The 136,834-nt window shown below is 36.2% G+C and overlaps 13 protein-coding genes across 22 annotated transcripts in view; 5 read left to right on the top strand and 8 right to left on the bottom strand.

Annotated features, from left to right (window-relative positions):
• The first annotated feature begins 24,418 nt into the window (after positions 1-24,418).
• htra4 (HtrA serine peptidase 4) lies at positions 24,419-34,923 on the top strand. Its single transcript, XM_026211767.1, has 9 exons — positions 24,419-25,044; positions 28,846-28,945; positions 29,728-29,932; positions 31,902-32,096; positions 32,187-32,219; positions 32,769-32,883; positions 32,967-33,024; positions 33,122-33,217; positions 34,004-34,923. Exons 1-9 carry the CDS (start codon positions 24,636-24,638, stop codon positions 34,167-34,169), a joined length of 1,377 nt encoding a protein of 458 aa, XP_026067552.1. The 5' UTR covers positions 24,419-24,635; the 3' UTR covers positions 34,170-34,923.
• Positions 34,924-35,340: 417 nt separating this feature from the next.
• Positions 35,341-37,674, bottom strand: tm2d2 (TM2 domain containing 2). The gene is made up of 4 exons (XM_026211769.1): positions 37,172-37,674; positions 36,969-37,056; positions 36,755-36,870; positions 35,341-35,761 (listed from the first exon to the last, which is right to left on the bottom strand). The coding sequence occupies exons 1-4, from the start codon at positions 37,441-37,443 to the stop codon at positions 35,548-35,550; spliced, it is 690 nt and encodes a 229-aa protein (XP_026067554.1). The 5' UTR covers positions 37,444-37,674; the 3' UTR covers positions 35,341-35,547.
• Positions 37,675-38,536: 862 nt separating this feature from the next.
• Positions 38,537-42,498, bottom strand: tbx3b (T-box transcription factor 3b). Its single transcript, XM_026211766.1, has 7 exons — positions 41,741-42,498; positions 41,299-41,566; positions 40,848-40,994; positions 40,653-40,729; positions 40,026-40,159; positions 39,290-39,807; positions 38,537-39,054 (listed from the first exon to the last, which is right to left on the bottom strand). The coding sequence occupies exons 1-7, from the start codon at positions 42,034-42,036 to the stop codon at positions 38,740-38,742; spliced, it is 1,755 nt and encodes a 584-aa protein (XP_026067551.1). The 5' UTR covers positions 42,037-42,498; the 3' UTR covers positions 38,537-38,739.
• A 10,382-nt stretch (positions 42,499-52,880) lies between these two features.
• On the top strand, positions 52,881-57,258 carry lman2lb (lectin, mannose-binding 2-like b). Its single transcript, XM_026211763.1, has 8 exons — positions 52,881-53,112; positions 53,710-53,828; positions 53,969-54,086; positions 54,279-54,361; positions 54,537-54,698; positions 54,894-55,008; positions 55,683-55,802; positions 55,910-57,258. The coding sequence occupies exons 1-8, from the start codon at positions 52,908-52,910 to the stop codon at positions 56,050-56,052; spliced, it is 1,065 nt and encodes a 354-aa protein (XP_026067548.1). The 5' UTR covers positions 52,881-52,907; the 3' UTR covers positions 56,053-57,258.
• Positions 57,259-61,257: 3,999 nt separating this feature from the next.
• LOC113049423 (leukocyte surface antigen CD53) lies at positions 61,258-65,529 on the top strand. 2 transcript variants are annotated; one of them, XM_026211764.1, is made up of 8 exons: positions 61,258-61,443; positions 62,861-62,930; positions 63,045-63,233; positions 63,511-63,585; positions 63,662-63,766; positions 63,970-64,065; positions 64,194-64,277; positions 64,782-65,529. In XM_026211764.1, the coding sequence occupies exons 2-8, from the start codon at positions 62,874-62,876 to the stop codon at positions 64,848-64,850; spliced, it is 675 nt and encodes a 224-aa protein (XP_026067549.1). In that variant the 5' UTR covers positions 61,258-61,443; positions 62,861-62,873; the 3' UTR covers positions 64,851-65,529. The 2 variants fall into 2 exon arrangements, with proteins under 2 accessions (XP_026067549.1, XP_026067550.1); XM_026211765.1 differs by having other exon boundaries at positions 61,288-61,443; positions 62,841-62,930.
• Positions 65,530-65,750: 221 nt separating this feature from the next.
• Positions 65,751-76,499, bottom strand: araf (A-Raf proto-oncogene, serine/threonine kinase). The gene is made up of 16 exons (XM_026211762.1): positions 76,420-76,499; positions 74,878-75,076; positions 74,617-74,720; positions 74,419-74,521; positions 73,391-73,545; positions 73,214-73,312; positions 72,984-73,125; positions 72,519-72,543; positions 72,149-72,276; positions 71,854-72,056; positions 71,521-71,697; positions 70,982-71,028; positions 70,542-70,660; positions 70,271-70,402; positions 69,977-70,111; positions 65,751-68,933 (listed from the first exon to the last, which is right to left on the bottom strand). Exons 2-16 carry the CDS (start codon positions 74,983-74,985, stop codon positions 68,793-68,795), a joined length of 1,818 nt encoding a protein of 605 aa, XP_026067547.1. The 5' UTR covers positions 74,986-75,076; positions 76,420-76,499; the 3' UTR covers positions 65,751-68,792.
• A 316-nt stretch (positions 76,500-76,815) lies between these two features.
• On the bottom strand, positions 76,816-81,804 carry imp4 (IMP U3 small nucleolar ribonucleoprotein 4). Its single transcript, XM_026211761.1, has 9 exons — positions 81,713-81,804; positions 80,666-80,774; positions 80,479-80,562; positions 80,287-80,396; positions 79,970-80,102; positions 79,621-79,775; positions 78,884-78,978; positions 77,232-77,305; positions 76,816-77,121 (listed from the first exon to the last, which is right to left on the bottom strand). The coding sequence occupies exons 1-9, from the start codon at positions 81,713-81,715 to the stop codon at positions 77,009-77,011; spliced, it is 876 nt and encodes a 291-aa protein (XP_026067546.1). The 5' UTR covers positions 81,716-81,804; the 3' UTR covers positions 76,816-77,008.
• Positions 81,805-84,991: 3,187 nt separating this feature from the next.
• rabl6b (RAB, member RAS oncogene family-like 6b) lies at positions 84,992-96,278 on the bottom strand. Of its 5 annotated transcripts, none has more exons than XM_026211748.1 (17): positions 96,027-96,278; positions 94,682-95,102; positions 94,281-94,415; positions 93,530-93,577; positions 93,097-93,126; positions 92,720-92,772; positions 92,494-92,588; positions 92,243-92,383; positions 90,691-90,796; positions 90,341-90,444; positions 89,361-89,746; positions 88,554-88,719; positions 88,059-88,247; positions 87,564-87,897; positions 87,278-87,461; positions 86,535-86,590; positions 84,992-86,455 (listed from the first exon to the last, which is right to left on the bottom strand). In XM_026211748.1, the coding sequence occupies exons 2-17, from the start codon at positions 94,812-94,814 to the stop codon at positions 86,264-86,266; spliced, it is 2,352 nt and encodes a 783-aa protein (XP_026067533.1). In that variant the 5' UTR covers positions 94,815-95,102; positions 96,027-96,278; the 3' UTR covers positions 84,992-86,263. The 5 variants fall into 5 exon arrangements, with proteins under 5 accessions (XP_026067533.1, XP_026067534.1, XP_026067531.1 ...); XM_026211749.1 differs by lacking the exon at positions 96,027-96,278 and adding an exon at positions 95,603-95,880 and having other exon boundaries at positions 92,494-92,585; XM_026211746.1 differs by lacking the exon at positions 96,027-96,278 and adding an exon at positions 95,603-95,878.
• Positions 96,279-96,607: 329 nt separating this feature from the next.
• LOC113049414 (transcobalamin-2-like) lies at positions 96,608-100,628 on the bottom strand. The gene is made up of 10 exons (XM_026211752.1): positions 100,486-100,628; positions 100,246-100,303; positions 99,185-99,368; positions 98,823-98,992; positions 98,335-98,487; positions 97,834-98,006; positions 97,584-97,758; positions 97,208-97,388; positions 96,927-97,045; positions 96,608-96,796 (listed from the first exon to the last, which is right to left on the bottom strand). The coding sequence occupies exons 1-10, from the start codon at positions 100,486-100,488 to the stop codon at positions 96,735-96,737; spliced, it is 1,278 nt and encodes a 425-aa protein (XP_026067537.1). The 5' UTR covers positions 100,489-100,628; the 3' UTR covers positions 96,608-96,734.
• A 175-nt stretch (positions 100,629-100,803) lies between these two features.
• On the top strand, positions 100,804-103,425 carry LOC113049416 (coiled-coil domain-containing protein 117-like). The gene is made up of 6 exons (XM_026211754.1): positions 100,804-100,950; positions 101,430-101,642; positions 101,740-101,787; positions 101,862-102,128; positions 102,262-102,408; positions 102,705-103,425. The coding sequence occupies exons 2-6, from the start codon at positions 101,509-101,511 to the stop codon at positions 102,952-102,954; spliced, it is 846 nt and encodes a 281-aa protein (XP_026067539.1). The 5' UTR covers positions 100,804-100,950; positions 101,430-101,508; the 3' UTR covers positions 102,955-103,425.
• Positions 103,426-107,442: 4,017 nt separating this feature from the next.
• Positions 107,443-110,151, top strand: rnf181 (ring finger protein 181). 4 transcript variants are annotated; one of them, XM_026211757.1, is made up of 6 exons: positions 107,443-107,529; positions 108,097-108,194; positions 108,410-108,543; positions 108,708-108,823; positions 109,303-109,377; positions 109,471-110,151. In XM_026211757.1, the coding sequence occupies exons 2-6, from the start codon at positions 108,109-108,111 to the stop codon at positions 109,528-109,530; spliced, it is 471 nt and encodes a 156-aa protein (XP_026067542.1). In that variant the 5' UTR covers positions 107,443-107,529; positions 108,097-108,108; the 3' UTR covers positions 109,531-110,151. The 4 variants fall into 4 exon arrangements, with proteins under 4 accessions (XP_026067542.1, XP_026067543.1, XP_026067544.1 ...); XM_026211758.1 differs by having other exon boundaries at positions 107,453-107,514; positions 109,471-109,605; XM_026211759.1 differs by having other exon boundaries at positions 107,477-107,529; positions 108,077-108,194; positions 109,471-109,605.
• A 58-nt stretch (positions 110,152-110,209) lies between these two features.
• On the bottom strand, positions 110,210-120,741 carry LOC113049415 (transmembrane protein 150A-like). Its single transcript, XM_026211753.1, has 8 exons — positions 120,344-120,741; positions 118,658-118,902; positions 118,428-118,475; positions 117,902-117,988; positions 117,734-117,801; positions 116,580-116,707; positions 115,888-116,065; positions 110,210-112,817 (listed from the first exon to the last, which is right to left on the bottom strand). Exons 2-8 carry the CDS (start codon positions 118,720-118,722, stop codon positions 112,513-112,515), a joined length of 879 nt encoding a protein of 292 aa, XP_026067538.1. The 5' UTR covers positions 118,723-118,902; positions 120,344-120,741; the 3' UTR covers positions 110,210-112,512.
• A 207-nt stretch (positions 120,742-120,948) lies between these two features.
• The window catches only part of tango2 (transport and golgi organization 2 homolog (Drosophila)), an 18,945-nt gene continuing 3,059 nt past the window's right edge, over positions 120,949-136,834 (bottom strand). The window contains exons 3-9 of one of the 2 annotated variants that reach the window (XM_026211755.1): positions 132,037-132,125; positions 130,849-130,968; positions 127,817-127,931; positions 123,273-123,340; positions 122,941-123,091; positions 121,930-122,034; positions 120,949-121,817 (exon numbers count right to left, since the gene is read on the bottom strand). In XM_026211755.1, the coding sequence (XP_026067540.1) occupies positions 121,697-121,817; positions 121,930-122,034; positions 122,941-123,091; positions 123,273-123,340; positions 127,817-127,931; positions 130,849-130,968; positions 132,037-132,125 (769 nt within the window). In that variant the 3' untranslated portion in view covers positions 120,949-121,696. The remainder of the gene's footprint in view (positions 121,818-121,929; positions 122,035-122,940; positions 123,092-123,272; positions 123,341-127,816; positions 127,932-130,848; positions 130,969-132,036; positions 132,126-136,834) is intronic. The other variant, XM_026211756.1, reaches the window with a different exon arrangement.

The raw sequence follows: 136,834 nt of genomic DNA, 5'->3' as shown, positions 1-136,834 counted from the left end.
AAAACATATCAAATACCATGTCAGTTATCCTTTATTCTACTCTTATCTTGGACTGTATTATGGAATTTATTTACTTTTATAATCTTTTTTTTTTTTTTTACTTAAATCCTTATACATTTTGACATATGCATATTGTGCCATAATTGTATTGTAAATTTTGCCTGATTTTTATTTTTATTTTGCTGTGTTTTTTTTTTTATTTTATTTTATTTTAACTGTGACATACTCCAGATTTCCATTGGAATCTAGTTCACCTAGATATGTTAATTCTGTCATCATTTTGCTCACCCTCATGTCAGTTAGTCTTTAAAACACAAATCAAGTCATTTTTAATGAAATCTGAGATGTTTCTGTCCCTCTTTTAAAAGTCCAGCTAACCAAACCTTAAAAGATCCTAAGACTAATCTTGGGGGTTTGGAATGGCATGAGGGAAAGTAAATGTTAACAGAAATTTCAGTTTTGGGAGAATGCTCCCTTTAATCTTGTAGTTGCACAAACATTTGTAAAAAAAAATTGTGTTTCAAAAATTTTACAACATTTCAGTTGTTACTTTATGCTTTTAAAGTAGTTCAGCTTACTTGATCATTTTAAGGCAACCAGTTTCCTGATATTTTCCTAGTAATGGCAAACTATTGAAAAGTTAACACAACTAATTATTTTGAGTCAACAGGGCATAAGTATACTTTATTAACATGTTTTCTGTACAAACTGTTTATGCCAGCTTAAAATTATTTAACAGGATGTTCATGCAGTTTTTAAAGCATTTAGATTTAAAGCAAACAGTGAGCAAGGGCAGTCATACTTCAGAAAAAAAAAAAAACCTTTAACCTCCCAATAAAAATGATGACAGAATTTTCATTTTGGGTGAATTATCCCTGAATGTATTTCTGCTCTGTTTGCTTTGGTTGCTTTATAATAATTAAAACAGTTCTAGTGCCCTGAACTGCAATCTGTTTGTTAAATTGACCACACCACTATGATCAAAAAGCATCAGAGTCATGGGGATCAGTTGTTAGTCAGTCTGAAACACAAATAATTACCACAGCACCCCAGCGGTGACACCGATAAAGCAAATCACTGGGGCTTGATCCTCCCTCTATCTTATCTTCTCTGGCAGTTCAATCTTGGAATTCTGTTTGAAGTGCATTGTGCAGCACTAATGTCAGAGTAATTTCAGTTCCCTAAAGCCAAGAGTTGCCTTGAAAGTGTGGCTTCATATTCTCTGTATCGTTTCATTGTGGATGCAGGGGAGGCGTTCAGTAGGAGAGCGCTGGAGGAGCCAGCCCTGATCTCTGGGCTGCAAACTACACAGATAGGCATCAAACATTTAATCACTGGGGTCTCATTTGGGGATGTGTGAAAAAAATGTATTGGAGATAAGAAGTGCATGTACTGACAGTGAGGAAGATTGAGTGCATGCGAGAAAGATATAAAAAATTGAATGCCATGCAGACATGCATTTAATCATAAAGGTAAAACATGAATTCAGCATCATTCATAGAGGTTTTAGGTTATGATATGATCTAACCATTTATCCATCCATCTACACAAATTTATTTGTCCATCTATCCATCCATCCATCCATCCAACCAATAACCATCTGGCCTATACAGTTTCAAATTTCAATGCGTTTAAATTTTAATTGACAAACTCACTTTTTTGTAATAATTGAAAAAAACAACAACTGTATTTTGCCTTGTTTTTAAATCTACTATGAAATTCATTTCAGCACGCTGCCTCAAATATGCCTTTTTTATGGTAAAAAAAAAAAAAAGTGACGGAACAAGTCCAGACTTGTGATTTGCTCTGAAAAACACCCCCAGATGACATCTAACAGCAAGTTGTGGTCAGTGGGCCTTTGGACTTCTGGATTTAATCTGCACCCATATGATCAATCTCCTTGTCCGATACCCTACCACTGTGCCAAGCATGTCTTCACAAGCCTCCCAGCACTTCTCCAGACACACAAAGCACAGAAAACGCAACCCCACTGTCCCCTGAACTCGTTCTTGGTTTCAGTGTTTAATGAGCTCACATAGTCTTAATGTATCTTACACAGCTTCGTTCCCCACTAGAGATGACTGACCTTGTTTACTAGCCTGTTCTGACATTTAAATAAATTACTGTAGCAAGTTTCCTGCATGCATTCAGCTGGACCCAATAATGACTGGCTTGTGCCATCCCAGAATAGTCCATAATGTTTAACTGATCATTTCCAAGATTCTGTGGCCTGACAGTAAAATGAAATGAAAACACAATAAACTTTAGAGAGCAAAGATGTAAAGGAGCTACAACTGGGAAGGGAAATATCTGTGAACTTTGCACTACAGAAGCCCTAACTTTAGCCTACAAAGATTAAAATTGCAAAGCAGCCCAGCAGTCAACCATACAGAAGAGATAAAAGTTAAGTCAAATGCTGGGGGAGATCGATTCTTACTTTTATGATGAGTTATATTCAGAAATTACTTTTAGCTTCTAAGCATTCCAGAAAGTGCGCATTTTATATCAAATTACTGTTAGGATGTACTGTACACAAAGTAATTTTCCCCAACTCTAAGCACACATCTCTCTTTGGAGCACCAAATAAAATAACATGGTTTAACAAACCTCACTCTTTGCACATCGTTACCAACTACCATTACTTTGTGCTTCCAAATTAATCTATCTTTTTGAATTGGAAAGGTTTTTCAATTTTGGGCCACATTTTGGATATACACTGACATATTTGCTTTAATTAAAAGTTGTTTTATGGTGACTGTAGTTGTGCAAATTCACGGATAAGAGTATTTGAATTCAAATATTGAATATTTATTGTAGAGTAAATGTAACTAAAGAAACATGAATAATTAACATGCTTTTGCTCCTGTCCCACTGATGATAAAATATTTACAGTGCAAAAAATATATAATAATGCTATCATTTTCAATTAGAGGTACAAGCTATACTATAATTTATTCTGGAAAAATTAATTTTCTCATCTACCAATGGAAGGATCAGAGACTTCGCTTTTAATACAATTTCAGTTTCCACTAAATGGATTATAAATGTGAGCACAGAAACACTTCAATGATTCTTTAAAATGTACTGTAATGGGAGACTGAACAGTTTCTTTCTAGTCAATCTTACTAAATTCTAATGAAACTACTTACCCCTTTAAACCCAGCGACAGAAAGAAGTTTGCTTTTACTGGAGAGTAAAACTCATTTATTATCTCAAAATCTTCAAAAATGGCTTCTGATTAGTAACAATTAACTAATTATTAACAGCTACTCTGGCAAATATTAACAGACAATGAATGCTATAACATATTCAAGTTTCTACTACATAAGAAAAAATGAAATACTAGAAAAAAATTGCATGGGAAGCTCAAGAAAGTCTTTTTGACAAGGTTTGGCACCAAGACCTCTCCAGCAGTCACCTGGAATTTAATCAAGATTAGTAGAGACAAAGCCTGGCATTTCAAAAAGCACCACGTTCAGCAAGCAAATCACACAATGAGAAAGATTATCTAGGTCTCATTCATCATATAAGGCAATGGCCAAAACTCCTTGGACATTTGCTCCTTTTGCAGTTAGCCTGAATTAGGAAGATGCCTGCAACTTTAGTACAGATGAAAATAGAGAAATGAAGTACACTCCAAGTCTTTGACTACAATATCTGCTTTGCTAGAATATTTGGTAACACTTTATTTCATTCAGTTTGTTTATTTTTTGCGCTTTTGGAAATCATTCCAAACACTATCATTGCAATTTCTTTCCTGTATATCGCTCGCCATGCTTATTCTGAAGTCTCACGAGATTTTGCTAGATTTCCTGTGTTCACAGTCTCTGGTTGAAAATCTGTTCTTGTGTGGTGTGCTGTCTTTGTCACATCATGGCACACCACACACTATAGGAGCAAAACGGTTAAATCTAGGATTTTTTTATCCTCATGTTTGTGGTCCATCACATTTTGTAAATCTTATAAGATCTAAAAAATCTTTTGGTGTGTACCCAACATAAGACACATTATGTGAATGCTTGGCTAAAGATATATGTCTTTAATCTAAAGTTAATCAGAGAAAGTGTGTCTGAACCACGAATATCATCAGGAAGGCTATTCCAGAATTTGGGAGACATTTGAAAAAGCTCTACATCCGTTAGTGGACTTTGCTATTCTAGGAACTGTCCAGAGTTCTGCCGCCTTAGGGATTTAATTGAAATGATTCCCTGTTTAAATAGACAAAGTGATAGAAATGGGAAATGGTAGGATCTAAACCATCTTAAAGCCTGCCCTTGAATACCTGTATAGTTTTGTAACCGATCTATAAGTATAATATCATGATCTGTAATGTCGAATGCAGTACTAAAGTCAAGTAAAACTAGCAATGAGATGCAACCTTTGTCTGACGCAAGAAGCAAGTCATTTGTAATTTTAACAAGTGCAGTTTATGTACTATGAAGGGGCTATAACCCAACTGAAGTCCTTTTAATTTTTTATGTATTCAATGTATTCAAGCAGGCTAGCACCCAATGCTGAGATCGACATCTGGTCATGGGGAGGTCCACTGGTACGCTCATTTGAGAAGGCCCAGCGCATTCTGTGGTTTGCTCCTAGAGGTGCTGGAGGAGTGATGGTCACCAGAGGGTTGGTTCTCTGCGGGGGTTTGCCACCACTGTAACCCTCAAAACACCCGCGCTACAGCTGGAAGTGGTTTTCATCTATCGACCACCAGAACAAGCCCCAGACTGCAGCAATTGGACTCCTAAAGGTAGCATGGCCTGGTTCGCAGCTCAGAGATGGTCATCATCCCCCACCTGAAGTGCGCAACCCGTACCCTGACCCCAACCCTGATGCGCGTACCACCAACACCAAAAGCTCCCAAGAGCTCACTGAATTCATAGCTCACTGAAGACACTTGGCTGGAGCAGAGCGATGTTGTCACTCAGCTCCAAAACAAAAAGCTGGTATGCATTGCACCTGCTGCCATATTATATTCACGCTGTGATCACCGGCAGCTGGATGCAATAATTGCATGCCGATGTGCATTGGCTTGTTTAGTTTACACTCGAAGTAGACTGGTCTATCGAAGTGATATCCCAATTCGATGGTCGCCGATGTGATATATATGTATAAACTCATATATTCTTTTGTTTGTTTTATTTGTTTTTGAAGCACTGCCACAGGATTGCACTGGTTTGCGCATGAGTTAGTTCCTGTAATCTGGCTCTTCTTGGCGATTTTATTTCCCTCCTCTTTGCTGTGTTTGTTTGTTCTTTGTTGTTTTGTTTGTAACTGTAATTGAATTGACTTTTGATTTGTATGTTTTTTTTTGTTTTTTTTTTGTGGACTTAAGTCTTTAAAGTGGGAGGGGCTGGCCATGGTACCCTGTACTGTGTGTCCACATGGAGTGCTGTGTTCAACATTTTTTGATTTTTCACAAGAGTGTGCGTGTCATGGGTATTGAATGAGGGGTAGAAATTTAGGTGCTTAGGGCTCTTATGTCTCGGTGTATTCTGGGTAGCATAGTCGACTTTAGGATTTCTCCTTCAACTGGTCATTTTTAAACCCCTGGTCACTCTTGCCACATTAAGAACTACATCGTAACACTGTAACAGTTTCCAATGATTAAGAAATATTTTTGTTTGCTTGGGTGGTAGGCCTATAATATCAATAGGGAATGGGGGCCCAAAATATTACTTTGCCTATGAGGTAAATCCGGCCCTGCTTAAATTTGTAAAGCACTGCAGTTTTTCTTTGGGTGCAATGAATGAAGCTGAATTACAAGATGCTCTCGATTCTACATTTGTTATAGTATTTCTGATGCCATCTATTCTATCACTGAAGAAATTCATAAAATCATCACTGCTAAACTGTGAGGGAATATTTAGTTTGGTTGGAGTCTGATTATTTGTCAATCTAGCCACTATGCTAAATAAAAACTTTGGATTGTTTTGGTTATTTTCTTTGATTCTGGGGATATGCTCAGCCCTACTTACTGCTTTTCCATGCAATTAAAAAAATTCCAAGTTAGTTTTTCTCCACTTACATTCAGGATTATGAGCTTCTTTCTTGAGAGAATAGAAGAGAAGAGAACAGCTTCTAATGTATTAGAGAAGACCGGGCCCATATTGTTAGTCATTTAATCTAGTTCATGTGTATTTATGGGTACAGAGAGCGACTGAGATAAATCAGGCAGGTTGTTTGTGAATCTATCTTTGGTGTTTGAAAATAGTTCTACCCGGATGATAATGCGGAGCCATATAGTTAATATCAATAATAGGAAGCATGCATGACACAGGGTAGTGGTCAGTAACATCATCCTTTTGAGGTACTCTATCTATATCATGAAGATCAATTCCATGCGATATAATTGAATCTAGTGTATGATTATAATGACGAGTGGGTCTGGTTATGTTTTGCTTGACTCCAAAAGAGTTCATTAATTATTTAAACTCAAGTCCTAATGCATCATTTAAATTATCAAAATAAATGTTAAAGTCTCCGACGATTAGTGCTTTATCAACATTAACCAATATGTCTGAGAGGATATCTGCAAATTCTTTTAGGAAATCTTTAAACGGCCCAGGCAGTCTATACACAGTAGCCATAGCAAGAGATTTCTTTTGCATATCTAACAGTGTAAAAATAAGTAGAAGTATTTTGAATGAGTTACATTGAGAATACAACTATATATTGTTGTAACACTGCCGCCATGACCAGTCTGACAGGGTTCAAGCTTATAACAGTATTTAATTTGTTAATCTGTTAATGTTATATACAGTTAAAAATACAGTTTTTTAAGTAACTTTGAAAGAAGCCAACATTGTCCTTCAGTGGCATCATTGCAAAAAATTCCCCAAAATTCCCTTTTGGAATGTTAGTTGTTAAAAGATTAATACATACTGTTGAGGTACTACTGTTCATCGTCAGATTGTGTTCAGTAATGCAGTCGGTTAATATTAAAAATTCATCACTATTGTAAAGCATTGCCATATTTTTAGAACAACATAAAAGAGCAATACAAAAAGCTGCACCAGATGTAGCTTCTCACAGGTCATTAAGAGCACATGTTCACAATGAGGTGTCACAAAGATTACTGTAATGAGACTAATTAAAGTATAGAATGAGGCAGACAGAAAGTGCACAATGCCCTCATAAATAAAGCAATACACAAGAAACCAACAGCAGCAAAACATGACAAAAAAAAAAAGATGTGCCGAAGGTGAAACTTACTAACTTACAAAATTACGATCATTAAAATTATAAATGTTATTATGGTACAGTGGATAAGATACGGTGGTATGACTTTACTATTTAGTATTAAAAAAATAGATTTTGATTGAGAAAAAAAGGTTAAATAAATCTTGGTTTTGAAAAAGAAATCCATTAGCATTCCCTCATGCAGGGTGTGACTTTCAAACAAGGCAAGCCTCAGTGGAAAGGTAAATGACAGTGGGGTGTTTGTGGCAATGCTGAGACATTGAGCGCTTAACAGCCTCTTTTACCTATAGTGTTCTCTTAACATATGGCACAGCAGGAGAAAAATAGACGTGTTTAGAATATGACAGGTAACATCAATCAGGTAGAAGCCCGTAAGGCAGCACACATTGGGGGAACAGGCGACTCCACACCGGGAAAGTTCCACCTCTCTGCCCTGTCAAAGCATTTTGTGTGAATACTGACAGGCTGCAAGTCAAATAGCAGCTAAACTGAGGTGCACAATCACTGCGTGCTATCTTTCCTAAGACAACATTTCATGCTGTTCAGGCTTAGGAATAAATACTATATTAACTTTTATAGCTCACCGAAGTAAATCCATCTTATTCTGGTTATATTTTTGCAGCCCAGATTTGTTAGAACCACTATAATGAACAAAATAATAAAGCTTTAGAAGACCAGAAATTTAATTGGACTGGAATAAAATCCAGTAATTGTAGGAAAACTTCCAGTATCTTTATTCCGCACAGCCTGACAGCAGCAGTCTGGCTTTGCAACTGCACTTACAAGAGGCTGAGATACAGCGTAGGATTAAAGCCTTATACTGTAGACACAGTCAGTAAGTCCCAGGGACCAGCTGTTTGAAGCCCCCTGCTACACATGTTCTAAAGCTCTCACTATGTTCCTGGAGGGCCAATCACCATGTGACAAGAAAGTCAACACACAGCGCTGCTCCGCGGGGAGGACCGTCACTTACTGTCAGAAACGGTACCGCTAAGCTCAGTTCACAGGCGTAAATGAGTAATTGCACCGGAATGCCCGACATTTAAAAAGCACTTCATTCAGCTCTCAGTGCATGTATTTCCCACATAATATGAGATAATGTGAGAGTATTATTTTATGTCTGCAACCTATATCCTTAACCAGCGAAATGCATCCTTTCCTAACCTATATAAAAATAATGTGGTGCTTTGGACATAATCAATAAATGTCAAGGAGAGAACAATATACAGTGATATTTATTGCAGTATTATCTATTTTAACTTTTTAACATTTAAAACTACACAATTTAACATTAATCAATAAATTACTATCAATTAACAATATCACTTATAAATCAAGCACACTTGATTGCATTTAAAGGGATAGGTCACCCAAAAATGAAAATTCTGTCATAATTTTGTTTCAAACCATATTATTTACTTTCTTTGTGGTAATCAAATAGCTTTGGTGCCCATTGACTTCCATTTAATAAAAAAATCTTAGAATATCTCCATTTATTTAAAACAGAAGAAAGTCAGTCATACAGGTTTGACTGACATATGGTTAAATTATGACAGACCTTTCAATTTAAGGCATTAATACATTTGTAAAGCGATCTCTATCTGGCTATTTACACAGCATTGTAATTGATCCATGTTTATTTAACAACAAGAACAAAACAATGAACATCCACTTATTTTGTAGTCGTTGTTGGGTTACTTTTTCATTGTCGCTGACATTTCACAAGCTACCTCGAACAAACTCCCAGGATCAGTCGTCACACATTGGCCTTTCTAGTACAGATTAGGTGACAATTAGCTGAAAATGTCACCTTGTCTTCTTGTGTTACCTTGGTGCATTTATCTTAAGATGTTCCACGAATGGCTTAGTTTCAGTGGATTCCCCGTGTCTGTATCAATGCATGCTCACCTTCAGTCTAATCCATAAAGCCAGTCATATATGAAAGAGAGGTTGCTATGAGACCAGGTTGAAAAGAGATCACTGATATGGCAGATCACTTACAACTATGAAATCCATGTTCTCTCAGATTTGAATTATTTCCTGCCATTATCTTTACAAAGGACTGGGAGTAATATCAATGGTTAACTAATAAAAGCATTATTATACATGACAACATATCTTTCAAAAAATATAATAAAATTTTGCAATGTGGCAATAAACAAATGAATAAAAATATAATCAATGTGTAATAAATCTTAAATTAATGCATCAATGCCATACAAAAAATAAATGTATTATTTATTAAAAAATTTATTTATTTATTTATATTTAATAACATGGTACATCTTCAGCAGACGTACATAAAAATAATAAAAGTGTTTGAGTTAAACTTTTTGATTCCAAGAGACAAGGACCCATAACAACAACTAGCAGATATCATATCTGGCAGTCTTGCCACATCATTTTCAGTTCACAGGAAGATATCTTCAGTCTTCAACAAATCAACCCTGACACATACTGTGCTACAAAACCCGACAGAGCCATATGGGAAATCATTTGTAGCCACAAGGGTAGCCCATACAGAAGAAAAGGGTTTGTGCCTTAACCTGAATTGGCTCTTGCATCCTTGTTTGCCTTTAGTTTTATGTATCTACAGGGATACATGAAAGAAGTCCCTGCGTACCCAATTTTACACGGTAGAATTCTAAAAACATTTGTATATCACTAAAAAACAATAGAATAGAATGCGTGTAGAAAGGATGAAAAACAGAGACATGAAACAACAACCTTCACAGTCGACCCATGAATTTGAATACCCACGACTCTCAATCCAGAAGGTAAAATTGTAACAAAAACAATTCCGCAGCAAAGGTGGAATATGTAATGGCAACAGGAGTCCTCTGTTTTCCCAAATGGACAAAAGTGATGTGCGAGTAAAAACTGCATTGCATTTCCATACCATTTAGACAACGTCTCCCTGCTCCCACAATGACCTTCAAGCATTTACTGAATCCAATGGTGGGGCGGAGTAATGTATTCTCATATTTTCCCGCTCTTGTGGTGAGGGTGAACACACATCACATATGAGTGGCTGTCTGGCAAAAACACATGCATCCATAACTCTGCTCTTTTGTCAAATGTTTTTTTTTTTTTTTTTTTTTTTGCAATGCAGCAACTGCTTTACCCTGTTTGCTTTACAGATTAGATGGGCAAACAGCACTGCTTTATGACAGAGAGTCTGTACGCAGGTACTGAGTGAGGAGAAGTGAAGGACTCTCCATCACACACCCGCCCGAAGGCCTTTGGAGTCTCAACGCTGAAACCAGCTGGTTTAAATGGAAATACAAGGACGACCATGTGCTACATGTAAATGCGTAATTCCCATCAGCATACATAGTCTCTACTCAGCGTGATTGCACAAAATCCCCATGCATCCTTTATGACTAATTGGTTATTTTTCACACAAATTAAACGAGCCGAGTTTGTGTGGTACTGTGACCCCATCCACCTTTCCTCGGAATATGGGTAAAAGCATTTTGAGGAAATGCAGAAGAGTGTTCCCGTGAGACAGATTATGGAGCGTTGTCTTCCTCCCCCTCACTACATGTCATGATTTCCATGATTTTTTTTAGAGAGGTTGCATAAGGAATAACTCCGTGAAAGCACCTCGTCTGCTTATTTATAGTGTTGTTGATAAATTTCATTAGCATCTCTGTTTTAAACTACATTACTAAATATAATAAACTAATTTGCATTGAACGTCTCTGAAAGTTTCCTAATTGTGCTATCACCTTCAATACAATTACTGGCAGATATTTAAGAATGAGTGGCAACAGATTTGTGACAGATTCTATGAATGATGCTCAAAAGGGTTTGATTAATAGTAAAAATTGTATTCTAAGTGCACCAGTGATCTGCCGACTGATACTGATTCAGCCGTCATTTACAATTCACATCATTTTTAATTCATAGCTCCGCACTTTCTCCATCTGATCCCCAAAGGCTTTGAAAAAGCAGTTCTGCTGATGTCTTCATGTAAATTTACATAGTCTACAGTCACTTGTTATTTATTATATTGGATGGAAAAATTCATGAAACAAAGTGTTTTCAAAAACTTATTTACAAGAACAAAGATTTTCAGTGTTGATTAGAATCATGAAATAATTCAAAAAAAGGGGGAAAAATCTTTAATATCAAAATCAGTAAACACTTCATTTTATCTAAATTTTCCATACCACCTCCCTACAGCCCTTTTGAAATTCACTTGTTTTTGTTTTGTTTTGTGTAATATTTTAACATTTTACTTATAGTGATCAGTTTTGATGTACTGTTATTACCCTGGGGGGGGGAGCAAGCAGTCAGATTTCATACTACAAAATAGCAAACATGCTAGATGTCTTCAGGAAAGATGATCAATGAGGGGTCATTATGCATACATGACACACACTTTCAGACCCTGTGGAGTGTCTTGTTAACACTGTGGGAGGATTTGTCCAGACAGCATTAATATTGATCAAAAAAATCACTTTGCAGCATTTTTCTTCATTCTCCAGCTATCATTTTCACAGCTGCGCATCTGCCATATGAAAACCCGAACAAACCTGACCAGGAAAACACTGTGGAACGAAAGTGACAAAGTGATGTTTAGCAGAGTAAAATTCCCTTGCCTCTATTCGGTTTTTCATTTCCAAAAGCATCTGTTAGGCTGCAACAAACAAGGGAAGATAAATTGTTCATCAACAGCTTTTGTGGGAAAGATCTGCAGATTTCTTTCCTTTTACAGCAATTTACCTGAGTTCAGACAAGCTTACATCAGACAGAGGTTTTATTTCTTCAGTCATGAAAGGAGGAAAGAAAAACAAGTGCGAGTCACTTCCTGAATTAAGATGACCAACAAATTAGATTCAGTTGCAGCTCATCTGAATGCCACAGTCTTTGTAGGCCAACTGTCCCTTAAAGAGTCATTGGCTGTAATCAGTCTAAAAGACCCAGTTAAATATTCTTGGGAAATGGGTCACCTGACAACCTGCAACATGGAGACATTCAATCACATTTCTGCTGGTGTCTCCATGTCTGCAATTAGTCATTATCAACCTTAAAATAACCCCAGTGTAAAAGATATAAAGTTAAAGAGATAAACAGTCCTCAAAGTCTTAGTATATAACATGTAACAGGCCCCCTAAAGTGTGCGGTGTGTTTGGTGGGGGGAGGAGGTAATTAAAAACGAATGTTTCTGAATCTCCAACAGCATGGTATTTTTTTCAGATCAGCGAGAGGACAGGTGTTGAAGGACCCCACAGAACCTGCTGGGGCAAAACTCATTAACCCTGCATAGTTCTCCCCATGCTGCCAGATTACCAGTGGTTTTCTCGCCAACAACAGTCCTTTATTCCTTCTCTGTGTTATTTCATCTATGGTTTCATCATGCGACACTAAAGACTGGAGTAACTGCTGTTGAAAATTCAGCTTTCACATCACAGGAATAGATTAAATAAATAAAAAAAACATTACAATAGAAAACATGAAATAGTGATAATATTTTACAATGTTGCTTTTTATTGTTCTTTTGATCAAATAAATTTAGCCTTGGTGAGAATAAGAGACTTCTTTCAAAACATTTTTAAAAAATGCTTTAATCAAATGCTTTAGCAAAACTCACTTTTTCTATTGAAACTTGAAGTCCTTCTTATTAATAAACATGTCTTTCAGGTCTTTATGGAATGGCCTTATTTTGTGGGGAATGAAATATCTCAACAGAAATTGATGTAGCCTGATGAAGCTAAGTGTCCTCGCAGTGTAATTTGCTAAATATATCCCAGTCTCCTCCGCACTGCTTATTTTGTTGTCTTTTTCCACTTCCATATAGCTCCAATGATGACAGAGAGTTGCAGGATGACTGCTGTGAATTTAAGGATAAAGATGTACCAAGCTGTTTTCCAATCTACCCAAGGGGAGCATAACAACCGATATGCTGCATATTTCAGAGTTCAGTTTCCTGTGGTTAGGCAATCAATACACCGACAAACAACTGGCGAATGCAGAGGTGAGTACAACATTCAAATCCGGAGAGATAGAGATGAATTCTTTGTGTTGAATATGCTGACCCTAGTGTTTATTGCCTCTACAGAGGGCAGAGAGTTCACAGCCAAAAACAACAGCATGTGTAAAGTCCTGCTGCAGGAAATATGATCACAGTTCAACAGCGAGTAGATGTACATATGGGTTACAAGCCATGTGTCTTGGGCTGCACCATCTGTTCACAAAAATGACAAGTCTACCTCCTCTTTTATAGCAGTTCTCACTCACACATCTGTCTGAGTGTATAACGTCAGTGAACGGGTTAGAAGCATCTAAAAGAAGCTCTGTTATGTGACACCAAAATTAACTAAGAAACAAAAGCTTGCTAAATGATGCAGCACAAAAAGATTTGAAAAATGACTAAAGAAACCGGATATGTGTGTGCATGCGTGTGTGTGTGTGTGTGTGTGTGTGTGTAAATATATACATATTTAAACTGAGAAAATACACTAAAAACAAGACATGTGTGATCATGGTAAAATCATCATAGGAATAAAGGGAAAAGGCTGAATGAAGGCATTTGTGATGTGACAATGTGACAAAGACTACACTCATGAAAATTTGCTCACTGTGATAATTCTAGGCAATCTTCCAATCATCTTAGCTATTTAATATTCATAAGCCAAACATGCACATTGACTTGCAATGCAATATTATGCCAGATATGCAGATATTTTTACATTAGCTTTCATTTATAATAAATACTTAATCTGGAAATTGAGTCTGTAAAACACATTTGAAATGTAACATTAATAAATGCTGCATTTTCAGTCTGTAAAGAACTCAAGTCTTCAGTGTCACATGATTTTTCAGAAATCATTCTAATTTACTGATTTGGTGCTCAAATAAAGCATTTTCATGTTTTTCATATTCATTTTTTTGTAGAAACCGTGATACTTTTCTTTTAAGGATTATTTGGTGATTTGAATAAGAGCAGCATTGATTTGATATATAAATACAACACTATAAATGTCTTTATAACAGTTTAAACCAATTTAATGCTTCTTTGCTGAAAAAGTAGTCATTTCTTTCCATTCTAAAATTAAATGCAACCTTTTTTACATAAATGTAAATAAGTACTGTGGGGTGTAAAAATGCAACCACCATAGAAGTGTGTTTTTGATACAAGAACAGAGGTAGGATACATATTTTAATATCAGCCAAATGCGATAAAAGTGGAGGGAGCTACAGCCTGGCCAACTAAAAACAGACAGGGTAACTTCAGAATAAAATAAAAGACGCAAGACAAAATCAACGACACACTTTACACTGAGTACATGACATGAAATCAATTTGGTGCAAACATGGAGTCGGGAGTATTAGCTCCCAGCCAAGTTTCTGCAGAGTAAATCAGAGTTCAATATCACTATTCCCTATAGTTCATAGCAGCAAGAATTCATTCACTGTAGCTTGTGTGCTTGCATAGCCCATAATGACTAAAGGAAGGCAAATCCATACCTATACCTTTCGGTCTTATACTACAGTATGTGCTTTGAATAATTAACATTTATGAGAACATGAGAGTATACAAGGTTACATATAGGAAACACTACCAAGTATATTTTGTACATTTCTACAGTGCCAACATTTGTAAAACTTGTATTTCTGTTTTTATAGCTGCCATTTATGCTGATCAAGATTTGATTACTTGAAAGCCTTGCTCATAATACTGCTATAACTAAGACATCGAATAAACCACACTTTCATGGCAATTTAAATTGTCAGACCGGTGTCATCTGAATAAGTGCCAAGGATCTGAAAACGTCAGTTAGACTCACTCTTTTCAAAAACTAACCTTGATCATCATAAGCCTTTCGAAATGCTTTTGGAATCGGGAATATGTTTTGTGTTCCAGGGCCAAACATGAGTAGTTTTCTCTGAATCTACATATTGATTTATTTTAGTGGAGAGTGGGTTAATTAAATGTGAATCGTAAGCCTGAAACAAAATATTGAGCATGCTGGATGGAGGAGAGGAATCTGTCCTTTAGATGTTAAAACAGCAATCAATAAAGCTTAACCTGGGAATATCCGTCAACACACTGCAAACGAATAGTATTGAGGAAGATCTGGAGCAGGATTAAGTAGCTGGCTTCAGACACCGCAGCTCAATCGGAGGCACTCCTGAGCATTTGGAATGAGGTGTGTGTATCGTCTAAACAAATCAGATTCCCAATCAGGTGAACCAACAGAACATTTAAACAAAACAGTAACAGAAGTAGTACAAAGTACATTTCACTCAGATGAAATGCATTCTAGGAAACCTAAAGAAGTTTTAGTCACCAAAATAATAGTGTTGGCAGATAAAATGTGCTTCTAATTCTAAATCTACAGAGTAAGATGAGGCTAATTAAAGCAAAGCAGAGAAATGAGACGCATTACGAAGGTCACATAAAAATGGAGACATGGATTTTTAAGGTTTCCCTGGAAACTAACCAAAAAGGTACATAATACATGTTTTTTTCAAATGCAAATACAGCAAAGAGCTCAATTAAAAATTGCTTATAACAGAGTATGTCCCTGGAAGTCATTCAATTATGTTTATGTGTAATGACAAAAGCAATACTGACACTTTTTGCTTTCATACAGCATTTATCATCCATGTAGGGCATTCTGGGGGAAAACAACTCTTAACTGTAAACTTGTGCGCAGTTGCATTACGGAAATTAACAAACTGAACATTGAGCTATATAGTGGCCTCCTGTGGATAAAGTCAGCAGTCGAGGCGCTGAAAAACTACCATGTGACGTCATTTGCTAAATGTGGCACATCAACTGGTCGAGATGGTGCCTGTAGTCACCCGAGGCTATATATATGTCAAGACAAAACGGCACAATTCTGGCAGCTGGATTTAGTGATGGATTTCTGTCTCCAAAAGGTACAAGATCCTATAAGTCTTCCTCATTAGTTGCGGACAGTCTTATCACTGTGGCGAGAAATATATTCAGTGTGATTCACCTGTGAAGCACATTCTATTGATCCTCATGCAGGTCTGATTTGTGCCTGATATAATTTTCTGCATCGAGAGTCTGTGAGGCAACTTAGGCGTGGCCAGACTACATTAAAGCAGGAACATTTTGATTACGAAATAATAAACCTTTGAGACGGACGAAATTACATTGTGATGGAAAGCATGGTACCTTTAGTTCCAGGGAATTCAATGGTGCACAGTTTTTTAGGCAAACATGGTATTTATTATGTTCAAACAAACCCAGCTCCCTGGGCAGCTGTTGAATATTAAAAGACAGAAAGGTGAAGCTGTGCTGGTTGATCAAGAAAGAAGACATGTCGAGTTGCTTTAAGAAAAACAAAAAGTTAAATATTGGTAAATTACGCTCCTCCCGTGGTGTAAGTTTGATACTGGATGGAAAAGGATCGTGTAAAACAGTGTGTGAATGTTTTCCACAGCAGAATAAAATGTAACGAAAGAAGGAAAACATAAAGACACAACGAAATGGTGTAAATGGATGCACATAGATGTTCACACAAATTAAATCTATTGTTATTATTGGTATTATTATTTGATAAAGAAATTATTTAACAGTGTTGTCACAAAGCATTTCATCTTAATGTAAAAGTAACAATATATTGTACAGGTGCATAATGTCCATTGAACATGATGCTAAAAGTGCATACTGTACATATAACGTAAGTCTTCTCTCGGTCACCTTTACAGAACTATTGAACATAAGGCCTTTATTACTACCACATGCTGTTAAATTCTTCCTCAAGTGCAGTGAGTGGAGAAGAGCAGTAGAATTGAAGGTCAAGGGTAAATGTGGCAGGGTCCTTTAAGTGCCCAGCTGTCTTTCAATGTTCCATTGATTGAGTTCAGTGGGGGTATTCTCAGAAACAGCTGGACTTAAATAAAAGAACAGTAAGGATGGCAGTACTAAAGCCATCAAATGTTGGACAAAATTGTTATAGTTTTTTGTTTTTGTTTTTTTAACAGACAGGGATATGAGTTATGCTTAATGGGTATATGTTAAAGAAACTCAGTGCACTGCAACTCCCAAAAAGTGAATTTGATTCACATAAGTAATCATAATTGTATAAGTTTTACACTGTTATGTTAATATCAAAGTGATCATCCTTGGAAATGCAAAACAGGTGTGACATTAGGATACCCACAAGCTTGATAAAATCTGATATTTTCTCGAAATTTCTCTTTCTGTTATTTCACAAGAAAAGCAAAGAAAGCAATTACCTGTAAAAAAAAATAAGTATACCATCAATTTGGTGAAAATAGCATCTTGAAGGCATTGCTTATAATTGTCAATCAGTCTCCTTAAATGAATTGTAAGACATTTCTGTCCACTCTTATTCACAGAACTGCAGTACATGTGTGAATTTTGAACGTTTGTTTGCCTGTACAGCAAGCATCCCTTACAGCAATTTAGTGTCTTCTGTTATTCTTGTTGCAAGGTCCACATGGGATTCAACTTTCTGTTTTTTTTTTAAGACAGCTTTAACGCTCTTGAGCAATGTGGAATTTCTAATTGACTATATTATGAAAGTTACAAAGGGGGAGGGGGAGGAGGGGGGTGGGGGTTGGCTAAATATGATGCCACTGTGACCATTAGTATTAGCTTTGTCTCATCCATCCTGAACATCGCTGACAACAGCAACTTCTTTGAGCACATCCAAGAACAACTTTTCCAACAGCATCTCAACATCATACATTTTGTTAGAAGCTTCAAAAGATGACTTAGAACACACACACAAATGTAAATCCATCTGATTTATACAACTCATATAAAAATAAAATATTTTACATTCTTTTCTGTTCTTTCCTTTACTGTTTTTCTCTCTTTTATATCAGTAATATCAGAAAATAAGATATTCAGCACATCAGAGGTGAATATGCACAAAAGGGCAAAACATGGAGCTAGTTTAAATGCCTTTTGAAATCCATGTGGACTAAAATTCTAAATGTTCAAAGCAAAACCACAGTCAGAAGAATTTCTCTTCATGTTTTATTCCATTCATCTATGGCATACCAGAGAGCGAGATCTTACTTTGGACATTTGCACCTTTCACTTCATGAAATATTAAAGCCTAAACACACCAGACAATAACTAGTATTCTGTGCACTGTCTTTTTCACAGAGCAACATCATAGACACGTCTCACAGAAAACCAAACACACTATATCACACGACAGAGTCACTAAAGCCATTTACATCCAAGTAATGTCTTCATCACAGCTGAATAAAAAATTTGATCAATATGCAATAACAATTAAAAGAGACCATAACACAATTAGCTCTTACAAATGCCTCTTACTAATTAAATCAAATGCAACAGTAAAGACATTTATAATATTACAAAATATATATATTTTTAATAAATGCTGTTACTTTGAACTTTCTATTCATCAAAGAATCCTGAAAAAAATGAGTATGGTTTCTACAAAAGCCTTAAGCAGCACAACTGTTGAATATGAATAATAACAAAACATGTTTCTTGAGAACCAAATCAGCATGTTAGGAAACGATTTTTGAAGGATCATGCTGCACTGAAAATGCTGGAAATTCAGCTTTGCCATTACAGGAATAAATTATACTTTAAATACATAGTACAATACAAAAAATATATATATATATATATATTTACAAGTCCAATATTTCATAATATTACAGTTATTAACTATATTTGATTGCATGCAACCTTGGTCAATGTAACAAAAACCAAAAATCTTCCAAGCCCCAAACTTTTGAATGGTAGTGTATTAAAACAGTTTATGATTATTTCACTCATTGATCATATCTTAATAATTCATATTTTATGATGCAATTTCATAGATTGAAAGTCTGGATCTAAAATCTGTTCATTTTAATCAACCCCTGGGACATAAAAGTGCCAAAAGTTAAAGAAACAGCCATCAATAAGAATCCACATTCTGCCTATAAAAATCTGCAATTCCTTGCCTGGATGGTCCAATTCTGCAGACCCACGCTTTGATTGAATGCCATAAGCACTTTCAGAAAGAAAAAAAAAACCAAGTATACCAAGGCACAGAAAACAGACATATGATGACTGTAAGATGGCTGCATTAAACTATCAGAGTCACAGTGCCAAACCGAACACATTTTTGCTTATCAGTCTAATTAACCTATCCTGAGTGAGCCACCAACTCCAAATCACTTCCCATCTGTCAATGCTATGAATGTGTCATCTTTGTTCCCCCACCTCTGTTTCCACTGACATGCCAGCAATCAGTCTGATTCATGAATGTGTGCAAGTGTCTGTCGCCGCTCGCATATTAGCACAGCAGTGTTGAAACCAAATATAATCCCTGCGAGTCTGCACATCCATTAGCATGATACACTTCCTGTTCTATTGTTGTCTTTTTTCATCACTCCAAAGAAGGTGAACCACAAAGTACTTTGTAATGTCAGAATTATGAATGTGTTGGAAGCTGTTTCTAAGGGCAAAGATATTTGTCAGTGAAAATAGTCTGTACGAGAACAAAGTGAACAAAAAGAGAGTCACTCTCTTGGCACACTATAGCCGAGGATTTGTTTTCAATGAGGGCAGGGTGGGCATTTCTTTATCTAACAGGAGCCAGAGCCCAGCTGTCCACACATACCTGTCATGCCGGCCAATTGCACATGCTTGAACACACAAACACTGCTATGAGAACAGCATTGGGGTAATATTGTACCTTATTTTATTCTTGTTATTATTCAATTTAAATCATCTTAGAAATTATCATCATTAATAATATTAATTATCATTATTATTTAATTTTTAATTATTTATTCGTATTATTAAGATTACACTGCAGCAATTATTCATTTAAAGAACCTGTAGTGCAATGGAACACTGTTAAAAAAGGTGAAAAAGTTTCCAAATGTGTTTTGTGTTTGTTTTTTGATTGTTTTTTACAGTGATGCCATAGAAGAACCGTTTTTGGTTACTCAGAGAATCTATCAGTCAACAGTTCCTAAAAGTAAAAATGTTTCTTATTGTGGAGAATAGAAAAGGGGAAAAAAATAACCTTTTGTGGAAGAGAAAGGCTCTATGGATTTTGGATCTTGGAACCATGCGAATTACAAAAAAAAAAAAATATATATATATATATATATATATATATATATATATATATATATATATATATATATATATATATATATATGTGTGTGTGTGTGTGGTGTGTGTGTGTGTGTGTGTGTGTGTGTGTGTGTGTGTGTGTGTGTGTGTGTGTGTGTGTGCGTGTATATGTATATATGTATATATATGTATGTGTGTGTATATATATATATATTATGACTTAATTGACAAAATTACAGACTAAGCATGACCAATCTTCAAATTCTAAACACATTCGCCAGATCCTGTCTGAAGGTTGGGATCTGAAAAACCCTTTATTTATTTAATTTATTTAAGGGTCGGACTGAAAAACAAAAGCAGAGTGTGACAACAGATGTATATCTTTCAAATCCATCACACACAGGGACATACGCTGGCAAATCATGAAAAAGCAACATTCTGTCATGCCAGATTTGTGTTCCCCTTGCAGATGGTTTGATGTTACAACTTGTACCTTAGTTTTTTAGTCCTGCTTACATCTATATTCATCATGTACACAATGAAAGCCAAAGCAATTAGACAGAGCTGCACTTCCTTAAAGATTTCAAAAATAATAATATTGCATACTCAAGAGTTTTAATTAATCTTCTTAAAGGTAAATGCCATTCTTCATTTCAAGGGTGCTACATAATAATTGGTTAAATCACAGAGGAAGGCACTACTAGGGATTCAGACTGATGTTTCTTCACAAAGACTGGCCTTTGTGGCTAATTCTCAGGATCCATTGATATTGCACAGGGAAAGTGGGACACCTGTGTCCTTTCAACAGCATTTCAAGTGTTATCAAGTAACTTCAGTTTAAGACCAGAGTTGCTAGGAAAAAGATGATTCAATTAAATTCTGACAACCAAACAATCAATAAAATCTAATACTGGCATGATCTCTCCAAAGTCCTATGAATGGAAACATCTGTATCCACTTCAAAACATGTTATTTCATCCGATCCCCCAATTTCTAAACTTTTCCAAGACAGAATCTGGGAGGTGCCTCTCTGGGATTATCAAAATGCATGACATATAGATTGAATCAGCACTGTTAGTAAAGTACATGAATGCTTGTTTCTCATTATGTCTCTCTTGACAGCTAATGCAAAGTGCACAAAAGTGTTCTCCTTGTTTCCCACTGAACTCTACAGTGGCCTAATGTCATCTCTATAACCTTCTCTCCTACAATTTCATATAACAAGCATCATGTGGATACCTTAGGGAACCAGTACAGCAAGAAAAGCATTGGGTCAACTATATGTTTATGTTGATGCTCAAGGCGTCATGTTGGTCCTAGACCACTAACACAAGGTGATAAAGAACAAGGTACAATCAACAGAAGACCATCGTTCTATGTTATTAACATACTGTGGGTGTACGCAAACATGATATCTCTCTACTACCATTGTGCTCATCTCAAAGAGAGCACAGATCACCACTGCCCCCTGTTGGTGCAATGACACTCGGTTGATGGTGTGTTCTTTGCTCTCGATCTTTAACACTGTGCAATAAGTAATGCCAATTATGAACAGAGATTTTGATACGTCTCATGCATGCTTTCAAAATAAAAAACCGCAACAAAATACCAATTATAACAATGAAATGAAAAAAATTAATGATTACCCTGCTTTAAAATGAAAGCCTAACCTTGTTTACTAGTGTTCTTAGCATTTTTAACAGATTGTCCGTCCAAAAATAAAAAAATCTGTTCTCATTTACTCACCTCCATGTTACTTTCTTTCTACTGTGAAACACAAAAGAAGATTGTTGACAAAAAAATAAATAAATAAACAGTAAACTGGAACCAAAACTGGTTGCTTATTGACATTCTACAAAATACTGTGTATTTTGTGTTCACCAGAGAAAAAAATAAATGCATACATGAAGTAGGGTAAATAAGTGATAATATGTTATCAAGATTTGTACATATCTGAATAGGTGTAGTGGATTGAAGACTCAGAAGTAAACGTCCACTGCTATTGTTGGCTAATAAATGTTTGTCAGCCTATGTCCTTCACAGATGGAAGCTGCAGTGATTTAGGTTAAAAGCACATAAATACTCATATCAAACAATATGTTTAACAGAGAAAGCAATAGAGACTATGTAATGAAAAAAATTACTCACACTTGTGTTTTGCCACATTACTGTTGGATCCACTTTAGTCAACACAGCATCTTGGGGGATCAACGCCATTTCAATCTTTCTGAAAATCCCACGTCTCCTTGTTTGTAAAAGAATCCAGGGATAAATTAAGTGAACAAAGGGCCAAGTTCTCACTGATGCGGTCTGGATCTTCATTAACAATGGAATCAGAAGGAAGACAATGTAAAGACTGTTTTCCACAACTTGGCACTGCACAGTGTCTTTTTTCTTCAGAGCCATCTTTATTGTTTGATTTCTGTTTAGATCTGCACGATTGCCACTCTTGTAAACATTACATGCATTAATTGGTGGGCGGGGCTAAACAGGCAGCGATGTAGAAGCAGACATTGATCTTCTTCTGTGGAGGTGGTGTTTAGCTACACTATTACATCACAGGGTGGTATATTCCACAAGCTGTCATTTCGGTGGACTGGATTCAATATAAACTGTAAGTTTCAGAACTCAAAACTTTCTTGTTAATATCAAATTAACATGACCCCTTTAACATGCCATCAGTATACACATGGATAGACACCCTGTTAACTTATCCAGTTCACAGGCCAATCCTAGCACTTTAATAGTTCTAAGAAAACCACACCAAAGCCATGAAAAAACCTGAACCAGAAAAACTTTCTTTCAGTCAGTTTGTGACTTCTGAAACTGGCACACTTCTAGTTAGAAAATTGACCAAAGGCTTATTCAGTCTTTCTAACAGGCTTATGAATTATGAGTATTCCATTTAAAATGCTGTGGATTTCTACAAGGCAGAATGAAATAGGTTGAAGAATGAAAAAAAAAACTGGCTGCAAGATTTATGATTAAGTAACGTGTCTGAAGTCGGTCCATCATTATTATTGACACTGAAAGCAACTCACATATAACTCAAATGTGCCTAATGTATTCAGGCTGATTTATTCATAACATTCACATCCACGTTTAAAATTAGGTAGTTTAGATGTTGCCCAGAAAGAATGTTTTAGGCTATGTGATTATAATTTTTTTTATAGTGTAAGATCTTACCTGTTTCTCTCAGGTATTAATGGACAGGTTACTGGTGAGTTTTCTCTGGAGATTGTCAGAATTCATATGTAAAATTCTTTTGAAGTACAAAACATCCACATCAAATCTGAAGTCAGCACAATTCACACACCCTGTCGGCAGAGCGAGAGAGAGGCAAAGTGAAATGCTGCTGTAAACACAAGATCAAGGCAAGGAGTTTGTTGCTGCTGTAAGACACATCTCTCTGTGCTCATTTACAGTGCAGTTGTTTAGACGTCAGCAGGAGTTAAGTGAACACGGCAAACTTTTCTTCAGGAACATGCCAGAGAGTGGTCATGAAGAATAAACTTTCAGATAGCACAGAAGGATGAAACGAGCACAGCGATATGTCTAAATCATTTTCATTTAAGCAACGATACACAATCAATTTTCAGTTCGATTCTGCTTGCTTTCTTCTCAAAAAGAAGACTGCACAATCTATGTACATGTATTTATGTGTGTATATATATAGCGGGAACACACTGAATATAAGAAGACATTTTCAATGTTAATAAACAAAAGTTGTATAAATAAATGCTTTTCTTTTGAAAACTGAAGAACAATGAAAAAAGGTTTCAGCAAAAACATTAAGAAGCAAAATTGAAATGTTTCTATATATATATATATATATATATATATATATATATATATATATATATATATATATATATATATATAGAAAGAAAGAAAAAAGACGCCATAACTACATAATAAAGACAACATAATTAAGCACTTCCAAAATATAAATTAAATGCAAGTTCTGCTCAAAAGAGCATTATTAGATTGCATCTATCATTATCGCTTCATTGTAATGACCAGCTATGAGTTGTTTGACTAATAACAGGCACAGAGAGAGGTAAACTTTAAGCTCCTCCCTTAATTCCTCTCCTGAAAGACCCCAAACTATAACCAAACTCAGAAGAGCCGCGTTCCAACGTGCTGTCCGTTCATAATGAGATGTACGTACGACATCTCACAACGAGCAACATGACATTTCAGCAATATGCAACTGGTGTTTTTAAACTTGAATATTTTCACTGTGGGGATAAGCAAATGGACATCTGTTGATTTTGTAAAAGCGAAGTTTACTTGAAACTGAAATTCCATCGGCCAGAATATACCCTGACCCTTACATCGATTGAGATTATATTTCATCATGTGGAGACTGCTGGCCTGTGTTCTCATGGTCTCTGTGTTGCAGGCGCGTGATCTTCGGAAGAGACAAACTGCATGCCCTAATGTGTGCGACCTGTCCCGCTGCTCATCTGCTCTGAAGTCTTGTTATTTCGGCGTGGTGAAGGACAGATGTGACTGCTGCACGGTGTGTGCGGCGGGAGAGGGGGAGTATTGTGGGGAACGCGGACGTGTAGTTTGCGGTCAGGGAATGACCTGTGAATATCGAGACAGCGCGCGCGGCACGTGTGTGTGTGAATCCCACGAGCCAGTGTGCGGCAGCGATGGGAGAACTTATCCTACTGTCTGTCGACTGAAAGCGGAGAACAGACGGGCTGAGATGAGCGGCATACCTGCTGTCATTTTCATCCAAAGAGGCCCCTGCGAGACCGGTGAGGGAAGAAAAACAGTTTGTTCTGGTGTTCATAACACCTGGCCAACTTGACAGAAGTTAATAACGAACTAAATGGTGTAGCTGTTCCCCCTCTTGTAGCAGAGGCAACCAGTTATATTAAAAGTAATGTATCAATTTGACGAACTGACAGAAAGTGTCATAAAACAACCAATAACGTTTTGCTAAAACAAAATTCTGTACAGTATAAACCTGTTTGCTTTAAGTTACCTATCAATTTAGTATTATATTTTAATCAATAACAGAGCTACTGTATTTTTGTAAAATAATATTATTAAATAATATTGTAAAATAATAGAAACAACTATTATTTTACCTTTATAGGCCTATTACTTTTACTGTAAAATATTGTTTTAGCGTGTATTTACAAGTAACAAACTATGAATCGCCTTAGAATAGGCATATATGGGGAGAAGTCTTTGTGATTATTTTGTTATTATTGGTATAATCATGTATTTGAAGGATTCCTGTTATGCAGTACATTGTTGTCATAATCATCATGTATAATTTTTCCATTTTCTCTAATCAAAACATTTAAAACAAAACAAATGATTGATTGCTCATAAATTTACTGTGGTCTAGTTCCTAATTTCCGTTCAGATAAAATTCCTTTTATTTATCAAAAGCCAGTTCTTTCCATCTTGATGGAATGTTTTTCACGCCTCACAAATCTTCAAAACACAAGGAAATGTTATTATTTTATTTGAAGTTGCTGCTTTACAGGAATTACACATATAAAACCAGATTTTTGCATATTTATCATATTTCCCATATGCCATGTCTAGCGCAGATATCACTGGAATACTTAGTTTAGCAATACTGAGGTGCAAATTAAAAAGTCATTGAAGGGGCTTATCATATCTGATTTGATTGAGTACAGCTTAACTTTACAGCTTCATGCAAAATTCAACCGAATCCCCTCATAAAAAAGTAAGAGGAGGCATTTATATGATAATAGATTTATGACTTAAGCCACAAACCTCTGCAGTAAAAGAGGTACAGCATTTCAAATCTATTTCAATGTCAAGGAGAACTTTGATAGAATTCATTTCAGCATGTCAGTGCTGGAATTCAGCAGCTTTGCATATTGCGAAAGCTATTTCTTTGTCATTTGTTGTTGCAACCCAAATCATGGAACATCTTTTGAGCATCAGTATAAATGAACTGATAGCTTGAAATGATATTGCTATAGCTACCAAAAATGTTATCATATTAGGACAAGACAGTATTATTGACATTTTTAAATGCCTTCTTTTTATCGTGCCATAATACCTGCGGGGTAGCATGGATGTATGTCATCATATTGTGTTCTTTTCTCATTTTCACAGCTTGAGATATTATTTGACAAACAAATGCTTGTATCATATGGTCCCCTTACAGTCTTAGTACAAATAGTCCTGTATTGAGAAACTATTTTTATTGTTTTCTTTATAAATGAAGGTGGTGCTAGTGGCAATGGTCTATGTTTGAGTTCTACACAATCCCACAACACCACTGACACCAGAATCATTCCAGCTGATATGAGAAGAGTGAGGGAACTTCTAGAGAAGGCAAGAAGTTTATGTAAATTAATAAGTTAGCATTAATGCCTACTTTTTAAAGGAATAATTCACCCAAAAATAAATATTCTGCATTTACTCACCCTCATGTCATCAAAACTCACACGACTTTCATTCATCCATGGAGAACCTCTGAGCTGTTTTCTTCTAGACAGTAAATGTGGATGGGGACCAGAGTCTGTCAAGCTTCATTAAGGACATGACACATGCACTGCATTCAAAGTCTTCAGAAGTCATGTGATAGCTGTAATGGAAGAAGCTTAAATTTGAGTTATTCACTGAAAATTGTGCCTTGAAACTCTTGCTTGACAGCCAGGGTCACTTTTCATTTTCAATGTATGCAAAAAAGCAACTCTTTTCTTACACACACACACACACACACACACACACAGACACACACACACAGACACACACACAGACACACGTATATATATATATATATATATATATATATATATATATATACAATCATCTAATCAACCAATCACGTGGAAAATGCTTCAATGCATTTAGGGCTGTGGTCCTGGTCAAGACAATCTCCTGAACTCCAAACTGAATGTCACAATCTGCTCAGTTACTGGGATTTTTACGCACAACCATTTCTAGGGTTTACAAAGAATGGTGTGAAAAGGGAAAAACATCCAGTAAGCGGCAGTCCTGTGGGTGAAAATGCTTTGTTGATGCTAGAGGTCAGAGGAGAAAGGGCCGACTGATTCAAGCTGATAGAAGAGTAACTTTGACTGAACAGAATGAGAACATGGATCCATCATGCCTTGTTACCACTGTGCTGGTGGTGGTGGTGTAATGGTGTGGGGGATGTTTTCTTGGCACACTTTAGGCCCCTTAGTGTCAGTTGGGCATCGTTTAAATGCCACGGCCTACCTGAGCATTGTTTCTGACCATGTCCATCCCTTTATGACCACCATGTACCCATCCTCTGATGGCTACTTCCAGCAGGATAATGCACCATGTCACAAAGCTCGAATCATTTCAAATTGGTTTCTTGAACATGACAATGAGTTCACTGTACTAAAATGGCCCCCACAGTCACCAGATCTCAACCCAATAGAGCATCTTTGGGATGTGGTGGAACGGGAGCTTCTTGCCCTGGATGTGCATCTTAGAAATCTCCATCAACTGCAAGATGCTATCCTATCGGTATGGGCCAACATGGGCCAAGATATGTAAATGTTTGAAAAATTTGCAATGAGAAATACACTTATATCAAAAATATCACACATATAAATATATATTCACCTCCATATATTTTTATTTACATATTTACACAAACATTAACATATTTTTCAATCAATAGTTAAGAGTTGCATTATGTTTTTTGTTATGTGTGTGTGTGTGCTGTATGCTTTTATGCACACAAATGTTCCCTGGCTTCTGGCCAAGAGGTTCAAATTTATTTTGTTTTGACAGTTATGCCTTGGGATATATGATCCATCTATAAAAACCATGTGGCATGTTCTGTCAGCTATGCCTTGCCAAATTCAGGGGTCTCAAAAGGGCTGGAAAACTCAATGTCACAAGCAATTCAGCTCTGAAAATGGACTCCGTATGCAAAAAATAGTCAAGGGAACAATGATTTTGTCAAGTGGTAACGTGTATTACATAACCTTTATCCACATCCAGTGCAAATTTGCATATATGTAGCATCAGCCATGCTGGCTTCTTTGGCAGAAAAGTAAGAGAAAATATGATTTAAACAAAGACGTCTTAATTTATTAAGACAGGTTTTTATGGCACTGCATCTGTGGTTTACTGTCATGATTTCTCATTTCTCATTATAGAAATATTTTTTGTGTTTACCTGTTGTGGTTTACCTCAGTGAAATCTATACATGCAATGTCGTGACCCTGACTTTCTCTCAGATGAGCAAGGCTGCTGTCAGCTGCCACAGACTTGGAGATAAGCATGTAACATCAATTTATGCAGAGACTGTGTGACAAGTTCTCCCCCAGTGCCTTCAGGTAGCAGGGTGAAGAAAAGAGCTCCATAGGGCTGTTTGCTTTACACATAGCTTGTGCCCACACATTACTATTGTAGATGTGCAACATGTTGGGAAGCAACATTGTGTCACCGATAATGGATTTTAGATTTTGCAAAGTTGTCAACCCATGTTTTATGCACATGTTTTCTGGCTCGGTCTCTATTTAAAAACAGGCAATTATAACTTTCTAAGTAATTTGTGTTGTTTCTCTCTGTTCTGATAGGCTCTCGAAATCCAAGCAGCATGCGCTTCAAGTTTAACTTCATAGCAGATGTGGTGGATAAGATTGCCCCTGCAGTGGTCCATCTAGAACTGTTTAGTAGGTAAGGACAGATGGTGTTGGTTGTTTAGATGCTGAGCACAGAGTGACATGCTGATTATAATGCTTGGTATTCTTAGCTGGCACAGAATGAACTCTCCATATGTGATTAAATTATGACAACATAATAGTTTTTGCTTGTTTAGACAGAGGTTCAAAAATGAGTGAAGAATAAGTTATGTAAACACTGCTGTTTGGATTGGAATTTTTGCGTGCGGCAAGATAACTGTTACTACATTTTGCTTAAATATAACTTTAGTGTATAATAATGTGAGAAAATATGCACAGTGTCATCACAACTAAACATTTACAATAAACATTTGTTGTGTAACATTTCATAGCACAGTCTAAAAATGTTTTTTTTGTTTTTAATGCTCACCAGGTTGCATTTATTTGATACAGTAAAACAGTAATATTGTAAAAATATGATTAAAGTAACTGTTTTCAGTTTTAATTGATTTTAATTATTGTAATTTATTCCTGTGATGGCATAGCTAAATTTTGAACATCTGTTACTCCAGTACTGAGTGACACGTGATACTTCGATGTTTCTAATATGCTGATTTGGTGCTCAAGAAACATTTTTTATTGTTGTTATGTTAAAAATAGGTACCAGGATACATTATTTTAGGATTCTTGGATGAACAGGTTTTATAAACGTACAGACAAGAAGTTGGAATTTGCCTGTAAACATGGCGTGCTTCAAATCCTAGAAATATCTCTCAACACACTTATTTTTTATGAACTCATACACCAAGGAACTATTTCCCCAATGTTTTCTTTCAGAGTACCATTTTCCAACCAAGAGGTCCCTGTTTCCAGTGGTTCAGGGTTTATAGTGTCAGAGGACGGATGGATCGTCACCAATGCACATGTACTGACCAGTAAACAACATATCAAAGTGGAGCTGAAAAATGGCATGCTCTACGATGCCACAATCAAAGATGTGGATCAGAAATTAGACATCGCTCTCATTAAGATCGACTCAGAGGTAAGTAAGCCAAGATGTCCAAAACCTGTTCAGGGGACATGGATAAATTACTTAACCAGTGATAACCTCCAGAGGTCTAAAATGCATGGTTAAAATACCTTTTGTTGCAAAAATGTTGTCTTTGCATTTTACTGCTCAGATCCACTGGTTTATCATCAGTGACTATAGCACAGCTGCTGGAAGTAAATTAATCTTGGGGAAGCAGTCCAGCAGATGTTTCTGGAGTCAGAAAGGGCTTGCGCCACCAAAAATTAGATTCTGCTTTTTGACATGCTTAATTTGTTTTCTAATTTTCTCAGTTTTTTCAAATTCCAACTTTCCGCCTATTTTCGCTGTGCGCTTGTGACCATGCAAGATAACATGTCTATTTACCATTGACAGCCTGCCTTTGAAAACAGGACCAGCACAATGCCCTGAAATATCTCCTGGCAGAAATACAAAACAAGGAGTAAAAAAAAACCACCTAACTCCAGAGACAAGCTTTGATCAGCAGCAAGAGCATCCTCTGCCAACAACAACGTCTCGCCATAACCCAGACCATAGCAACAGCATGTAGCACAATGATTGGTAATCACTTTAATTCAGTCCCAGACTGTGTATGGCTTCCTGTGGTTTCAAAAAGGAGGAGAAAAGTGGAGAAGAAGTGCTGGGGAGGCAGATGGCAATCTGTTATTTTGCAGTGCTCAGCCCCCCAGCATGTGACCGCAGAGTCAAGGTTGGGACAGAGTGTAAAGGCGTCCTGCTCCAGAAGCCCCAGTAATCAAACCTGGTGCATCAGCCTGAAGTCATAAAAATACACCCTACAGAGCACAAGCAGGCAGGGGCAAGCTCAGGCCCAGACTGGCTGCTGGCTTCAAACATTTCAGGGAAACGTAGTAGAGTCTTCTAAAAAGGTGACAGCACAGAAGATATTCAAGTTGTTTTTCTCTGAAAAGTCTCTCGGAGTGTGATTTGGAGTTGGAGATCATAATGAGTTGTTTGTGGAAAAACACAAATATTAAAAGTATGATTTTGATAAAGTGAGTGCCCACTAACAAAATGTGTAAATATTATTAAGCAATCCAGACAAGAAAAGTTGTTTGACTCTCTTTAATATGCTGTGAGAGATCACTGCCATCACTGAGCGCGCACAAACCAACAGTCTTTCCACTTTGCAACTTCCTATTTACAGCTCAAATAGTAATGGATGAAGGTTCAAAGAAGATATATACAATTTTAAAAGATACAGTTCATCTTACCAACATACTGAACTGTATTTCCTCTAATGTAATCGCCCAGTCATAGATTCAAATGCGGAAATACATCAAACAACTTATGAACAAACATGTCACCTGACATTACATTTACTTCAGGAAAGTAATTAATAATTTGAGATGTTATAGCTAAAACATATAGCTAAAATCATAAATAGTATATTACAAATGTATGCTTGAATCAGAATTATAGAGAAAGAGAGTATTATATTAATATTTTGAATTAGTTTTTATTTTTATATTTTCATTTAATTTTTAAATAATTCTATTTTACTTTTAGTGTTTTAATAAACTATTTTTTATTTTTATTTCAGTTTCTCATTTCTAATTTTTATGTTAATAATTTAATTTTAATATAAAAAATTTATTTCAGTTACTAAATTTTGTATTGTTTTCAATTTACAATAACTGGCTTTAATAATGATTTTTTTTTTTTTTTTTTTTTTTTTTCAAAAGTTAACAGATTGTTTGGGGTGCTTCCTCATAAGGTTTTATGACAGCCATCCTTTAAACTGTTATATCAGAACATCAGAACATTAATTATATAAAAAGACTAATCTATTTTTTATTTGTGCATAAAACTGTTTTGTTGGTCAAAACAACTTAAAAAATGGGGCAGGTCTTATTTTCCTTTGTTTAAAAAAATCAGGAAGCTGGAAAAATATGTATTACAGGAATGAATTAAATAATACACTATGTCTCTTTGTGTTAAACAGACTCCCCTGCCAGTGCTGTTACTTGGTCGTTCATCAGAACTGAGGCCAGGAGAGTTTGTAGTGGCTGTGGGAAGCCCGTTTTCTCTTCAAAACACAGTAACCACCGGTATCATCAGCACTACCCACCGAGGAGGTCATGAACTTGGCCTGCAGAACTCTGATATGGAGTATATTCAAACAGATGCCATTATAAACGTAACCATTCAATATATAGGCATTATCAATACAGATAATTTAGCAGTGTGGCCATGAATATGAATAGGATGTTAATGTTTTCTTTCACAGTATGGAAACTCAGGAGGACCTCTTGTAAACTTGGTAAGAACCTTTTATTCTTCTTCTCGTATTTGGCATTGAGTATATTTTGAGCATAATTCTCTCTATCTCTTTCTCGCTCTCTCACTCACTCACTGCAGTTAATATAAATTACCTGCAGTGGTTTATATTATTCTATTGATCTTTTTAAAGGAAAAGACAGCATGTGTCCTTGAAGGAGCCTCAGGCTTAAACAAGCATCTGGCTTTGCAATAAAAAAATATTTCCATTTATAGTGCACAACGGATACTTGATAATATGTAAAAATCATTGCACACATGCACCATAAAACTGGAAATAAACAATGCAGTAATATAAGCAAAAAAGGCTGTTTTTACTAATGGTATACGGTATACTGTACATATACATATAACTATGTACATGCAATAATCTTACATTGTATTTGTTTAAACAATAACCTCAATATTCCCTATTACTCTTAATTATTTAAACTCATTACACCAAGTGATCACCATCCCTTGTGTGTCTCAAGGTAGTGGTTCATTCATTTCAGTGCTTTTCAATATTATGCTCCCTGTTTGCGGTTTCAAGGATGGGGATGTCATTGGCATAAACACGTTGAAGGTTACACCAGGAATATCATTTGCCATTCCCTCAGACTGCATACGCCAGTTCTTTGCAGACTCTTATGACAGACAAAGAAAAGGTTTGCAAACTTCTTTTGATCTGTTTATTTGCTTAAATCCTGATTGAATTTAGTTAGGGTTTTTTTTTTTTTTTACATTTCAGGAAGAATGCTGACTAAAAGGAGATATATAGGAGTGCGAATGCTCCAACTTTCAGCTGCGTAAGTTTCTTTTTTTCTTCTTCTTTTCAAATACGCTTTCATTACGATATAAAGATAAATGTAGTTTTTTTTATTATAATCATGATTGTTTCATCAGTTTGATTGGGGAGCTCAGAGAGAAGGAGAGCAACTTTCCAGATGTGAGCTCAGGGGTGTATGTGTACGAGGTTATTCCAGGGACAGCTGCCTTCAGGTAAAGGAATTTACCTGCACCTCCTCTTACACCTCCCGATTAACCCAACAACACCTCTTTCTTCACTCATCTAGGCCCAGAAGCTCCTTTCATACTGCCATAACCTTCAATCAAATCAAGATTTATATCCTCATCATATACCAAAGGCCTTTACAATTTTGTCCTATTAATATATTTTTCCTGTAGCATCTCGTTCCTATTATGACATTCCTCCTGTGGTCTGCCATTTGAAGAGGTGGTTCACCTAAATATAAAAATTATCACCCTCATATCATTCCAAATATATATTACTTTCTTTCTTCTGTGAAACATAATAGAATGTTGGTAACCAAACATAACTTATGACAGAATTAAAATTTCCAGGTAATTTATCTTTTTCTGTGGAGAAGTTGGATTGTCCCCTTGAACATACTACAGATACCGTATTTTTCAGACTATAAGTCGCACCTGAGTATAAGTCGCATCAGTCCAAAAATACGTCATGATGATGAAAAAAACATATTTAAGTCGCATTTATCTAGAACCAAGAGAAAACATTACAGTCTTTTTTTTTTATTTTGATAAATAAGTTGCACCTGACTATAAGTCGCAGGACCAGCCAAACTATGAAAAAAAGTGCGACTTATAGTCTGGAAAATACAGTTATTCAAGATTAACCCCTTGGACTCTATTGCTTTCTTATTTTAGATCCAAAGCCTGATCAGTTAACTCTTGCAATTAACCCTCACACTACAAGAATAGTAGAATAAAGAAGAGTATCACAACATATTGCAATTTGTTTTGTAGTGCTGGCTTGGTTAACCAAGATGTGATAATCAGCATTAACGGACAACCAGTGCATTCTACAGAGGACGTGAGTCAGGCTATGCAGTCAAACCAAGTTCTTTCTTTGGTGGTGCGACGTGCCAATGAAGAAATCACACTAACAGTGGTTCCTGAAGAAGTGGACTGATCAAGCTTTCTGGTGCTACATCTACATACCTCCAAACAGTATATTATCCACACACGTGCATTACTTAAAAAGGGCATTATATTAATAGCATACATTATAATGAAGCATCAAGACCAAGTGATGCTTTTTGATATTAATACACAAGTGTCACAAGTCTTGTTAAGATTGCATTGTTCTTCTGTATATATAATTCTGATTAAGTGTATCTTCAGTACACTACTGTTCTAGTGTCTTGTGCTCATCGAGGCATTTATTTGATCAAAAATACAGTAAAAAGTCATGTGAAATATTGCAAATTAAAATAACTGCTTTCTAATTTTATATATTTCAAATGGATGTTATCCCAGTGATGGCCAAACTGAATTTGAAGCAGTCATTATATTCTAGTCCTCAGTGTCACATGATCTTTCAGAAATGCTGATTTGGTGCTCTAGAAACAAGCATTGTGTTTTGATAGAATTTTCTTGTAGTGCATGTAAACATTAAAGCTGATGAACAGTCAGGCTGTAATCCACCACACGTTCAACATGCACATCTCATGCATTTACTACCTTTCAATTGTTTTCAAATAAATCTGGAGTCATTTTCATCAGTCAAACAAGTGTTTGTACCCATGTGATTTTATCTGAGCCAAAAGTTGAAAGTAATTGGTTTTTGAATTATAAGCACATGTTGTGCAATATAACCCCAAGTGCTTAATTTTTTCAGAACAACAGTAAATAATACATAATGTACAAGAAGCACGCAAGCCACAGAACATGAATGAGGAAATTAATAAAAAAAACTTTGAACAGCTTCTCACCAAATTGCGTTTTGAATGGTGTGTGAAAATAGCCGTGGGAATTCTGCCAAAGGATGTATGTTTAATAGAGCTATTATTGTATGTATATTTTAATTGCAAGCTGTTTTATAACATCTGTCCCTTGACAGCTTTTTGTATGTATTCGGTCTAAAACAAGATCTGTAACATCTCTGCACAGTCTGCAATCCAGCCCGAAAACAAAATTAATTCGATGTCAAACATAAATTTGTAAAAGAGAGCATGTCCAGAAAGACCATATAAACAGTACAGGATAAAGACAAGTGTAGTCTATTTTGAAAATATCTGACTAATTTCCTATATGACTATGTTGATTGTTTAATAAAAAGACTACAATCAGATCATCATAAATATTGATGTATCAATTAAGAGTTTTACTCTTAGAAGCTGGCATTTATTTACAACACTGCTTCACATAAACACTTTACAAAAGAAAGAAGAGGAACAGTATTTTACAAATAATAAATGGCGGATATGGCCCATGCAAGCTCACATGCATACAGTGTATTAAATTTAACTTGTGAGCATGAGAGAGGAGAATCAGATACAGCTCTTAAATCAGTAGAAAGTGCACCAGTTGCTGCTGTCGCTGGGGGTCAGGCCTCCTGTTATCAGGAGAATGAGGTCCACAAACCACCAGATGCCAAGGCCTCCCAGTGTAAGCAGCTTTCCCACCGCAGTCCCAGTGTGCCCGAGACAGAACCGATCGACACCGAAACACCCCAGGAAAAATGAGTACAGTAGGGTGGTGATGAAGTAGTGTCCTGTGTATCTTAATAAATCACAAAGGAAAACAGTTAATAGTGGGAATAGTTTATGCTTAGTGTAAAGCTTGAATTGCTGTAGCTCTGTTTACTGAAGGCCAGTCTTGAGATTTATACAGCATAAAGTACAGTACAGTACATTGAATCTGAGATCCACAGTACTTTACTGCCCTCATGTGGTATAGAAATAAAAAATTATTTACATTTTACAGCTGATCATAACTAGAAAGATGCATATTTATTATAGACAATTCCATGACTAAACTTATTATATTTCAGTGTTTCACTTTCTCTGCCCATCAATGATCTGGTTGAGCCAGTTACAAAATAATGATAGTGGATTTTCAAATGCCTTATCAATCATGAGAGAAGTTCATTTTAAATAATAAAAATAACAAAAATAATTGAAAAGTGGAAATAAAGTGCCCTAATGGGTATTTAATAGGGCTATAATTGAAACTGGATTTGATGTCCTCACATTGAGGAGGCACACTGACCGCAGACCTGGACCTTCAAGGACACCTTTATTGATCAGCAGGTTACAGGTCAAACAAAATAAACCCCAATCCAGTCTAACTTGTAACCCATAGGTCACAGGTTCAAGTCTCGGAACTGACAGGGATTGTAGGTGGGGGTAATGAATGAACAGAGCTCTCTTCCACCTTCAATACCATGACTGAAGTGAGACCCTTGGGCAAGGCAACAGACCCCGAACTGCTCCCTAGGAGCGGCAGCAAAAATGGATGTCCACTGCTCTGTGTGTGTGTGTGTGTTCACAGTGTGGTTGTGTTCACTACTCACTGCTGCATGTGTGCACTTCAATGAGTGAAATAAAGAGCAAATTCTGATTATGAGAGGGACACCACATTGGCTACACGTCACTATAACACTTTATAAACTTTTCCTTCCACTTGTGTAAACTATTTAACATGCAAATAACCTAATATATTCTTTTATATTATCTATTTTATATTTCCAGTTGGACTAACCCTGTTACTTACTTAATGCATGGCACATTGCCTCTGAAAAACTCCCGTGGTCCAGCACACTCTATTCCATCCAGTGCTGCGCATAACACCTTGGTATGGTTCACATCTTTGTACACTTGACCGCCAAACTGCGAGAAAATACAAGTTTTCACACATTTCTAAACACAACATCGTTTGGGACGCAAATTGTTGAAGCAACATGTCTTTACATTTAAAATGTACTTGCCTTTACACATCCATAGCCCAGTTCCTGAAAGGCAGAGACATTTCCTCCGTGATCGACTGGATCTTGACAGAATATGAATTCCTCCGGTCTAAAAATAGATACAAGAGCAGGAGATATCATAAACCAGTGACGACATGACTGTACTTCTGTGATATTTACTCGAAACAGGCCGCGTGCTTCATAAAGATGAGATGTTTACTCACAGGTATTGACAGAGGACGACAGGGGATGGAGGACTGTACTCATACTGCTCCGTGTGATTTGATGGTTCTGTGGGTAACGTTGTAACACTCTCCGTCACATTTTCTTCTGGCTGTTCGCTGATCAGAACTGTTTTGCTGGTCGTTACTCTGTTTCCGGGAGGCTCGGTTGAGTTTTGCGAGTGAATCCCTTCTAGACTCTGTAAAAGCAGCACTGTGAAGAGCAGCAAGAACTGTCCGAATAATAAAATATAGTTGACTGAAATCTGCGGCATGATTTCTGAACAGAAGTTAAGATGATCGGCAAAATAATATCCCAGCTAATAAACGCGACAGCAGCTAACGTACTTTAGCGGTAATTTTGTAAGTTAGTTACATCTGAAAATGCGAGTCGACATATTACTGGCCGTTTCATTCCATAATATGTGACTTATGTACCGTATTAATCTGCTGCACGTAAACAAGCCAAAACTGAGCTGTACAATAGACAACACAGGCGGCGCATTGTGATGACGCAATGTTGTGTAACGTTACGTCATTTCATATTTATTTTCAGTGCTATTGATATCAAGAAATACGTAAATATACTATATAGAAACATTTAAATATACTATATAGAAATATTTTGCTATTTAAATTATTTAAAAATTTGTGTGATTAAAGTTTGCCGTCAGTTGCAAATGTAGCCCATTAATGGGATAATTCTTTTGATATCAGTTTGAAACTCTTTTTACCAGACTCTTTTCGAGGTAACTGTTAGACTGCTTGATTTGATACTAACATTAAGTTAGTAGGTTCGTGGATTCCAATATATTTAATGGATTATAGGGCACACTTAGGCATTGGGGTGGTAGGCTATATATTTGATTTAGAGTTGTAAAAAAAATCATTTTGAAATGTATGTGTGTGCTATATAATTTTTTTATACCTTTTAACTAATTTTAAATACCTTTTGAACTTTTTTTTATTATTATTATTCAGTAGCCTAGCTAGCAGACCTGGTTCCATCATACGGTCATGGGTGACCTCTTGTGGTGAAATGTTGATCATCATAGAGATTTTGGCCGCATAAAAAAAGAATTGAGGTGCGTAAATGTAAAATACAAGTAGGCTACTTCATGTAAAATATATATTATCTATTATAAACCTAATTTTATGTGAAAAGTTTAGGCTTAACTTTTAAATGAACTTCAGGAAAACAAGATTATGTGGAAAAAAGTTATAATAGTAATAAAATAAGAAAGTGTAATTATAGGTTGACTGAAATGAACAGTCATATATTGCCTATAGCCTAAAATATGCTTAAGTGAGATGTATGTTAGTCATATGTCTACTTTCATTGATTAAAAAAAAACAAGGAGAAAAACACAGAAAAACGGTATTAAATTTATTTAATGGTTGCTCTGCAACTTCATGTATTTTACACATTTTCACACATTTACACAGCAGATAAAGACTAAAGAATAAATAGTATATATTAATTTTTAATCCAGATCTTCACCATAGAATTTAACCGAACCACAATGCACATCATTACAGCTGAATTTGTTGTTGTTCTTGTTGAGTCATCTCTAGAGATCCCGACACAGTGTGTTTTGATCCTCATTAGGTTTTGATCTGCACTCTGCTGCTGATCCAGGAGTTGTAATACCAGCATGCTCATTTGTATCAGTTTCACCATATGGTACAAAAACAGAGGTTTGTGGCATTTTTCGGCCATGCACCCACATTGGAAAAGGGTAGGGTCTGTATCGGGATCGGTAGCTAGCACTGAACAAGGGTGGGCCTTGAACCTGGCATGATACAGCAGAGGATGTGGCAGCAGATGTGGTCATGTAACTCTTTGGAAAAGATAAGACATTTCCATGCGCTGAGACAAACACACCCTGAAAAATATCAGATCAAAATATTATTTTATGATTTTCTTTTTTTATTATTATTATTTTAGCTGTTACATGCAAGTTAAAGTAAATAAAACAACATCTTGTTTAGCGTTTACGTCTTTTTTATTTCTAAACATTATCATATATTTTTATTATTATCTTACAATAAATAATTGTAAATTTGTTTTTTTTTGTAATATTCAACTGAATTGACTTAGATCATAAATTATCAACCTACTTGAGAGGTTGTTCTGTGCTGCTGCATGCCAGTAAATCTTTGTTGTGAGAATGGGACTGAAGTGGTGTAATCTTGACCCTCCCCTTCATTTGACCTTCTAGATAACCATGGACCTGTTGTTTCAGATGCCAAAAACGGAAGAGTTCCGACATAATTAAACTGGCATAAATTTGACAAGACATGTGGCGGCACACACAGAGAATTAATTAGGCCAGGAGTGGGGATGCAATAGTGCCGAGTGAGCGAAGCCTTCTGAGAAACGTCAGTCACATTGTCTGCAAACTTGTGCTGTTCAGCATGTTTTCTATCCAAGGTTAAATGTTCATTACTATGCTTTTCTTTGCTGTTGACCCTCATGTTCCTTTCTCCTTGTATCTCCTCTTTTGAAAAGCCCTTGGACTCTTGTACCGTTGTTGAGATTTCTGTGGAATTTTGCTCTTCTTGAAACACTGAATGTTTTCTATCTTCATTGCTTTCTTTCTCATCTCCATATCCATCAATGTCACTCTCATTCGTATCTGTAGAATAAATATCTCATAAATGTTTGTTAGGAATAGCAAGAATAATATCATCAGTAATAAAACAAAGAATAAAAGCAAATTAATAATTTTAGTATCGTAAATGTAAAAAATGTATACCTAAGTATAAAATTGTTTACAATAATAAACAGTTTGACATTTATTATAGATTATTATAAAGTGTAAATATAGATTTAGGATAAATCCCAAGTGAACACCTGTTGAAGTTGATGTAACGACATTCGTTTCTTGAATTAAAGGATTTGATGACTTTTGGTCACAAGATGAGTTGTCTGTGAGCACATTGGCTTTTTTTGGTGCCACATCACACCTCTGATGCAACATCTGTTTCCTAATTATTGAAAAATACATATGTCAGTGGATGATAAAAATGATTATTTTCAGACAGTGCTGCTGACATTGAAAATCTGAGGTTTTAAAATCTAATTTAATCCTGGAAATAAATCAAATGTATTAAACAAAAAAGCATGATATAAATTAGAAGACAAAGAAACATAACGTAAATAAGAACGATTTTGCACAATTCAAATAATAAGTAAATTTGGAATATTGATCATGTGAACAATTTTTTTACAAAGGTCTGATTTGCTTAGTGCAATGTGCTTTGAATCATTCTCAATTAATGCTGGAGAAGTCTGTTTTCTTGTAGCTCCAGTACTGCAAAATGGGACAGACTGTGAAATTAACATAGTTTAGTTAAACTTTTCACTTCAGTATGCTGACAATATCATTTGTTCTGGGAAAATACTTTTAAAAGCAACATGTATTTTAGAAGTGAACTTTTAAAAAGGTCTGTATAAGCATAAATCGAAAAGAAAAAATACCTTTTCTCTCGTCTCCCATTTCCAGTATCTCGGAATCCTTTCGCAAATGGGTTATTATCGATTTTCAGCTGAGTTATCTGTAAGGGTTAACATATTAATGAAGATACCACATTTCTTAAGTGTTGTGAAAATTGTTTACAACTTTATTAGGCTAATATGTGGTTTGTGTCACCGATGAAACATTGAATCTGTCACCTTTTCGTTTTGGTATGCTGTCACAGCGATAAACTCAGTCTCAGGAAACACATAGGTTTTGAATGTGCTGTAAGGAAGTTTGAGGATGTCGTTGGCTCGAACGATATGAAACCTTGGCTGATATTTGTGCATGGAGTTTAATATGGTCTGCAAAACAAAATAATTTTATTTTGCATACTTATTCCATTATTATTATTTTTTTCAAACAATAATGAAAAGAAACATTTCTATTCAAAATCCACAAAATGAGGATTATTTTTTAAATCTTTTATTTTCACAGAATAAAAAAAAAACTTTGATGTAGCTCTCGCTACATGCAACTTGTTAAATGCTGTAGCGCTTGTTAACTTAAGCTAGGCTGGCCTACTTGTTTATTTGTGTAAAATAAATTATTTTGAGGAGAAAAGTCGTCCATAAATTGTGAATCGCATCTACGATATTAAATACTCACAAATCCATGTTTGTCAGATATATTATTCGTCAGTTTGAGCTTATGAAAAGTCACAGCTTTGGACATCCATTGCTCTCCGGTAGCAGGACTGTCCGGGTGGATGTACATTCGTTTGGGCATTTCTGGATCGGCCTTTCCAGCCACCATCCAGCGCGAGTTGTAAAACTTGTATCTGTAGTCATCAGCAGCGACTATATCCATCAGCAGGATGTACCTCGCCTTCCCGTCCAAGCCGCTGCAGCGCACTTTGAATGCTGGAAACATGCGCCTCAGAGAAGCAAAAGACGTGTTACTTGTTTACAAGTGTTCTGTTCAAAATACATAGTAGCCTAACACTTAGAGAAATAAACAGCATGAACAGTAATACCTCATTGCCGTCCAAAAAAAAAACTTTTTAATCACTCCTCGCGGAGACTGGTCTCATGGTGAATCTCATTCTTACCTTCCAGACTTTGTTATGACCATCTCCGTGCCGCTTATGTGAAACTGCCCCCACAGATCCTTGCCTTCCAGGTGAACCACGGGGTCATCCTCAGGTGCAGGTCCAGGGTTTCTGGTCTCCACAGAGAGGTGCGCTGGAGACGCGGCGTCTTTGAGCCCCAGACGAACCGAGTTATGGAGCACGTTCCCAAGCTGTTTCCCGTATCCAACAGGGAATAAAAACTGGGGCTGCTGTCCAAGCATCGAACTAATAGTGAGGTCAGTATGACTGGCCGGTATAAAGTGGTGATACGCCATTCTCTCAACTTGTTTGTGGGGTTATTTCATAACGTCATCATCAATAATCACTTCATCCTCACATTGTAGGCAGCTAATAACTCCTTTCTGTGGTCTTCCGAATTCTGTGGAATTAAGCTAGTTTCAGTATGTTAGATGTTGCAGAGTTTGTCAAAACGCATCTCGCCCTTTTCATCCATTTTCATGCTTTCATAGCTTTGTCCCGTTGAGTGAAGGTTGTTTTATGGGGTCTCGTGCGCACAGATGATGAACCCTGGGGACCTTATGCCGGATCTCAGGACAGCATGGTGGTTTGTTGTCGGGACGGGTCAGTCAGGGGTTTCTGATTGGCTCCGTGGACACATCCATACCAATTGTGCTTGGTAAGGGCGTGGTAAATCGATTTGATAAAGAATCAACTGCGACAAAGTGATTTTATACAAATGGAGCATCAGCTGTCTAGATTTTAGTGTTGCTCATGCTTGTGAATAAAGAAAAGAAAGTAGGGCAGATTGGGACGTGTTGTCACACAAAAGTCCAATTACAGAGAAAAATGTTAAATATTCAAAATGCTTGTGTGTGTGTGTGCGTGTGTGTGTGTAATTTCTGACATCTAAACGAAAATTCCCTTTTTGTATTTTTGCTAGTTGTTTGGCAGTTAAAAAATGTAAACAAACTCACAAACACAATAAAACAATAAACTTAATAAAATAACAAATTCAGGATTTAATAAAAAATGAAATGTAAACAACTTATTAATTCAATTTATTTAATTACAGTACAAGAAAAAATATGATCAAAAAAAAAAAAAAAAAAATATATATATATATATATATATATATATATATATATATATATATATTATTTTTTTTTTATATGAATATACAATTTTATATATGAATAACATATACAATTTTATATATGAATATTTATATTGGCCTAACTGATGCTCTCTTTTATGACTGTCACATTTAATTACTCCTCCCACTCACCACCCACATGACCACCCATAATCAATCTTACATCTCTAAAGTAGATGCTTGATGCACAATAAACTTGGGAAACTCTTTCCCGTCTTTTCTTTACTCCCAGACTTCGTCCCATAATATCATGCTGTGACATGGGAAGTGACTGAGGGTTCAGCTGATGTATGCTTTTGATTGTCTTAGCTGGATTAGTGAGTGTATTCAGTTACAAGTTTTTATTACAGAAGAGTTTTGGCTGCACATTCCACAAAGGCTCAAAAACGCCACAGTGGATTGAGAGAGAGCAGCACTCTTGAAACCTCTTGAAGCCTCTTGAAACCATCAGTTGTGCAACTTTGTAATCAACACAAACCATTTCCCTTTTCTATATGTCAACAATCACATATTGAAAGCTAAACCACTCCTAGTCATTTATAGATATTAAGCTTTGATGTTTTTTAAAGGATGTGGCCAAACTTTTGCGGTGCCAGTTTGACAGTCCACATAATGGGGAATCCCCATCAGACCCTCCATTTAAATGTTTTTAATAAGGATCTATTTCTGTTTCTGGTCAAGGCATAAACACTTTAGCACAGTGTTTTTCTTAGTGGGAGGCTAACTGGTGTCACTTTTGTGTTGTTATTGTATTAATGTATAGTATAGTGTAAAATACCTGACAGAACATTGCTTCAGTATCAGTGCAGGGTTATATGTCCTGCCTAACATGTTCATTTAAATGCAGCTTGTCTGGTGCAATTTTCCTGTCTCTTATCTCAGAGATTTCTATATTGAATCATAAACAAAAATTAGCCTAGTTGTATACACTACCATTTAATCATTTGAAAAGAAGTATCTTATGCTCACCCAGGTTGCTTGTATTAGATGAAAATCATATTATAAATTCAAATATTTCAAATATAATTTCAATTTAAAAAACATTTTCTGTTGTAATTATATTTTAAAATCTAATTTATTCCTGTTATGGCAGTCTGAATTTTGAATTCTGAATTCACAGCCACAGCTTCAGGTTTCAGTGCACAATCCATCAGAAACCATTCTAATATGCTGATATTCTGTAACAACAACATCAAAAACACTTTTGGAAAAACATGGAAAATAGTGGTGCCTAATATTTTTGTGGAAACCATGATATATATATTTTTAATGAATATAAAGTTAAAAATAATATATATATATATATATATATATATATATTTAACTTTAATATCTTAACTATCATTTTTGATAAATTTAATTCAAACACTTGATCTATATCAATATAAGGGTGGTGAAAACTCTCCTCACAGAGATACAGCTTTATTTTCGAACATTGCCTACATTCTGAAGCATTTAAATGATTTCACGCTCTGCTTCTGTAAAGGGTAAATCTGTGAATTTATGATGACGCTGTTCTATGACAGCTTTATGTCCTGTGTTCAGCTGCGCTGCCTCGGTGGCTGAGAGTACAGAGAAAGATCCATACACCGGATTATGAGAGATATGCCATCTGCAGCCATCCACTACTGATGACCCAATCTTTATTGGACAAGGAGCAACCCTGGCTGTCAATCATCCCTACTTCAAAGAGGGAGCGGGCAGAGAGCGGTGGGAGGGAAAGAGTACTGATGCCAGTCTGATATTTGTGAGAACACTAACAGGCATTGTGTGTAACTTAACACCGAGTTGCTTTAAACTGCTCCTCAATTGACCATTGAGGTGTGGCTAGTTGGGAAGCAGTGAGGTTTTAATTCTACATTTTTTTGTTTGTAATGTTATAGTTTCTTCTACATTTTACCAATGCATAAGCTTTGTGCTATCTTTAAAAAAAAATGCATGAGCAGTCTGTATTTCATTCATGCATTTTTCCCCTTTGTTTGTTGGATAACATTCAGCTTCCAAATCTGAAGAGACAACCTTGGATAGAAGGATTTCAATAAAGCGTTATAACAGTAAAAAGAAGCAATTCATTTTGAACTTGAGCTGAACAATTTGCAGATGTGAAGGTGAAGTGATTCGGTTTTGTGAATATATCTGAGAAGGAAAATGCAGTTACTTCATGTGAGTAATTGGGGTTACTTTCCTCCAGTGAACGAGCAATGAGTGGCCTCAATGTGGCCATCTCTCAAACACCTCAGCTGTTTATTTAGAGGGGCTGTGATGAATAGTCGGCCGCTAACAGACCGGTGCGACTGGACATGCTTGGACTGTGGAGGTGGGAGGAATGTAGTTAAACAGTGGAACTGAGAAGGTGTGAGGAGAGAGAGAAGTCGAAACGGAGCACATCATGCTGACCAGTAGATGGTACAGTTATGGAAACCAAAACAGGACAGGCAGGAATGCCCCAACCCCATATTTTTAAATGATGCACATTCAAGAGTATGTAAACCATAGAAATCAGCACATCGCTTCAGACAGGTTTTCTGGGAGCAGATCCAACAGCAGATGAATGAGCACTGGGGGAAATGAAAGTAAATTACTGATTGTCCAGCAAGTCTGCAGTCATTAGTGTGATTCAGTTTACATCCTAATGAAGAACACTTTGTTTCATAACATTCAGCACAATTTTATTTTTGTGTACAGCTAATTGGTATATTAGAATAATTAATTTGACATTGAAGACTGGAGTAATAGCTGCTGAAAATTTAGCTTTGCCATGACAGGAATTATTTTATAGTATATAACAATAGATAAATAAATATTTAGAGATCAAAAAGTTCAGTCTATGAGAACAAATATGTAACCATAAATGACAAAAGCACAAAATAAAAAAATTATAAGGGTAAATTTTATAAGTTTAGATTTCATCATCTGAAAGCTGAATAAAAGTTTTCCATGTCGTATGGTTTGTTAAGATATAGGACAATATTTGGCCGAGATACAACTTTTTCAAAATATTTAATCTGAAGATGCAAAAAATCTAAATATTGAGAATATCACCTTTAAATTCGTCCAAATAAAGTCCTTAGCTATGCATATTACTAATCAAAAATTACGTTTTTATTTATTATTTATATATTTATATAATATATATATATATATATATATATATATATATATATATATTGTTACTTAATATGCTAATGATTTGTGTCATAAAATACAAAATTATAAATTTGACTCATACACAGTGTTTTTTGGCTATTGCTACAAATATACCTGTGCTCTTTTTCATTGGTTTTGTGGTCCAGGGTCACATATTTGAAGATATTTAATGAAATATTGTAAAATATTATGATCTGTCAGTAAGCATTTGAGCTTTTGAGAACCATTTTCAACACATTCAGATTAATTGCTAATCTTTTTAAAGAATACTTGCATTTGAAAAAGCTAAACATTTGTCCTATATATATATATATATATATATATATATATATATATATATATATTATCTATTATTATTACATTAATCTTTAATGTTCCAAGTTCTTATTCCCACTCTAAAGAACAAAATAAATGATTGAACATAAATTACAGCCAGCAGGGCCCAGGCTTTATTATTATTTCATTTTTAATTTAATTATTATTTTGTGATCCGTATTTTCAAACAACAAAAAAGACTCACGGCGACAAATACTGTTCTGAAGGTTATTTCTGTGAATTTCCTTTGAGAAATGCTTCAATTGTTTGTCTCGTTGTAAGAGGCGATGAGAAAAACATCTTATGCGTTTGTACTTGATAAAGAAAGAAATCAATTTCATTGCCACATCTGCTTTTTGGGAATCAAATACAACTTTTCCTGCACAAACATTGATCGATGTCAGGAGGGCAATGATAACTGGCAGGTTTGAATGTACCTTCAGTCAGATGAAGGTCGGTCCTCAAAAACCATTCAGGCAATTTCAATACTGGCTTTGCTTTGAAACGGCAACCATAATCTGCCTCATAATAAGTGCAAATATATATAAGCTATAATGCTGAAATCTTTTGAATGTGTTTTTGTTTATTTTTTTGATGTATGAACATTAAGCTCTTTGCTGACCATCCATCCCAAGATGGCTTTTACAATGTGTGTAATTACTCTTTAGCTTATCTGGGTCCATTCTTGAAGTATGTTTTAAAAATGTAAAAGTTTGCATGTTCTTTGAGGAAAACTGGCTTTGCAACTGCTCTTTGGGGGCCGTTGTGTGAGGCTCAGGGGGTCCGGCTCATTGAAACACAACTAATCCCATGAACACCGCGCCAAAAAGACAGTATTGATGTTTTTGAGCAGTGAAAACCTACTCTGGTAGATTAGGAAAGGTCTGCCAGGCTCAGTAAGCCTGTGATTAAAAACTGTAGTAGTCCTTAGAGTATTAAACATGAATCTGGGTAATGAACACAGAGGGAAGGGGTAAATAAAGGAAGCTTTTCGGGAAATTAAATTAGATGTAAACATTTGTTTACTTTGGGGGTCATTCAGCATCTGATATAGATTTATGAAAATATCAGAATATTTCAGACTGTGTCCTGCATTATAGCAGTATTGTTTTTGGGGTTTTTTTACAGTATACTGAAAGTAAAGTCATGCAGAGGTTTTTATTTTGTGATTTTACTATAGTTTTCAGATGGACAATCTGAAGAAAGGTGTTAGCAAGCATCTGAACAACTTGCAAAATTCAAGTATTTTCCAAGCAAATGCACATGTGAGCAAAATTTTTATATATTGTTTTCTATATATATTTCAAATCATATTTGTTTATATAATTTTTATATATTTAAAAAATATATTTTCAGATATATTTCATGTAAATATTTTATTTCAGATTTTGTTATACCCAGTAATTCAACAAGTTCATAGTACTGTTAAGGCTGAATGCATTTTAGAACGTTTTTTTTTTTTTTTAGATTATGGATATAGCACACATTTCATGCAATCTACAACTTTTTTTTTCAGATGAGACTGTTCCATGTCATACAGAAAGACCTTGAGGCTTCTGTCTTATATTTGTAATAAGATAATAGTTCTAATGTGTGAAAATTGATTCCCTTCTCTTTGCCCCATGTTTTTTTTTTTCTCTGTTTGCTTCATGCAAGTGATTTACTCCCTTTATATTAAAATGCCTGGATTGATTTTGCAATGCAATAAAGCCAATAAAAGTATGTTTACTTAAGCTTTGCAAGGGCTTTGATGCATTTATTTGCCAAATAGTATGGGTCAGGACAAAGTACACTGTGAAAGGCAGAAAGGCATAAGCTTGACTATCATGGATATCAGTACAGTGTAGCTTTATTAAAACATTTACATAAAAAAAAGAAAGAAAATGTCTGATTTGTTCAGTTTAAAAAAGTTTTTTTTACAAATGTTTTATGTCCTGAATGATATTGTAAAAATATAGTTAAAGGAAAAAAATGTAATTGCAAGTTGTCATGACAAAATGTTAACAAGTAAGAGCCTAAGAGCCAGTATTCTGTCTGTGAAGGTCCAGTCGACTATAGCACATAGTTGTATCCAGCTCTTCAAACAAAAAGTAATAATTACTCTTATACCTTTAATTTGTTTTGGTATTTATTTATACATTTTGGTGTGCGTTCTTTAAGGTCAAATATTGAACGTAAACCGTATTAAAAAAAATTATCAAAAAGGGTTTGGGTTGTGCTCAAGACATTGTATGCATGAGTGTGTTTGTGTGTCTTCTGTAGTGTGTTGTGCAGAACCACATGCACGAAGGTTTTCATGTCACAGTAGGATCTAAGAGTTTGAGAAATGTTTGGAATTTGTCATGTCTGCCTGTGAATCTGTCATCAAACCTACAATTGTCTCCCAACTTCCCGTTTATTCTAGTTTCAGTCCCTGCACAGCAGTGGCTTTTCTTCACCAGACTCATTGTTGACTCTAAGAGGGAAACTGTCTTCTCTTTGAAGCGGCTCTCCATACACATTTGTGGAAACTATTTGTAATGCTTAAATGAACAAACACATGAAGTATCACTTAAAAAAAAAACTGCTAAAAATAATGTGCTAAAAACAATTGCATTCTTGGAAGCGTGACTGAATCAAAAGTGAGTAAAGACAAATTAATAATATTACAAAAGATTTATATTTCTAATTAATGCTGCACTTTTAAACATTCTACTTATCAAAGAATACTGATTCAAAATCTTTTTACCATGTTTCATCATGATCAGCATATTAGAATTATTTCTGAAGGATTGTGTGACACTGACGATTGGAGTTATGAATGCTGAAAATATAACATTTTTAAATATATTAAAATACAATGCTGTTATTTAAAAATGTTATACTTTATTATTGTTATTATTATTACTGTTTACTGTATTATTTATCCAATAAATGCAACTTTAGTGAGCAAAAGACAGCTTTCAAAAGCATTAAAACGTCTTATTTTAAACAAATTTCTACCCTGAAAAAAAGAGCCAGAGTCAGACAGCCAAAGGAAGTCAGCACAACATTCATCGGTATGATGGAATAAATAAATACAATGAGCAGACGACAGGCTTGCTTTAATGTTAATGAGGCATATTGATCAAAGTCAACAGTAAAAATCGGCAGACAGATAATGGGTGAGTGGAGGCTTCCTCTGGGAGAAGACGTCAGATCTGGAGTGAACAAAGCCCTGATGATAAGTGCTAACTATAGTGATGAGATATTATACTAATATTCCTTAGCTTAACAGCAGGTTAACCAATTAACCAGAGTTTTATATTTATTTTAAATTATAAACTATATATATATGATGCAATTGTATGAAAACATTCATTTTAATAAAATATTAATTTAAAATTACTTTTATATTATTTACATAGAATAAAATAAGAGCTATAATGATTCATTATTTATATACTTTTAAAATGCCCAAATTCAATAAATAAAAACATGCACTTTCACAGTCTAACAGACACTTAAGGAATCACCACTGGTGTGAATTATTGATTGAGAGAGACATTCTGATGAGGATGGGGTTTGGAGCGCTGCTGTTTAATTAAGGAAATGTACTCTTTCTCTTCCGTTTTCTTTTGTCAGCACAAACACCTCAATGGAAGAAGAGGAGCACTGAGAACACTTTAGCACAAAGAGGCCCATCATTCCTCAAGCAGATCTCTTTCCTGCCTCTAATTATGGCTTCTGATTCAAACAGCGTCAAAATTTATGTCTGAAGGTGTTCTTAATGTCTGCTCTCTGCGCTGAGATATACAAACTGCAGATATTCCTGTGACACCCGCTATAGAAAGAGAATTAAGGCTTATTTATGATCACATTATTCACGGGTGGACAATATCTCAGTGTAGCTTACTTTAAAAACAAAATAAATCCAAAAGACTTACCATTTATATAATGGAGATGTCCTTTAAAAAAAAACTCCGCTTCGTTACAGCGTGTTCAGCGAACTCAGTGCTATATGAACAGGTGCAGCCTGATGCGAAATGATCTGTTTCAAATTCAGGATTATGGAGCCTGAGTAATTGGTGATGGAGTATAAAACAGCAGGTGATATCGACCTCACAAATATGGATTACACTGAACGAGGGCCAGTGAAGCAGCTGCTACTTACTGAATGACAACAGAAAGTTTTTAAGGGTTAAACTTTTGTGTGTGAACATTTACTTACTGGTAAACCTTACCCAACCCATAGATCTGCATTGATTGTTTCACTTCTCTTCTAGGAAAACGTCACATAAATGTGTCAAAATCAATTATAGCTGCAAAATCAAGAAAGAGGACAAAGTCTTTGCTAGACTGAATGAATTTGTTGATTCCGAATGGTTGATTTTCTGTAGCAGATCTGTCCATGGTATACAGTAATCGAGAATGAGAAACATACTTTGAATTGTGATTCTTAAACCATAATCCTACATCTTCTTATTTTGTATCTTGTTAAATGAAAAGGTCTGGCAAAGACACGTTAATCATGGATTGGTTAACAGAGAAAGAGAAATGCAAGTATCAGAAAACCAAAGAGTCATGATTCAAAGATTTTAAAGGTTTGGCTGTAAACCCTTTTTTAATTGTGTTATGATATTACGTTTTCTTCGATGCACATACAGTACTGATAGATTCTTGGGATATTCCACTCTGTGATATATAGAGAAAAATTCGGACTAATTAAAATAGTTTCTACACTTAGTTATCCTTCTTATGGTAGGAATATTGCATTAAAATTAATCTGTGATCGTTTTTTCTTACTAAGATTTGATTTGAGAAAAAACTGTAAGGTCAATCGATAAGAAAGAAATGCAATCAAGCTAAATGCAAAACAGAAATTATAAATTATACATTTTATATTAGAAATTAGAAATTTTTGTTGTAAAAAAAAATCTAATAAATATTATATCATTTTAAATAATACTGTTGATTCACTATCATTTCTTAGTTTCATTTTATTCATTTCTATTTTATTTCATTCAATTATTTTATTTTATTTTTACAGTCTTATTTTTTTTACTTATTATAGTTTGACTTGCATAACTGGGTCGTACTCATTACACTGCTGTTAATCAAGCCTTCATAAGCCTGCCAGAGGAAAACAGAGTGTGTGGGAAGATCAGAGGGGTCAACTCAGTGAAGTAACCTGAACTGGTATATATGGTATTCTCTGTCTTGCCTGATTAGGTATGACAGCTTAGGCATGAACATGTTTCCTTCTGATTATAGTCTAAAGAGTCCATCAAACTCAAGGCCACACTTTATTTCAGCATGCTGTCTGCTAGCACAGTCAGTGTGACCTGCCACTGTATACAGTTACAGGTTGGACTCAACAAGGAAACCTAATAACTTCATGTACACCCCCCAAAATGGGCCAGACATCATATTCTGAAACAGCTGAAGGACCTGCTGGGCTTAAATGCAGGTCTATGAACCTCCTCACATGCTGCCACCAGGTTTTTTTTTTTTATTATTATTATTTTTTTTTTGAAAAGGAATTCCCTCCTTACACAGTGCTGCTTTAAATCTGTGAAGCTTTAAAAAGATTTGTGACACGGGAAGAATATGGGCTTATGAAATCCACAAGTAGCGAGGATTTGTGTGCAGAGTGTATAACTAATAATCGAAGGTGTCATAAAAAAAAAATCTGTAACTCAAAATACAAGAGGTGTGAGCAAGTCATTCCAGTCCTCTGGTGACCTCTAGTGGAGAGTAAATTAAACTGCAGACAATTTGAAATGCAATCCATCTTGTAGAAAGAGGCATTTGACATTTAGTAATAATAAAAAAAAAAAAACATTAGGATAATTCATTATATATACAGAGTGTTCTAGTTTACTTCCGTAGCAAGAAGATCACGTTTAATCAATCGCTTATCGAGCCTTTAGGCACTTCTTTTAGTAGGCTAACTACAATGAATGGGCATGGACTGTTCACAAATAAAATTCTGCCACAAGAACTTTATATTTCTGTCTTGTACGGATCGATTTCACCCTAAGCAACCTATGCAATTAAAGTCATCTGCTCACCAGACGAATATGAACAGAAATTAACTTAGGCTATGTTAATGTATGTTGATTTAAAATAACTAGGTCAGAATCCTTAATTTTCTCAAAATATCATCGCATTTGTGCAATATTAAAAGAAAACACACACAATAAAGACAAAAACTAAAAACTACTGGAGCACTTTTTGAAGTAAAAAAAGTATGAGCTTGGAATTCAGTTTATTTGAATAGCAAACATTTTCTTATCTGCCAAACAAACACAGCCTAGGGATATGACAATTTGCATAATAGTGTAGATAAGCAAATTAAATATAAACATCTGGATTTACGTTTAGATTTAGAACTCAGATTTAAAATAGCATTTTAAATAACCTCTTAACATTATATTGTCTCAGGATTCACTTACTTTATTGGCACACATACTCGCCAAACGTATTGCATGGAAAATCGTGATTGGTCGAAAAATTGATTGACAATATTCTAAACCACTTATTGCAGCGCAAGAATGAAAATAGACGAATAGCGGCAAGGGGCGGGCATTTTGAAGTGAGCGAGGAAAAATGGCGGCCATCGTGATGAAGTTGAACGGGACTATTTCCACAACAGTAATGAATTTACCGTACAGTCTGCCAAACAAAATAAGATTATCTACGTTATTAGTATTCATACTCGCCTTTATGAGCTATATCTCAGGCGAAAACACATATGAAGATAATGCTTACGAATTTCTCAAGCGAGAGTATTCGCTGAGTAAGCCTTACCAAGGTAAGCGTCCATTCCTGTTCCCTCAGTGACGTTAAACCGGTGCCCTGCCGAAAGTTACACCGGGTTAAAGTCAATTAATGTTAGTTAAATACTTGAGTGAGACCACAGGCAACCGCTGTGTCCTTTATTTCTTTTGGTATTGTTAGTTGCCATTTTCTTGCTTTAATGACAGTGGCAGTTTTATTACTGCAGTGATTTAAGTCAACAGGGCGGAAGTACGGGACAGTACAGTTATAGATATTTCGGTTTATATGCTTTATTAAACAATATGGACTCTGTGTATTTATTACAATAACATTTATAGCTATTCATTTAGCAGATGCTTTTATCCAAAAACGACTTAACAATTTAGGAATACAACTAGTGTACCGTTCATCATAAAGAGGCAAATAAACACAGGAAGTGCTCATTATATAAAGTTCAGTTCAGATTAGTACAAACTAGACAATGATTAAGAAAAGAGAAAGCAATGGGATGCAGTCAGATGGTGACGGAAGAGATGTGTATTGCAACTTTTATTTATACCAGCTTTTATATTTAACTGTCCATTTTGTGCATATTATATATTTAGTGTGAAATGTTGATGTGTGTACACAGGACTAGGATCCTCCAGCTCCTCACACTGGGAGTTCATGGGAAACACCATGATCATGCCCGAACACATACGGCTGACACCAGACTTGCAGAGCAGACAAGGAGCTGTATGGAGTCGTATTGTGAGTCTGAATGACAAGAAAACCTGAAACCCCACCAATTAGACACAGCTATTAATCAGTACCCTTTTAGACTAAGAGGTTGTTGAGCTAATGGGTTATAGTCAGGCTTGTTCATCAGTGTGTTTGTGTTGTGTGTGCAGCCCTGTTACCTCAGGGACTGGGAACTCCGGTTACAATTTAAGATCCATGGTGAGGGCAAGAAGAACCTGAATGGGGATGGCCTTGCGATATGGCTTACCAAAGAGCGAATGCAAAATGGTACGGGATCATCACCAATATTACAAATTTGATACTCTGTGATATGACTATGATGCAGTTTTTTTTTTGTGTATATATATATATATATATATATATATATATATATATATATATATATATATATATATATATATATATATATATATATATTTACTATTATATATGTATTTTTTTTTTTTTCTCTCTCTCTAGGTGAAGTGTTTGGGAACACAAACTTTTTTACAGGTCTGGGTGTTTTTGTTGACACTTATCCAAATGATGACAAGCAGCATGAGGTATACAAAATTTAAAATGTATGCATTTAGCAGATGCTTTTATCCAAACAACTTACAGTGCATTCAGGCTAACAATTTTTACCTATATATATATATATATATATATATATAAATATATATATATAAATATTTTTTTTTTTTTACTATTTTACTAAAATTTCTGTCTTTCGTTCAGAGAACGTTTCCTTTTATCTCTGCGATGGTCGGGAATGGGAGTGTTGCATATGATCATGACCGTGATGGACGGCCTACTGATCTTGGTGGCTGCGCTGCTCACGTTCGCAATGTTGAATATGACACATTCCTCCTGATCAGATACATGAAGAACAGACTCACAGTAAGAAACCTCTTTACAATCTGTTATTCTTAGTTCAGTCAAAAACATACTTGCATACACTGCTACACCAGTCTTTCATACTGCTAAGGGAGAGGTTGAATTTGCTTACTCTTCTGATGATTGAGATTAAGGAAGTGTTGTTTAGATGGATGTTGGAAAGCAGCCTTTAGTTCTGTATGAACATCTGTTGTTCAGGTGATGACAGATATCGAGGGGAAGCAAGAGTGGAAGGACTGTCTGGATATCCCTGGAGTGAGGCTCCCACAAGGTTACTACTTCGGCGCTTCATCGGCCACTGGAGATTTATCAGGTTTGGACCAGTGTCACTCCATTTTAGTCCACCAGATGTTCAGATCTTATGCCAATGGATTTTATGTGTCATACTCATTTTGGGCCAATCCGAAAATTTCCATAGAATTAATGGTAAACTAATTACAAAACATAAACTAATAGGGGTGCTCCGATCACGATCGGCCGATCGTTAATGCGCATCTCATCAGTAAAGCCGGTTCTCTAATCAGCAGTTAATTCCATCAGGTGCGTGATTTCACATAGAGCAGCTGTTACTACACAGAGCCGTTGTTAACTGAGAAGATGCGCCAAAAAACGCTGAAAATGAAGTGGATTTGCGCATCTTCGCTATTAACAACGGCTCTGTGTAGTAACAGCTGCTCTATGTGAAATCAGCTGCTCTATGTGAAATCAGGCACCTGATGGAATTAACCGCCGATCGTGATCGGAGCACCCCTATAAACTAAGTTAAAAGGGCCAGTAAACCCATCACTGCTAGTATACTTAGCTAAATAACACAAAATAAATGTAAAATCATTTTGTTGTTGCCTTGAATTGGAAACATAGTGGTTTGCATTCTTTAGATGTCATTTTATTTTTTATAGCAATAGGAATTAAAGCATTTTATTTACTTGTAATTTTATTTATTCATTTTTTATTTTTTTATACATTTTTTGCATGTTTTGTTTCTAGATAACCATGACGTGATCTCCTTCAAGCTGTATGAGCTCACAGTGGAACGGAGTCCTGAAGAGGAAGAGGACCAGCAGGAGATCATGGTGCCTAGTGTAGACTACCGAGTGGACCCTAATGGTAATACTGTAGTAACAATAAGATTTTCTTTTCAGTATATGATTTTTCATAGATAATCCCAAATATTTGTATCTTACAGCATCTTGTTTTCTGTTTTCTTGACACAGTTCTTGTGGAGGATGAAGGAAGGAGCATCATCACCACCTTCTTTCTCTTCATTGTTTCAGTCGTTGTGCTGGTTGTAGTGGTTGTGGTTATTCTCTTTTTATATAATCACTATAAAGAGAACCGCCGCAAACGGTTCTACTGAACAAATTATAGAGCAAGTGACAGGAAGGAAATGGGACAAGAGATCTAACATGAATGTGACTGGCATTTTTGCAATGAGCCACTTCTGGTCCTCACCTCCGCCCCAAACAGGAAGGGCCTGAAGGCCAACTCTGAACTAAAAAGCCATACCCGACCTCTCCGAGTGAAAAGCAACCACCTCAATCATGATTATGATTTCAAAAAAACTATTCAAGGGTATTTGAATGGGTGTGCATCTGTTTTTGAAGGTCTCTTCAGATTTTTGTGTGCGTTTGCTGTATTTTTATACCAGTTACACTGACCTTGGCCTTGACCTTTCAATCCAGAGGCAGCACTGAGAACTATGTGTGACCGCATGTACAGAGACACAATAGTTTTACAAACTATTGTATTCTCAGGTTGTCCACTGTAATCCCAAAAGCCCTTGTTTTTTTCAATTGGACTGAAATGAATTAAAAGAAAATATGAACATCACCCTGACCTTGACCTCCATCAGTCACGATCATCTCATCAGCTGTCAGCAGTCACTTTTTAACTTATGTCAAACTGATTAAACTTGATTTTCATAAGTAATGCTGCCCAACTGTACTGTCTGTTTTAAACACGCAGTAGCAACCATCAATGTGAACGTGGAGAATGTTTTCCCCAAATGTCTGTTTTGTAATATTCCATATGATGTCTTTTGTTATATGTGATCCTGTTTTATGTATCAAAAGCTGCACTGAACTGCTCAACCAGACGTAGCTTATCTGGAGTTACTTTAGTTTGTCGTGATTTAACCACTTTATCTAATAGTTCCTGTTAAACCTTTTATATTTCATGTTTTCATGGCCTTATTTGCATACTTTGTTTAATCATTTTAATGATGGTGACTATTTCTGTATCTTAAAATCTTCCGGAAAGAGGCAGAAATGAAAAGCTGGTTCAGCAGTTTGACAGTTCCTGATTTTTCCAGTAATTGCACTATTGCAAAGATATGCAAGGGGTTTTGCTTTTGTTTGTCTATGTTCCAGTCTTTCCTATCACTTCTAGTCACTGTTCTTTACAGTTGTGCAGCTGTCCATTGTTTTATACTGGGAGAGATTACATTGCTGCTCTCATCAGCTCAGTGATTGAGCAAACTGCTGTAACAAACTGATATTTTCATGTTTGTCACCAACATGCTGAATATCAAGAAGTCTAAATTAAACATTTAAAGTTCATCTTATAACTGGAAGTTTAGTGTTGTTTTCTATATCAAGTTTTTAGTATTCAATTCAAGTTTATTTGTTAAGTGTTTTTTACCATACAAATCATTGCAAAGCAACTTGACAGAAAATTTAGTTTCTACAGCATTTAGTAGTAGCTTATAAGTGGTGACTGTCAGTTTATGTGCATTTGACAGGAATTTTCAGAAAAATGATTACAAGACGTAGTCAGCCAGACGATGAACATTATTAACCAATTATTATGTGATTGCATACTAAGTAGCAATATTTGTTAGTTCTGTATGTTGATTCAGGGATAGCATCATCTGAGGTCCTCTGAGGGTCAGCATCATCTCTTCTCAGGTGTTCTGGATCCAGACTGGAGCTTGTGTAAATCCTAGTTACCACGGGATGCAAATCCCATGGCAAAATAGAGAAATAATTAGCGTAGGTGCTGTTCCAACAATGTAAAATTAATTAGTTTAACCCAGAATAAGAATGTGCATTTGTTCAGTTACCACTGCAGTCACAAATTATGAGATGCATTATTCGAATGCTTGGTGAAAGAGATGTGTTTTTAACCTAGGTTTAAACCGAGAAAGTGTGTCTGAACCCCGAACATTATCCGGAAGGCTATTCCAGAGTTTGGGAGCCAAATGTGAAAAAGCTTTACCTCCTTTAGTGGCTATCTTGGGAAAAGTCCAGCATTGTGTGACCTTAGGGAGCATGATGGATTGTAGCATGGTAGAAGGCTAGTTAGGTACGCAGGAGCTAAACCATTTAGCGTCTTATAGGTAAGTAATGATGATTTGTAACTGATACTGAACTTAATGGGTAGCCAGTGAAGAGACTGTAAAATTGGGGTAATATGATCATATTTTCTTGGCCTGGTAAGGACTCTATCTGCTGCATTTTGGACTACCTGTAGCTTGTTCATTGAAGATGCTGGACAACCACCTAGAAGTGCATCACAATAGTCCAGTCTAGAGGTCATGAATGCACGAACTAGCTTTTCTGCATCAGAAACAGATAACATGTTTCGTAGCTTGGCAATGTTGGTTTTCAAAAGACAAATTGCTGTCTAATATAACACCCAGATTTTTGACTGTAGAGGAAGTAACAGTACATCCGTCTAGTTGCAAACTGTCTTCTACTAGATTCTGTGTACTGTTTTTTTGGTCCAATAAGTAATTTTGGACATCCAATCTTTTACATTTTTAAGAGTCTATTAGCTTAGATAATTTAGAAGTTTCATCTGGTCTCCATGAGATATATAGTTGAGTATCATCAGCATAACAATGGAAACTAATCCCGTATTTTCTAATAATATTACCAAGGGGCAACATGTTTATTGAAAATAGAAGAGGACCTAGGAGAGATCCTTTTGGCACTCCATATTTTACTGGTGATAAATGAGATGACTCCCCATTTAAATAAGCAAAATAGTAGTGATCGGACAGGTAGGATCCAAGAGCCTGCCCTTGAATACCTGTATAGTATGATTGAAGATAAAATGTTAGGAATAAATAATTAATTATTTTACAATTAGCTCCATCTTCATAGCATTTACAACCCATAATTATTTGTATACACATAAAAATTGTGACAACTGATAATAGCCTAAACTAAAACTACACCGAGTTATAGGAACTTACATTTTAAGCTGATCACTCAAAAAAAAATAATAATAATAATTTACTACTTTGAACATAATTGAGAGATGGCACTGAAACGAATGAAACTTAACTTTTCCATTCTTTACAAACAACTAATGAATTACTTTCAGCAACATTAGTGCAATATTAGTTTATCTGGTCAGTGTCGTGCATAACTTGATGTAGCCACCCACAACCTAACCACAAGCTCTACTCTTCAGCACAATGGTAACCACAAAAAACTTGCAACATAACAGAAACTCTTTTAGGAGAGCTGAAACACATTTTCAGATCAATATTTCTCTGGTGTTATCTCCATCCATCACACCACTATTTATTTATTTTATTGGTTGGAAAGAATGTTATAATGCATCACCTTCAAGTCAAGCAAAGTGATTAAATTGCAGCCCAAGCTTCTTTATTTTAGGATGGTGTTCTCTGGTCTGTGTTTTCATATACAAAGATCTAAAACAATATGATTTACCTAAATAAGACATCATAACCTTTCTAGAGCATACTTGGTTCAAGTACATTGTAATATATAACTCTATAATCTGATTATGGTGTGTAGATAATTTTTGCAATGTTTTTACATCAAACATCCTGTGTTTGGTACTTGAAAATCATTTCACAATTCTCAGGGTTGTCACCTAAAACTGAGAGGTTGAATGAAATTTCAGACCACTTTTTTTTCTCATCAGCTATTTCCCTTTCTCCAGTTTCTATGCATTTACTGTCTGTCCCTGTCTACTGTTTACCAGTAAAAAAAAAGGAAGCATGCAAATTACTAAAAATAAAAAATAGCTGACACAATGACACATGATGAGCAGTGTTAGGAAGGGTAATTTGGAAATGCAATAGGTATTTAAAATGTAATAAGTAATGTAACTATTTCAGTTGCTTTATTAAATAAATGTAACTGATAATATTTAATTACTTTTTGATTGCTTTTGTACAATACCTATTTTTTTAGTTGTTAAGCATTTAATTTTAAACCAGGAAAGGTTAACCTTCCAATAGTACTCAACGCTACAACCCCAATTCCAGAAAAGTTGGGACGTTTTGTAAAATGCAATAAAATCAAGAATCTGTCATCTGTTCATTTTCTTTCACTTTTAGTTAACCAACTTAAGCGTATTTTGTAAATATAAACAAATGTTGATTTTGATGGACTACAAAAAAGTTGGGGCAGAGAGAAAAAGTTCAAATGTAACATTTTGAAACATTTTGAGTTCCTGGTAAGCAGGTGTAACAGGTCAAGATATCATGTTTGGGTATAAAAAGAGCATCATGACATATCACTTTGTGCCAAATTTCATGAGAGCTGTCAAACAAATCTATAGCCTTAGGTATTTCACCAACTACCTTACATAATATTGTGAATAGATTCAGGGAATCCAGAGAAATCTAAGTAGATGTAAGGCGAGGCAGAAAACCTTAGGTGAATGTGTGTGACCTTTGAATCCTGAGCTCTTTTAAGCCCTCAGCCCTCAGCGCATAATAAACAGTCATACTGCGGTGTGAAATATAGCCACATAGGCACTGTTTTTACCATTGTGCGCTGCATCAATAAATGCAACTTGAATCTCTGTTACTCTGGGAGACAGCTACTACATCAATTCTATGGATATGCCGGGTCAAAAAGACATTTTACATTACTATTATAATAATAATAAATTATGCATAATTACATGCAACATACAAACACCGTCTTAAGAATCACTTACTTTTGTTTTCATGTCAGTGCTTTTAATGAGAAGACAGTTTACCAAGAAATTTGGGTGACTGGTGAAACATTTTTAACTAAATAACTTAACAGCACAGGCGCTTCCTGTCACTAAAAAGTGTAAACACAAACACATGTGACCCTGGACCAAAAAAAACATTCATAAGTAGCACAGGTATATTTATAGCAGTAACCAACAACGTATGGGTCAAAATGATTTTCGAATTATCTTTTATGCCAAAAATCATTTGGATATTAAGTAAAGATCCTGTTCCATGAAGATATTTTGTAAATTTCCTGCTGTATATCAAAACTTAATTATTAATATGCATTGCTTAGAACTTTATTTAGACGACTTCAAAGGCGATTTTCTCAATAATGTTTTTTGATAATATTTTTTTCAATAATCTGTGCAAAATATATGCATTGGTGTTAAGATATTGCTAGTAAATTGTTACATTTATTTCTGATGCACATTTTATTTGTGATAAGTGATCCTGTGTGGGTTTTAGCATGAAGTATTGCAACAGGTGTGCACAAAACTAGAACAGACTAAGTTGCTTCTCTGTAACAGATGTATTTTGGGCATGCACCATGTGGTATAATGACGGTGAATCACACTTTTTTCATAGCGCCTCTTTCTGTATTTGCGTCATTGGTCTTCTTAAACACAACTTGCACTGTCTGTTAGACACTGAGACATTCACAAAGGAAGTAAGATGATGCACTCCCACTGCCAGTGACAGATTTTATGAACAACACGATCACAAAGGGCGAGTCCAACTGTCTTAATTGAGGACTATTCTTTACAGAGTAAATTAAAGGTAAGAATATACCATTTTCTTGACGTTTATGTTCATTCTAATTTGAGTAAGTGATACTTTTGTTAATGTAGTACTCACATTGTTGCTTTCTAAAAAGAGGGTCTTTTTAATGATGTATTTTATAACATAGACATGTTTTCATAAAATGTCCAGTTTATGTTTTATGTAATTTTACATTTTTATTTATCTTAATCTGTGTCTGTTTTCACGAAGTAGTGTTGGAAAAGTCGATTGCTGTTTGTTCTGGTAAAGGAAGTTGCACAGGAAACACACGACAGCCCGTCAAATTCTACACGGGGCTCCATTTAGCAGTTTCATGTGTTAGATTGCCACCTTAGGTTTTCTGACTTTACTGAGTCAGTGATCTTTAAATTGTGAATGTAAGCAGTTTGGGAAATACCACAAGTTCTTAATGTGATATAGGGCTGTCAAAAAAAAAATCGAATTTCGAATATTCGTCGAATTTAAAATAAAAATCCACATTCGAATGCAAAAATGTTGCATACGAATTTTATGCTTAAGGAGGCTGCTTTAAGACCCGTCCCAGGTATACTTCACATTCCGTGTTCTGTTCTGTCTTGCCCCCAGCAGTATCGCACAGTTTCCAAAAGGCGGACGAGCTCGACACACAGTACCGCTTCTGTCTCATCATTCACCTCGTGCGTGCGCTGATGTACGCGCACCGCCCGCGCGGTCTGAAAAATTGCCTACGCAGGGCCGGGGTGCGCGCCGCTCGATGATGAAAATGACATTATGCAGACGGTGCGTGGACGAGGACAGCCGAAGTGTATTTGGCCTTTATCAGTGGCCCACGAGATGCGATGACAATGTTAGTGTTCCCATCGCTACTTCGATGTTCTTTCAAAATTTTGTGGAATTGCGGAAAAAGACACATTTTCTAATGGGGCATCTTCTATAACCATTGCACTCGCGTCTTGCAAAAGAGAGCCGCATGTTTAGAAAGCCATGTAAAATTAATGTAAGTTCAACTCTGTAAAAACACATCTCGATACTTTATGGTGGGGTTTTCTAAATCCCAATGCCTCTCATGTTTTTAACATGTTTTTACCTGCAAAATGTACTCTGTGAGATTGGCTTTACGCCATTTGTATCATGAATGCATACATGATGCTGTTTTGTTTATGGTTGTTCAAGCAACTTAATTATAATTGGTTTATAAACATTAATTTAAATATTATTCACTAAAAATTCATGTATTCCAATGCTTTGAATAAATGTGCATTAGTAATATTTTGCTTGATGCGCACTCTTGTGGCCTCGGGGGAAGCCAAATGCTTTTTTTAACCCTAACTGAAATTATGCATTTAAAATTCTAATGTAGTTTTCCAACCATGTTGACAGCCCTAATGTGAGATAACAGTTTAACGTGAGCTCAGTGTTTTTGATAACTTTGCAGAACGCAGTGGAAGATGTCGTGCCTGAAGTGCCTTAAGTACACCATGTGTGTGGTGAACTTCATCTTTTTTGTATGTATCCTTTCTCAGAATGTCTCATCATGATAACTCAAAACTGTTCATCTCAGGCCATTCTAAACTCTGGGTTTGGCCCACTCTCTTGTTTGGGTGAAATGACCATTACAGGTCTGTGGGGCTACAGTCTTTGGATTGGGCATCTATTTGATGACATCCTCCAGGTTCTCTTCCCTACTCCCCACTCTTCAGGCTGTAAACATCGCAAACTCGCTTTTCATCATTGGGATCATTATCACCTGTGTCTCCTTCTTGGGCTTTCTTGGAGCGCTGAAGGAAAATCGTTGCCTGCTTATATCTGTGAGTCTCAATCAGAACACTGTTAGCATCCATCATCACTTATACTTGCATATTCACTGTTGTCCACTAAGGCTTGATGATTCACTAGGCAACTTTGGTTAATCTAAATTGTCTAAATAGGAATTTGTTACCCATTCTCAGTGGGAAAGTGCCCAGGAAACAAAATTGCTCAAAAAGTCTGTGAATCACCAGCCTAGGTTGAACTTTCTGGGTTCTTAAAAAACACACACACACACACACAAAAAACTCAGTATCTCTTTTTGTTTGGTTGGTTTAGTTCTTCATACTGTTGTTCCTTCTAATGTTGGCTGAGCTGGCTGCTGCCTGCCTTTTGCTGCTGTACGAGAATCAGGTAAGAAACTGAATTTGAGTATGGAAGCAGAGTCCATGTGAGGACAAATTGATCAGACTGTGCTTTTTACTCACAGATTGGGGCTTTCATTGAAAAAGATCTTAAGGATGGTTTAGAGAAATCCAAAGACAGCAGAAGCAATAAAACAGTTGAAGATGACTGGGACCAAGTACAAAAAACTGTAAGTGCCTATTTATGAGTGGTGCTCAGTGTTGTGCACGAGTCCTGGGAAGAACAATTCATTTTCTTGAGAAAAGTCAGCTTACTCATAACACTAGGCATCAAAATATTGTACTGTTTTTTTTTCTTTACAGGCACACATTTGTTCTTAATAAAAAATAAATACAAATAAAATATTTACAGCTTTTCTTTATAAATCAACAGTTGCATTGCTGTGGAATCAAAAACCATACAGAATGGGGGCCAAATGTGCCGAAGTCATGCAACATTCAAATTAATGAAACAGTTTATTGGCAGGAGGTAATATTTCCATCTCTATAGCTATATAGCAAAACTATAATAATGAAACAAATATCTGGAGATGCACATCAAATATACAAATCTGTGCAGCTGATTCAATCTTATATCACATGTATTGTCTCATTTAGGGTTGTTACACAAAGCTGAAGAATGCATTTGAAGGAAATCTCTTGAACACAGGGATTGGTGTCATTGTTGTCTGTGTTATTGAGGTACGAGTTTCCATATGAGGGTTTATGTCTTGTCATAAAACAAATTGAGAAATACTGAAATTGAGATTTCTACATCATCTGAAAGCTGAATAAGTTTGTTAGGATAGGAGAATATTTGGCTGAGATACAACTATTGGCATATCTGGAATCTGAGGGTGCAAAAATCTAAATACTGAGAAAATCTCCTTTAAATATGTCCAAATGACATTCTTAGCAAAAATCAAGTTTTAATATATTTACAGTAGGAAATTTAAAAAATATCTTCATGGAACATGATTCATACTTAATATCCTAATGATTTTTGGCATAAAAGAAAATGTATGAAATGAAATCCTAATGTATTTTTGGCTATTGTCCCACATAAAAAGATTAAATTAGTCTCATTTATAGGACATCAGTTTTGTTTAGCAGCTACTTTTACACTTCATGCAGATCAATAATGTAATATGATAATTAAATGGTATTTTTTATTAACGTGACTAAACATGATCTCTCCTCTTGTAGGTCTTGGGTATGTGTTTCTCAATGACCCTGTTCTGCCACATAAGTCGAAGCGGGTTAGGATACAAATGACCAAACTCAATGTTTCCATATTTCACAGTTTGTGTTTTTTAATAACTATTGCCCCACAAATACCCAAAGACAGCCAGTAAAAGACAAGATGGATTGCAGTTCTTACACGGATGCTTGATTCTTGGTTCTATGTTTATGGTATGTGGTAGAAACTCCAGAATTCTTTTAACTGCATTATTGTTATTATTATTTTGCATGTATGAATTGGTATAAATAACTAGTTAAAAAAAACTTTGCCTTTGGCCATCACAGCTTAAAAGGAAACATTCTAGGGGGTTTTAGACACTGAATTCTTCCACTTTCATCTGAATGTCAAGTTATAAAGTGTGACGTGTAAGAGAGATTTTCCATGATGAATCATCTTTACACAAAAATGTAATGGTATATTAAACTGTATAAAAGTAATGATTCTTTCATGTCATAGACTTATTTTTGACCTATGTTCCTATAATTTACTTTTGTAGACTATATTTGAACAATGCAAAGCACTTATTTCTGATCACTTCCTTTTCTGACTAGCTGTAGCAGTGACAAAACCATGTGATTTTCCACAATGTGCACAGGGTGGAAACCACACATGCTTATTTAAAACTATTTACACCATTTGTAATGCACATTGTTTTTGTCGCTTTCTTTTCTCTGCAAACTGATATGAATTAAAACTTAAAGACAATGAAAAGGTTTTCTCTGCTTTTTGAAACATTAAGAAAAATAGCAGCATTGTGCTTGTGGTTGACAGAGGCAGTGGCACCAATTGCAAATCATCACTTCCTTTAGTGTCATGGTCATGATGGGTGGCTTGAAATGACGCTTTCGGTTATGCCATTGCATTTAAAGTTCATGAAAGATGAAATATATGTTGTCAACAGCATTGAAACAAAAATGTAATGAAACCAAACATCAGAATTCAACAGTTTTATTTTAGGACAAAATCCTGTCTCCACAATATTTAAGACCCAAAATAACTATAAAATACTAAATGTTTTAAAATAATTTTGTTCTTTTTGAACCATCACACAAAAAATAGAAACAAATACAATTTAAAGTAATCTTTAAAAAAAAAAGAAACAAAAGAAAGTAACTGTACACGGCAGAATACACCATTTTTCGCAAACACCTCTTAAGACATCTTCAACTATACACACATTATTGCAGTTCACCTAAAATATGCTAAACTAATCTTTTTAAACAAAATTGATCTTTCACTATATTTTCTGTTCTTCTGGCTTGTATATCAATCTAGTTTCACCTTTTTGCATTCGTGCCCTTGTGCAAAAGCAGAATCTGAATCTCATATACCAATTATCTTATTTTGGGCTTAATGCAAACTATAAAAGTGTGAACAAATGAGGTGCTTGCAAAGATACAAGGGGAGAAAAAGTCTTTGTTCCACATGTATCCAGAGGGACGTTGAAGTCATTAAGGCAATGCTCCAAATATCCAAAGTTGGAAGTAGTTACTGTATTTAATGATCTAGGACCAGATATGGTTTCTCATACAACAAATAAGGCTGAAATTTGGAGGAAAAAACCTAAACCAAAGTCTAATTCTATAGAGGATCCTGGGCTGTTGTTTTAAAGACACATAATTCAATTATAGCTTAAATTGCATCACAAATCTCATTAGGACTAGCTGTGCATCCAAACCTATACAAAAATAAACCGATAGTCTTGCTTTCTCAACCGTTACGAATAGAGAAGAGCATATAGTGCCATCTAGAAATGCTTGATAACGCAATTACCTCCTTTTGTACTGAGCACTATTATTACCACTGGTTTCTTAGGAAAATCCTACACTTGGAGTACCACATCATCATTCTACAAAAGTCCAAAAGCACTTCAGCTCTGTTAATAACAGAGGAAGTGCGTAATCAAGCAGAAAAATATAAAGATAGCTAAGTTTGTCTGAAACTACAACATATTGATTTCCATTAGCCAATGAAGGGATGTGAAACCATCTCTCATGAACAAGAGACATAGAATCGCCTAGTGCCTCTTCCATAGGCATTGTATTTGGAATGAGTGCAGCTCAACGAGGGACCCAGCCCCATTCGAATATTGCTAGATAAGAACCAAAGCTCTGCCTTTAGTACAATTGTCAGTTATGAATCAATAAGTTACATATATTAAGACTCCATTAAAAGGACAGATATCACATAAGGCCCCATCATTTAAGGTTTCAGTCAGTCCTATTGAAACCATCTGAATGGGAGGAAAAGGAACTTTAATATTGCTATGTTAGCCCGACTGTATTGCAAAGACATGCTTTAGAGTGTATGGTGTGAACTGAACTAACTGAAAGAAGAATACAGCATCCAGAAGCACTCCTTAACCCCACGCTGCCACAAATTTGATCTGAAGGAAATGTTACGAACTGTACGTCCTTCCTTGGTCTTATCAGAGCCCTGCGAGATTTGGCGCTGCAGAAGGGAAAAGCACATCTTGTGTTTGATCATCTCACTCAAAACTAAAACTAGTCAATTAATCAGCCGGTCTAAAGTTAGCAGCCTTATTTAAGAAGTCTAGTTTCTTTGAAAACTCTGAAATCCACCTTAAAAGCTGCTGTGTGACTGCCAAATGAAGAACATTTATGGACCTCATTCAGACACTCAAATGAATGACACTTAAGCTTCAATATGCAAAACCAAGCCACATTCTCTGAACTATTGCTCAACACTATCTGAATGTAGAGCTATGAACAAAAAATCCCTTCAGCAGTGGTTCTTCATTTTTGTCCTGCCGATCCCCTACTTTGTGATGTTTTAGATGTCTTCTTTATTTAACACACCAGATTCAGATCATCAGCTCAACCCTGGACCAGGATTAAGAACCCCTGCACTCCAGTAACAGCACGGGTAGAAACATCACCACCACATGCAAACAGAAAGCATTAGTTCACAAGTTAGACTGGGTTGAGGTGTCAGTACTAGTTCACCAGTCTTGCTTATGGTCATCATGTGCCATTTTAGTTTACTTTGTGAATTCTTACTCCATTTTAAAACGAACAAATCCATCTTGTTTTAAATCCAGAAAGCCAAATGTACTCATTTCAAAGCAACGAAAGAAAAGTGTATATTTTTCCTTCCCAATAACTTCAGGAAGTGCCCCACTGTTTTGTGCCATTTTCTTGAGACTTCATTAAGCTACACAATTTAAAGCTCACCAACGGAAAAAGAGAAAGCACAAAGGTAGAGCCAAATCAGATGTTTTTTTTTTTAAATATCACAAATGCACAGCATAATTATTAAGGGCAAAAAGATCCAACCAAATCTGACACCAATATTTTACACTTAAAAGAAATATAACGGAATTAAAAAAAGATGCCAAAACAACAGCAATGGGCGTATGATCATGTTTATGATCATTAACTGAATGCGAACCAATCTGTGAGCAGAAAGTCTCTGTGACTGATGTAGAAGAATGGACTCATCAACATTGTGTTATCATTGGCCAATGATTTTCAACCAAGGAGAACAGGTAAAGAAAAAAAAAAGAAGAAAATCTCCATGCTAAATTGCTTGTTCTAAAGTAAAACGCTACTTTCATCTTAAAGTAAAAGAGGTAACGTGTAAGCAACCATAACACATTTTGAAATATACCTCAGAAAAGGAGGTCATTAAGATTGTGCCGATATATTGCTGATATGATGCTTGGATTTGGAAATCCATTAAGTGTAATAAGAGAGCACAGTTAACTTCCTGCTTCTGTTTAAGAAAGCAGCTGGTCCAGAAAGAATCTGACATTCTCTACAGGCAACTTTAGGGAGGAGCAGCTGGAATGGAAAAGAGGAGGGAGCATGAACAAGTAGATAATGTTATGTGTTTGACTATATGTGTGACCGATGAAGTAATTTGGGTGCTCTCTGTGGAATAATGAGAGGAACACCATGCTGGGAATGATCCTGCACGGCATCTGGGAGAGAAGCGGATCGTCTCCGGCAGTCTCACAGAGGCATGAGGCGTGTGGTGTGAAGGAGAAGCGGGTTCAGGTCCTCGGCGTGTACAGCACGGTGTAAAGAGGGCTCAGAGGCACTCCGCTCAATTTTTGGCAACAGATCCTGGACCTGCTCGATGCCCACCAAGATCTGAAAAACAGCAGAGACGAAACAGGAGGCTATCACTAGGGCTATAATGGTTGTCAGCTGCCACCAGCAGTAATGCACGCGAGGTCACGCACTCTATAGCAACCACAATGCAAGTGTAATAACAGTTATAGATGCAAATTTTTTTATTTAGAATCTAAGTCTACGGTAATTCACAAATGACCTCAAACACCATACACAGCGTTTCTTTTAGATTGGCAGGTTTGAGCGCAGGAAAACAGTTTATGCATTCAGCAAATTCATTTTGTGTTGGACGATGGACCTCGTTGGGAGTGCGCCGCTTGCTTGGTGGCTGAACCGTGAATGGTGTCTTCACGTGGCAACTGGTTTTGTCTGTCTAGTGTCTACATAGGACATTTGAACTGTGTCAGTACCTCATAAATAGGACGAGGCAGTATTTCTGAGGGGATTTGTCATCCCGTGTTGTGCCGCATCCAGTGTAGCATCACTAATTATGAGCATTTTGTCGCCATGCCCTGCTTGCGTCCGTTAGAAAGGTTGTATTTAACTTTCTTATTTAGGCTACTTCCTTGTTAACGGTATTATTTCTTTGATATTTATTTGAGTGTTTTGCAGGCTGCATCTTCACTGACGGAAATACTAAAATAAACACAAGCAGATGAGTTAAACTGGGTGTGTTAAATGAGTGTTGGGCTGATTTCAGAGACATGTATACATATATGTTATCTAGAATATTTATATATTACATGCATGCACGGCAACTTTCCTTTGTGCAAGGAACATAAGAGCATGCGCTGCGAACTCAGTACCGTTTCAGCGAAAACGCTGACTTCTGTCAAGTCAAGCCTCAGTCATTTTGTGACTGAATAAATAAACTTTTTGACAAGAGAAAAAGTGACAGAGGCAGTAGTTGTGAGTGGGGTGGCTAACCCCCGCCTCTGCATTAACTATTTTTAACGCATTAAACTGAAATTAACAGTCCATTACCACCATCACAGCCCTAGCTATCACTTAATCTGACATGATTGCACTGGAAAGCAGAGAAAGGCTCTAGTCAGGTTTACCTGTGGGAAGAGGGGCCGTTCATCACGTTTGAATTTCAGACAGTCGATGATGAGCCTCTTCATTGATTTAGGGCAGTTACTGTATAATTTACTGAGGTCTGGAGACAAAAAGCCACGACCCACCATGAAAATAATCTACAGGAAGAGAACAACCACAAATCATAGTTAACTTCTGTGCTACAGGAAAGAAAGTCATACAGTCATGATGAGGGCGAGTAAATGATGATAGTTATTTTGGGCTTCGTTCAAAACTATTTAAAGGACAATCTATCAGAGTGGTGGCGAATAGCTGACCTGGTCGCGGTTGTTGATATTCGTATAAGGCAAAGTCCCAGACATCAGTTCATAGAGCACCACTCCATATCCGTATACATCTGACTGGAAGGTGTATGGGTTAGTGTCCTGCATTCTGATCACCTCAGGGGCCTGAAAAACAACCGCAGAGTTAAACAAGCTGTACTTTTCAACAATAAATGCTGGATTAAACTACTTCAATTGAGTGGTAAGCTACTAAGTTTTAGATTCATTGATGAATGAGGTATTGAGCTGGGTGATGACTACTCACCATCCACAGGATGGAGCCACTGGGCTGTTCGACCTGCTGAGAGCCACTCCAGCGAGACTTGACTGTGGCCAGCCCAAAGTCACCGATCTTTACCGTCCAGCCTTCGTGGAGGAAGATATCTGACACATGAGCTCAGGAGGAGTATCATGCAGAACAAAGAATGACTACAATATCACTACAGAGAATGCATTAGCACTATTATTCCAGTAAACCAACAACCTTAGCCTTTCATCTCATGCCAGTAATTAAGGGAAATCAGACAACTATTTATTAATTATTTACAAGCATTAAGACCTAAAGCGGCTTGGCAATTTACCAGTATAATAAGATGCAACCATGATGCCATCTACTGGCAGCAAATGGGTTCAATCTGATCTATCCTGCAACAGATATCTCACAGTACAGACAAAAGCACTGCTAATCCATTATAGAAAGGATACTATTAGATTTCAAGTCCCGATGAATGATATTCTTGGCATGAAGATAACTGTAAAGGAAAGATAAACAGCAAATTATGTACAAAATTGAGATTTTCTACACTTTTCAGCCATTATACCAGTCGTCAGTGTCACATGATGCTTCAGAATCCTTCTAATATGCTGATTTCTTATTATTATCAATGTTGTACACCAGAGGTTTTCAGCTCTGGTCCTCGAGGTCATTTCTTCTGCAGAGTTTAGTTCCAGCCCTAATCAAACACACCTGAGCAAGTGGCTCAACATCTTCAGGATCTCTAAAAGGTCACAGGCAGGTGAATTTGATCAAGATTAGAGTTAAACTCTACAGGAACTTGGACCCTGATGGCTAGAGTTGTGATTCCCTGGTGTAAACAGTGGTGCTAATGTTACAAATGTTTCACTGTCACTTTTGATCAATTAAATGCATCCTTGCTGATTAAAAGTTATTTTCTTATGCCAAACCTTTTAACAGTAGTGTACATTAAATGGCACAGCATATAGCAAGAAAAAAGAAAACTCACTCCATGCCCTGTGCAGTCTGGCGAGCAACATCGATACGGCGCATGGTGTCAAACTTGGTCTCAGTAACATGCAAGTGGCGGTAGAGGCTGCTGCCTTCACACCACTGTGTGATGATGGCAAAATTAGGCTTCGTCATGAAGCCCATGAACAGCAGAATGTTGACATGGCGTGTTTTTCTGAGAAGCAAAAGTCTCAAATTAGTCATACTGAACAGAAGATCTGAACGGGAGATTAGCCGATTGTAGCAGCAGATGACATTACTAATGCAGTCAAGCAAAATTAATGAGAACCACTGTTACTTTGTAGATAGGATCGTGCAGATGACGACTCACCGTAAAACCTGCATCTCATTTTTAAAGGCCTGGAGCTGCTCCGGTGTGGGCTCTGTCACTTTAAGAATCTTGATAGCCACGTCTCCATGCCACTTGCCTTTAAAGACGGTCCCAAAAGAACCCGCTCCAATCCTCTTCAACATGGTCACCTCCTTTGAGTGCACCTCCCAGTAGTAACTGGAGTCTCTGTAACCTCCCCGGTACTAAACACACACACAAAAATTGATTTAAAAAAAAAAAAAATGTAAATTGGGTTGTGTCTTCTGGGCTCCCTATTAAAATAAGACACACTCACCACTTTCTTTTTATCATCTGATGAGGATTGTTTTCTTTCCTTGGGCTCAGAAGGGGATTTGGGGGGTCTTTTTCCTGGTGAACCTATGTGGGGAGGGCTAGTGGAAGGCTTTGGAGACGACTCTGGCCCTGTGGACAACATTAGAATGTGAAGGCCAGTTCACACACAGAGATATTTGAGTCATTGTAATCAGATATGGTTAAGTAACAAAAATATATGTAGTGTAATGTGGGTGTGTAAAAACAAAAAAAATACATAAATAAATAATAATATATTATTTATATACACACACACACACACATTATAGAAAGGTAGTCAAAGTGGAATAAATGAGAGGAAAAACTAAGAAAAAACAACCAACAACACTCACCCATTGTGCTGATTTTTAATGACTCCTGAATGAGAATGGGGGGGAAAAAAATGAATGAATACATGCGATGGAGGCATGCAGAACCTCCACTGTCATATTCCTAGAAGTAACATATCTTGACATTTGATATCTAGGCAGGCTAATACTCTAGTACAGGGGCAGTTCACCCAAAAAATGCATTTTAATTTCAAATCTGCACAACTTCCTTTCTTCCGTGGAACACAAATACAGAAGTGTAGCAAACTTTTTAAATGCTGATTTTCTGGTTTCAGATATTGACAGCCATTTTCACTGTATGGAAAATATCAGTGTGAAAACTCTAACATCACCTTTTGGGTTCGACAGAAGAAAGAAATTTTGAAAGCAAAGAGGGTGAATTCTTTTATTTGAGGGTGAACTGTTCTTGGGAACAAAAAAATGAGAAAATGTATGTGGACTTGAAGATCCTCTAGTCAGGTCTCTAACCTCCATGAGGCTAGCAGCGCCAGGGTCCAGCGTGCTGACCATGTGGACGTTGGGGGTTGAGGTGGAGCGATGCCTCTGGAGAGACTGACTGTCCTCTCCTCGCATGATCAAACGGAAGGATGGGGTAGACTGCAGTTCCTCTCTACAAGGGGTAAAACATGTCGACTAGTGTTACATTTCCCCTAAGGGATCAACAGGTACATCTATTTATAGGTGAAGTTAGAGAGTACCCAGGAGAATCTGAAGTTAAGGGAATGTCGCTCTCTGATATAGAATTGGTGGCCGGATATATCATTATCGAAGGGCAGTCTTCTGTATTAGGAACACACCTGAGAGAACAGAACACCAGTTGAGTTACAAAAACTAGGACAATCACACATAAACAGACAATTCCATTCAGAGCATACCGTTTTGTCATGGTGTCCATATCCACACACACTGTAGGGACTTTACTGCTGCAGTGCTGGTGAAATTTATACCCACACGTCTGACACCTGAAGCCGTTGAACAAGAACTTGTGGCAGAAGTCACAGTAAGCTAATTTAAAGAATGTTTTACGTACCTGTGAAAACAAAATTGTGCCATTTAAGTGTGAAGCTGATTTGGCTTGCAAGTTAATGCTGATATGTTCATGTAACTGATATAGAATACCATTCAACATCTGAGGTCGGTATGGTTTTTTTAAAATACCTTTCCTCAGAGGGGTTTAATTAAACTGATCGAAAAATGACAGTAAAGAAATATATGCTACTCTTTCAGTTTCAATTCATCTAAAAATCCTTAAAAAAAAGATGCATCACGGTGTCCACAAAAATATCAAGCAGCAGAACTGTTTTTAATATTGATAAATCTTGCTCAGCATATTAGAATGATTTCTGAAGAATCATGGGATACTGAAGACTGAAGAAATGATTTTTTTTTCAGATTTGCCTTCAGAGTAAATAACATAAAAAAATGTCATTTTAAATCATAATATTTCAGAATGGCACTGTTTTTAATCAAATAAATTCAGCCTTTTTTATTAAAAGAAAAAATGCAATAAAGGAGCATAATTTTAACCTCAAACTTGAAATTAGCTAAAAATTTTAATCTATTAGAATGTTAGAGCTGTGGTGCAAAATAAAATATATACATAAAAGAATAAGTAAACAATGTATTAATATTAACCAAGATTCATAATTGCTGTGGAACGTTGTTCATTTTAACTTCATCATAACTAGTGAATTTTCTAATATTACAAATTTAACCTTACTGTAAAGGGCTACCAATTTAATTTAAGCATCAGCAGTTCAAATTTAAACTATTTACTCGTCATAATCATCCTACATACACATCCAGATTATTTGCTGCAAATATTCTCCAGTACATCAGTACCAACACCCCCCCCACCCCCTATTGAACTATGAAGGCCTAAAAATGAGAACGTAGCTCTTACGAAGTTGTGCATGGTAAGAGGAACATCATCCAGCACTTCCACCAGAAGCTCTTCCCCTACGAGAGGTGTTATGTCAGTGTCCCATTCTGTAAGTCTCTTCCGGCTGGCCAAAAGAAGAACAAAGTCAAAACAAATGAGAATAAACTTACTAAGGAGAGATTTTGCCATTTTAAGAGCCAAATTCTTAGGCACACCTACCCTTCAAGAAGGCGAAAGACAGCACAGCAATCCTGGCTTAGGCCTCTGACCTTCAGGGCTTTATCTAGACTGTCATAGACCGTTTGCCCAGGCCGAACATTTACCTGAACACATGGTCACACCGTGCTATCAATATATGATCACAAACACACAACCTCCGATTACAAATATATGCATACACAGGTTATATTAGCGGTTCCAAATGTTTGTTAAAATCAATAAAGGGCATTTTAAACAAATCAGTCTCCAGTGAACCCTCACCACCGTCCGCTGCTTGTTGGGGAGGTAGACACGAATGGTGCCCCCACCTCGGGGTGTGTCATCCGGGCTGTTTTCCCCCGAGGAGGAACAGGAGGAGGTGTTGGACATGGTGTCTCCAAAGGGGCAGTGAGGGACTGGCAGCACTGACACTCAAGAGTTACACACCAGGGCAAAGCAGGAAGAAGCCCTCATCTGGAGCCTGGGATGAAAAAAATAAAAATAAAAAAGAATAATTATATATATATAATATATATATATATATATATATATATAGGTGTGGGCATTTGAAATTACACTCTATTGAGAAAAAGCACACAAACTGATAACTCAGAACCACATGTCAGTGGAGCTTGTAATTGCGTAAATAAATACTAGCTTCTACACTGGTCTTTTAGTGTAATAAAACCAATATGAAACAGATGTAGAAGGAAATGCCTCAAATAAAGATATCCGATGTCGTTCAAACTCCTTTCAACATTTTAGTCTATAATTACAGACTATAATTTAAGTCTTAAGGCTATCAAACTCTGAAATGAAGCCATTTAATCAAGACATGTAGGAACAAGTACTTTGGATTGAACGTTTTATGATATTTAATGCAGTATACAGTCTTTGCAACCTTAAACCACAAGTATTGTGCACACTGGAAAGCACTGCAGTTGCACCATCAAGCAAAACATCACTGGTGTTGTATATGAGCAGTATATGAGCATGTAATAACCAAATACTGATCTTACACTAACATCCCGCAATATAATAACTAATATATATTAAACATTTACTACCTTGATATAAAAATACAACAGCATAAATGTATACACACACACATCTAAAACTGCAAATATATACACAGACTCAAACTATATAGATTTCATAAACATCCACGACCTCGTTTTATGTATGTACATTATTATTATTATTATTATATATGCAAAAAATCTAATTTCTAAACCAGTCCTCTGTGATCAATCCTTGATCAAAAGCGCTTAGAAAGGTAAAAGAACACGAACACACCATGCTACATCTGCAGTATAAACGCAGGACAGAGAATTATAAAGATGTTTTACACAAACACCTCCCCTCCTGAAAGTGTAACCACAGAAATGTGTATCAGCCTGCAATGAAGATGACTGGCTGGGTTTAGCTAAGAGTGATGTGTCTGATCATTTGCTCTGCTCTTTTACTGTATAACAGGCCATGCACTCTTAGCTTGTTCAATTTATCAAGACATTACTCAATATTGTGACTGAAGCATAAAAGCATATTAGCTCAATATAGATCCTTAAGTCCTGTCAGGAGCCGTTTTCGAGCTGAAGGAGGGAATGCTGTTTTCATAAGGCGGAAAGGGATTAAACGACTAGCTGCTAGCTAGCTAGTATTGCTAATGCTGTCTAAAAGTTCAAAAACTAGTCTTAATCTGAATTTCGCAACCGCCGAGGTATGAATTGACACGATTTACACCTGCAAGAAGTATTTCTACAAACTACGCAGCCCGTTCGCGAGACCCACTTAGCAGTTTTTTGCTTCAGAGTAAATACTCACCTGAGACAGCCATCTTGAATTCTCTCAGTCTCAAGTCGGATCAGCAAAGAATTTCAGGGAAAGCGGAACAGCGAAAGCTCGCGCTCTGATTGGTCGAGATTTGTGAATCGAGCCACTGATTGGTCGTCCATTGTTGTACTTTGCAGCAAGGGAATGAGAAAGGGGCGTGTGCTGCGGGTAACGAATGTAATGTTTTTCCAAGCAACTTTACACAGCTGCTACTTACATTCTAAACATACTGTTCAAAGTGTTAAAAAAATAAAATAAATTTGTAAAATCAACAATAATAATAAAAAAAAAAAGTTAAAAGCAAAAACTCAGTTTAAATATTCAATAAAAGCCAATTCATACGTAATAACGAAGCAACAATAATAAACAGAACACAAAACATACAAATGTAATGAACGTTTTTTAATGTTCAGGTGACTGTGTACAAAACATTTAATTTGCAGAACATTTTAATATTGAAAGGATTTCATCCATGTTTTTAAATGTCACAACGTAATGTAAAAAAGTCCACTATGTCGGTGGAATTACATTGAAAATATAAATTCTGACAGAAGAACAGGTTTCTCATGAGAACACTGGGCTATTCCACACTTAAGAATTTCCTTTTTTTGGCAGTGCGTGTGTAAGAATGGAGTCGCCACTCAACATCTGCTGTATTCTCGTTCTCCAGTGTGCCGAGCTTGATCATGTACACTGAAAAAGGAAGATTAATCACAAATAAATTATTAGCAGAGAACATAAGTGCCTTTTCTGTATTAATATTATCAATTAAATTTAAAACCAAATAAAACGGAGCTGCTTACATTTCATTTCAAATCTGGGTCCAACCTCTGTCAACTCAACGTTCTTGTGATCGGTTTTCTTGTAGGTATGGTGTCTGCAATATACAAAGACATTTCAAAATTATTAAAACCAATCTTCTTAAACTCAAAACCTTAAGAATAACACGGTGGTTAAAGTAAAAAAAAATTAAAATCCTGAGCCTGAACTTATTTCCGGAGGCGGGGCATGGGCAGCACATGTCAAGCATGCAATGACTTTTACAACTTTAACATTTGAAAGGATACTATGGCAAAGTTATTGCTTTCTTTATTCAAACTGATTATATATATATATATATATATATATATATATATATATATATATATATATATATATATATATATATATATATATATATATATATATATATATATATATATATATGCATGACCTGCAGAATGAAAGCTGTATCATACACTTGGATAATTATGAGCTATATCATCACTTATCGACACTAGGGGTGTGACAATACACTTAGCTAATGAGATGAGACAAAGTACAGATACTTGGTTCACTAGAATGTGACAATATTTTAATGCTGTTTTTAAGAAGTTTTCAATAAAATGTTTGTCTTTTTATTACAAAAAGTAAAACAATGCAGTTGTATTTAGAAATATTTTAACTAATCTAGGGCTCTAACGATGTAATGATTCTTTTGGTAATAAATTCATCTACTGAATTTTTTGACAACTGAGTAATCCTATTTTCTTTCTTTTTTTGTAACAAACAGACCTAAGTGAAAACCAGGCTTTAGTATGACTACTTATGTATAAACTAACAATGAGGCAATAACAATTGGCTCAAATAAAACATCAAAACCACGAAATTACAAGATTGTATTGAACAACACTGTTAAAATACATAATGTAGGATGCCTATATATAACATGAACACAACTTAAGTACATTATGTATTAAAACAAATACCTGCAGAGGGCGCCAAGGGCCTGGTGACGTTTTATTTTACAGCTTGATTAAACAATGTTTAAATCCATTACATTTTAATATTTGGCCACGTGCAGAAACATTTATTTTGAAAACGCGATGTACAATACAATGGCATATTTAGACATAGGTTGATGTAAAAAGGTTTATAAATGATTTACGTTACAAATAAAGAGTTTAGCCCCTTTCACACACACAGTCTTTACTGGCAAAGTTACCATTAATTGATGAACAGGTGAAATAGTGAACAGGACCTTTTCAGAAATCCCGGTAAATATGTTTTGGCAATCATCGTTCTTATGGAGATGACATGATTACTCTGAGCTGTTCACAAAGCTCCGCTGCTTTATCATGAGCTTTTCTATGTAAATACGTGCTAGATGGATATATTTGACCATTCCTCACAGCTTTTTGTCGTGCTTCTCTATCATCAAGGCTGCGACTCTGCAATTGAATACTATTATGCGTTTCTCGTGTTTATAAAAGCAAAGCATTCTGACTGGCTACTAATGTTAGTTTGGTTGAGAGTGAAAGTTGCACCTCTCATACCATTGGTAGGCGAATGCATGGACTCAAAAGTGATTTCAATCAACAAGATTGTATTTTTTTATGTAAGATTAAACGCTGCACGCCGGAAATCCGGCACGGTGCCGGAGAACTTTAAGCCCTGATAACAGACTACCACTCACCTGAAAGAGATGAAATCATCTGTATTTGCAAATGTAATAACACGTCTGCTATCCTCTTTGGGTACAGGAAACAGATACTTCAGGATGTTAGAGACCTAGAGAGGGAATTTTTTTTTATATACATTATTTTCAGCTTAACACATAAATTCCTTTACTAAACCAAGAAGGTTTTCAGAAGCCTTTATTATGTCACATGGAGATTTTCTTTTTTTCTTTCAGTAAAACCTAGTCTCTTTCTATCACATATGGCAAGACAATAATTATGTTCTTTTTACTCAAATAGGAAACTGAAAATCAAACACTTTTCACTAATGTTCAAAGAAGTCCCTTAAATGAACCAAGCCTGAATTTATGAGAACAAACAGTAAAAAAGCAATACTGTGGAATATTACAACTTAAAATTACTATTTTAATATAAAATGTAATTTATTTATCTGATGGAAATGCTACATTTCCAATATTCAGTGTGACATAGATCTTCAGAAAGCATTCAATACACAAGAAACTATCAATTATTAAATGTTGAACAATCGTGCTACACAGTACTATAATTTTTTTGTAATATTATAAATGTCTTTACTGGCCCTTCAATAAATTTTATGCATTTTTCCATAAAATAATAAAAGCATTACTTTGTTTAAAAATTTATTGGTGACCCTTTGAAATGATAGTGTGAATGAGAATCTAATTTATTACGGTTTACAAGGACACCAGAAGTTATTTCCTGCATAACTCACCCTTCGGCCAAGACGTGACGTGAAGCTGTGGAAGATGAGGTGAGGGAAGGCCTCAGACATAGTGCCGATGTCTGGAACATCATGTCTCATTACCACATTATATAATGTGAAGTAGGCTGTCGGCCCAAAAGGAAGGTGACACACCACCAAACCATCTACAGAAGAAAGATGTAATGTTACAAAAGAAAAGATCTAATGTACCTAAAGTGAAAAACTGCACATTAAAATGGATATGCAATTAAAGTAATAATAAAAATAAAAAACCTTTCATAATATACCCAATGTTTACTAGGTTCTGATACACTGTGCAATAAAATAAGAAACAGATGAAAACCATAAACGTCCAAACCTGGTTGGCCTCTGGTCTCATGAACTATGACCAGATCACTGACATTATTAGCTTTGCATGCATGCACTAATGTTTTAACTTCATGGTTTCCTCTGTTCATACGCTGGGCCCCTGGAAACATCAGCTTCATTTCCTGGAAAAAAAAAAGAATGCCACCTAAAGAAACCACAACCACTGAAAGAGGAAGGTTTCACTTACGTCATTATGGTAACATGAACATACAAAACATCAGATTAGACCTAACTACATAAAACTACATGCATTCACACACAGAAACATTTTATCCTGTCAAATATTAATATTAGGATTTTACATACTTTGGCAAACATCTTGAGTCTAGAGCTGGGGTCTCTGGATGTTGTGACCATAACTTTGGGGTCTTCCACTCCTGCCCATTTGTACTCATCATCCATATGAGAACTAACACCTATGTGATGTCACAAAATATTTTTACATATGGTGGCAGATCAAACTGGATTCCGATATAAGTGACAGAAAAAAATAGTCACCTTCTCCACCCTCATCATCAAACTCCAACAGTTTCTGTAAGTCTAAAGCTTCCTTCCGAACTTCGGTTGGTAAAAGGCGATTTTCTGCAAATAGATATGAACAGTGTAAAATGAGAGAAGTGCGATATATATATCAGATCGCTTAGGAGAGTTTGATGAGATGATTAAGATATGGCTGGAGTCTCACCATCTAAAGCAGATTTGAGCTTCTGTTTCTTCTCTTCAATAGTGTACAGTCTGTCCTCCTGGGCTTTCCTGTACAGGTATTCCTTTCTCAGTCTCACCTCTCGCCGCAGCTACAGCACAAAATCCATTTCAGAAACAATATGAATTGTAGGAAATACACTACTGTTCTTACTGTCAGTAAAAAAAATTATGTTTTTAAAAGTGTATGCTCACCAAGCTGTCTAGAAAACAGATTTACAGATTACAGTCCCAAAAAGCAATAATAATGTGAAATATTAGTACAAATGAACACTTTTCTATTATTTCTATAATGTAATTTAGTCCTGTAATGGCAACGCTGAATTTCCAGCAGCCATTAGTCTTTTAATCCTTCAGAAATCATACTAATATGATTATTTGGTGCTCAAAAAACTAAATTATTATTACAAATCTTGAAAGTAGCCGATTAACCAGCTTGTAAAAAAAGCTTATCAGGATTCTTTGATTAACACAATGTTGTAAAAAAAAAAAAAAAAAAAACAGTTTATTTGAAATAGAAATCTTTTTATAACATTACAAATTAATATACAGTCACTTGTGATAAATTTAACGCAATCTTGCTGAATAAAAAAATAATGTTTTCCATTAACAAAAATAAATAAATACTAAACCAAAATGTATGCCCTTAACGGTAAGAGATAAATAATTGTTAGCAACGTAGCTACCAAGACATGGCATGTGGTAACTTACTATTATATTCCCAAGGAAAATAAACGGTAAAACGTGGCTAAGGCCAAAGAATATTTAGGATATTAGTTTAAAAAAGTTAGCTGACACATTTGTTTATAACAAATTAGACTGTTGAGTGTGTTCATCTATTCAACACTTTATTATGGAGCATGACTACGTTACACTACAACACAAACAGGAAAGCATTGACTGCCTTGATAAACTACTGCTCTATGTAGCGCGAGAGAATTAAACCACGTTAAAAGAATTAAAGGCAGAAAAAAAAACATGTCTTAATATGTTTTATCAGGATAATTTAAACGCGTTATGCTATACTTACCATTTTGAACAACTACACGTGACAATTCAGCCTTACAGTCTACTATCACGATTTCCTGTTGGTCAATCCGCTCATCCAATCACTGACAACGAACAAAAGTGTCACGACCTTTCAAAATAAAAGTTCATAACTGGCCCTTTGAGCTCGTATCAGAAAGCGGGTCTTTAATTTTTAGGAACAGTAATTGCTTAGTATGAAAGATTATTATTATTATCATTATTATTATTATTTTAAATCACCTATAATACATAGAAACTACCGCAAGAATGCATTAAATTTACCAATAATGACATTAATACAGTGTCCTATGAGCTTTTCCATGTTAACCAGAGTTTTTGTAACAACAAGGCTCAACTATGCGACAAGACAGTCTTTGGAGAGGAGCGACAGCAGAAACGGTTTTCTGATTTCAAGTAAATGCAATATAAATGTTATTGTCATTTATATTCACCAGTCAATAAATCAATAAATAATTAAACACTGAAAGGTACTACGGACGGTTTCACCAAAATAGTCATATAATTAATTATTAACCCTTATGAAACAAAAATATATTGCAGTATATTGGAAAATATCATGTAATATATTAGGCATATATTCTTATATATATTTATTTTTTTCCAGTATATTGCAATATATTGAAAGTGACAATCATTTGTATATTTTGCAATATATTATATATGTATCATTAATATATTATTAAATGTATTCAAATATATAATATATTAGGAAATAACAAGGGAAAATAATATTTTACAATATATGACAATAAGGTATATTGGTAAATATATTTTCCTTTCGTATGGGAAATATAATTATAATACTAAATACTGTTTGAAAGATTGATCAAAAATGTTTCTTGAAGACCGAATCAGCATTTTCATATGATTTTAGATTAAGAATAATCGTGTGACACTGTAGACTGTGAAATGGCTGCTAGAAATGTTTTGCCACCACATAAAACTATTTAAATTGTAATCATATTTTAGCAGTAGACCTATAAGGCTTACTGTTTTTACAGTTTTGGTCTCCAGATAAATGCAGCTTGTGAGTATTAGAAGCATAAGAGACCTGAGAAACTTTAAGCGTTATTCAAAAAATAAACAAATAAATTTTTTTAAAAAATTGGCAAAAAATGTGACACTGTCCTTCGAAAGATCCAGTAATGTCATGACCATTAGAGTGATTTCTGCTGACTGCATAATAAAAATAGAGAACTAGTGGCATGTTCCTTTTTAATGTGTTTGTGGCGAGTTATTTCCTGTATGTGTTTCCTCCTCTAAAACATTTAAGAGCAGTACATCCTTGCAGACTCAAAGCACTATCTGTCGTCCATCGGTCATCATGAATCTAATAACCGCATTTCTGCTAATTATCCTAACAGGTAAGGTGAAAACACACATAAACAACCCAAATGCTCTTCTCAGGATGTATTTTGTCCAACATTTGTTGATTTTATACCTGATAAAAATATCATAGAGGAAAAACTTGATTTTTATCCACAGGACATAGCACATCTGAATATCTGCAGACACTCATCTGCCCCTATGAAAACAAGAGTATATCTCTGAACAGACCCAGGGTGTGGTGCAAAAGAGATGCCCAGGATGAAAACTGCTGTACAGGCTTCGCTTTCCAGCCAGGCGTCACCGTTTTGGAGCAAGGCAATATAGATGTGAAGGATGATGGAAAGTCCTTCACCATCTCAGTAAAGACTCTCACGCAAGGAGATGGAGTTTATTGGTGTGGGCTCATGACTGAAAATAAGGACATCGTTAAACTGGCTGAGAATTACTTTACCAATGGTAAGACGAAATACTACTTCTCTATTTCTCTTTAGATGGTTTCCTAAGAGCAAGAGAGCACCATGTTAAAAATATTTTCAGCATGTTTTAATTTCCTTCATTTTAATTTTAAATTCCTAAAATGTATTTTAAAATAAATATCTCTGGAATTTACGGTAAAGAAAAAAAAAAGCAATTGCGGTTACCGAAACTTTACCGTAGCAACATTTAAGGTTTTATAGATTTAAATAGTAGAAATTTTATGTTAAAAAGTTCATGTTAATATACCATCCTCCTGACGGACTTCTGTTTTGTTCCTGAAAAAAATATCAAATGAGAAGTGCCACAAGGCAAATTTAGGGAATTTTAGTTTTTTAATATAAAAAGTTAACTTTTTTTCCCACATCCAACAACTGTTAATTTAACAGTATTTTACTGTTTAAGTACATGAAATACCTTGTTAGATTTCTTACTGTTTTTCACCGTAACATTAACTAGTTCCCAGATTTTTACTGTAGCATTTTAACTGTCTTAAAAGTAATTCAATTCAGTTCAAGTTTATTTGTATAGAGCACTTTTTACTATACAAATCATTGAAAAGCAACTTCACAGAAAATTAAGTTTCTACAATATTTAGTAGTAGCTTACCAGTGGTGACTCAGTTTATGTGCATTTGTGAGATAATTTTTTAATGATTTTATGGTCATGTCATTTGCAGCTCCATTTAACTTTGCTTGGTCCATCATTCGCTGGATTTTATTTATTTTGCTTCTTGCGACGATCATTGCAACTCACATTTATTCAAACAGTGAGTCCTCACAAACCACCACAATATTTAAAAACCACAACTAAAAAATGCTTTGAACACGTCTTTAACATCTGTAAATGTTTATTTTTATTTGATTACATGTCACTGTTTTGCTGACCATAGGAAAGCGTGGCGATAGAAAGGTAAGAGCGCACGGTTCATTTTTATCTAATTTAGTCTCTGCTGTTAACATCAATAAAATTTGTTCTTTAACTGAAATTATCCAATTTGCAGACAACATAATATATCAGACTACATGATGTCATATGCCAAAGAAAAGCGGCAGAAGAATGAGGCCGTCACCTTTACTGAAGAATAAACGAAATATTGTTTGTCTTAAGTCACCATCAGGGGAATAATGTAGTTTTTGTTGTTGTAATTCCTTATAATTGTTTTTTTTTTTTTGTTTATACAAAAATGTCCACAGTAAAAACAGCAGCATGACAATATTATGTTTCATTTGTTATGTAAATCAACATACAATTTGGTGTTTATAATTTACCTTATTGTTATTGCATGTCATTCATGTGAAATGTTTATCTTATACACATTATATATATATATATATATGTGTGTGTGCTTTCTTCTTTTAAATAATATGCCTGATCTTATTAAATTTTCTTTATATAAAAAACAAAAACAAATGTCAATGCAACAAAGCATCAATGAACACACAATTCAACATGATTTTGATGTAAGAATGCATATATAACAACCTTTTTTTTATCATTGCACAAACTGTATCAGACTTGAAGCTGAAGTCAAGTCGAACATTGTCTGGCGTCTTTGCTAACTTTCTTTCATTATTAGTAGAGAAAGAGAAAGTAAAAAATAAACAAACTTAAAGTAATATAGCCTCACTAAAAAAACAACAACAACCCAGTTACATTACAAAAAAATATATGATAGTATTTTTGTAGATTTAAATCTTCAAGCAACTGCACAGTTTCAATCGATAGTGATTTAATCAAATATTAGGCCAAAAATAATCATAATAAAACTCAAATGACAATGCATTATAGGTATTTTCTTGTAATTTACCATCATAAAACGGTAAAGTAGACAAGAAAGATGGAGTGCAAAAATTCAAAATGGCATAATTACAGAAAAATAAAACCTTAAACACAATTTTGCATAATTACACAGTAGAAAGATCTCATTGTTTTTTACACGCACATTTTTAACTGGTCTATTTGAGCTCTTTTGAGTCTTGCATTTGCACCATAGTATCCTTTAAGGCATTTCCTGATTTATAGATTGCGAAAATAATCGGCAATGTCGTAACTACTCTTCCCCCTATCATGAGAGCATTTACTGACAGCCTCCTTTATATTTAGAAAATATTTTTCTTGATATATTTTGGAAAAACAAATAATCCTACCATGAAATACAGTATATTTAATTAAACACCAAGCACATGGCAAAACTACACAAAGCCAAGCTCTCAGAACATCTATTGAGCAAAAACACCAACTAATCCACATACACAAGGCAACTAATAATGCAATAAAATAATGAAAAGCATTGTATCAGAGTGGTAATGGTTCACATATGTGATGACAAAAATGCAACCATATAAAAGCAACCATGTAAACATTCAGAAAACACAAATTTATGAGTGACAAATTCATTTCAATCCGAAAAACATCAAAGGTCAAATTACATGCAAGTGACAATTTTGCATGGCTTTTCCACTTATTGCAGTTTAAGGCCCAAAGAGTGTGAACTACGCTGGCAAATCCCAAACTCTTCAGGGATAGTGGATGGACTGCCAAGTGTTTGTAGCACATGGAAACCAGTGTGAAGCAGTTTTGTAACCTGTCAGACAGATCAACACATCATCACATGTTGGGCTGCTAGAAAAAGCATGTTTTTGTGGTTTTTGATGAGAACATTTCAAGCTTGTGGTACCAATGCACAGAGAGAGAGGGAGAGAGAGAGAGAGAGAGCGCGAGAAAGTTACAGTTCCTCATAGTCGCCCTCCTCTCTTTTCGCTGAGGCTTCTTCTCCAGCCAGAAAAGCTTCAAGATCATCAGTTTTCTTGCTTCGTGACTTTCTTTTTCTCTTGTCCTTTTCTTCTGCGGTCACACCTGCCTCATCTCTTTCCTTTTTCTTGTGTTTGTGCTTCTTCTTGCTGCTTTTGTCATCATCCTGAGATGAAATACAAAGTAGTTATAAAACAAGAGTCTGTAATTTCATCTCTGAATGATTGTAATCGAATATATTTCACCTCTTTGCTCCTCTTTTTCTTTTTCTTCTTTTCCTTGGAATGTTTGCTTTCTTTTTCTGTGAGGAGAAAAGTAACACACGTTTATTGATGCAAATACACACTACATTCAAAAGTTTGGGTTTGGTAAGACTTCCTATCAGACAGTCTCTTATTCTGACCAAGGCTGCATTTATTTAATCCAAAATACAGCAAAAACCTAAACTGAAACCTAAATTGAACGTTTTGTTTTAATATATTTTAAAATGTAATTTATTTGTGTGATGGCAAAGCTAAATGTTCAACAGCCATTACTCCAGTTTTCAGTGTCACATGATCATTCAGAAAGCACTGTGAAATCATCACTCAGTGCAGATGAAAACAGAAGTGCAGCTTAATATTTTTTCTGTGGAAAAAGTGATTCTTTTCCCCCCAGGATTCTTCGATGTATAAAACATTTAAAAAGAACAGCATTTATTTGAAATAGAAGATAATTTTACAATTTTTTGTAACATAAAAAATGACTTTATTCTCACTTTTTATCAATTTATTGCATCCTTACGGATTTAAAAAAAAACTCCAAAAGACTCCAAATTTTGATTGTGTATATTTAACATAATATTAAATCATGTTAACATAATATGTATAATGTAATGTAATATTAATGATCTATTATTCATATAATAGTTATTATTAATCAAATATAAAATTTTATGCAACATACAACGTCTATCACTAATATTCTCCATTCAAAAAAAGTGACTTGCCATCTTGTTCCTCACTGCTGTCTTTGCTTTTGATGGGCTTTTCCTCGATTCCTAGACCAAAGAGGTCACCGTCATTCTTGCTTTTAAAGGAGAGTACAGTAGGCTTCATGGGCTCAGGAATTTTAGCTGCGGTGATGTCATCATCCGAGAGGTCAGGAATATCATCTCTAACTGTGAAAGATTCCTGGATCAAACAAGAAGGCAAAGGGCTTTTGGGTTAAATTATCCATCCAGACAAAGTCACCCAAAACATGAACTACAATGCTCATTATCATCAACACATTACCTTATTCACTTTCTGTATGACTTCCTCCTCACTCTCAAAGTCAGGGTCATCCATGACGAATGAAAGCATCTGTTTGGCCACAGGCTCGTCTGGGTCTGAGTCAGAGGACTCCACCTGAGCTGATTTTTCTTTCTGTTTAACGACCTGTGCTGGGAGATCTGACAGGGCTCCTGCTTCTGACGCTGTCTGCAGTGGTTGTGTAATGTGTACCGGAGTGGGACTAAGAATGGAAGCCTCTACGTTCTGACTGCTGACAATCACAATCGCCTGGATCAATGGCTCTTTGTGGATAGGTTTTGGTTTGTCCTCCAGTGATAATGAATCCATAGCCACCCTGAATAAACAAATATTATAAACAAACACCATGAAAACCAGACTGTGTTCAGGAAACTTAAGAAATGATACCCACAACACAAAATTCGAATTTCATTGAGGTCTCACTCATTAAATATAGTTTCATTTGATAAAAAATGAAAGTCAGGATTCGAAGCTTACAGGTGAGGTCCAGGGTTCAGATCTTCATCCTGAGCTACAGAAGGCTTTGGAGCGTCCTCATCACTGGAGAGAGTGAGGTCCAAGTCTTTAGTGGGGATAGAAGCTCTGGGTTCAAGTTCTGCATCATCAGGGTCCAAATCATCCTGGAAACCAGCGACCATGGGGTTCCCGTCTTTTCCTTCCCCTTCACTAAAATAAATGTTACAAATATGGATTTAAATTCTAATTTTGTACTGATCAGCTATATTGTCTCACAGAGAAAATCACAAAGAAACAACAAGCTAAGTTCATTTTCTTGTAAGAGTACACCGCCAGTTAAAAGTTTGGGAGATTGTTTTTTTTAAAGAATGAATACCTTTATTCTGCAAATGATCAAAATTTCCAATAAAGAGATTTATATTGTAACAAAAAAAAAACTAAGTAAATGTAGAGTATACTCTAAATAGCATATCACATAATAAAAGTTTATAAAGAATGCCTTATATATAAATGTACCTGTCACTATCTGCAGCGCCCGCAGCAGAGGGCTGGGTGTTCATAGCCAATTTTGGGTTAGAAGGGAGACTGTCCTCCAAGAAGCTTTTGTCTAGTCCCTCGTCTGGCACAAAATCATCCACGCTCTGAACTGTAGACGGAGCCTCTGCAGAGACTGAATCTGGCTCTGTGGAAATCCAAGAAGTAAAAGGTCACATGATCTAGGGCAAAAACAGCTTGCACTAAAAATATATAAACAACAGCAATTACAAAAAAACTCCAAAGAAGAGGAATGGTAATGCACGAAAAACAAAAAGGTATATAGTGAATTCTTATTTTTTCTAAATAGCTACTGTTAGCTCCTTTAGGTGGTGTGCAAGAGCTAATAAAACCCTCTCCATAACCCAGGAATGCACAAGGTCTTGTGATTTTCTATTGATCCACAACACATCCTTATGATGTGCACGAGTCCTAATCCTCCCCATTTTTCACGGCTTTGAGGGTCTCGCTCGGGGGAAAAATCCCTTTGAGATTGTGTGTGTGTGTGTGTGTGTGTGTGAATTCCTCTTAGCTTTCAAATCTCTTCTGTATTACATAGCATTAGAACAGTCCTTTAGCAATGAGTCACTGAGACACTGAACATTTGAAGAGAAAAAAACATAAAAGCTGTATATAAAAGCTCAGTGTTTCTGTTTTCAGCGTTTTGTCATATTTAATACAGCACAATATAATAATAATAATATAAAAGAAGAATGTGAGAATGTCAAAAATGCTGTTGGTTGGAGAGCTTGCAATCACTGCAGCTAGAAGCACCATGCTAAAACTCACCCTGGGTGACTTCTGGAGGATCCTGGGTGGGAGCGGAGCCAAAGAGCCTGGAGATGAAGCTGCGTTTCTGGGTTTGAGGAGCAGAGGCAGACGCCTGAGCTGGAGCAGAGACCGTCGGGTCGGGGTGAGCAGAGGAAGGGGAGGGAGAGGCCGCAGCCGTTTGGGTTGAGGAGAGAGGGGGAGGAGGAGGGGATGGAGAGGGGGATGGAGACTTCACGGTCTGGGAGGGAATGGGAGGCTGCTGGGGGCTACAGGGGCTAGAGCTGCTGGTGGAGCATCCGCTCTGAGGAACGATGGGAGACTGCGAGCCTGAGGAGGGGCTCTGTCCATTAGCAGGGCCGGGAGAGCTGTAGCCTTTACTACGAGACTCTATCATTTCCAGGAAACTGAAAGTTATAACAGACACCTACTGTATCATAAAAGTCAGACGCCACTGACTGCAGTTCAGAAATCTAAGAATAGGCACTTTTGGATGTTCTCATAATTTCAAACAATGTCACTTTTGTGAAGGAACTTCTGCTACTGTCCAAATGTTTGGGGTTGGTAAGATTCTTTTGAATGTTTTTGAAAGAAGTCTCTTATGCTCCCCAAGGCTGCATTTATTTGATCAAAAGACGTTAATATTTTTCTAGAAACCGTGACAAACTTTTATTCCTCCAATAAATAGAACATTTGAAAGAACAGTATTTCTTTTTAAAATAAATAAATAATATTTTGTATTTTATATAAAATGTATTTACTCTCACTTTTGGTTTATGCAGTAATTAATTAATATAAAATAATTAGAACATTTCTTAAAATGAGTGTGATTGTGAAGTACTATTTAAAAATAAAAATCTTATTGACTCCAAAGTTTTGAACAATTGCATAACTGTATTTACATGGAATGTTGCTGATATTTGATTTAGAATAATGTTTGGCTGTCTAGTAGATTAAATGAAACCATAGGATGTTAATGTGGGGTGTTCTTTAGTTCTTACATCTCATAATTCTGGTCTTCTGTCTCCTGCTGAACTGTTAGCTCCTCTAGCGTGGCATCAATGTCCAACTGATTGGTCTCTAGCTGTCGTAACAGGGTCTCTCTCTGTGGAAGTTGGCAGTAGAAATTTAAATTAAAGTTTAATTCACTATCATTTCAATGAAAGCTAATGAGAACAAAGATAAAGGCAAACCCGCAGAGAAAGATTTCTGTCAGATCTCATGACATATTATTGAGCATAGACGAATTAAAAATGACGACTGATAGCTGTCTGGTAGCTGGTTGAGGTTTGATTTAAATAAACCATTCGCCTTGAAGAGACACTCTAAGCTAGACAATTAACCTGCTTACCTGAAGCTGTAAGAACGGAATGTTGAAGAATCGGTGCAAGTATTTTAAACCAAAACCGTTCTTCATTGAAGATTCTGCATAATGGATGTAAGAGGAGCCAAGGGGTCTACAAAATCATGGAGACATCAAACATCAACAAAGCCCACTGAGTATAATCCAAAAACAATATGTGAACATAGTCCATTATTTATAATCTTAAAGGGGGGGTGAAATGCTCATTTTCACTCAATCTCCTGTTAATCTTGAGTACCAATAGAGTAGTACTGCATCCTTCATAACTCCAAAAAGTCTTTATTTTTATTATATTCATAAGAGAAAGATAGTCTGTGCTGATTTTTTTTCGGAAAAACACGACCGGCTGGAGGCGTGACGTGTGGGCGGAGCTAAAGAATCACGAGCGCGAGTAGGCTTTTGCATTGAGAGCGTTTGGAAGTTGTGACATTAATGTGAGGAAAAAAAACCATCATCCAAATCAAACCATGTCTAACAGTCAGATTCAGCCGTTTATTTATGATCCAGAATCAGATCCCGAGGCTGAAATTGAACAAGAGCAGCAGCAGCAACGACTACAGCAGGACGTCTCTATGTGGTATGTAATTAAACTGTATATATTTGCTTAGCGGTTTTGGAAAATGACTAAGTTCCACTTTATGTCGTCTTTTTTTTTTTTAAAGGTGTACAAGGTTTACTTGATGTGCTTACGCCGATAGCTAAGTTAACAACACAGAGATATTTGAAGCAGTTTTACTCACCGCCTGCGGTTCCAACACACGATCGTGACCCTTTTTTGTTGGGACTGCATTATCCTTAAGAAATAAACGATGTGCAAATCCGTCGTCAAACTGGGCCTTGTTTGTAAAACAAGCATCTTCGAAATGCAGGGAACAAACAAAAACACTTGCACAACTCCGTCGATGCTCTGTAAAAATAAACTCCATCCACTGGTCCCTTAATGTTTTTTTTTTTTTTTGGTAATCTGTGCAGGCTTGTCTTGCCCTCGCAACCAAAAACACACTTCTTTTGTGACATTTTGCGATGCTCTGATCAGTGAATGTCTGTGCTCTCAGTGCTCTGCTATACATGAGTGCGCGCTCTTCCGGCAGAAGTGCCCTTAGGACCCATATAAGGAAATTCCGCTCCATCTAACGTCACACAGAGCCATACTCGGAAAAAACTTTCCGAAACTTTTGACAAACCGTACAACTTCAAACGTACAACTTAATTTTTGAAACTTTGTCCATGTTTAGCATGGGAATCCAACTCTTTTACAGTATAAAAAACTCAGTATGCATGAAATAGCATTTCACCCCCCCTTTAAATTCATCATTAACCCACCACAATGCATAAAGCATAAGCAACGTATTTGAATGGATAGTGAAACTAAGTGGTTTTAAATAAGAAGGCAAATGTCAAATATTATTTTAAAGAAAGGCTATGGAGACTTTTTATGTGGATAAACTGACCATTTGTTTTAAAAATGATCAGAAATGTATACTAAGACAGGGTATACTAAGGTCTATTTAGCCATTTTTGTTGACTGCAATGATCTTACCTGTTAAGACCGGCAATGAAGTCACGGATGTCATCAGGCAAAATGACTCTGTGTTCTCCCATGTCCCGGTAATTTCCCAGTACACACACAGGCACATGAGTGGGTACTTTAGGCAACTCCCGCAGAATGTAATTATAAGTCCTATTGGATCGTGAAAAAGCATAGATTTGTAAAACGAAGTGTTTGTTGCGAATCCTGCATGATGGAGAAGTGGTCTTTAGAGATCATGCTGATTGTCTTTGTTCCCTTACCACTGCTTGGTGATGTCAAACATCAAGATCACACCATTGCAGTTCTTATACACGTCCAAAAACTCAGCATCCAAGGCCAGTTCACTCTCCGTCTGCTAAAGGCACAGAGACAAATATGGAGATTTGGTGCACAGGGTATATTTTGCATTATTATTGGTCTTGAGAATAGTAGTTTAGTGTAGTAGGGAAACGGTAAAAACCTGATAGATCATGACTATTGACTTACCTCTTGAGGTTCGTTCTCCAACTTCAAGGTTTCACCTCTCTTTTTCCCCTTTCCTAGAGAATGTCAAAGCCAAAATATTGTAAGAACACATCAAATTGGACATTTTTCACTAACTTCAAAAACAGCATCAAAAATAGGTCACTGTTTTTGTGGCTTCTTCCTTTTCACAAAGGAAGTGACATTAGTGGCAATAGCAGTAGATGGTGTTCTGTGGTATCTTCATGTTCTGTTTTTTTTAATACTATGTACATTTGTCTGCCACAATGCAGCGAGCGAAAAGTCAGTCAACACAAAATGTTGGCACTCAGATAACAGAACAAACGGATCAATCACAGGCAAGTCACATCCTAAAGTCTACAATCTCTGAAGTTTCTCACCTACACCTTCTGGAAGGGGGATTTTTTGGCCTGGTTGGACAGCAAGTGAGAAAAATATAATTAATATATATATGATCGGGGATGGAGGAGGGCTGGATAAAATGGCTTCATGAATGACCGACCGTCAGAATGAGATGGGAATGTGAATTAAACAATGACATGCAGTACCTGTACACTAAACTTGCCATTAAAAGGAATAAACAAGAAAACGCATAAAGGCTAAAACACACTACATTCATTTTAAAACCTCAACAGATTTTTGAAAATATAGGCATTATTCCAGACTTTGTAACACGGAAGCACGGACTCCACCAGACTACAAAACTGAGCAAAACTTTTGTAATATGTTCCAGCTTTAGGATAAACATGCAAATTATGTCTACAAAGTTGCCTGATTTGAATGCTTATTTGAAATAGACTGGAGGAAACTCACCTTTATCCACCACATCCCAAACCTCTACCTTCACCACATCATCAGTAGCTGAAGAGAAATGACAAGAATTTGAGCAGCTCCAAAAAACTGAGGTCGCTTCCTTACATTACTTTCAATACCTTTATTTTGAAAGAATTCTTCTAAAGCAGCCGCAGTACAAATACACATTTTTTTCAACTAGTTAACTTTTTTCTTAAAGGGATAGTTCACCAAAAATAAAAACATACCCTCAGACCATTAATTTTCTTCGTTAGTACCCATTTGGAGAAATTTAGCTCTACATCACTTGCTGTATCACAATGAGGGTCCAAAATAACTGTTTAAAAATCCTGTTCTGATGAAGAAGCAAAACTGTATTTTCATTTTTGGGAGAACTATTCCTTTAATTTTTACTCTGCCAGAAGTGCTTTGCAATGAGCACAAGTAACATACGGATACAAGTACAGCCATGCCCGCTTTCAAAAGCAGGATGCCTCACAGTAAATTACAGCCAACAGGTTACAGATGGATGTAAATACAGAGGGAAAACATACTCTAGATCAATTGCTAGGCCTCTAATGTTTGATGCATGCCATTTAAAGACGTACACCAAATCTACTCATCCTCTACCTGACGGACTGCATATTTACCTTGATGTAAATCTATTTTGACATATTAAAGATACATAGATGGAAACAAATGATTAATTAGATAAAAATAAAACTCACTTATTTACTACAAAAGCCTGTTAAAAAAATTCAAAAAAGCTTACTTTTGTAATTCCAGTGAATACTAGTGACCTGGATCTCCTGAGTGGGAATGTACTCTTCCTGGAACTTCTTACCCTGCAGCCGATGCCACAGGGTGCTTTTTCCAGTGTTCCTATCTCCTCGAATAACTATCTTCACTTTAAGAACACACATAACATGTTAGAGCTTGCGTCAATAATCTTGCCTCTAGCACACAGTAACTATGGGCTCCAGCCACACAGACTTGATTTGTCGTGACATGTTGTGTGTGTTATGATTTAGTCCAATATGTAGGCCTTTTATGGATTAAATCTTGGTAAGAATTTAAGGCAAAGCAAAGAACCATTAAGTAAGTAATCTAAAAACTCACACGTTCTAATTATTTATCATTAATAACACACTTCCCCTGAGGGTTTTAACTTACTGTTGTACTGAACCCCTTTAGCAAATCTTCTCTGCAGACTCTGGTTCATTGACTGCAGGCCAGCAGGGATGTTCTTGTCCTTTACCTGACCAGTGGGCTCAGAGCCAACGAGCTTCTTCAGAGCGGAAAACATCTTGACCAAAACTATGCTTTTAGGTGTATATTATAGATATCGAATATTCTTCTCTTAAATAGGCTTCTATGATGTCCCGAGGTTATCTGTCTGTGGGTGGACAGTTTTCTTGCAATGCTCATGAAGCATTTCTACATTCGTTTGAGAGGTGAATGAGTCCTGTTTGGGCACAGCATAATATATCTCAGAATATATTCATCTCAGGATCCTCTTCCAAAGGACACAGCTACTGCAGTCTAGCATTACAAGACCCTCATTCAAGTGCTGATCAGCTTCTGCTTCAACAACCTACAAGAAAACAACAACAACAACAGTAAACCAATCTGAATGAAGCTGCAATGTATTATATGAAAACATGCAGCTGTAGACATATAAATGACATATAACAAGCCTCTTTCATGGTGGATTGATATGCTGCAGAGCTCTGCAGTAACTCACATTTTCAGTGCTGCCAAAGGTTGTGTCTCAAAACCTAGTAAGCTGCCTAACATACCTAGACAACATTTTGGCACACCATAAGCAGCTCGCTAAGTTTGAGACAAAACTGATACAACGATTTCTACCATAACTGAAAGGACTGTGATATTTATAATGCAAAGCATTTCTTCAAAATAGCTTTTTAAAAATGCAAATTGTACAAAAAAATAACCTACTATTGTGGATTGCTGTCTAGTCAGATTTTTGACAGCTGCTTGTAACGTTACACACTAGCCTGCTAAAGAGGAACTGACTCGTTAACTCTACATCTAACCGAATTTCTCTCAGATTTTTGATGCTCTTGTACTCACAGTGGTATTGTCGTCTATACTAGACCAACTGAGTGCTTGGATCCAAAGTTCCACATCTTAAATTTGTGACTTGCTGTGCAGTATGCTCATGCTAAATCCTCTACACCTTATGAATATTGAAATCATTGAAATGTTGCTCTGTGTATTTGTGAAGTACGTTGCGGTAAGTTTAGCTACACTCGCGGAGATTGCATTTCAAAATAAAAGTTTGGCTGAAAAGCCCATAGACATCATATAATATCCTATATATGTCTATAGAAAAGCCAAGGCTCACTAAAGATCTAGAGAATGTTATATGACACATATCGCATACAGATGTTGGACAGTACAACAAAAACTCTACGCGGTTTAACGTTATTTAATTTGTTTTCATTAGAAATCATGCACAACACAGGTGTTGCGTAAGAGTTAACGTTACCGTTACCTAAAAAAAAGTTAATTTGCTTCTGTAGGCTGATTTCACATTCTGTTAGTAAGGCCAGAGTCTGAAGGTTGAAACAGCAGAGCAATATCACAGCTATACACAAAATAAACGAATTTTTTGCGACGCATTCCTCTCAGCTGGAGCACAAAATGGTTCATTACAAAGAAGCTTTTCGGAGTACTGTGTGGCCATCTAGTGGTCATAACCATGTCTAGCACGTAAACCAAAGTCCTGTGTTCCGCTGGTTTTAGTTCATATTAGATAAAATATGTTCGGTGCTTTGTCATTGTTTTCACCCATCTCCATTACTGTGATGCAACTACATGCAACCATGTGCTACAGTGAACATTTTTATCTCCATGGTGTCTTAATGAAGCCACACATTTTAAAAATATTGGTTATATTTATTTTATATTTGTCTATCTAGATTCGTAGCAGCTGGAGAATCACACAAAAATAAATGTTAGATTTTCAAATGATATATGTGTATTAAATCTCTAATGTAAAATACAGACAATGTTAATATGTTACGATTCTTGTTTTCATGAACCTTAAAACAGTCAGGCAAACTGAGGCAACAATCGGTGAGGCAACCTTCAAAGTTATTTATGGCAAGAAAATGAAATGAAACACAATTATATCCATAGAATTCATAAAAATATTAAGGCGTCATCCCATTCATCTCTTCTCTTGCATCCAGCAGGGGAATCAATATCCAGTGTTCTTAATGGTGATTTTTTGAGCTAAATCAATCTTATAGTCTTTGATACCTGAGGAGAAAAGCACAGTTATTAATATAAGACAGACTGAGATGATAAAAAAACAGTCCGTAAGATACCATGCAATAAATTTTTATAGACAAGTGCACTGTTACACCTATTTAGCGTAGAATTCTCTCACCCTGTGTCAGAGAAGTGCCGTCTGAGGAGATATGCCAGTATCTACGATCAGTCTGACGTGCTTGTTCTTCATTGACCACACTGAGGAACGCTCCCCACAGGCTGTCCTCTGTGTTAAAGCTGTGATACATGGGGCAAAAGGGTTGTTCTTAATCAAAATTAATTAAAAAAAGACAGTAGAATACAGTAAATAAAAGAAAACAAAGTAAATACAGTAGAAAAGCAAACAACAATTGTTGACAATATAGTGCAAATAAAGCATCCAGAGAAATCAAAACTCACGTAAAACCAGTTTGTTTGTCTTGGAGAAGGTTGAGGGCTTCAAAAAGCGAGGAGCCCCTGGGTACATGAATGGAAAACACAGACGATGCACCGCTTGATTTAATAACCTCCACCTGGAGTGACACTTGCCTGTGACTTAGGAGGACTTCGGCAGGGGAATCCGCATCAAGAGTCAGAGTGTCTAAAGCAGGGACATCATGGAGCACATGGAAAATCAAAAGGGAAAGTTAGAAACAAAAAAATACTAAAACTTAGTTTGCTGCTTACCATATACTATTTTTGCATATAATATATAACATTGAAAATAAAAACCTAGGACTGCAAATCCAATTCTGCTGACAATACTTAATTGAGCTTGCATGCAGGTTGTACAAACCATTCTCATTGCGGCATTCTTGGCTCTTCAGATGAAGGTAAGTACGTTGGTGTAGAGCTGGGAGGACTTGAGAGATGGCCATAGGGTTATGGTATGTTCCTTTCTTAAGATCTGCCCTTAAAGCCTCCATAGCAGATCCACATTCCTCCATCTGACTGCCCATAGCTATCAAGGCCTGTAAGACAGAGAACATTGAGAACCTGTCACTCAGAAAAGGCTTTTTTATTTAACCAAATATCTTTATTCTTACTTGCACTGCCAATCCTGTACTGAACTCATTTCCCATGTGACCATCAGCTCTCTTTGAGTCAAGAAGCCTCTGCTTAATGGTGGCAAGAGCCCTGTCTAGCTCTGCATTATCTTTAACAGCAATTCCCTCGTCTTTTAGACACTGCAGGGCCATGCCTGCCACTGCATGTGAGTCTGAAGGGTGAAGGAGGAAGTCATACTGGTTAGTGACCTCAGGACAAATGAACTTCCTTAAATTTAATGCAAATTAAAGACACAACTGTGCTGGACATTACACTTAAATGTTGTCTGGGTGTGCTTCAGAATCTTCAAAATCTGAAATATGGGATACTTTGATGGTACTTTGCAGCCTTTTTGAAGTATGAAGGCTTTAGTTTCCATTCATTGTAATTACTGGAAATGTTTTGTGTAACACTGAAGAAAGTAAGTCACATGGGTTTGGATTTACAGTGATCCATTTCTTTAAACCAAAAACGAAAACAAAGAGTTGATTTAAGCTCACCGACACATAAGGACTCTCCGTGTTTTAACTGTCTGTGTTCCACAGCATGGATGAGTTTTTGGCTGACATGTGTGCTGACTCTGACACCGCTCACACACAGAGCCAGAATGCCCAGAGAGTACTGGTAGTAGTTGGTCTTTGGACGGTGACCGACTGCAGAAAAGAATTTTAAAATGAAAAAAGTACAGTACAACAAAATGCATGCATGACATATAAACCTGTAGATACGGATATTAAATAACACTTTTATTCAGCAAGGATACAGTAAAATGAGTTTGACAAAAGATTCCTATTTCAAATCAATGCTGTTATTTTGAACTTTGTGTAAAAATGTACTAGTTAAAAAAAATATATATATTTATTAAGCACCGCAACTGTTTTCAACATTGATCATATCACTGTTTTGACTGTATTTCAGTCTTGTTGGTAAGCATAAGAGACATTAAAAAAATCTTCCGGACCCTATTACAAAACAAAAGTCCCCTTACATGCAATGTTCTGTTTTTCTTCCTCCATCTCTTTCTTGAGGTGAATGAGGAGAGACTCCTTCATCTCATTATGAGTGAGATGTACACTCTCCAGGTCATGACAGGAAGACTTTAAAGCCAAGATGTACAGAGCTAGATGGCCAACCACTAACTCATTATTTCTGAGAGATCTGCAAGAAGATATATAAGCTAGTATAATACAAGCAGAACCAAAATCAGTTGAAATAGAACAATATTCTAGAATAAATGACCACAGAACCAGAGCAGGTTGGATTTCTTTTCCACTACAGTGACAGTCGTTCCTGAAGTAATTTACAGCTGTTTTAAAGTTTAATGAGAAAGGTGTTAAATGTGTTCCATACTTCTCAATATCATCATGAAACTCTGCCTTTATGCGGTTGAGATGTTCACTCTCTTTAGCTAGATTATGGTGTGTAGAGAGCCGCAGGGCGATGTGCACACTGGGATTGGGTAGAGTCTCTTGCGTGTCCACTGACTGCAGCAGCTGTTTATTGAAGGAGAGGAGAAGAGCCTCATGATCTGAAGCTGAAAGATGATAGCAAGAAAACAGAGTATAAAATTAAATGCAGACTGTCATAAATGTTGCATCACTGTTCTCATTGACCACTGTTGATTTTTTTAAAGTGCCACTGTATAGTTGCTTTATTATGTTCACTGCTGTCTCAGCAATACAGGTCACAGTGACCTTTTTCAGCTACTCATTCAACCCATAAAACACACTTTGTCTCAGAATTGTCACAGTCACAAAAGAGAGGGCAAAGAACAGAGAGAAATTATTCTGAGCAGAACTTCTGCTGACAGGACAAACAGAAATGACTCAGTAAGAATATGCAGAATGTTATTAATATGGTAGAGTAATTTGACTACAGAATAGTGCATTACATGAATTGGTTACAACATAGTACATAATAGGTTATTATATACACATAAATAATTTATAGACTTTATAACTGTAGACAGGATAAAAAAAAATCCATACAAGATGATAAACAATAAAAATAAATAAAAACATTTTGGAAAAACATCTAAACCTGCAATAAAAATAAATAAATAAATGACACCAAAAGACTAATATTCTTTTGGACATATCGTATTTCTGTGACAATCTTTCATTTAAAATAACTGAATAATATCTATATATGGTAATGATTCAGTATCTTTTTATATACCAAATAAACTTTTATGTACATAATTTATACTATGGTACTGTTAACTTTTACAGTAATTTTAAAGTAAAGGTATTCCGCCTTACACTTGCCCTATTTCTACAGCAATGACGAGATTTCTGTCATTACCCCACCACATGACTAAATGAAGACTAAAAATCTAAATCACATAAATAAAAAATAAAAGGGGGAAAAATAGGAGGGAAAAGAAAAATTAATGGTGCACTGAATCTTACCACAAGGTTTTCCAACAGCCAGCGTTAGTAGCAGTGCACTCACAATGACAAGAGTAATCTGAAAATGACAATACAGACAAATGGTGAAATTTGTTATTAAAACAGAATATTATTATTTTTATTTATTTATTGCTAGCAGTTAACTAATTTCTAACTTCTAATGAGTTTTGAGCTTAAACATACTGTATCATACTAACGCAAATTTAGTCAATGTGCTTAGAAAGTGGTAGTGGTTCTTACCATTTTAAGACCAAGATAGGTATCCTGTTGAATCCAGTTAAAAATGAGCTAACTGTCTAATAACACGTTATGGCAGTAGAGGCGGAGTTAGTTACTCATCTACAGAGTTTGTAATTTTTCAACTTATTATCGACCTGTGCTCTAAATCTAAATCTGTTCTGAATTGTTTTCTTTTGAATTTATATATTTGTTTATTTTTTTGGTTTTGTTTAATGTTTCACAACAAGAACATTTCGCCTCTTTTATCCCAAACGTGAGTTTGTTTACGGTCATTTTAGCGCACTTCCGGTTAAAGAACTACAAAACCAACGAACTACAAATCCCGTGAAGCCCAGTTCACTTTCACTGTTCTAGAAAAGCGTCTTAAAATCTAGGCTCGTGCAACTTCTCATGCCAGTTGTCTTGAGACACTTTTCCACATTTCAAGCAAATTTGGCTTTCCGCTTTTGTGGGTGCGTTTGAAAGGTAAGTGTTTGTGTTTGTAATGGAAGAACAGATTGTGTTTTGTTGTGCATGTTGTGGTGGGGCGTATGACTGGAGGACGTTTCAAACTGCAGCCAGCGATCTATTTGAGTTATTCTTATCCAGAGAACCAAAATATTTCTAAATGGAGAATTATTAAATATAATTAAAATCAAACTAAAAAGAAAATCAGAGCGTTACAATGTAATGGCCTACTGTGGAGGAAAATATGAAATTACCAAGTTAGGAATGAATTAGCTACTAGTTATCTTATTACATCTAGAACTCCAACTCACACCTGTAAATGAAAGTTTTGTCCTACTTAAAACAATAGCCATTCATTATTTAGATATTTATCATTTATGTACAAATCTTTTTTGTAGGTAAATATTAAATCTTTGAGTTTGCCTTTGTATTAATTCTCAAGTAATGTTGTACTGAACGTCTCGAGCCATTGATTTATTCATTTGTCTGTTTTCCAGATTCTTCTACTGCTGCAGTCACGCAGTGCGAATAGTTGCTGTTTAGTCTGGTTGTTTTCAGCCCATCTTCGGCTGGAGGATGATGCAGAGCACCAGGTCTGGAAGCAGCGAGCTGGAGTTCATCACATTCCCCCCCCTCGCTCCTTTTAGTAACCCTGATTTTGCCACAATCCGAGACTTGAGTCATCTCACAGGGGGATATATGCCAAATACGTAAGTATAATGGTCTTGTGCTTTTACACAATGCTCATTTATGCTATAAAGTGAAGACTGCTCATCTTCGCTGTCTGTGCATTTTTCATCTTAAAAGCTGGGATAGAAGATGCATGAGGAAACAGAGGAGAAGGACAGATAAAGAGTGAGTAAACTATGTCCACTCATGAGATTTGCTCTATGCTGCAGTGGCTTTTTTATGACCCATTTCCTTTACAGAAGCTGCAGTCCTAAACGTCAAAAGCTGATGGGAGAGGAAGGAGCGCATGGGTATCCAAGTCCTAAAGTGAGCCAAATATGGTCTGTGGAGACTCTCGCCTCTTCACCTTCTGAGAACAGCCAGGTTCAACTGCACACTGAAACCAGGACAGAAGAAATGTGTCTGCCCTTTACATCCACTCCGTCTCCACTACCCAGAGTTTCCACAGAAGGCTCAAGCATGGAGGTAGAGGCCACTCAGAAGAGACTGCAGGAGATAGAAGACCGGTGAGACAGAAATGAAGTGTATCTCTGCTTTTGTTTGTATAGTCATTGTTCAGAAATGAGATGTCTGAAAGATTTTAAAAACTGTATTTTTTTATAGGCAGTCTTCCTGATGTATCATGTGTGTTTGGTACAGGATAACTTTGGAGGATGATAGTGATGAAGAAGAACTTGATGTGGAACCGGCTCAGCGCAGACCAGTACTGGTGATGTCCGACAGCTTAAGAGAGGGGCTACAGCGGGGGATTGGTGACATTCTACCCCAAACAGTAGCGCAGTCATTGTGCGTATCTTATTTTCATCTAGGCATCCTGAAATGTTTATTGAGCAAAAAATCATTATATTAGAATGATTTCTAATAGATCATGTGAAAATAAAAAAATGTAAACCACAGCTATATCAATACAAAATGTATTTTATAATAATATTTCACATGACTGTTTTAATGTATTTTTGATCATGCAAATGCAGCCTACTTTTTCAAAAACATGAACAACTTGAAAAATCTTCTCGACACCAAACTGAGCTCATTGTAAAAAAAATCTAGCTTAGCAAGGTCTTCTTCATTCACCTCTGCAGGAGCTGCTCCTGTATGGAATTGGTGTTGTGGCGCCCCCCAGAGGACCCTCTCACCCAGAGGCTGAAGCACTCTTTACAGAAACAGCAGCGCAAGCAGTTGGCAGTGAGCAGACAGACACCCACCCCAGTGCCACCTATCAGCAGCCCCCCACCCCAACCCCAGTTCACAGCACCCACTGAGCAGACTTTCAGCCAGCTGTTCAGCATTCCTGCGCTCCTCAACTCTGGAGAGGAAGACATGGAGTTATAGAAGGAAATCTTTACCAAAACCCTTAGCATCATGTGTGTGAAAAAAAGCTTTGAACTTTATCAGTGCAAACAAGGAATTACCATAAAGGGAGAAAATGAGCAATTCACAAATGCTCATATGAGATCTGTTTTAACCTGCTGCTTTTGTAGATGGGACCATATTTGCACTAGACTAAATATTCCTGTGGCTCAGTGGTAGAGCATTGCGTTAGCAGTGCAAAAGGTTGTGGGTTCAATTCCCAGGGAACACACATGACAAAAATGTATAGTCTGAATGCACTGCAAGTTGCTGTGCATAAAAGCGTCTGTCTTATGCATAAATGTAAAAGGGTAAGTGGTACATTGGTTGAATGTGCAGTTGCAATTTCACATCCACTCCGTTTGCTGTTGAAAGCTGTGAATATTCAAACACATTACTGGTTAACAATGCAAAATATTGTAGGTTTTTCTTTAGGCAGTTAGTAGTATTTCAGTGTCATGTGTTTTTTTTTTTTGTTTTTTTTTTTTTTTAGATTCCTTAGATTCTGGAAAGTGACGATTGATGGCTTTGATTAAATTAATGTGTACTTGATTTTTGAAGTGTCACCATGTGCTCTTGAATGGGACAGACAGAGACAGCATCATTAATCTTTATAAACGGTTTAACTATCTACACAACAGAAATATGATTGTTGTTGGAGATGCATGGGTATACAAATTAAAACCTATTGATTTCAGTTGTTCATATAACCTGGTTCTGTTTTTCAGCTGAAGAACTGGCTGCAATTATTAAACGACAGTAAAATAAGCTGCAAATCCATTTTGCCTGTGGTTTAAACATTGGCCTAGAATGATTGTTTAAACATTTTGTTTGACCTTTTTGCAATTTATACATTTTGCCAAATGTCAAAATATAACATTTTTTAAATATTGACTATATCCCACACTGACAGATTTGTTTTTAAATAAAATCAGTTTGGAATTATACTTCTCTGCTTGTTTTTCTTTATGCAGAAAAAAACATTCATTCAAAATCATGAATTGTCTGCTTTGAGTTATGTTGTCCAATTACAATAATAATTCGTAAAAAAAAAACACATAAGAAAACAATTAACAGTTAAATTACCATTTGTAAATACTGTTAGCTACACACTACATCTGTTCATTATTTCACAGTAAACTCAATCACAATTCTAAGATCAAGAATAATTAATTTTGTATCAAAGTTCACTGCTTCTGAGCTTCGCAGAGGTAGTATTAAAGGGATAGTTCACACAAAAATAAAAATTCTATCATTAATTACTCACCCTAATGTTCCAAACCCGTAAGACCTTACATGCATCGTGGTAACTCTCATGAACGTGCGGCAGAGCATGAAATGGAAGAGAATTGTTTTCCTTGTGCATAAAAAGTATTCTTGTAGCTTCCTAAAATTACGGTTGAACCACTGATGTCACATGGACTATTTGAAAAATTACCTTACTACCTTTCTGGGCAATGATCATGGTAGTACCCTTGCTTTCTATGAAGGGTCAGAAAGCTCTTGGATTTCATCAAAAATATCTTAGTTTGTGTTCTAAAGATGAACAAAGGTTTTATGAGTTTGGAACAACATGAGACGAGTAATTAATGACAATTTTCTGGGTGAATTATCCCTTTAATAATTATTTTCCTATAAAATCAACAATTTAAGAACAAATTCTAATGCTGAAAGTAAATGTTAACTGGAGATGGTCTTTGCTGGTAAGTGATCTTCTGTCCTATAGCTGACCTGGGCTGGAGCAATCTGCAAAAAGAAACAAATATATATAATAATAATAAACTTATACAAATATTTTGATTAACTGAAATAAAGTAAAACATAAATGTTAAAATATTAAACTCAAAATGTAAACTGAAAATAAAAGTCAATTCAAATAAATAAATATCTCTATCTATCTATCTATCTATCTATCTATCTATCTATCTATCTATCTATCTATCTATATATATATATATATATATATATATATATATATATATATATATAACTATATAAATCTATAACAACCATTAAAAATATTTATAAATAACTATAATATATAATTCATACTCGATCGGCATATTTTGTGAAGCGTGTGCCTGTAGCGTGCATGCAAAATAAAAAAGGATTATATAGCATCAATAAAATCACACACGCATTCAGTACACATGACACTTGACACACATAAGTTAATATGTTGCCCACACTTGTACTTGTCCTGTTGCTGATTGCAGAAGCCGGTTCTGAGCACACTGTGTCCAGATCAATGTCTACAGTGACTGAATCAAAACTCTGCATGGGGATTCCTATCAGAGACAAGGTTTTATTTGAGCATGTTTTCTGTCGCACTTCTTCAGTCTTGCTTCACTGATGTCTGTAGTTACTTTTAGAAAAATTAGGCAAACATGCATTAAAAACATTAAATTCCTTTTACACATCTACTGTATATCCTATAATACTGAACACTGACTACACATGAGTGAAGTATACTCTTAAAAGTAAAAAGGTCATATATTATTCTATGAAGAAGCTTTAACATCTATAGAACCTTTCCATTGAACAAAAGGTTCTTTATAGCGGTAAAAGGTTCTTGAGCTTAGTAAAATTTTCTTCACGCTACAAAAAAAAAAAACAAACAAAAAAACTGTTCACTGAAATGATCTTTGAGAAACACAGACTGGTTCTTCTATGGCATTGCTGAGAGAAAAAAAAACCTTTGGAATACAGAAATGCAAAACTCAGATTTCAGATTTTCAAATGGTTGTATCTCAGCTAAATATCGTCCTATCTTACCGAACATCAATGGAAAGCTTATTTATTCAGCTTCCAGATGATGTATAAATCTCAATTTTAAAAAATTGAGCCTAATGACTGGATTTGTGGTCCAGGGTCACAAATATGAATGGGAAAATCCAAATGCAGACCTTCTGCAGTGCTCTGCTGCCACTTGTCAAGGTTGGATGGTGTTTTATCATTGGTTGGAACAGTGCTCCCCAAGCCTGTGTCTTTACTAGAACTGACTCCGATCAAAATAGCCTGGAATATGTAGACGTGCAGGAAAACAACTGCATTTACAAATAATAAATTAATAAAATAACATAAGAATAAATACATAGGAAATTAAAAAATGTACTAAAAATTTGATATGATTATTATTGCAGAAAAAGGGTTCATGCTTACCCAAGAAAGGAAATTCATATCTCTTGGCATTTGCTCCATGCATCCGGCTTTGGCTGTGGATCTGTTGATGGAATACAAAATTGGGACAAAATTATACTCTGGCTATGACAAATATATTACACCATGCTTATCAATATTTCATCAGACTCTAAGTACTTGACCTGTAGATGACTCAGTTGTGTGTCTATTACGTCCAGTAGTCCATCACAGTGGTCATGGGACAATGCCAGTGGTATAAACCCATAAACATCAACCTCCTCATCCACATCTGAGAAGAAAAGCGGTATACAGCAGTTTGTACTACAGCAGAAACAGGATAAGCATGAAAGGGAAATCTCGATGGTTTCTGACCTACGGTGAGCAGCTCATCAACGTTTTCTCCAGATCTGTCATTTTCCATCATTGTTCTAAAATTAGAAAATTCATCTCTGCATGAGAATGAAATATAGAATTCAGCTCTTTGGAATCTAAAGCATATGAGTTTAAATTAATGTTGCCAGTTTTAAGGGGGGAGTTATTGGGTACATGGTTTCCTAGGAAACACAGCAGAAAGGGTCCCCAAAAAACACCAGGGACTCTTAAAGAATCTCATAAAGTATAATAAATGTTAGATTATATCATGATCTCTGTCAGATATTATTGGGAGTTTGCCTCTTAGTAATTTAACAATGAACTACAAGACTTCACAGATTTCATACGAGGATAATGCAAAGCTGCATGTCTCACATATCTGTATTTACTTATGTTAATTAATAGCTATGTACATTTACAGTTTTTAACAGTAAAATTACAAATACTTTTTCCCTCTTGCTGAGAAGAAAAACTAACGTCACACACATAGTGCAGCATGGTTTTATTCGTAGCTCTCACTGAATTAACAGTAATTAAATCAGTTTTTGCTTTCTAGCTTTCAGAACTCTCAAACACTGGCCGTGTTTTTACATTTTATTTTACACTTACGTCAACGTGTATCCACTCAAAGTTTTCTCTAGAAACGGGTTTGATCAGCAGAAATTGGTTGACATGTAAACATCCCTGGCCCTCGGCGTCATGGCAACCACACACACCCACTAACCGTCTTCAGGACTAGAAACCTGAAGAGATGTAGTTTTGTTTGTGCACAATGCAAAGCTTTTTAATCAAATCTATATGTGTTGCTAAGTTTCATAATTAAAAATAAACATTTATATAATTACCAGTGACGTACATCTGCTGTGTATCTTATTTAACACTAACAATTACACTACCAATGCTGGTGGATTTTTTAACCACACTCTGGCAACTCCATTCCTTTCGCAAATATCGCGATAGAGTTCCTGTGTTCGCGCTGACAGTGCAGTGAAACAAGTTTCCATGCTGATGATTAGCAATTTCATAACTGTGGGTGAATTTACAGTAGGTCGAATTTCGTTTATTTATATATATATATTAATATATTTGTTTAAACATTAAGACGAATAAGGTTAGTACATACTTTTTGAGATATATTGGTGTTTGGTAAATTAGAACTTTGAATTGTTATGCTAGCCAGCTAACGTAGCAGTGGATATTGTTGTCAGTAGCCAGTATCTTTTCAAAGACGCTGGATCTGTGAAAAGCTCAAATCCAAACATCAACGCAGCTTTATGCCCAACTAATATGATGTCTCTGTCTGTAATAAGTCTGAGAAGAGAAAGAGTATAATGTTACCTGACATTTTGACAATGTCTGCTCTTGAATAGTAAGTTAAGCAGTTTAAATGTACGTTAGTAAATATAATAACGTTAGCATCATCGTGAAATCGTCACTTTGTTGGATCAGTGTAACATTGGTTATAAAAGATAGTGGCTTTAACTCTCAATTCTCCAGGCTATTTTTATGTGAGAGTGAACTAGCAAATTCATAGTTTGAACCGACTCTGAACCTTCAGGTTTCCACAACCACTCTGTTAAATGTCATCCAGATGGTCTATGTGTTTATCAGGTGAAGTAGAAAATGGCCTCATATTTTGATGAGCATGACTGTGAGCCCACGAATCCAGAAGAACAGTACCGACAGAACGCCCTGCTGGAGCTCGCCAGGTAACGTAACTAACACGACAGCGCCATTTAGACCAACTTATGAATATTACTGTTGAAGGGCTTAATTATTTTATTTTCTGTTACACAACAACATAAGCATAATAGTAGTTAGTATTTGTATGATTTAGTATTAGTATATTTATAGTTTTTGTCAGCAATTTGGATGAGAATGTAATGATATTGCTAACTGTTTTTGAACAACTATGCTGTTATAGGTCTCTGATGCAGGGTCTTGACATAGACTCCGGTTCATTTGATTTGTCGGATTGGGACCAGCGGCTCCCGCCTCCTGCAGCCAAAGCTGTGGTTCAGAGTCTTCCTGTGGTCATCATCTCCCCCGAACAAGCAGGTTACGCACTTCACATTCGTAATCATCTACAAACACATTCATAGAGGACATTATTGCAACGGGATAATTGGTAATAATTTGGCACTGGCAGCGAGTTTGATTGAATTAGAAGGTCTTGAATCCTTGGTGTCCATGACTGTCATTCTTCTTTTTTCATTTGACAGATAAAGCACTGAAGTGTCCGGTGTGTTTGCTGGAGTTTGAAGAGCAAGAGACCGTGAGAGAGATGCCCTGTAAACATCTGTTCCACACGGGATGCATCATGCCTTGGCTCAGTAAGGTATGTTTAGAGGTTTTATTTTCTCTATGATCCTCCTGTAAGCAAAATAGGGTTACATTTGTGTTGTATTGTAAACCATGTTTATCAAACTCTCTCAATCAAATTCTGAAGAAAACCTTTCACAGTTTTCTCAAAAAAATATTGAGCAGCACAACAGTTTTCAACACTGATAACTATTCTGAATATCACTATATTGGAATGATTTCTGAAGGATCATGTGACACTGAAGACTGGAATAATTCAGCTTTGCCGTCACTAGACTAGATGCAATCTTGAAATATATTAAAACCGGAAACACTTACTTTAAATTATAATATAATTTCACAATAGTACTGTATTTTCGTTAAATAAATGCAGCCTTGGTGAGCATAAGAGACTTCTTTCAGAAACACGAAAGAGTCTTACTAGCCCCGAACTTGGCTATGTGGATAATATTTCACGTCTGGTATAATCATAAGTGTTTCTACATAACATTACAGACCAATTCATGCCCCTTGTGTCGACTTGAACTACCCACTGACAATCCAGACTATGAGGAGTTTAAAAAAGACAAGGTAAGACTTAAGATCTGTTTAATGTCATTCTTCTTCTTCTGTGACTCCTTAAGAATATGCCTGAGTATTTAGTGTGTTTGTTTGTGTTTACAGGAACGGAGAAGGCAAAGAGAACACCGACTAGAGGATCTACATGGAGCCATGTACACATGACCTCAGCACCTTCAAGATTTGAATATGGTTTCAACTTTCAGTTTGTTGGAAGTGAGTTTACTGCGCAGGGACCAGGCTTTGAAGTGATTGCGTTTGTGTGTACTTGAAAACAATGTTTTTAATATTATCACTTTTAAGACTGCTTTGATTGGCTATGCACTGAGAACTGTTTGTATGAAACATAGCCCTATAGACCTTTCTGATTTCATTAAACCTTTTAAATAAAGCAGTTGCTTTTTTGTTTTAGTGTGAAATTGTGTTTGTTCGCTCTATGATTTCATATTCATTCGTTTTATTCCCTGAAGAGATTTCTTGCCTTTTAAGTACTGAAAAAATATTGTGCTGATAAGCGATGCCATAGTTAATATAATAATTTCTAGGATGTACAGTGGCACACTTGTCACTTTAGGCGTGACTTTCCCAGTTAAGAAATGAAACCCTCCTTATGTAAAACGGTAGACCTCTACCTCATGAAAAATGTATGTGATTTTTAGGTGTGTAAATTATTACAATGATTCAACATGCTTGTACTGACTAATGATGGAGCAAAAACACTCTCTGAATTTGTAAAATGTTAAACTATCTTTTCCATATTTTTAAATAAAAAGTGAGCTTCGCTAACATAGTGTGTATTATTTCAAGTGTGTTGAATTTGTCTTTAAATGATCACAGACAGACGTACAGATACACTTGTTTATTTTCCATCAGACATTTTGGTAATTCAATATAAACCTTTGTCAAATAAAAACATTGAAATTATCCGTAGATCTTACTTATTTACAGAAGTAATGTATAAAAGAAAAATATTCTCTGCATTGTTTTTATTTCGATTTTGGAGTGTGAACCTCGCGTCATTGTTGGTCTTAATAGACGCACTGTGTTGATAAAAATACTTTGATTACATCATTTAAAGGCATCAGAAAAATAACTTCTATCCAGACAACTGCTGAAACATCAAACTTGTAACATCAAAAAAAAAAAAAAAAACATCATCAATGAAAATATCTGACAGTGTTTTCTTGTGACTTTGAAGTCTTTGACCAAACCTTATGTGTTCAAATTAAGTCAGTTCAAATTGTAACATAGATTATCAATAAACCATTCTTACTCAACCTTTTGCTCTTAGGTGACCTAAAAATGACTGATCTGCTATTCGGATCATATAAGATGCATTGACAAATATTGCATGTAATTTATACCAAATGTAACTGGAATATGGCAAAAATGTCAATTTAATGAGAAATGACATCAACATTGACTTTAGGTTCATATGCACATACTTTATAATACCCAAGATTTTATGCCCTTTTGTGTTTGTTTAATCTTGACCCGTTATGTTACTGTACCTCTATATGCAGTTTGGTTTGAGCTGAATGTATTTTGTAATGAGCAACTATTATTAAATTAAATGGATGGTTTCAGTTGTACAGTGCAGCCCTGTGAATATTTCCTTGCACGAGTGGAGTCAACAGAGATAGACATGTATTATGGCTAGAGACCACATCTAAATGTACAGTCTAATCACTGACATGAAATGTATCCGTCCCATTGAAGGACAGCAAACAGACAATACCTGGCACATTTCTGTGTAAAATATAAATGTTAAAGCACAATAAACCTGGAGTCACTTTAAAAGCATTGTGGACCCTTTGATTGACAAAAATACTACAGAAACATTAAGGCCACCATAACCACTCAACCCTCAGAAAGTTTAGAGATGGTTTCCTAGGTTCCAGCCTGGAGACCAATCAGTTTCATTCATATAATCATTTAAAAATTTGCTTATATTGCAGTACTGTCATTTTCTCAGTGGCTATATGTCCTGCTACACACACAAAAAAATCAATGAATCAAAGGCATTAAGTACATATTTTGAAATGCATCCTTTGGCAACAAAGTTAAACAAAAACTGATTTGCTGCTTATGTAAAAAAACAACAAAAAAAGTTATTTTAGTTATGTCACTATGTAACTAGACAAAATAATCGGCGAAGAAATGCAAGTAAAACTACAATGTAAAACAATTAATAGATGTGGCATTTTTCGAGTTGTTTTTATGGCCCGGCCTTGACAGAGGAAAAAAAAAATATATATATATAAAAAGGTACATTTACAGTCAATATGAATATACTTCTTCTACAACTAATCGACTGACCAGGAAGGCAAGGATAGAGCTGGTGTCACTTTACATAATTTCCTCCTGCTCGAAAATGAAAAACAAAACCCACCTCACCAGAGACTAAAAACAAGCATGAAACAGAACAGAAGCAAGCCAGCATTGCAAAAACATTTACCCACTGCATCGTTAAAAAGGCCACCAATACCAAAAAAAAATAAAAAGTAATTTTTTTCCAATTCCAAAATAAAAGGTGCTCAAAGGTTATAGTTTGATCCGTATCTTAGACATTCTTGTTACAAAAATGATAATACTCTGAGATCCCGATAGTCTGCAACTCCAAATAAAAGTGAAAATAACTTTATTCTTCAAAATTCATTCATTGTGTTATGTGCAAATCATCCATTTGCAACAATGTGTGTGGGCAAACAGTAACAAGCTCTGAAAGAGATACCCCTGAACCAGTTGTGCAAACGTAACAGTAAAAATGTACCCCATCGCCCAGTGCAACAATTCTAACCTCACAAACCATTTGATCGGTGCTAACAACAACCTTAAAGTGGAGCTAAAATTCCTGCTCCTTTAAACAAGTGCTCATTCTGTCCTTCTCACGTACAAACAACCCAACAGAAGCTTCTCGCAAGGCATTACAGGACTAGAAAAAAGACAAATTTATCAGACGAAACTTAAAATCTGAAATTATAGTATACAACAGTCACACCTGTAAACCTGATGAACCTGCCTCGACTCCAGACTGGACGGTTTCTCTAAATGACTTTGATCTCAGCCTAAGTGTGGTGTTAAACGCAGGATGCCCCATCGTGAGGCTTCCCACCTGGCAGTATGTGACCGTGTGTGCTGAGGTGTTTAAAGCATTGATATGTTCTCAGGAGTGCAGTTCAGATGGGTGGAGGTGCTGCTTCCTCCGGGAGATTTCAAACCCTTTGTGGTGGCACCTACCAGGGTGTCTGCTTGGACATCGTCTCCGATCATGATGCCGGATCCGTGCAAGAGGTTCAGCTGGAGGCCAGCCAACATGGTCTCGGTGGTGACGGTGCCGAACTCATAGGTGAAAGTCCCGTAGAACACGAGGATGACTATAGTGAAGACCCACTCACAGATGGCCGCTGCATGTTGTAAAACAAAGCTCTCATGGATGAAGAATATCCCACCTGAGAGGAACCATTAAGGATTCAAATGTCTTCAAAAATGAAAGCTTACAAGGCACAGTGGCCCACTATGGAATTAAAGAGACAGTTCACTCAAAAATGATCATTATTCAGCTTTCAAGTTGTTCCAAACCTGCATGAGATTCTTTCTAGTTTGAAGAATGTGGGTAAGCTGGTCTCCATTCTACAGTAAGGCTATTAAAGTCAATAGAGGCTTTCACACCAGAAAGAACAAGCCACCAATCCCAAGAACTTCATTTTTCCCTAGGGCAATTATCCTGGTTGAACCATTCTACAACATCAAGAACTGAAGAATGGATGTCAGAAAAATAGCTGGACTTGGGAGTCAGTTAATCTATTGGAAGTAAGTATGAAGCTTCTTTCCAGTCCATTTTTTTAATGCCCTCCATCTCGTTTACTCAGATGTACATCATTTATTATGTTTCATGTGTGCCCACTACTGAACCCTTGGAATTGACTGAATCGGAATGTCCTGAACCCTTGATCCCTTAGAATCCACTATGGAGTTGGTTTATTGCTTAATTTTTTTCCCTTGCATATTTGTTTGGTGCAGCATTCCGTCTGTATATAGATATGCTTGGGCTGTTATATATATTTATATATTATGGAGTTGTTTGGGGTGGGTATAAATTAAACGCAATCTGCGATGACGTCATAATCGTGTTGCATTGTAGTCTATAGAGTGGTGTGAATGAAGCACACTCGCTCCCTCAGTCAAAATTGAGCGGTGGAGGGTCTGTCTGTCCATATGAACTTCCCTCGTCCATTTCAGCAGCGGGGATTCCCCCAAGGGGAAGTGCTTAGGGAAGTTCACGAGTGCGTTTTTAAAAGAGAAGTGGATCACTGAGCAGAACACAGCTCTTTTAAAATAGCTGGTGTCTGCATTTGCCAGTAAGGCATGCATTCAGTTAATCAGTGTCCACTTATGCTACATTGTAGCTCCTCCTGGGTTAGTCTGAAGTAGAAGCTGATTTATTCCCACCAAAATTTCTAACATAATTCCCATGTCGCAGGGTGCAAACATGCCAAAAAACGTGTATTTCCACCAATAATTATAAGAACTATAAAATGTTTTTTTTCTGTGCAAAGGCTCCTAATTAGGACTTGGTTACCAAGGTTTGCAACAACTTAAGGGTGAGTTAATGATGACAGTTTTCATTTTTGGGTGAACTATCCCTTTAACTTACTTAAAGCCATGGATTATTTATATGGATACACTGGTTAATTAGCTGCTCTCATAGTTACATCACCCAGCAACCCTTTAGCTAGCCACCCCTTTTCCTCCAGTTGGGGAAAAAAATATTCATAAATCATTGATGAACACAGCAGCGATAAAGCAGGAAGGCCGGGAGACTCCAGCAGGGCTCATCCATCTCCTCAGCAACATTTACACCAAAGAAATTAGATTATACCTCCAGTATTACAGTATATGAGTCAGGGGCTTCATGATTGTGACCATAACCTCAGCAAGAAGAGAAACGGATAAAAACTCAGTGCTACACCTTACCTTGCACTGATTTTGTCATGCTTTTTTATATAAACAGCTGGTGCTAAATGGGATAGTTCACCAAAAATGGCAATTCTGTCATCATTTACTTATCCTCATGTCGTTAAATCCTGTAGAACTTATATTAAGAAAACAAAAGGTGTATTTTTAGATATCATTGTTCTTTTCCATGCAATGATGATGAATGAGTAGCTTGCATATATAACAGTATCATAAAACCAATCCCTAAAAACCATCCATATACTGTAAGTCTTTTGGAACCATACAATAGCTTGAATTTAAAATAGTAACAGATCTTGGCTTCAATATTGAGATGTACATCCAAGTACGATGGATTATCAGATTTTGTTCTTTCGTTTGGATATTTTCAATTAATCTGCGGATCCATTTAATAAAACGAAACTCTTAATTCGACTGATCTGGTTCTTGAGTTCAACTCAATGATTTAATGATTAGGTCACAGATGACAGAATAGATTTAAACGTATCATCAGTATCACTTCATGTTTGTATGTTCCTCAAACAAAGCTACTGTATGACTTTAAACATCGCATAAGTCATATAGATGCATTTGTGTTCTTTTTTAATCCTAAGCCCCTTTCACACTGCCATTCTGGCAAATATAGGGGTAAAGTGTTCCTGCAATTGTTCCCTGGTCACTAGATTTTGCACTTGCACACTGCCAGTGATGACCCGGGATATGTGCGTGCTTTCACACACAACTCTTGAAGATGCCGTAACGACACGTGACATCAGCGAGTGACGTGTAATGTACGATTCGACAACGCTAGGCACGTTATACTTTAACTGAAGCAAGCAAACGATCTCGGCGTCAGCGCGGAAAGTGAGGAACTAACTGATCTCTGCTTCATTACAGTTTGCACATATGTTTTCGTCGCGAACGTTGATCTTCCTTCAAAACAGCCTGTAAAAGAGTCGCGCTTCGACACGGAATTAGATCTGGCTTTTGTTCACAAAGCACTTGTCCCGGGTCGAACCCCCGCAATGTTACTAGGTCCCCAACCCGGGTTCAATTCGGTAATCAATCCCGGTACGCGGTTGCTTTCACACAGAAGGCGACCCGGCAATGTTCCGGAAATATTGCGGGTCCGACGTGCAGTGTGAAAGGGTCTTTAATGGAATAGTTTAACAAAAAGGAAAGTTCTGTCATCATTTACTCATTTTTATGTTGTTCCAAACTAATCTTTCTTTCTTCAATGGAATAGAAAAGAAGATACTGATACTCAAACAGTTTTGGCTTCCATTACATGGAGCACAAAAAAAAAGTTTTTGGTTAACTGTCCCTTTTAAATGCCTAAAGGGAGAATAGAGTAACCAGAACAATTCCTCAGAAGAAAGAATGTCATTCAGTTTGGAATGACATGAGGATAAAGAAGTTTTCATTTTGAGTGAACATTACCTTTCAATTTGACACATAAGTGGCATTTTTTAAATAAACAAGACAAATAAGCAATCCATATAAAGAAAAATCATATACACACACTACATTCATAATTTTCCAGTTATACTGGACAAGGAAGGATACTGAGAACCAGTGTGATGAGAGCACCAGTAGCCAGTGCCACCCGCACATGAGCCATCCAGTAGTCCAGAGCTGTGGCAGCCACCCGGTAGGTCAGCAAACACTGCAAACACACGAACAGAATGCCTGCTGGGAAGGCGACGCCCGCACCTACATAGTGAAGTGTTTTAGCGTGGTCCACCTAGTCGAAAAGCAGTAGAGTGCTATTCAAATAATAATAAATCAAAGCACTGAAAATACAAAACAACAACTTTGAAACATGATAATTCTTGACTTGTGACATCTAACCTAGAAAAAGTTGACTGAAAAACACTGCAAACTTTGTCTTCCTACAGCAAGAAAATTCCCTATTGCACACTCAGCATACGGATGGAGCTGCTATTAAAGTTAAGGGAGCAAAATGCCCTCTAAAAGAATGAGATGGTTGCATGAATGGATCAATACTAATCACTTTGAGAACATCAGCCTCTCTGAAACACTCTGATGCTGATCAACGCATCAGTCTTATGCACTGAATTTATGGCCGGTGAAAAGTCTAAGCCCTTAATATCTTCTCATGCAGCACAACAGATGCCCAAATGCTTGTGAATGATGTGAATGGGGAGTAGTGCAGTCTATTATGAGCTACTATGAGATGTGTTTATCAGATGATAATCATACATGGAACTGTGTTTAGGCCAAATTGTGTGACTGACCTGGAAGTTGCCCACCATGACCAGTCCCACAGCATTGGTGCATCCAGACACAAGTCCACTGGTGTTGAGCCAGCAGTGGTTCCTGTGCTCGATGATCTGAGCATAACGTAACAGACACACCAACACCACTACACATAAAAACAGAACAGGAACACTAAGCAAAGCAACCAGGAAATTTCACAAGAATGCAACTTGTGGTTACAAAGTTCCTTTTCGTTTAATTTCTGTTCATTTTTGTTTAAACGTGTATAACATTTGGACACTAAGGATTTCATTTCATTAGATAACAAAATACAAAATCAAGTAGCGTCTACAAAAAGCTGATGCTAGAACTTTTCTCATAATCCACTTTAGTTTGAAAGTATCCAAATACATAGAAAAAGTCTTAAAAAATAATTACATTTATCAAATATGACACTAATAACTTTCATCTAAGAATCCTATAAATTCAGCAGCAAATTTGTTTTCACTATTGATAATGAAAAAAAATGCTTCTTTAGCACCAAACCAACACAATCATCATGACTTCTGAAGGATCATGACAATTTTACAGCAACAGGAATAAATTAATTCTAAAATATATTAAACCGTTATTTTAAAATGTGATAATATTTCAAAACATTATTTTTAACTGTATATTTAATGAAAAATATGAAATTGATGTTTTTTTTCTTTCAGAAGTCCCAAACCTTTGAATGTCAATGTTGTAAACCTGAAGTTTGAAATGAAAATGCATTCACACATTTTTTAATCATTTCTTTAGTGTCCAAATACTTTGCCTACACAAATCTTATAGGTTTTATTTCCATTCATATGATTTATTATATTTAGGTTATAATGTGATGTATAAAAGTTTGTAATAACACCCCTGATTTCATGTCACGACAGAAATAGAAGCAGAGGACTGCCAACATTCAACAAGACAAGGAAAATAAACCCTAATCACACAATTCCAACATATCATAACACAACACATAATGAAGCGACACAGGAAAACATCCAATCGAGATGACGCAATACGTAATCTCATGCAGGTATCTGTTTTTGTGACACCTCTGCCATACTGTATGCTTCCATTCATGCATTTGTTCTCTGTTATTTGATACGTCACTGCCGGTGTAGAATATGCGGAATATGAGAACAAGCAGTCTTACCCATGAAAGCTCCCACATTACCAATGAGACTGAAAAGACAGCTCTCGGGAGGGAAAGATCCACATTTACTGAATCAAAGTGAAGACAAAGACACTGTCAGATCACACTGGAAATAAACACAGATAAGATATAAAGGGAAAGAGCTCCAAACAAAGTGCACATGACTACCTGATGAGGGGGATGTCTTGAATGGTGCAACATGTTTTTGGGAAGCCCAGTTTAGCTGTTTCCTCCGTGCATGTTACATTGTATGACCTTCATAGAAAACAGCATTATCAAATTACATACCCATGACCGAGGGGCCATTTACATGACAAAAAAAGGGAAACTTTTTATGCATTTTCCCTGTTCGTTTACACTGTTTGGGGACTGAAAACGCATATTTTTGAAAACATGTTTTTGAAAATGCCATATTTATCGTTTCCGTGTAAACACCCAAAATGGTAATCTTTGAAAATGGTGACTTCTCTTCAGGCACGGTTTACTAACAAGGTGGAAGCACCAACTACGGGTCTGGCATTCGTAATACAGAGTTTTTGCCCTTTTTTGCAGATATGTGTAAATGGGTATCGTTTGAAAACGTTGTCGTGTATGCCGGAAACGTATTAAAAATGCAAGGGAAAAACTTTTCCGTTTTTGACTACTGTCCATAGTTGACGTGTAAAGCATCCTGTGAGAAACAAGCCCAACTTACCAGTTTTCGACAGGACAAACATGGTGGTTCATTAAAGCCATAGCATATCTGAGGACACAGCAAAACAACACTGTATTGTACGTGCTGGCAATTTGATAAATTTGAATTTCTATATATGTGTGGGGGGGGGGGGCAAATTTCAACTTGTAAAAACTTTTTGATGGAACAAATTATAATTAATGCATTTTAAGATGGATTCAAATCATGGGTTGCAGCAAATTAAAACTCACACTATCCATATCCCGGTGATAGAGAAGGCAGCCAGGCTGACAGGCAGTATGATCCAGGCAGTCATTGGTCTGACAGTGAGGCCAGTCTGTCCCAAGCATGAGGGGGAGGAACACAGAGGGCTGGCAGGGTGAGACACGGGGAGGATGACGAGGGGGCACTGACATGCAAGGACACACAGGGAGGGGACATGAGAGGAGGAGAGGGATGCCACGCTGCACCTTCCTTCTGGCCGCCAAATCCAGGCCTATCAGTGTTTTCAGGAAACAAAAGGAGGTGAATAGTGAATTAGACAAACGATAATTAGACAAACCATTTTAGAAATGCTACAATTGGAAAAAAAAAAACACTTTAAAGTCATGGAACAAAATTTGCAATCCGTTTTACTTCCATAACGTGACATTTTGCAAAGCGAGAAGTATGAATAATGAACACTGATAAATCATACCAAAAATTAAGAGCATGAACGTGCATTAAAGTCACAAAGAGATGGAAGTAGCGACAGATCTTTTCTTTCATGTTGTGAGGAAGCTCCAAAGCACAACGTGTTACCAAAAAGTCAAAAATGAAGGGCAGCGTCTTATTTCGATCTGGTTGTTGATTGGATGAATTGCTTGTAGTCCAGCATATGTTACTAGAAAGAAGTCTGTAGTTTCACTTTTTTTTAATAATTCAAAATAATAAATAAATAAAAATGCATTAGAACAGAAAAAAGATACAGTATTTTTTTACTTTAAGAAAATAACGCTTTTGACATCAACTAGAGCAGCCAAACAAATGTTCATGTATTAATCGTCAGTCTCTGTGTTTTTAGTGCTGGATTCCATTTGCAATTTGCCCTTTTGACCCACTGATTAAGTATATAAAGCACTTCTAGTCCAAAGTCAATCCTGCAGTTTGAGTGTGTGTGCTGCGGTGAACTTTGTTGTAAAAACATAAGCTTTTCTGGAATTCTGAAACACATGACTGCCACATGATGATGTCTGAAAACCCAAGAAGCAATACTGATGAGTGGTTGACCACTAATGAGCTGTGGTACAATGACTACAATATGTCTAGACAGGCAGCACACTAGGTTTTCAAGCATATACGTAACGTTAGTCAAAAATACTGAACCTTATTTTAATATACAGTACACTACATATATCAGCACCCAAAAGGCTGCCACTGATGTTCACATCGACTAACGTTAAGTCAGTCAGACAGGTGATGAATGTGCTGCTGTGTTCATGTCACTCTTTTGCATAAGTTCAAACTAAAGTGTCATAACGTTACAGGTGGCCTTCGTCGATTTCACTGTATTTTTCTATAACCAAACAGAGTTTGCAAACCTTCTGGTTCGTTTCTAAATGTAACTTACAGGATGATTGTTTCAATTCTCAAGTAGCAGCAATTCCGTGTTCACTAGCAATAAAGCTAACATTGGTTGGGGTCTGAAACCTTATGAGCCGCCTTCCTAGACAGCATTTCGGAAAACAGTCAAACGCAGCTGAGATGTCCTAAAATGCTGTCTAGGTAGGCAGCTCACTCGGCTCAGAGACAGCCAAAGAATCCGCCAAAATCTTGAAACAACAGCTGCCGAAGAAAAAGCGAATTCCTTATTGCTTGTAAGCGAGTTCTAACGATGACACCAATATTTGTTAAGATTTTATGTTTAACAAGCAGACAAGACGTTTATATTTACATACCTTAAGCCCTGCTACTCCCTGCTTCCAACCTCACGCAACCTTGGTTGTGTCGCTTTAAGATAAGGCACTTACTGAAGCTGCTCCTCGCGCCTCACTGTAATTGTAGTTCTTCATGCATTTAAGAAGAATGCCTTGCAAGCTGTCGCAATATTTACTGGACTACTTCACCCACAATGCCAATGTACGGCGGCCGAGGTGTTCGACAGAAATCGTCAAGATTGGTAACACAGCGACGTTCAAAGGCAAACAGCGTAACTGCAAGAAAAAAATGACTTGAGATTTCATGTATACATGTGTGGTTATGTATCTAATATTTACTGGCCAGAACAATGATTTTCCCTGTTATAACCATGGTACAAAAAATATATAAAAGTAATAACATACCCGTTGCTGAGACAATAAGTTTTGTCATAGCTAGTAACATTTTATGATTAAAAAAATAATTATTTTGAGATTGGGCTTGCAACGTTTTTTTTTAGGTTTATAATAAGGTAATTTATTAAAGAATATTTACTGTTTAAGTGTTTATTGTGTCTGCCTAAATGCAGCAAACCCATTTTAATACAAATTACAATATGTCATCAATACAGCCAAAATAAAATGAATATGGTGAATTTGTATTTTTATTGCATTGCGTAATCGAGTAAATTAACAACTTTCTACTGTAAGTACATATCAGATTCAGAGGCATGTGGACGCAACTGAATTTGTGCATTCGCAAATATTTTTTTTTTTGGCAGTAGCTCTCATGTTTCTGGGTGAAAGGCATTACATTGGCTCCCTACCACACTGAATAGCAGTTTACATTGCTCAAGTTTATGTACATTTTTTAATTTTCATTTGTTTTCTCGTGTTCTCTGTGATTGTGAGTGACAACTTTCTTTGGCAGTAGACATCTTGCTCCCAAAATGATTCTGTCCAACAACATTCCATGCCAATGACAGTTTGTGATAAAATGAGATTCAGTAGCTGAATAAAACAACATTTTATATTCTTCATATGCAGACTGAATGACATGCACTCAAAAATCACACCTCATGAGTAGATTCAGATGGAATCTGCAGACCTTTCTGCATGGATTTGAAGGAAATCTAGGGTTTGGGTCCACAGATTCCATCTGGGCCTCCTCACAAACCACTGGTAATTAAAAAAAAAAAAAAAAAAAGAAGTTAAATCAAGATTCCTCTCGGAACAGAGCTGTAGCAATAATTAGCTGCTTTCCAATTTCAACAGGAAAGTCTGCATTAAGTCTTGACGTTCATATTAGTTGAAACAGTGGTGCTGCGTGGCTTGAGCAGATAGTGGCTGGATAAAGGCACGATGTGAGAGTCTTCTTCTCTTTGCCTCGGGCCCTCATTCTTGCAATTTGAAGTGAAAGCTATTTGTGCTCCACTGAGTAATGTCACAGTTCAGCATGGTGCGCTCTGTAAAGCTCACGTTTCCGTCTCGGTCGATGAGGATGACTGTATTGGTCCTGGGATAGACAAACACAAATATGACACTGGTTAAACTTCACAACTGGAGGTAAACTAGAAAGTGCAGAGAGAGAGAGAGAGAGAGAGAAAGAAGTTAAAGCACGATGGGACCTTGTGCCATATCCTGGTGAGCGCACACAAACTGCAGACAGGGCTTGGAGTCTGGCCTTACTGAAGCCTACACCTTGACTCTCCTGTGCGAGGTCCGGGGTGTTTCTGAAAAGAGCAGAAGTGAGATTCTTATGACTCTTAAGTGACAAATCAAGTCAAATTAAGATCTGAGCTGTTTTAGAATGCACAGAAATGCTACAAGTATTCACATTGTTTCTAAAAAAATATTGATAAACAATAAGCTGTTATTTCGAAACGTAGATCTTTTGTAACATTACAAATGCTTTATTGTCACTTGATCAATTCAATGAATCCTTGCTGGATGAAAGTGATATATTCTAACTTACTTTTGAATGTAGTGTATATATACTTAGTATATATACTAACTTAATCGTTTAGTTTCTAATACTAACTGAATAGTTGCAATGCAAAGCTTAGAAAATATAAGATATAAGAACTGACACAACTGCCTATTTACTTAAACATCATAGGTGGTTTTAAATCAATTCCTCTTACTGATGAATACATAATTAAATGATGAATGCAAATAGGTCCATAATGTCCAATCAGATGGCTCTCACTTCCATAACTTCAAACAGATACACAGTTATAATGCAGAGAATTAATTTATTAAGAAGAAAACATATAACACTGCTGTCTCTAAAAATGTAAAGTGATAATACAAAAAAAATAATAATCTGTAATAAAAAATAAAAAAAAGTGTAAAACATCAAAGCAAGTAAGCTTTGGACTCCTAAGAGCTGCTTTTTAATATCTAAATTCATTATGATATGCTGCCCGCATTCACCTTAGAAAACCTGTAGAAATGAGACTTCAAAAATCATACTGCTTGTTCTTCAGAGTAACTTTCTAAAAATCAGTTTGCTTTGTGTCTCAAGTGCTTCTTGAGGATCAAAAAGGATGGATGGTGGTTTGACGAAGAAAGGTAAAGATGAACAGAAAAAAACAAGAGAATACTCATTTTCTTAATGAAGGAGTGTGCACACTTACAGCTCCTCATTATTGAGGATATGGAGCAGTTCGTGCATTAAGCCATCAGGGGGCAGTGTTTTGTTCACTACACTGGTGAACAGATGTTTGCCGTGCTGCAGTTTTCTCCACGGAGTTTCCAGAAGAGAGTTACTCAACCCATAGACTCCTGCTGAAACAAACACAATCATCCATCACTTCCTGTGAGCTCTGAGTGAGACACACCCACCAATCTGGTGCTGAACGAGCGAACGTGCTCTGTATTGCAGACGGTAGGTGTAACACTGCATCAGCGCTTTATGCAAGACCACTGGTGTCTGAACACAGAGTGCTAACTGAGGGACTGAACAAACCTGCTTTGAGATGAATGGGCTCTGAACTGCCCTTGTTTCCATAGTAACACAATGTGTCTTCATTGGCCCTGCATCCAACAACACGGAGAGAAAAAAATAAATTGTGTTAGTGCTCACTGCTGAAACACAATTAAACACATATTTACAGTTATTTTTGCATCATTTGTCACTGTAAACACAGGAACGATTCCCATAGTTATGCAATGCATGCATAAAGAAATGTAGTAGAACACATCCTAATTAATAAAGTAGCAAAACTCACAACAAAAAAAAACCCAAGTCAATTATTTTACATATACTGTATACTTTATACTGAATACACATTTTTCACATGCTTTGTTACAGATAGACAGACAGACAGATATATAAAGAGACAGATATATAGACAGTGAGAAAGACAGAGATACACACACACACAGACACACACACACACAGCCAGATATATAGACGTACAGACAGTCTCTGTCCTTCATCAGCTCATGAAAGAAATCATCCTAAATCAGCCTGTAATTAAGGAGAGTGAATCTCCTTTCAGTTTGTTTGTATGAGCTCAGTCATTCCATCATTAATTTATGTGATTAGACATGTTCCTGTTTTCATACACATGAATCTAGTGGATGTATCCTCAGTGAAGCTCATTACTCCTGATGGAACTATGGTGATATAGCCGTGTGTTTCAGAGGATGTTTTATTGGCCCAGGAGACAAAATAGGATGGCTATGAAAGGAGAAATGGCCAATTTAGTGCTTTTGAAAGCACTTAGAGAGGGACATCAATAATGCCGGTTGAACAGTTTGGCAGAGATGGCAAACCACAATGAAGAGAACGTCAGACAGCGAGGAAAGGACTTCAGAAGCCTCAGAACTCTGGAGACCAGACCCCGTTGTGTAAGTACTAGGGATAAAGTAAGTATGCAGAGTAAGTATGCAGAATGCTGACTTTCCGTTAAACCACATCTGTTTTAGGAATCTTAAAAATTAATGTTTATTAATGGCATTTTGCTGAACTGCACTACATTTTCTTTTTTTTTGGAGGATTAAGTGCACCGAAGAGATGCAATTAAAAGGTTTTTTCCTTTTCCTCTGTATTCAGTTTCATTCATCTACAGTCATGGCCAAAAGTTTTGGCCGTGACATAAATTTTATGTTTAGCAAAGTTTGCTGCTTCAGTATTTGTAGATTATTTTTTCACGTTTCTATGGTATACTGGAAAAACAATGATAAACATAAGTTTTAAAGGCTTTTAATTGGCAAAAAAATATGAGTCAATTTACAGTGTTGACCCTTGTTCTTCATATCCTCTGCAATTTGCTCTGGCGTTCTGGATATTAGCTTCTGGGTCAAATCCTGACAGATGGTGATCCATTCTTGCCTTATTAGTTCTCGGAGATGATCACAATTTGTGGGCTTCTGCTTGTCCACTCGCCTTTTGGAGGACTGACCACAGGATCTCTATGGGATTGAGATCTGGAGAGTAGCCTGGCCACAGATATAAAATTTTAATGGAATGATCTTCGAGCCACTTCTTTATCCATCTTGGTTTGTGACATGGTGCTCCATCATGCTGGAAAAATACATGGTGACACAATTCTGTAGCTGACTCCTCAGGAGGAGACTGTCCTGGTGCTTGCTGGACACTCCTGAAGACACGTCCCGAAGACTGCAGTCAAACCCTTAAAGATCTTGATGATCCGGTAAATGTTTTAGGTGCAATATTCTTTGTAGTCATTTCCTTGCATGCAAGGCTATTCTTTGTTTCTTTGAAGGTAACCATTACTTACATAAACACAATGATTGGAAGCGCTTCTTCACTTCTTTTTTAGCAATCAGTCTGCTCTTACTACGATAGTGATTTCATGTGAATCTATAGCGTCTTATTAACTCACTGTCATCCATTGTCTGCAACACATTTCTTCTGCCTCTTCATCTTTCTGCCATTTTCTCCTCTGCTAAAGAAACTCTTAAGCCTCTTAAAAGTCCTCGTCTGTGCTCCTAACAAGTTTGACCTTAAGAACTCTTTTAAGGGTTAAGATGCTTTCTGAATTACTTTTTTTCTTTACTAGGATTTTTTCTTTAATTTTAAGAGTAAACGCCCACATTTCTAAGAATTTTCTTAAAATTTTGTCAGTAGGAGCTACTTTTTGCATTAAGATTCTTTATGAATACGGGCCCTGGATCTACTGTTTATATATCTTGTAAATATACACAACTCCCCATCACACCAGCTGAGCCTATACAAAGTACCTAATTTGAGCAATCTACACTGGCACAAACTCAATATCTTCTAATAATGGCCTTATCTATCTCCACTAATGCATTAAATACACTGAAAGACTTTAAACACTGGGGCATGAGAGCCAAATAGCCTTCTAATGATGTATTAATGCAGCACAATAAATGCTTACAAATGAATTTTGTACTGGAGACATGCTTTGACTAATATTCTTTTCACTAAACACTCAAATAGCAAACTGTTCAGTTACCAGAATTAAGCACCATGCCAAGGGCATTTCTGCTTATACAGCTAAAACAGCCAGTCAACTCAGCAGACAAAAATTTTAGGGTTACACACCCTTCTTTCATACCAGCTTTCAGGGATCTAATTTTAACTACACCCATAACAGTAACACTATCCAGCTACACCCATGAATGCCATTCACAATATATAGTAATATAATACGTGACCCTAGACCACAAAACTAGTCATCTGTGTCAATTTTTCAAAATCGAGATTTATACATAATCTGAAAGCTGAATAAACAAGCTTTCCATTAATGTATGGATTAAGATAAAACAAAAACAAAAATCTGACCTAGAATGAGCTCCTTTTTGCAGCCCTGTTTCAATAATTGTCATTTTTCACTGCGGGAATCAAATTCTGAAATTTGTAGAATGAACCCTTTAATCTCCAAAGATATAGAACAATTTGATTCCTTGAAATGAGCCCTTGAAAAAATCTTTATAATGTTTAAGTGAAAGCTGGGGGCAGCACACTCAAAGAGGAATTTTAGTCCCATACCTGATCTGAATAAACAGAAAAATAAATGTCTCATTGGGCTGAAAACATCACATAAAACACAAAGGCTATTATAAGTGTTGTCAGTCACATCCCTGTAGAGGAACAAACAAAACCTCTTTATTCTATTGGAAAGGCCGTCTCTATTTACAGAAGACAGCTGTATTGATTTCAGCACATAATGCCCATTGTAATTCCTCAGAGTTTATCTGGACATGTATCATTTTGTCCTTTGTGGCTGAGGAAAGAAAGCGAGAGTCCGATAAGCTCAATAATGATCTGGTTTATTAAAAGGGTAAACAAAGGAATAACACTCCCCATGGCTATTGCTTTCTGTTTTATTACTGGGTTTGGGAGTCTGAGTGGCCTTCCAATGTATTTTCTGTTCATAAATATTTGCTTGAAGAGACAAATGGACAAATGTTATCCCTCAAGTCCATCAGATGACAGCATGGACTTGAGTAATACACTACTAAATTAGCAGACAGCCTTTCAGCAAGCTAAGGGATGGAGAGATTATGACTGGTTTTAAGTATATCTCGTTAAATAAACACAAATCCACTACTCAGCTATAGTATACGTGTTCACTCCTATAGCTAATGTCACGGTCATTGTGAATGTATCCTCAGGCAAGCATAGACATCCTCTGCACTGAACCATTATTATGATATTATACACACAAAAACATGAATTATTTCAATAAACGTCATTATTTTTGACCTTTAATATGTGGAATCATGAAACCCATCTTTTTAAATCGCCTCAAATTACTATGCACTGAGATAATCACGCTGCTGGAAACACGCCATCTGTTTGAAATCTATTCTAAATAGACTTCTTGAGCTTTGGTATATGGAGAGCAGGTGGCGGCACCAGTGCCTGCTGTCCTTCCGAAGGACTCTAGAGCTTAGACAGTATCATCACTGTCATGTCATACTCATAACAAATGATAAAGAACGTGAGATCACGATTGGCTGGCACTTCACTTGTAGTAATTTTAGAGCTATTTTTCAAAACTCTGTGTCTCTTTAAACAGGCTTGATATAGCACCAAGTGGTTTTAATTAGAGAACTGACAGCTTAGAAGTACATGATTTAATTGGATTCAAATGAACGATTGTGTAAGAATGCATTACATTATGATTTATTAATAATTTAATACTGAAACAGTATAATTAAGGCAGTTCAGGTTTTATTATTTGACAGCATTTTAATAAGTAGGCTGATTTGAACAAAATCGTATCATGAAATATCTATATCTAAATAATTAATTTGATGTAGATGTTTGAAAACTATATTATGAACATAGATGCCACCAACAACTTTCACAAATAAAACAACTTCACTGCTGAAAAATATCAAAACACCAATTAGGTGTTATTTGAACCTGTTAGTTTGAATAAGCTTGCTTTCTCAAATTGAGGGAAATCACTAACAGTCATCAATTAGATTTATTCGATGCATTCACCTTTTAAGCAAGGTTATATATATTTGGAAAGAACCAAACAAGATTTGCTTTTCACCACTCACCTGAAGTCAGCAGTAAGGAGATTGAAGCCATTATATAAATGAGCTTCTGAAGACACTTTACGGAGGTACGCGAAACTGTCCAAGTTATCTGTCAAGTAGTTGGACACCAGGAAACCTGAGTAAAAATGATAAATGATATCAATAATCCAATTTTTACCAACCATGGATTGTGAAAGATGAGGGATAGGTTGTGAACTGCTTGGCGAAGGTTATTTTAATTTTGTCCCCTCTCAAATATGTCATTTAGGCAGATTTAGAGAGCTAATTGCTCAAATTAATGCAATTTGTTGAACAACATGTACCAAGCCATATTTCTCCGGCTCTGGCACGCAGCTGTTGTGTACAGCTGGGTTGTTTGCATTAGTTTTAGTGGCATGACTTTGGAACAGAGGGGTGGGGTGTGTTCGACATGCTTTTGATGGTGAGTGCTAGTGAGGTGTCAGCCTATAAAGAGGCCTTGAAGACTAAACAGACACTGGAGTGATGACAGCAAGCAGTCTAGTTCAGTTGAGTAGAGATCTACAGTGAACAGCTGTTCGCATCTCTGGCCTCACCACCCATATTCACGCGTTTATGAGAACATGTCAGCAATCATTAAGAAGAACATAATTAAGGCAACCCCACTTAATATTCAGCCTAACTTCTTCAGTATTGTGGGTTATGAGTAAAGACATTTCTAAGAAGCATGTTAACAATGTAAACAAACTAAAACTGCATCATTAGAAAAAGGTTCATTTTGGATAGGGGTGCTCTGATCAGGATTTTTGAGGCCGATCAACCAATCGTCGATCACAGAAAGCAGTATCTGCCGATACGGACATGTAGAATTATTAATAGTTATGATCCAATCAAGATTTTTAGACATTTATTCATGGCTTGAATTTAATTTTTTTAAAATATTCCCCTTTTTAGGTCACTCTTTTGAGAAGGGATTTTTTTAATTTGAGGGGGGAGGGGCAACTTTTAAACATTTTTCAAAAATATATATTTATCTCACCTAAACGTTTGATAGTACACTGCATTTTGACAATCGTGCAAATTAGATATTAAATATTAGAGTCAGGTCTAGCAACACCTACTTCTATATTTGGGCTAGGTGACAAGACAATCGGGTGGTGCTCGCAGACGAAAACCTGCAACTTGCAGATGCAACTAAATTTTGATATTGAAAAAGGTTGAGAAGCTCTACCAATGGATGCTGGAGTCTATCACCACACAATTTGATCCAGAACAAATTTTCTTCCTACCTTATTTCCTTCCTGAGATATTGCATGTCAAATAACAAAGATAAGTGAAATTTCCCTTGAGAGCACATTTATTTTCTGTCTTTTATCAGAGGTTTCTCAGCATGAGAAAGTCCAAATGTAATACAAATTTATTTTCTAAATAAAAAAGGTTTTCTATCAAATAATACCTACAATATGCCTCTTATTATTATAGTTTCGAAGTTATGAGTCATTACTTTGGGTATATCACTTAGAAAACAACCATTTTAAAAATGGCAATTTATTCAGCAGGAAATTTCCATAAACCATCATAGACGGAGGGACCTAAGTCCTATCCAGGGAACAGAGACTTAGTCATGGGCTCTTGCGATTTAAATGGTTTAACAACCACCCAGAAAATCCTAGAAACCACCTAGCAATGTCCTAACCACCCCTCAGATTGCCTAAAAATAGAAACATGCTTAAATACAGTACGAAGTCCTTAATACCTTTCTATAGCAAATTTAAAACAACTACCGTTGAACAAAGTGCTTTGCAGGACACATTAAAACAACAAGTATAAACAAGAATCCAGTGCTTTGTGATTGGCCGAATACCTCAAGCGTGTAATGGAATTGTTACGCCCCTTGACATACTGTGATGGGGGTCCCAGGAATGACACTGGCGCGACAAGACAAAAACGATAAAAACCCATTACAAACGAGCCATTTGTTACATCCAGTGGGGACATAATTATGGATTATAATGACTTATACTGTGTTTTTACAAGTTGCGTCCTCTTTTGGAAGGCCAAACTAAGTATTTTCGCTTCCACAATGAAACACAGAGTGTCTCCACAACATGGCGGCAGCAACAAGACTACAGAGAGAATTCAAGTTATGCCTTCTTTCTTTGCGTGAACATTTGGGCAGCATTATGCAAATCTTCCCACATTGTGACATACACATGTGGGGGCGTGTTTAAATGAGGGGTTTTAGGAGGGTGTGGGTGAGTCTTAACATTTATAAAGAATATATCTTTGGGTTTGAGACTTTAGTCTTTGCAACTTTAGGGATCTTATCTATGCATGAACAGTTTTTAATACTCCAAAGAGAAAGGAAAATTTGAAATTGCATCATATGACCCCTTTAATGTGACCACAAGCATGTGACCACAACTTAACTACCATAAAGCAACAACTTGATAATATGGAGAAAGATTTCTAGTCCAGTCCCCAGCCATATCGACAATGAACTATTATAGGAAATTGTGAAAAATGTGGCCATTTCTATCATCATGTGTGAGTTTTGCATAGCCAAGCACCACTCACATCTTCTTTAGAAAAATTTAAGAATCTAGATATTTCTATTATTTCTTTTGCTGATTTGAAAATCTAATTTATTTTTTATTTGTAAGAAAGCATTTTGTACAAGCCCCTTTGCTGTTTTTACTTTCTCAGCACTTCTGTTCTTTGGTAAAATTTATTTAAGCTTTATGTTTGTATATTATAAGCAAAAAAAAAAAACAAAAAAAAAAAAAGATTTGGAGGTGTGCATGTATAGAAGACTATATATATATATATATATATATATATATATATATATATATATTAATTATTTATTAAGGGTGAAAATAATGCAGCAAAATAATCTCTGCATGTCTGCTTACTTGAACCGAAAGTAGATTGACGATGAAGGCTTTTCAAAAGGTAAATTATGCTACTATTAAGAGTAATTTGTCAGGGTAATACATTGATTAAGTGTGTCTAGTCAATTGCTCAGTAATAGTAGAGTACTTTAATACAAACGGGTGAAAGATCTGCACTACCTCTCCCCTGAGCATCTGGATTTTGCCGTGCTTCCAGGTAATTGGTCAGTGCCGCCAGTTTCCCTCGTTTGCTAATTCCCAGCCATGATCCGCCTTCTTTCCCCTCTTCCAGGTCTAGACCTAATGACAGAAAACAAAAAGTCACATTGTGTTTTAATGTGACATTATATCCTGTCTACTGGCTATAATAATAAAACCAGCAAGAGAACCGGATTTAGATGTGTTGAACAGCTCTGGAATGTTCACTGAGAATGATCTGAACTGAAAGTAACGAATAATATTTTTCATCTTGATACTGAAAAGAAAGAAAAAGTACTTTATAGGCCCAATAACACTGATCGGTCTAGTGCTTTGAAAAGAGGAGAAATTCTGAACAACATCACTAAATTCTACCATAAAAAAATAGAAAACTGTGCTAGATGGTTTCATGCAAAACTACACATCAAAACCACAGAGTGATTCATGTTAAGGAATAGGCCGTTAATAACGGTAACATTTAGCTTAGTATCCTTAAAAACACCTGGCCTTCTCATCTTCACCAAAATACTCCAACATTTTTCATCCATACCCTACACTTCACTCCTCCGGACAGAAAAATGCTTCTTTGTTTGCAGCAAAATTTATTTCCACCACTACACTAAAAGCACCCATGAACCATTCAATTCGGTCTGATCCAAGGATTGAATGGCAGAAAATGGACAGAAAAACTAACAAATCAAAAGCCTCATGATCTTTTGGAGCCAGGGGAATGACTGATGTATTGTTTAGCAGACTCTGGGTCATCAGTCAATTAAACAGTTCTTCTTATGGGTGGTCAGCTGAATCCTGATAATGGACACTTAATCAAACGTGGATGATTACCTTTTCCTCTTCTAATGTCAGATTGATTATGACTGAATTTGCACTACTAGGGCATGATGCCAGAGATTTCATGCAGATAGTCAAATGACTGGCTCTGTGAGACACAATAAAAAGACTATTTAAGAAACCATTGTTCATCCTAAACTGCAGAAACTCTATTTGCAGTTCATAAAAACTCTTTAAAGCTGACATAAAAATCACCATCTGAATTCCTCAGTGACATTGCAAAGACAATAATTTGCAGAATGTTGGTGAGAAAAAAAAAAAAACCTGAACTTTGGATATTAAATATGTCTCTAATAACTGAAAAATAGGAGTGATATTTACCACTCAGGATCTCATTGTTGCTGCCCCAGAAGTCTGCAGCTTTGGATGGTCTGCTGTAGACCTCATCTCTGTTAGCAGCCAGAATAAGCCTGCATAAAAAAAAAAGAAAAAAAAAAAGATGAAGGTGACATCACACATTCTTTTTCACAGCATCCTTCCAATGCAATGCTGATAATACTGATAAAACTTCATTTCTATAATAGCACACACATCACTATAACAAACCACCTTTAGAATCAACCTTATGGTCTCATAAATAAATAAAAAAACCTGCAATGTTACCCACAGTTAATGGACATTGTGTTAACCAATAAAGGGCTGATTTTTAGTCAGACTTCCTGTGGGAGAGGGAGAGAAGGAGGCTGGCACTGTTGAATGGGCTCATACAGTAGGTCACATGTGCACCTAAATGTGTTTATCTCAGGCTGATCCCAGGAGAGCGCTGGATGCTGTGCCAGCTTCACACCTAAGGCCCAGAGAAGACTCAGCTGTGATGTTGAAAGCTGCTGTGTGTGGCTTTATTGTCTCTGCTCAGGCCTGATGCTCTGTAGAAGCCTCTCTGTCAGTAATGAAATATTTATTTATACCTTTGCATGCTGAACTAAGTAATTTGGGGTTTATGAGATGTCAGGTAGCTGGGAAATGTCAGTCATGCATTCTGCAAGGATACTTTTTTTTACAAATTGAAGAATTATAAATCTATAGGCAACTATAGATTGAAATGATTAAAATATAAAGTGATACACCACCAAAAAATTTAAATTGTGTCATTAATTACTCACCCTCATGTTGTTCCAAACCTGTAAGACCTTTGTTCATATTTAGAACACAAATTAAGATTTTTGATGAAATCTGAGAGCTTTCTTAGCCTCCACTGACACAAACACAACTGAAAAGCCCAGAGAGGTAGTAAGAACATAATAAAATAGTCCACGTGACATCAGTGGTTCAACCTTAATTTTATGACGCTAAGAGAATACTTTTTGTGCACAAAGAAAAGAAAAATTATTATTTTACTCGACAATTTCTTCCCTTCCGTGTCAGTTTTCGACGTGGGTTCACGAGAGCACCACAATGTCCCTTCAAACACTTTTGAGTATTGGTCATTCCATACAGATTTCATTATTGATGGCTGATATTTTAGAGAGCAGGGCGGCCGATATAAAGCTGACATGTATTATAGCTAAGCATGTAACGATTCACTGAACTCGCGATGCGATACGATTCACGATACTAGTTTCACGATACGATTTTTTCACGATTGTTTGTACAAAATGAGATTTAAGAAAGATCAATGAAAAAGTTTCCTTTTATTATTTCATTCTCACTCATGCAGACAAAATGCTGTACATTTCTTTCTGAAACTGAAATATCTTTGTCAAATAACAAAACTAAATTGAAATGTTAAAATAAATAAATAATACAAATAAAATAAATCTTTTAATACAAACAAACTAAGGCTTTGCCAGTGCTCTTTCCTAGCTTAGAATATATATATATATTTTTTTTAGATGTTTTTTTTTTTAACAAATATCAGCATATCCACATTTTCTGGGCAAAGCAGAGATCTCTGCACATTCACAATGTCCCCTGCTGATGAAAAAACCCTTTCACTAGGGACAGAGGTGGCTGGTGTGGAGAGATATGCTTTTGCTATACTGGATAGCAGTGGGTATAGCCTAGCATTCTCTTTCCACCACTTGGACAGCTATTGAGGGAAATGGATGTTTCAGCTCTATACTTATTCATTTCTGCATCAATCTGACTGATGTGCTGTGCAACTGGTTCATCGAAAGTCCCTCCAATTTTTCGTCACACAGCACAGTGGTGGCCGTTTTGAGTGGCTTTAGAAGCTTCACTATGTCCTCCGCATCATGGATGTCTGAGCCATCCAAAGTATCGATGTCACGGACATTTCGTCGAACGTCGTTGCTCAGTAGAGTTGCTGTCACAGCCGCTTTCTGTTCGAGATAGTGTTCGTTCATATCCAGACTGCTGTTCCAGCGCGTAGCGACATTGATGATTAACTTATGCGGTAACAGTATCTGTTTGGCTGCGAGCGCAGCTGTGGCTGTGGAGCTTCGGTGAAAAAAGGCAGCAATACGCCTCACTCTGCCCAACAAACGGCTCACGCGGGGCACACTCAAACCCGCTTGGCTGGCTAAGTTCAAAGTGTGGGCAAAACAACTGACACGGGGGGCCAGCCCAGCCTAAACGTGTATCGTGATTCGTTTAACATCTCAACCGACACGAATCGTCACATATTATTATCGATTTTCAACCGGCTCGGAATGCATCGTTACATCCCTAATTACAGCACACTATTTCATTTAAAGAAGTGAATAACATGCTATATAAATTAAGTCATTTATATTTATTCTACATAATTTACGCTAAATTTTAAATAAATAATTTGAAAATGAGTCAATGAGAAAAATTATTTAAACTAGCTTAAAGTAAAGCTCTAACCTCAAGGTTGCAAGGCATAAAAATGGAAGTACAACAACGAATGTAAAATGAAATGGCTCAAAATTCTCTCAACATGGGCTCTGGGCCAGTGGGCCTTACTTTAAATTCTGTCAAACTTTACAATAGATAGAGATGACTGTCAGCTTATGCACCTTGGTGGGTCATTAATGTAAACACAGCCAGTTGAGTGAATGTAAACTGTCAGGTCAAAGAAAAACAGTCAAAAGTTATTTGTGATAAGCCGCTCATTTTTCAGGAGCACAGGTTTATCATTCTGCCTTGCTGGCCATGCTTACAGAAAAGGCTAAACTTGCACTAACTGCTTAACAACAGCATGGAGAGTCTAATGTCCACTGTATTTCCAGCCTGTGGAACCTGACAGGCTGACAGAGAAAAAGAAAACTGGAGAGACAAAGAGTGATGCAATATCCTGGAGGCTTCGCAGATTGATCTGCAATGGTTGATGCACCCCAGGAATATATGTGCTCTGTACTGGAGACAGCTTGCAAAGCAGAAAAGCTCCTCTCCATCTGAAAACAACTTACTGGCTTGACAATGTCAATTACGCCAGACCTTGGGCAAGGTTATCACCCTCTTTGTCAGCCTAAATGGAGAGATATTCTTTCTCACTGAAACAGTAAAATGGCAAAAAGATGACTGGACACGACAAGACCTGAAAAGAAGTTAAAGGCAGATGCAGAGAGAAGAAGGGAGTCCCTGAGTGATGCAGACAGACAGAAACTCTTTATGAGAGAGAGAGAGAGAGAGAGAGAGAGAGAGAGAGAGAGACAGTCAGCTAGATTTTTAAATGGTTTTGAAAGAAGTCTCTTATGCTCATCAAGGCTATACTTATTTGATTACAAGTTCAGTAAATTTAGCATTAAAGCATTTATTTAACATAAAATCTTTGGAACAATGTAAAAAGAATAAAATCCAAACGTTTTCTGACCCCAGTCTTTTGAACATTAAGGTATATGTCACATTATGGAAGTAAAATGGGTTACGAATAGCAATTCATACTGACTTTAAGACATAGGCATTTTAACATAAAAGAAATTGCACACCTCACCTTTAAAGGTTTCCTTGAATTTTGAAATAGACTTCAGAAATAGACTTAAATGCCAAGTATATTTCCGTATGTTACTCCAAAGTAATTTTTTATGACTCACATATAAACATGAATTTCACTGCACACACTTTTACTTTCTTAATATACATAGTGAGTGTTTCTCAAGTTCAGTTTCTGTTTCATTCCATCATGTCTGTGTTAGCATCATGGTAGCAAAGCATCATGATGATCGACTGAAACATTTTAATATTTTTAACATCCACGTCATCAAGGAAAAATAAATGAGCACCATGGCAATGCTAAGATATGTCATGAGTATGAATATCAGATCTAGGTTATACTGTGTCTCTTACAGTTGCACACTAGCAGAAACAAAATTTATTTCATCCAAACGATCGATAGCTAAAATTTCTGACTATGTTGTATTTCAGGATCTTTCAGCCTCTCTGACAGGCTCCATTTGTTCCAAAGATAAAATATTAAGTTACGTTAAGTGGAACCATTTCAGTGACATCAAAATCATCACAACCACATATAAGTAAACTAACCAAGACCTCCAGCCTGTTTTCTCTCAAAGGGCTGCTGGCTGGGAATGTGAGGTCAGAGGTTAACATGACGAAGATTAAATCATTCCAAAAAGAGACGCTGATTTCCAATAATTGTAATAATTGTACACTTGTTTTGGGTATTGTGACAGAAATCCTCATTAATCAAAGGCATTTCTGTTTTTAAGATTAATTCCCATGATCTAAATATTCTCACAAATTTAAAGTTTGTTGTCATTTGGAAGTGTGTAGGCCTTCTTGCATTTTATGTTGTTACATTATGATTTTATATTCATTGGCATAAAATGGTCTTTAAAATGACAATAATATCGATTATCGCAATTACTTTTGGGGCAATATATCGCACAACAAAAAGTCGTTAACCTCACAGGCCTAAACATAGCAAAAGATTACGGTTTCAAATAAATGCTGTTTCTTTAGAAACATTCTATAGAACAGAAACCTAAATCCTAAAAATCACAGCTTCCAGAAAAATACAAAATGAAAACATATTTAAATACCCCTTAGATCTGCTCAAGCACCCCATTGGGTATACAGACAGTACTCTGGTCTAGGTGGATCCAAGCAAATTATAATGTTGCTAGGTTACATGTTGCAATATAAACAGAAATGCACTCTGTATTCTGTAATATTGTTAACATATTTACCTGACTTTAGTACATTTTGGCAAGTTAATGCTAAGTTGATTCCTAAA

The sequence above is a fragment of the Carassius auratus genome, chromosome 30 (genome assembly GCF_003368295.1).
Source record: "Carassius auratus strain Wakin chromosome 30, ASM336829v1, whole genome shotgun sequence".
NCBI classification, from domain to species: Eukaryota; Metazoa; Chordata; class Actinopteri; order Cypriniformes; family Cyprinidae; genus Carassius; species Carassius auratus.
This window is presented reverse-complemented; position numbering and strand designations above follow the sequence as displayed.

Excerpts from the sequence above, each read along its gene's own strand:
- tbx3b (XM_026211766.1), bottom strand. The coding sequence starts at position 42,036 with ATGGCGTATCACCACTTTATACCGGCCAGTCATACTGACCTCACTATT. Across the intron at positions 41,567-41,740 it reads GTCATAACAAAGTCTGGAAG|GCGCATGTTTCCAGCATTCA; the intron begins GTAAGAATGAGA and ends TGCTTCTCTGAG. Across the intron at positions 39,055-39,289 it reads AGCACAGAACAACCTCTCAA|GGTGTGTTTGTCTCAGCGCA; the intron begins GTAGGTTGATAA and ends GATATTTTTCAG.
- LOC113049414 (XM_026211752.1), bottom strand. Across the intron at positions 98,993-99,184 it reads TTTCATGATGATATTGAGAA|ATCTCTCAGAAATAATGAGT; the intron begins GTATGGAACACA and ends ATCTTCTTGCAG. Across the intron at positions 97,389-97,583 it reads AGAATGCCGCAATGAGAATG|ACACTCTGACTCTTGATGCG; the intron begins GTTTGTACAACC and ends TCCCTGCTTTAG.
- LOC113049415 (XM_026211753.1), bottom strand. The coding sequence starts at position 118,722 with ATGACTGCCTGGATCATACTGCCTGTCAGCCTGGCTGCCTTCTCTATC. Across the intron at positions 117,802-117,901 it reads CAAGACATCCCCCTCATCAG|TAAATGTGGATCTTTCCCTC; the intron begins GTAGTCATGTGC and ends ACTTTGATTCAG. Across the intron at positions 116,708-117,733 it reads TAATGTGGGAGCTTTCATGG|TGGTGTTGGTGTGTCTGTTA; the intron begins GTAAGACTGCTT and ends TTTTATGTGTAG.
- rnf181 (XM_026211757.1), top strand. The coding sequence starts at position 108,109 with ATGGCCTCATATTTTGATGAGCATGACTGTGAGCCCACGAATCCAGAA. Across the intron at positions 108,195-108,409 it reads GCCCTGCTGGAGCTCGCCAG|GTCTCTGATGCAGGGTCTTG; the intron begins GTAACGTAACTA and ends ATGCTGTTATAG. Across the intron at positions 108,824-109,302 it reads TCATGCCTTGGCTCAGTAAG|ACCAATTCATGCCCCTTGTG; the intron begins GTATGTTTAGAG and ends ATAACATTACAG.
- htra4 (XM_026211767.1), top strand. The coding sequence starts at position 24,636 with ATGTGGAGACTGCTGGCCTGTGTTCTCATGGTCTCTGTGTTGCAGGCG. Across the intron at positions 25,045-28,845 it reads AAGAGGCCCCTGCGAGACCG|GCTCTCGAAATCCAAGCAGC; the intron begins GTGAGGGAAGAA and ends CTGTTCTGATAG. Across the intron at positions 33,218-34,003 it reads CCAGGGACAGCTGCCTTCAG|TGCTGGCTTGGTTAACCAAG; the intron begins GTAAAGGAATTT and ends TTTGTTTTGTAG.
- LOC113049416 (XM_026211754.1), top strand. The coding sequence starts at position 101,509 with ATGATGCAGAGCACCAGGTCTGGAAGCAGCGAGCTGGAGTTCATCACA. Across the intron at positions 101,643-101,739 it reads GGGGGATATATGCCAAATAC|CTGGGATAGAAGATGCATGA; the intron begins GTAAGTATAATG and ends TCATCTTAAAAG. Across the intron at positions 101,788-101,861 it reads AGGAGAAGGACAGATAAAGA|AAGCTGCAGTCCTAAACGTC; the intron begins GTGAGTAAACTA and ends TTTCCTTTACAG.
- imp4 (XM_026211761.1), bottom strand. Across the intron at positions 80,397-80,478 it reads TGATGATGAGGGTGGAGAAG|GTGTTAGTTCTCATATGGAT; the intron begins GTGACTATTTTT and ends GACATCACATAG. Across the intron at positions 79,776-79,969 it reads TGAGACCAGAGGCCAACCAG|ATGGTTTGGTGGTGTGTCAC; the intron begins GTTTGGACGTTT and ends TTTCTTCTGTAG.
- rabl6b (XM_026211748.1), bottom strand. The coding sequence starts at position 94,814 with ATGTTTTCCGCTCTGAAGAAGCTCGTTGGCTCTGAGCCCACTGGTCAG. Across the intron at positions 93,578-94,280 it reads TATTCACTGGAATTACAAAA|CTACTGATGATGTGGTGAAG; the intron begins GTAAGCTTTTTT and ends ATTTCTCTTCAG. Across the intron at positions 92,589-92,719 it reads TGGAGAACGAACCTCAAGAG|CAGACGGAGAGTGAACTGGC; the intron begins GTAAGTCAATAG and ends CTGTGCCTTTAG.
- LOC113049423 (XM_026211764.1), top strand. The coding sequence starts at position 62,874 with ATGTCGTGCCTGAAGTGCCTTAAGTACACCATGTGTGTGGTGAACTTC. Across the intron at positions 64,066-64,193 it reads AAACAGTTTATTGGCAGGAG|GGTTGTTACACAAAGCTGAA; the intron begins GTAATATTTCCA and ends TGTCTCATTTAG. Across the intron at positions 64,278-64,781 it reads TTGTTGTCTGTGTTATTGAG|GTCTTGGGTATGTGTTTCTC; the intron begins GTACGAGTTTCC and ends CTCCTCTTGTAG.
- lman2lb (XM_026211763.1), top strand. The coding sequence starts at position 52,908 with ATGGCGGCCATCGTGATGAAGTTGAACGGGACTATTTCCACAACAGTA. Across the intron at positions 53,113-53,709 it reads GCTGAGTAAGCCTTACCAAG|GACTAGGATCCTCCAGCTCC; the intron begins GTAAGCGTCCAT and ends GTGTGTACACAG. Across the intron at positions 54,087-54,278 it reads CAAAGAGCGAATGCAAAATG|GTGAAGTGTTTGGGAACACA; the intron begins GTACGGGATCAT and ends CTCTCTCTCTAG.
- tm2d2 (XM_026211769.1), bottom strand. The coding sequence starts at position 37,443 with ATGCCGCAGATTTCAGTCAACTATATTTTATTATTCGGACAGTTCTTG. Across the intron at positions 37,057-37,171 it reads GTCGTCCTCTGTCAATACCT|ACCGGAGGAATTCATATTCT; the intron begins GTGAGTAAACAT and ends ATCTATTTTTAG. Across the intron at positions 35,762-36,754 it reads GGCAATGTGCCATGCATTAA|ATACACAGGACACTACTTCA; the intron begins GTAAGTAACAGG and ends TGATTTATTAAG.
- araf (XM_026211762.1), bottom strand. The coding sequence starts at position 74,985 with ATGTCCAACACCTCCTCCTGTTCCTCCTCGGGGGAAAACAGCCCGGAT. Across the intron at positions 73,313-73,390 it reads ATGGACACCATGACAAAACG|GTGTGTTCCTAATACAGAAG; the intron begins GTATGCTCTGAA and ends CTGTTCTCTCAG. Across the intron at positions 70,661-70,981 it reads TCGGGACTTGAAATCTAATA|ATATCTTCCTCCACGAAGGC; the intron begins GTATCCTTTCTA and ends CTCATGTGTCAG.